General features: G+C 43.9%; 1 protein-coding gene across 1 annotated transcript; it reads left to right on the top strand.

Moving 5' to 3' along the window:
* Positions 1–36,877: 36,877 nt before the first annotated feature.
* LOC147596781 (uncharacterized) lies at positions 36,878–108,106 on the top strand. Its single transcript, XM_086769534.1, has 12 exons — positions 36,878–37,038; positions 55,348–55,481; positions 63,100–63,215; positions 75,241–75,405; positions 76,432–76,610; positions 78,361–78,491; positions 82,598–82,712; positions 85,646–85,765; positions 88,963–89,469; positions 103,627–103,722; positions 104,491–104,626; positions 107,500–108,106. Exons 1-12 carry the CDS (start codon positions 36,878–36,880, stop codon positions 107,650–107,652), a joined length of 2,013 nt encoding a protein of 670 aa, XP_086625660.1. The 3' UTR covers positions 107,653–108,106.
* The last annotated feature ends 36,073 nt before the right edge of the window (positions 108,107–144,179 follow it).

Below are 144,179 nucleotides of genomic sequence, written 5' to 3'. Positions count from 1 at the left end.
GGGATATGCCAGGCAAAGAAACGCCCCCACTAACCTTTCTAAACAGAGAGGGGCGGGCCCTGCTGTCGGGTCCCACTCAGGAGTACAACTAACTTGTGCGGAAGGTTTGTGGATTACAGCCCCTACTTATGTACGCATTGATGAAAAAATACCACCTGGAATAATAGTAGGGGCAGGGGCACAACAGTTGGGGGTGGAGGTGGTGCCAGAAATGAAGACACAAAACGGGGAAAACACAGTGTGTGTTACTCCGGTGTCCGAGATGCCCGTATATTTGCCCAAAGGGTCAACTTTTGTCCGTTTATTACTTGATCTTTCAACACGCCCGGTAGTCGTGTGCGAGCTACGTCCACACAGGTACCCTTCCACGGAAGCAGACCAACAGCCACCAAACTGCTTTGAAGCCATGTTAGACACTGGAGCAGACGTTACGGTAATTTCTCTGACAGATTGGCCAAAGGAGCTTCCTTTAGCCCCAGTGGCCACCCCATTGAAAGGCGTTGGCGGCAGTCAGAGAGCATTACGGAGCCAATACCCAGCACGTCTCTCAATAAGAGGAGAAAAAGGTGAGACAACTATACGACCGTACGTATTGAATAATCTACCTGTTTCCCTTTTAGGTCGGGACGTTTTGCAATCTCTTAAAGTTCAGCTCAGCATAGAAAAGCCTTTTTAGTGGAGGCCACTGATCCAGAAAAACCCTACATTAGAATGACATGGTTAACCGACAACCCGGTATGGGTGGATCAGTGGCCGCTAACTGAAGAAAAATTGAATCAATTAAATTTGCTAGTAGATAGGGAAGTAGCAGCAGGACATTTGATACACTCAATAAGCCCCTGGAACTGTCCAGTGTTTCTGATAAAAAAGAAGTCTGGAACTTGGCGATTTTTGCATGATTTGCGAGCAGTGAATGCAGTACTGGAAGACATGGGACCACTGCAGCCAGGTATGCCTTGGCCGTCCATGTTACCGGACAGCTGGCCGGTAGTGGTCATAGACATTAAAGACTGCTTTTTCTCCATACCATTGCACCCTGATGACAGTAAGCGATTTGCCATGATGATTCCAACAATCAACAATGCGGCAACATTAGAAAATTTAATGATGATGGATACCAACATTCAGGGGGCGCTAGCACACTTTTCTGGTGACATCCGTCCAGCCCGGCCATGCATGGCGCTAAAGGCATTGGAGTCAGTCACAGTACTGCCAGTTAGCCCAATTGTAATGACCCCAGTGCAGGGACTTACTGTATTCACAGATGCCTCCGGACGGACTCAGCAAGCGGCTGTTGCTTGGTATAACCAAGGAACTTGGCACACACAAGTTTGGAAGGCAGAGGGCTCTATTCAGGGCTCGGAATTACAAGCAATAACGCATGCCATACACAAATGGATCAATATCCCGATAAATATTGTGACTGACAGTGAGTATTGCTACCGATTAGCTCTCTGCTGTACACTTAGTTTGCCCGGAACTACAGCCCCAGCACGACTGCTTCAAAATGCACTAGAACAGCGTACTGCACCTATTTTTTTTTGCGCGTGTTAATAGCCATACCACGTTACCAGGGGCTATTACAGAGGGTAATCATCAGGCAGACGAGGCCGCAAGTACTCTGGTACAGATAGCAGCGGTGGGGGTTCCTGCTCTAAAACAAGCTCAGTTATCTCATCAGTTCTTTCATCAAGGGGCTCGAGCTCTGGCCAAAACTTTCAAAGTGTCCTTAGCGGACGCGCGAGCAATTATCGCTGCTTGCCCTAGCTGCAAATCTACCTCTTCCATAGCAATAGGTGTTAATCCGCGGGGCCTTCAAGCAAACCAGATCTGGCAGCAAGATATTACAGAATATCCCCCCTTCGGACGGTTTAAATATCTTCATGTAAGTGTGGATACTTGTAGCGGTTGCATCCATGCTACCGCAGAAATCAAAACTAATGCACGTGCTGCTATCCGACATTGTTGCGCTGCATTTGCTACATTGGGGGTACCTCAACAGATAAAAACAGACAATGGGCCTTGCTATAAAAGCAGCTTGTATAACAATTTCTTACAGAACTGGGGAGTGGAACACCGTACTGGCATCCCAGGCAATAGTGGTGGCCAAGCTATAGAGGAACGGGCACGTCAAACAATCAAGCGTCAGCTTGATCGGGTTAGTGGTGGGGAGAGAGTGTCCCCTGGGGGGCATTATGAGTTCCTAACAAGAGCTCTGGTAGTAATCAATCAAATGACTGGAACAGAGATATCCCCAATTTCCCAGCATTTTTCGACTACGTTGTCTTCCCGCTTAGCGGAAGCTCCAGTGTGCTTCCGTGACCCGGTCACTTTAGAATGGCACGGGCCAGTACCACTACTGCAAGTGGGCCGAGGTTATGCATGTGTGCAAACTGCGAGTGGCCCTCGATGGGTGCCTGCTAAATGGATTTGTCCAGCAGTAAAGGGTTCAGATGCATGTTTTGATGCCTGAGTGAATCTTCCCCACGTGATAATATCCTATTAAATATGTGTTAAGTTTCTCTTTCAAATCACTAACACAGGGACAGTAAACAAATGGATCCCTGCACGATGGCTACAACCAGTGCTCCAAGCTGCCTTGCGTCCGTCAGATTGTTAACAACCTGTGTGGCAGCTCCATGGACATCAGTTACAGAAAGAACAAATGTGTGGGTAATTATGGTTAATGCCACAGAACAGGACATGATTTGTTTGTCTATATCATCTTTAAATAAGCCTTTCAGAACATGCTTGGTCAATCTGCCAGATCAGATAGCGGTAGGACGACAATTCTGTGTAAAACAACAGCAGCTGTGAGTACTGAGTGCTAAATAACAGAAGATGGAACTTTTGGGATCACTAAAGATGGACTTCTGCCTATTTGCTTTAACTGTTTAGGAGCTAATGTTACTAGAGGGGTAATGATTGTAAATGCTTTAAGACCTATACATTGCAACGATACAGCATGGTGTAATCATGCGACCGCATATCAAAATCCTGACAGCATAAAAACCTAAACGAAGTACACATAGCTTTAAATCTGATTGCCAAGATAATATAGAGTTTTGGAAACCAGGTGAAATTATTGCTGCTTCAATCTCTGCACTTGATGTGGCAAGTGGCTAGGCATTAGCTACGCTAAATAAATTGGGTTTTTGGCTTGCTAAGTAAACACATGCAATTATATTAGTACTATTAACACTGTTAATTGATATAGGTTCTATATGCTATACTATTTTACAAAACAGAACCGCTGTTAGCCTGCAGAGCACATATTTGACAGGCCTTGTTGCATGCGCTGGCCGCACATGCAGCAACGTCTGGTTAGGCCTTGTTGTGTGCGTTGGCCACGCGTGCAGCAACGTCTACTGACTACTCTTTTACTGAATCCGCTGAGGATAAAACAGGGGTGACTCGGGGCAGGGAGGGGGAGAGGATCCGGAGCACACTTTATTAATAGCAGGGGACGCCCTGAAGGTGCTGTATCTGTCTCCTTTCTCTGCTCTGACCCAGCTGATAATTATCCTCTTGCTCGGTGGTGGTGTTATTGGCATAGTAGGGTTGGTAACAGTAGATAACAAAGTCATGATTGTCAAGATTTTGATGAGTTTTGCTGCATGAATATGAAAAAAAAAAATTACATTGATAGAAGCTTATTACAAATAGACGTGAGATGTTTTACTCATTCATGCTTTTATATATGTATTTTAATTTGTATTTTATGTGTAATGAAATGTGTGCAGATTGTAATAGATAAAGCATTGAAACAAGCCTCTTCTCGTAAACAAACAAGGGGAGATGTAGGTCAGTGAAAACACACTGACCTTGGGAGGGGGATACAATCATAGTCGTTGGAAGAAAGCCATGGAATGAGAAGGGAACTTTAAATACAAGACATTGTTAATGGAATTTATGGCTTGTTTCAACAGAGGCCTGCAAAAATTAGTCACTGGCTTTGTAGATAAGAAAGTTACTGAAGTTATTATGTTTGTAGTAATAGAGAATATCATAATAGAAAATTAGTAGAAAATAGTGAAATTTAGGGTGTTTTTTTTTTATATATATATATAAGGTGTCATTAGTAATCTTATTAGCTTGTGTAGGGCATAGCTAGGTGGTTGCTATCCTTAGCTACAAAATTGTGATACTAGGCATCATACTAGGTATAATCATTAACATTCCGTGCTTGGTCACCTGTCTATAAAAGTGATACAGAGAATAATACATCAGAACGCACACGCCATATGACGTCAGTTCCGACTGCCCATCTCACACGGTTGGGCTGTAGTGCCAACCTGTCCAGTATGTCAAGCACCTAACCCGAACCAGGCCTTATATTACCCAGGCGTTAACCCCGGAGGTATGCTCCGAACCAGGTATGACAACTAGATATCACAGACTATGTGCTGTTTGGCTGTTTCAAATACATTCATGTTGCGATCGACACTTGCTCCCGAGCTCTCTTCGTGTGTCCATTCACGACGTCCATAACACAAAATCCATCCTGCACCAGAGCTGGGCTTTTATTTGCCTAGGATACCTCGGAAAATAAAGACTGACCGTGGGCCGTCACAGATATCTCACCACTTCCTGCAGATGTGGGGAGTCCGCCATACATTTGGCATTCCTCTGAACAGCACCAAGCAAGTGATTGAGAACACGCACACAGGACCCTGAAAGCACAGCTAATCTGCTTCAGAGAGGGGGGAAAGAGGGGTTCGCCAGGAGTCTTGGTCAGTGAAGTACTTGTGGTACTGAATCATATGTCCTTTGCTGACCCTTAGCCCGTTTCCCCTATCCAAAATAATTTCTCCTCATGTTAGCTGCTGTTTGGGGGCAAGGCACTCCCGGGGGTCCGGGACCGCCTGCCAGAAGACCCACGTTGGGAAGGTCCTGCTGATTTGCTAACATGGGGACGAGGGTATGCTTGTATCTCCACAGGTACGGGGACCTGATGGATCCCAGCCTGGTTGGTACAGCTGTGGCTGGAGGATCGGCAGGGTAACCGAGCGGCATGGCACTCTCCAGCTCATCTTAGTGGGATTGATCCTGATTATGAGTCTTCCAATGCAAGTGATAACGACTAATTTCTGGGAGCGGTTCACGAACTACATCAACTTTACTCAGCACGCGACGAAGGACTGACACAAATGAAGTTGGCATTAGATTATGCCCTTGCGAGGCCTGGCATCGGTTGCAGTGACTTGGAGGGAGTCCTAGGTCTCCTAAGCTACTGCTGTTTGAACTTCAGCAAAAACGCTTCCTTGGCCTTGGAGAAGACACGTGCGCATGCTGCCCAGTTAGTATTCAACGTCAGGGCTCTAAAAGACTGGGGGTAGATTTCGGACTTCCTCAGTTTACCTAGATGGCTAAGAAATATTGTGTCCATAGGTTTGATGATCCTAGTAGTTGTTTCGATAAGGCTTTGTTTGTTTCTGTTATTGTTACCTTTCTTGCATGCTATGATTGAGGGGTTACTAGGCAACTATTCGTAATCAACTATGTTATAGCGGCATCCGCCTCAGGGTACCAGCCATTAGACTAGAGTGATTTAGCATAGAGGGGGGGAATTGTGGGGTAACGTTAGAAGGGATGCACATACACTGGAGGGGCGGTCCGTGGCAACTCACGCACTGGACGCGGATGAATCCATCAGTGCAGGGGTTAGGTGTGTCCATGTACGTGGTGGGCACGGATAAGTCCATGAGTGTAGGGGTAGGTGCGTGGCGGGCATGGATGGGTCCATGGGTGCAGGGGGGCGGGTGCGTTCGCATGCGTAGCGGGTGTACGGGTATTTAACCCTGTGTTGCGCAGCATTAAATTGAAGGCTTGGCTTGACGGTATCCGTGTGATGCCCTGCTTTCCCCGGAGCAGGGCTTCGGTGCGTGCGGGGTAGGTAAGCTGGCAAGAGAAGCCTGCAGTTTTGATGTTCTTCAGTGGCCCGACTCTTGGGTACATGGGCATCTATGTGACGTACTTTAAAACCAGATTCTCTAACCGGGAAGCAATATCTTGCCACAACGCAACAGCCCTGATGGACTTGCCTCTGTGCTGCCAGTTGCTCTGTTTCCATTGCTTTAACCATCCCCATAGGGCATTTGCCACCATCCATGAGTCAGTGTAGAGATAGAGTTTTGGCCATTTTTCCCGTTCAGCGATGTCCAAAGCCAACTGGATGGCCTTCACCTCTGCAAACTGACTCGATTCACCTAGGCCTTCAGTAGCTTCTGCAACTTGTCTTGTAGGACTCCACACAGCAGCTTTCCACTTCCGATGTTTTCCTACAATACGACAGGACCCATCAGTGAATGGGGTTTCCTATTCGAGCCCGCTGTGTGAGCAGTGCAACCCACTTGCTCCATGTAGTATCTGTTGCATCATGCGCAGAGGGGACCCTTCCTTTGAACATCCAGCCCAGCACTGGCAGTCAGGGTGCCAGGAGGAGCTGTGCTTCTGTACCAATCACTTCTGAAGCAGCTCAAACTCCTTCGTATGCTGCCAGTATCTATTTTTCAGTTGGAGTATAGCAGGCCTCAGATCCTTTATATCCCTGGCTCCAAAACCCAAGGGGTTGAGCACGAGTTTCCCCTGGTGCTTTCTGCCAGAGACTCCAGGTAGGGCCACTCTCCCCGGCTGCGGTGTAGAGCACATTTCTTACCTCTTGTCCTGTCCAGACCAGCCCAAGAGCTACCGCATGAACAATCTCCTGTTTAATTTGTTCAAAAGCTTGCTGTTGTTCAGGGCCTCATTTAAAATCATTCTTCTTTTGGGTGACTTTATAGAGAGGGCTTACAATCATACTATAATTTGGGACATGCATCCTCCAGGAACCCACAATGCCCAGGAAAGCTTGCATTTCCTTTTTGTCAGTTGGCGCAGCCATAGCTGTTATTTTGTTGACTACATCTATTGGAATCTGACGACGCCTATCTTGCTATTTTATTCCCAAAAACTCTCTGTCATGCAGGTCCTTTGACCTTACATCGTTTTGTGGCAAACCCAGCTTGCAGGAGGTTTTCAATTATTTTCTCCCCTTTTTCAAAAGCTTCTGCTGCTGTGTTGCCCCATACAATGATGTCATCAATGTACTGCAGGTGCTCTGGAGCTCCACCCTTTTCCAGTGCAGCCTGGATCAGCCCATGGCAAATGGTGGGGCTGTGTTTCCACCCCTGGGGCAGTTGATTCCAGGTGTACTGGACGCCCCTCCAAGTGAAAGCAAACTGGCCTGCATTCTGCTGCTGAAGGGATGGAGAAGAACACGCTGGCAACATCAATGGTAGCATACCACTTGGCTGCCTTGGACTCCAGTTCATACTGAAGTTCTAACATGTCCGGCATGGCAGCACTCAGTGGTGTAGCCTCACTCAGGCCACCATAGTCCACTATTAGTCTCCATTCTCCATTAGATTTTCTCACTGGCCATATAGGACTGTTAAAAGGTGAGCGGGACTTGCTGATCACTCCCTGGCTCTCCAGCCAACGAATCAGCTTATGGATGGGGATCAGGGAGTCTCGGTTGGTGCAATATTGCCGCCGGTGCACTGTGGTGGTAGCAATTGGCACCTGTTGTTCTTCAACCCTCAACAGCCCCACAGCAGAAAGATCCTCTGAGAGACCAGGCAAGGTGGACAACTGTATAATTTCCTCCATCTCCAAAGCACCTACACCAAAAGCCCACCGATACCCTTTTGGGTCCTTGAAATACCCCCTTCTGAGCTAATATATACCAAGAACGCATGGAGCATCTGGGCCAGTCACTATGGGGTGCTTTTGCCACTCATTCCCAGTCAGACTCACTTCAGCCTCCAATACAGACAGCTGCTGGGATCCCCCAGTCACTCCAGAAATACAAATGGGTTCTGCCCCTTTATAGCTTGATGGCATCAAGGTACATTGTGCACCAGTATCCACTAGAGCTTTATAATCTTGTGGGTCTGATGTGCCAGGCCATCACATCCACACAGTCCAATAAACTCTGTTATCCCTCTCCTCCACCTGGCTGGAGGCAGGGCCTCTCTAATCCTGGCCACAGTATTCATTGTTCATTTCTTCTAAATATGTATGAGAGGTCCCTTCAAGAGGGTCAGAACTAAAGCTATTCCTTCTACGCTCCCTATTGGAGACTGGTGCAACAATTTTCCGGGGAGAACTTCTATTTGCAATGTTTTTTCCATGCAACTCACGTACCCGTGCCTCTAGGGCAGAGGTAGGCTTTCCATCCCACTCCCTCATGTCCTCTCCTTGGTCACGCAAGGTAAACCACAGGGTACCCCGCCACATGTACCATCTCTCTTGAACAAGGAAACATTTACTCCTAATAGCTGAAATATTGGCCCGTACCAGTGGGGAACGGGACATATCTGTTTTGAATTGCTGGAACTCCTGGGACAGTTTCTCCACAGCCGAGACACAGGTCCATAGGGAGGAAGACAGACTTTCCTCCTGCTGCTTGAGTCAGACAGCCAGTTCATCCACTGTTTCTTCCTCTCCATCTTTCCAGGTCATAACTGCCAATGAGTTGGCATATGATGACAGTGCACTTCGAACAAACTTCTGCCACATTTGTTGTGTGCACCTGACTTCATCTGGATCCTTAGATAACTGCTCATTGTTCAGGTCATCATAAACGACCTCCAGTACAGCTAATTCCCTCAGGTACTGGATACCCCTCTCCATGGTGGCCCACTTGCCTGGGTGACGCATTACATCCTCCTTAAAAGGATGCCTCTCCTTCACACCTGACAGGAGTCGCCTCCAGAGGCTGAGGGCTTGTGTCTCTTTTCCAACTGCTTTGTCAATGCTCCCTTCTCTAGAAATGGATCCCAGTTGCCTAGCTTCTCTGCCCTCTAATTCCAGGCTACTGGCCCCATTATCCCAGCACCACAGCAGCCAGCTGACAATGTGCTCCCTAGGATGACAGCTAAAATCTTTTCACATGTCTCACAGCTCACTCAGGGATAGAGATCAGATGCTCACTGTCTCATTTAGGAGTTCTTCCTCTGAGGAAGAGCCTGCCTGCTGAGTTATTCCTTGGCATGAAACAAGTAGTTCTTCTTCTTCTTCTTCCTCTTGCTCCCTCCTAGAAGAGGCTTCTTCATCCCTCACTAAACGAGCTGACTTCCTCTTCCAAGTCTTCTTGTATACAGGGGCAACTGATACCAGCACAGGTTCACCCTCTGATTCAGCTGCAATGCCTGTTGCTGGAGTTTGAGTACCTACATTGCAGGTCAGTTTGCTCTCCCTCACACCATGCCACATATTACTATCTTGCCTTAGGGTAAATCTTGGGAGGAGATTCCCAAAAAGTGGTTTTGCAGCCCTAAACAAGACTTGGCACACATTCAAGACACATAACGACAACATCACAGTGGCTTGAATATCCCCCAGATCTTCAGAGTTCTCAAAAAGTGGTTTAATTACCCTGGAAGTGAAAGAATTAGGGAAGTCATCCGCATACAGATACCTATTTATGTTTAAGTCCATTGATGTTACCATGGCATAGATTGATATTGCACAACATAACAAAAGGATAATTCTCATCATTTTCCCTGAAATGATATACAGCACCACTGGGAACACATAGTACGTATAAGAGCGTAGACAACACAACAACACAACCAACCACTGCAACATCGTGACCAATAACTAACAACCAATACAATAAGTGTGCATAAACAGATTTGTTTCAAGCCACTGGAGTCAGATCTGTTGCTATCTCAACCCTTCAAGCCCCACCTTGGGCACTAAAATAGCTGTCATAGTTTAGCCCTGATTAGGATCGGACTACGCAGTCTCTCTCTCGCTCCCCCCACCCTGCAGTGGGACAGAAGGGAGAATTGGTGAACAAAAGGCAGCAAAAACACATGGGTTGAGATTAAAATAAAAAACAAATTTAAGAAAGATAACAGAAGAAAACAAAACAGTGATGGAAAACAATAGCTCACAAGAAATCTCAACACCTCATCTCTTCCCACATACCAAGAGACTCTTCTCCCTACCCTCCTCACTTGTATACTGAGCGTGATGTCACATGGGATGGAATAGCCCTTTGGCTAATTTGGGTGAACTTACCTCAGCTGTTGGCTAATTAGTAACCTATCCCAGCTGGGTGCCCCACCCATAGGAGTCACCAGCTCCAGTTCTCCTCCCAGTTCAGGTGAATGCTAACTCTATCCTAGCCAGAACCAGAGCATGGGGACATTATTCTTGGCACCCATACCTTGAGGATCTAGAGAGGAGGTGGTCATCTCAGGAAGATGGCACATACATCTCACTATCCCACTCCCTATACTTTCTTGAGAGGTCTCACGTAAACAAGATTCTCACAAATGGAGGGGTAGGGACAGATGTCTCGGGGGGTAACACATACAATTTTCACATAAACTCACAATATATATCAACTGCGCCCCTACCCTACGTCCCTGAGAGGTCTCACTTATCTCAATATCAAATATGGCACTTTCTTCTCAAGGAATCCTGTTGGTCCCTGAGAGGTCTCACTTAAACAAGTAACAACAGGTGTGGAGATCTAGGAGAGGGGGTGGTCATCTCAGGAAGGCAGCACGTATGTTTCAAACACACATTATCCCACCTCCTATACTTTCCTGAGAGGTCTCACGTAAACGAGAAGTAACAGGTGAACAATACAGCACTCTCACTTAGAGGGATCCTGTCCGTGACGCCAATTAAAATGTCATGATGTCATGATGTTGGAAGAATAGTCACCACTATGGATCTGTGGCATCCCGGGGGTCCACATCTCTCGGTGCTTCAGCAGTGGGTGATCGTGTCAATGTTTGTCTTTGGCGGTGGACGATCGCGTCGGGTCCAAATCTTTTGGTGGTTTGGTGGTCACACCAGCATCCCAGGAGGTCCAAACCTCTCAGTGGGCGATCCCAGTGAGGGTTTGTCCCAACAGTCCTTTTATTCCTGCTCAAGGGCTGCAGTTTCTGACCACCTGCAGGTCTCCACATTTCTGTACATTCACACATACTTCATGATTCATGGCCCCACTCTTCACACAATTGTTACATGCAATTGTCCTCATCTTATCCAACACCTTATCGAAAGTTTCTCACTTGGCCAAGCAATCCTTTGAGACAAATGCGCTGCAGTTCAGTCTTTCCTATGCAAGCAAGCTTTAAGACAAAAGTCCCACAATTCAGTCTCTCACAACTACCTCAGGAGGGGTATTTCAAGGACCCAAAAGGGCACCAGTGGGCTTTTGATATAGCCACCGTGGAGATGGAGAAAATTAAAAAGCTGTCTTACTTGCCTGGTCTCTTGGAGGACCCTTCCATTGTGGAGTTGCTGAGGGTCAAAGAAAAATAGATACCAATCACTACAACCACAGTGCACCGGCAGTAATTACACCAACTGAGACTCCCTGATACCCATCCACAAGCTGATTCATCAACTGGAGAGAAAGGGAGTGATCAGCAAGCCTTGCTCACCCTTTAACAGTCCCATATGGCCAGTGGGAAAACCTAGTGGAGAGTGGAGACTAGCAGTGGACTATCGTGGCCTGAATGAGGTAACACCACCACTGAGTGTTGCCTTGCCAGACATGCTAGAACTTCAGTATGAACTGGAGTCCAAGGCAGCCAAGTGGTATACCACCTTTGATATTGCCAATGCATTCTTCTCAATCCCTTTGGCAGCAGAATGCAGGCCACAGTTTGCTTTCACTTGGAGGGGCATCCAGTGCACCTTGAATCGATTGCCCCAGGGGTGGAAACACAGCCCCACCATTTGCCATGGACTGATGTAGACAGCACTGGAAAAGGGTGAAGCTCCACAACACCTACAATACATTGATGACATCATTGTATGGGGCAACACAGCAGCAGAAGCTTTTCAAAAAGGGGAGAAAATAATCCAAATCCTTCTGAAAGCCGGTTTTGCCATAAGATGAAGCAAAGTCAAAGGGCCTGCACTAGAGATCCAGTTTTAAGGAATAAAATGGCAAGATGGATGTCGTCACATTCCAATGGATGTGGTCAACAAAATAACAGCTATGGCTCCACCAACTAACAAAAAGGAAGCACAAGCTTTGATACAGGGAATTAACTGTCTGCTAAATATTGCTTGATGTTACTTGATTTAGGAGACTAACTGTCTGCTAGAGAATGCCTAACAATCCTGTTTGCCTTGAAACTCACTTAAGCTTATCAGGGACTGGTATGTGTCAAGAAACTGGTATTTGTCAAGGACTAATATGTCAAGCAAAGGACGTGATAACAGGAGCTGCAATGTTGGTCAGAAGTCATTAAGAAACTGCTGAAATCACCAAGCGAAAAGAGAGCATGGGTGAATGACTAAAGTTCATCTAGAGGAAGATAAGACCCCTGAAGAAATAAATGACCACCAGAGACAGATCTGAAATGCTAACGCAAGTGGTTTTTTTAATAACCCCGCTGAACTAGGCTGAACTATGACAGAGTGTCAATTTGGTGACCCAGATGGGACCCTCTCTGCTCGATCGCAGGACCGGCTGAGAGGGGGACTTCTTTGGTGCGCCCCGAGCCTTTCTTGGAAGAACTCCCTCCCTTGCCCGATCACTGCGGGAGTAGACAAGGACCATCAGCGGACCAGGTATGTCGGAGAGGGGATGCCTGTAAGCCGTGAGGAGACGTCCTATATGAGGTAGAAGAGTGCTGTTGCTCACCCCTGGGTAGTCCGGACCGGGGGGACTTTGCGGGAATCCCTGAGAGCAGTACGCGAGTCCCTGTGGTGACTTTGCGGGAATCCCTGAGGGCAGTACGCAAGTCACTGTGGTGAATTGAGTGCTTCTCGCTGGAATAGTGGGAGCACTGTGTGGGATAGCTATCGTCCATCTGTTGTAACCCATGGGAATTGGAATTTATATCATTGCAGCTATAATTGGGATATTTATGATAGTCGTTACAAGCTGTCTACTTAAGAAGTTTTTGTGTCCGGTACCGCATGTTGTGGGATAAGTGTTTTATTGTATTGTTAATGTTTTATGTTGCTGTCTGAAGTAAGCTGGGTGAGTGTTTGAGTGAGTGAGACGCAGTCTGACTGCGGAGCGAGTGTGGAGTCCTGATCCGCGGTTCCATGTTCTCCACAAGGAGAGCGGCTGGAGAGGATGAAGGGTATGACAGACTTGGAGACTGTGTTAGTCGAACCAATTGTTAACCCTTTATTGTCCTGTACATGTGCATAAGGATTTTTCATGCAACCCAATGTACATTTTTGAATGCTTTGGTTTTAAACAGAACGTTGAGGTACGGTTTGGGGACAATTTTTGGTGTGGTGAATGTCAAGGGAACTGGTCTGACAGGGATAGGATTGAGTGTTCAGGCCAGCTTAAGCAGGTATTTGGTGGGAACTTAAAAGGGTGTAAGGAATCAGTAAGAATGCCACTGGTATATGGGAGGAAAGCAGAGTAGTGCCGGGTTTATTTGGCGTGGAGCACGGATGAGTGCCTGCCCGCTGTGCCATCGGTGTTGCTTGTTTGTTCGCGCTAAGTGTTTGGAGTGTCATAAGTACGTTATTTCTTTTAACGGGAGACAGGAATTTCGTCTCGGTAATTGTCTTGAATTGAGGTGCATTTGCTGTGGGGCGAGTACGCCCTTGCATCTTTGGCCTTGGATAAGGTATTGTTGTTGTCAATTTAATGAGGTTGTATTCTTTGGCTGAAGAATAAGCTCCTGCAGAGTGTCTATTATGGGAGGCAAACAAAGTGGCAGAATAGTGAAAAGGAGCCCTCTGGGCTGCATTTTAGCTCACTGGAAGGAGATAGGAGAGCCGCTGGGGGGGGAAGTGTAAACAAAAAGACTTTAATAAAGTATTGCAATTAATGGTGGCCTTTGTATAAATTAGATGATGAGGAGAAATGGCCCTTTAATGGAACATTGAATTATAATACCTTGTTGCAATTGATGTAGTTTTTGAGGAAAGAAGGGAAATGGGATGAGGTCTCGTATGCGGACATGTTTTTTATCCTCCGGAATCATCCCGACTATCAAACGGACTGTGGATTAGCACCCCCACAGGACCCAATGGTGATGGCTTTGGAGAAGGAAAATAAGAAAGAGGGAAAAGGAAAGATGAAGAGGTGTTGCTCCATGTGCAGCATAGGGCAGAGATATACAAAGTTGGGGAAAATAAGGGGTCCCGGGATGGGAGACCTGCCAGAGCATTATAAACCACCGGTAGGAGCACAACAAGGAGAAAATGAAGGTTCCATTTTGGAAGCCCCTCCAGATAGTCCAGTATCCTCTCACACTCAAAGTAAGAAAGAACAGATAGTGGTGCAGGCACCCCTCAGGGAGGCGGTGGGGCCAGAGGGAGGCCCTGTTTTAATACACCATGAGGCGACACACTCCTCTGGACCCAGGGTCGGAAATAGGAGTACAGCAGTTAGTGTCTCTATTTATAGGACAATCAGCAAGTGATATTTGGAGGAAGTTGCAGAAATTACGACCGACAGAGAGCAGAAACTTGGAGACTGTTAGATGAAGCTTGGAGAGTGTTTAGCAATAGAGAAGAGGAGGATTGGAGGAAGGATAAACGGATGCTGGTAGCGGCGCTACAGGAGAGTAAGGGATCTAGAGGTGTGGGACCCGGGAGACCTTTGGAAAAGGACCAGTGTGTGTGGTGTAAACAAAAGGGACACTGAAAAAGTGAATGTCCAAAGATAAAAGGGAAAGGAAGGATACAGGCCCACGTCAAAGAAGATTGACGGGGACCTGGGGAATCTACCCTAGCAGATCCACTGGTTATATTGCAGCTAGGGAAACAACAACAGAATATAGAATTTCTAGTTGATACCGGGGCAACATTTTAGGTTTTAAACCAAGCTTTAACACCTATGGATGATGACTTTGTAATGGTAAGGGGAGCTACTGGCCAAAGTGAGAAGGCGTACTTTTTGAAACCTCTTAAATTTAAATTGGGAAAACAATTGGGAATACACAAATTCTTATATATGCCTAACTCACCAAAACTCCTATTAGGGCGAGACCTATTGGAACAACTAAAGGTGGAAATAAAATTTGAAAAAAGGAAAAGTGGAACTCCAAGTGGGACATGACCAGCTAATTGAACTTTTGAGTCTGGCCCTGTTCTGGTTTTGTTAGTGAGGGGGGGCCTAAGGTGGTATCTTCTGTAGGAAACTGCTAGAAGTTGCTCCCCTTTGTTCAGTGGACTTGGCCGGGCCTAGGGCGGACCCGCTGCTGGCCAAGGCCGAGCCAATTGGTAGCAGAATGTCCCGTGATAACGTCTCTGCGATAACGTATTTAAGTAGGGGAAAACAGGAAAAAGAGGAGGAGAAGATGTGAAGCAGCTGAGCGGGGGGCAGAGAGGGGGAGGCGCGAGCCTCATGGGCCTTGCAGGCCTCACCCTCTGGCCTCCCGCCGGGCAGCCGACTGGGCCCAACTCGGCCCGGCCCGGCTGCAAGAAGTGGAGAGGAGATGAGAAGTGAATAAGATGTAAAAAGGATCCTGAGAGGCGTCTGCCAGCCTGTTGTGAGGAACGGCTGCAGACGCCAAGGTCAGTTCAGAAGGAGGGGGAGGAGTAATGTGGCTCCTGGCCAAGATTCCTCTGCAACTCGTGGTGAAGACCATGGTGGAGCGGGTTGTCCCCCTGCAGCCCATGGAGGTCCACGGAGGGGCAGAGATCCACCTGCAGCCCGTGGAGGACCCCACGCCAGAGCAGGTGGAGGCCTGAAGGAGGCTGTGGCCCGTGGAGGGCCCGCTGGGGCAGCTGTTCTGAAGAGACTGCACCCCGTGGAAGAGATGACCCACGCCGGAGCAGTTTCACGGAGGACTGTGGCCCGTGGGAGGGACCCCACGCTGGAGCAGAGGAGGAATGCGAGGAGTTCTTCCCCTGACGATGATACAGCGGCGTAAAACAACGCGTGATGAACTGACCGCGACCCCCATTCCCTTTTCCCCTCCTGTGCCGCTCGGGAGGGGAAGGTAGTAGAGATAATGTTAAGCTTGGGAAGAGGGAGGGGTGGGGGGAGGTTATCTTGTTCCCTGTCTCATTCTCCTGCTAATTTTAGAAATAAATGAATAGTTTTCCCCAAGTCGAGTCTGTTTTGCCCGTGACGGTAACTTTAAGGATTTCTCCCTGTCCTTATCTCAAACCTTGAGCTGTTTTTTCTTATATCATCTCCCCCTATTCTCTTGGAGGGTGGGGGGAGCGAGAGACAGACTGCGTAGTCTGGTCCCGATCGGGGCTGAACTACGACAGGCCCTCATAGATATATATACTCCTATTAGCTCAGGAATACCTGAGGAAGTCCAGAACTAAGTATATCTGGGGGTGTGGGCCTCAGAAATACCAGGAAAAGTGAAAAATGCCTCCCCAGTAGTAGTCAGACTCAAACCAGGGGCGCTGCCTGTAAGAATCAGGCAATATCCCCTCAGGACAGAGGATAGGGAAGGAATCCGACCGATAATCAGCCGGTTTATCAAACGTGGGCTGGTAACAGAGTGTGAGTCAGAGTGTAACACTCCCATTCTACCGGTCAAAAAGTCGGATGGTAGTTACAGAATAGTACAAGATCTCAGAGCTATTAATAGAATCGTTGAAGATCTGCATCCTGTTGTAGCAAACCCATACACATTATTAACTAAATTGGCACTTGAATTGGCCTGGTTTACCGTATTGGACCTGAAAGACGCCTTCTTTTGCCTGCCCTTGAGCCCAGAAAGCCAGCTGCTGTTTGCATTTGAATGGGAAAACCCTGATTCTGGAAGAAAGACACAACTGACATGGACTGTGTTACCACAGGGGTTTAAGAATAGCCCCACTCTTTTCAGAAACCAATTAGCTAAAGACTTGGAACAATGGGAGCGACCACATGGAAATGGAATAATATTACAATATGTAGATGATCTATTGATAGCCACTGAAATGAAAGAACTATGTATAATATGGACAGTCTGTCTGCTAAATTTCCTTGGACTTAATGGCTATCGAGTCTCTCCACAGAAAGCACAAGTGGCTCAGCGGCAGGTGACTTACCTCGGATACGAGATAACTGCTGGCCAAAGGACCCTAGGAACAGCAAGAAAGGAGGCCATCTGTCAGACACCTCGACCACAGACAGCTAAAGAACTCCACACGTTTTTAGGAATGACGGGATGGTGTCACCTATGGATATATAACTATGGACTCTTGGTAAGGCCACTCTATGAACTGTTGAAATCTAATCCAAAAGACCTCACCTGGAATGGAGAGGCAGAAAAAGCATTCCAGCAACTGAAAAGGAAGCTAATGGATGCCCCTGCCTTGGGGTTACCAGATACTACTAAGCCATTCTGGCTGTTCTCTCATGAGAAGCAGGGAATAGCCCTGGGAATCCTAGCCCAAAACTTGGGACCATATAGAAGGGCAGTGGCATACTTCTCCAAACAACTTGGTGAAGTAAGTAAAGGTTGGCCTAGCTGCCTAAGGGCGATAGCAGCACTGGTGCTAAATATCCAAGAAGCACGTAGATTGGCATTAGGCCAAAAGATGATGGTGTTGATATCTCATACTGTATCCACAGTATTAGAGATAAAAGGAGGGCACTGGCTCTCACCACAAAGGTTCCTTAAATACCAGGCCGTTCTGGTGGAACAGGATGATGTGGAAATAGTGGTTGCTAACGTTGTCAACCCAGCATCTTTCCTCAGCAGAACCACAGGAGAACCGGTATCGCATGACTGCCTGGAAACGATTGAAGCAGTCTATTCCAGCCGACCGGCCCTGAAAGAGGAGCCACTGGAAGATGCTGAAGACTCCTGGTACACAGATGGAAGCAGCTTTGTTCGACAAGGTATCCCCAAAGCAGGGTATGTGGTAACCACTATGGATCAGGTAATAGAATCTGCAGCCCTTGCCCCAAATACCTCAGCACAAAAGGCAGAAAGAATAGCTTTAACCCGAGCATTGGAACTAGCTAAAGGCAAGAAGATTAGTGTCTGGACGGACTCCAAATACACTTTTGGGGTAGTCCATGCCCATGGGGCGATATGGAAAGAAAGGGAACTCCTATCCACCCAAGGGAAACATATAAAACATGCTGAAGAAATTCTTAGGCTCCTGGAAGCAGTGCAGCTACACAAAAAGGTGGCTATCATGCATTGCAAGGCTCATCAGAAAGGAAATACCGCTCAGGAATTGGGCAATGCTAATGGACACCTTTTCAGGCTGGCCAGAAGCATTCCCTTGCTGTGGGAACAGAGAGTGCAGCACAGCTGTCTGATATTGAAGAATTTGAGCTATGTCCTTGAACACCACTTGCTCAATAACAAAAAATAGCAATTAGAACAAGATAAGTAAATATACCTAAGGCAAAAATAGTAAAGACAACTAAAAATCTATAACCAATCCAAATGAAGTTTAAGGCGTGTGAACAGTATATTGCTACCAATTGAATGAGATGATTAAGCGTGTGCATTCCGCGTGTAACTGAGAAAAGATATAAAAGACTTAGGCTGATGGACAATAAAGGTCTCCGGTACACCATCCACGGAGTCTGTGTCCTTATTGCAACATATGGCGCCCGAACAGGGACCTTGACTCGCGGAAAGAGAGCAACTGGTGGCAGCCCGGGCTGAACAAAAAAGTAACGGAGAAAAGAGTTGCAAGCGGCGGAGGTAAGAGACACGGTCCCCGAGACCAAGGATAAAGCAGTGGAGGTAAGAGCCGCGGTCCCCGAGACCAAGGATAAAGTGGTGGTTAAAGAGCCGCAGTCCACATGACCAGGGAAAAAACGGTGGGTAAAGAGCCGCGGTCCCCGAGACCAAGGAGAGAGCGGCAGGTAAAGAGCCACGGTCCACGAGACCAGGAGAGAGCGGCGGGTAAAGAGCCGCGGTCCACGAGACCAGGGAAAAAACGGTGGGAAAAGAGCCGCGGTCCAGGAGACCAGGAGAGAGCGGCGGGTAAAGAGCCGCGGTCCAAGAGACCAGGGAAAAAACGGTGGGAAAAGAGCCGCGGTCCACGAGACCAGGGAGAGAGCGGCGGGTGATAGAGCCGCGGTCCCCGAGACCAGAACGACGAGAAGCACTGCTTCAAAGGAACATAAATCAGTTTTAACGATTTTAACAAAAATGTTAGAGGAACAGAACTGTGCTATTAATAACACTGACCTGAAGAGCTTGTTGACTTGGGTGTCCGCCCACGTAGCAGACTCTAACATCTCTAATATCTGCACGGTGGGCACCGGGGACAGTGTAAGTGTTGAACTGTGGGACTGTGCAACGCGGGGTTACCCTGCTGCTCAAAGGTTATTACCGGCATGGCATGTAATGTGTGAAGCCTTAAAGAATCACACGCAGAAAGGGGATCCGACAGCACCCGTTACCCCATCCGTTCCTTCGTCCATGGAAACAAAGACTAACAGCGAGCCAGGAAAATCCCTTTGATCCAGGTCCCATAGATCCGGAAAAGGAGCCTTCAGTCTTTGGAGCTTCCTCGTTATAGAGGTGGTGTGTTTGTGTGTGTGTTCTTTATGTCAAAGGTGTCGTGGGTTTTTTTTGTGTGTGTTTGTGTGTCTTTTGTGTCAACGGTGTCATATTTTTGTTACTGTTCAGTGTTGTTGGTGTGGACGTAAGCTTATTCCAGCTGATTTATATTTGTGCTACAGCTGAGTGTTCTGGTGTGTGCGGTGTCGCAGGTCGATCCCGTTAGAACAAGTGATACATCTAGATTGATACTATTGCATACAAGGCGCAGTGTTAAGTTATAAGCTCTTTAAGTGGAAACGGATAGGCAGTGCAAACAGAGAAATTAAGAGATTATAGGCCGGAGGAAAGTAAAAAATTTCCTAGGCAGGTATAAGCATGAAGTAAATGGTATGAAATAAAGGGTGAATACTGTCTGGTTTCAGCAGGGATGGAGTTAATTTTCCTCTTAGAAGCTTTGGATTTTGTATGTGAAGAATGTTGATAACACTCTGATGATAAGGATTGTTGTTAATGAGACCAAGGACACTGTCTGGCTTTTGAAGTCTCCTTAACAAGCAGGTGCAGGAAGCTGGGCCAAAAAACAGACAGAGTATTGGTCATTTGGACACCAAGTGGTGAGAAATAGTACATTGTTCATTTTGTATATATTAATGTTCTTATATTTTGTTATTATTGTAGATTTCCTCTTAGTAAACTGCAGCATAAGGTAACGTGTGATTGGATGACCGTGGCCCCCATTCCCTCCCTCCCCATCCTGCTCAGGGGGCGAGAGAAGGAGGCAGGAAGATAGTGTTGAGACCAGGCAGAGGGAGGGGTGGGGAGAGGTTGTCTTGTTCCCTTTCTCATTGTCCTGCTTTGGTTTCAGTAATAGATGAGTGTCGTGGTTTTGTTTAGTGAGGGGGGGCCTAAGGTGGTAGCTTCTGTAGGAAACTGCTAGAAGTCGCTCCCCTTTGTTCAGGGGACTTGGCCAGGCCTAGGGCGGACCCACTGCTGGCCAAGGCCGAGCCGATTGGTAGCAGAATGTCTTGTGATAACGCCTCTGCGATAACGTATTTAAGAATGGGAAAACAGAAAAAAAAAAAAAGAGAGAAGAGAAGATGTGAAGAAGCTGAGTGGGGGCAGAGGCGCAGAGGGGGAGGCGCAGGCCTCATGGGCCTTGCAGGCCTCACCCTCTGGCCTCTCGCCAGGCAGCCGACTGGGCCCGACTCGGTCCAGCCCGGCTGCAAGAAGTGGAAAGGAGATGAGAAGTGAATAAGATGTAAAAAAAAAAGACCCTGAGAGACATCTACCAGCCTGTTGTGAGGAACGGCTGCAGACGCCAAGGTCAGTTCAGAAGGAGGGGGAGGAGTAATGCGGCTCCTGGCCAAGATTCCCCTGCAGCCTGTGGTGACGACCATGGTGGAGCAGGTTGTCCCCCTGCAGCCCATGGAGGTCCACGGAGGAGCAGAGATCCACTTGGAGCCCGTGAAGGACCCCGTACCGGGGGAGGTGGATGCCTGAAGGTGGCTGTGGCCTGTGGAGGGCCCACTGGGACAGCTGTTCTGAAGGGACTGCACCCGTGGAAGAGATGACCCACGCTGGAGCAGTTCCACGAAGGACTGTGGCGTAGGGGTGGGACCCCACAACGGAGCAGGGGAGGAATGCGAGGAGTTCTTCCCCCCAACCATGAAGCAGCGGCGTGAAACAACATGTGATGAACTGACCGCAACCCCCATTCCCTCTTCCCCTCTGTGCCGCTTGGGGGGGGAAGGTAGTAGAGATAATGTTAAGCTTGGGAAGAGGGAGGGGTGGATGGAGGTTATCTTGTTCTCTGTCTCATTATCCTGCTGTTTGTAGTAATAAATGAATAGTTTTCCCCAAGTTGAGTCTGTTTTGCCCGTGACGGTAACTTTAAGGATTTCTCTCTGTCCTTATCTCAAACCTCGAGCCGTTTTTCCTTATATTTTCTCTCCCTGTTCTCTCGGAGTGTGGGGGGAGTGAGAGAGAGACTGCGTAGTCTGGTCCGATTGGGGCTGAACTACGACAATGAGTGGTTTTCCCCAGGTCGAGTCTGTTTTGCCTACGGCAGTAGCTTTAAGGATATTTCCCTGTTTTTGTGGCCACCGCCAGGCGCCACCCCCCCCTCCCCCCAGCCATCCGGCGGGGTGGGGGAAACTTACCCGAAAAAAAAAAAAACAAAAAAAAACCCCACAAAAAACCTGCCATGGTTACAGATACCAGTTTACCAGTGGCCTTTAGCAAGAAAAAAAGCTGCACCATTTGAATGAGTTAGTTGACAAGCGATTACAACTTGGACATAAAGCCAAGAGACAGTTCCTAGAATACACCTGTGTTTGTAATACAGACAAATCAGGTAAATGATGACTCTTACAGGATTTAAGGACAGTAAATTCAGTAATTGAGAATATGGGACCTTTGCAACAGGGGTTACCATCTCCTTCAATGATATCTCGAGATTGGAATATGTCATAGTTCAGCCCTGATCGGGACCAGACTACACAGTCTCTCTCTCAACCCCCCCCCCACCCTCCAAGAGAACAGGGGGAGATTTGGTAAACAAAAGAAAACCAGGAAAAAAAAACAAACACGTGGGTTGAGATTGAACAAAAAGTAAAGTTAACAGCAGTGACAGAAAAAAACAAAACAGCAATGGAATACAAATACAGTATAATGGCTTATAACAAATTCCCACACCTAATTTCTTCCAAATAGCAAAAAGATTCCCTTCCCCACCCTCCTCACTTATATACTGAGCATGATGTCAGATGGGATGGAATAGCCCTTTGGCTAATTTGGGTAAATTAACCCCAGCTGTTAGCTAATTAGTTAACTATCCCAGCCATAGGGGCTACCAGCTTCAGTTCTCCACCCAGCTCAGGTAAATATTAACTCTATCCTGGCCAGAACCAGGGCATTATATTATCATTATTGATTTAAAAGATTGGGTTTGTTTTTTTTCACTATGCCTTTACATCCTGAGGATGCTCCACGATTCGCATTTTCTGTGCCTTCAATCAATATGGGAGAACCTAATCAGCGATATCACTGGACGGTACTTCTGCAGGGTATGAAAAATAGTCCAACCATCTACCACTGGTATGTCGCACAGGCCATAGCACCAGTAAGGCGCTTGCATAGGAACAGCCTCATTTATCATTATATGAATGATATCTTGATTGCAGCACCCGATGAGTCTCTGGTGGACAGAGTTCTTAATAATATCACCAGTGCATTATCCCAATTTAAATTGGTTATTGCTCAAGAAAAAATTCAAAAGGTATGTTCCTAGCAGTATCTCGGCTGACAAATTATGGAAAAAATAATTAGGCCGCAAAGGTTAAAAATCCCTCAAACAGTGTTTACCTTAAACGATTTGCAGAAATTGCTGGGGGCTATCAACTGGGTATGCCTGGTATTAGACCTCTACAGAATTGCTTTCTCCACTATTCCAGATACGTAAGGGAGACTCAGATTTAACCTCTCCTAGGAGACTAACTCCAGAAGGCATTACAAACAGTTTTGTTACAGATTTCCATTCATTTGCCTAAGCAACCAATGCTGCAATTTTTAAGAAAATTAGTGTTGTATTCAGCAACTCATTTATGTTGCACTCCCATAAAAAATTGCTTTGACAATATTTACAGATGGATCAGGAAAAACGCACAAATCTGTAATTGTGTGGAAGAAAAATGATAAGTGGCATCATGACGTACAATTGGTAGAAGGTTCAACCCAAATTGTGGAACTTGCAGTGGTGGTACAAGCTTTGTATAAGTGGAAAGATTAATCCCTCAGTATTGTCTCTGAATCTGCCTATGTGGTCAATGTAATACAATGCGCTGAATGGACAAGGTTAAAGGAAATTAATAATCCTTTGTTGTTATGAACAGTTTCAAAAAAACCAAAAAACCAATGTATGTGCTCAATTTTCTAAATCGATGGAGTGACAATTCTTCCCCAATACAGAAACATTTTGGATCATCTACTGTACATGATGCCATCCGAGGGCAAGCTCCGGTGATGGTAAAGAATCTGGAAACAGGTAATTGGGAAGGACTATTTCCTCTTATAACATGGGGAAAAGGATATGCTTGTGTCTCTGCAGGAGAAGTAAAAAAAAAGTGGATCCCTGCACGATGGGTATGACCAGCACTCCAAGCTACCTTGCATTCATCGGACTGTTAACAAGCTGTATGGCAGCCCTATGGACATCAGTCACAGAAAGAACAAATCATAGAATCATAGAATGGTTAGGGTTGGAAGGGACCTTCAAAGGTCATGTAGTCCAACCCCCCTGCAAGCAGCAGGGACATCCCCAACTAGATCGGGTTGCCCAGAGCCTCATCCAAATGTCCTGCCAGACAACGGTAGGACGGCAACTTTGTGTAAAACAACAGCAGCTGCGAGTGCTGAGTGCTGAACTACAAGAGATGGAACTTTTGGGATCAGTAAAGATGGACTTCTGTCTATTTATTTTTTTAACTATTCAAGAGCTAATGTTACTAGAGGGGTAATGATTGTAAATGCTTTAAGATCTATACATTGCAACGATACAGCATGGTATAATCATGCAAGCACTAACACATCAAAATCCAGACAGCATAAAGGACCTAAAAGAAATTCACATAGCCTTGAATCTGATTACCAAAATAATATAGAGTTTTGGAAACCAAGTGAAATTATTGCTGCTTCAATCTTAGCACCTGGTGTGGCAAATTCCCAGGCATTAGCTATGCTAAATAAATTGGGCTGTTGGCTTGCTAAGAAAACACATACAACTGCATTGGTACTATCAACGCTGTTAACTGATGTAGATTCTATACACTAAGCTAGTTCACAAAACAGAACCGCTGTTAGCCTGCAGAGCACATATTTGACAGGCCTTGTTGTATGCGCTGGCCACGCGTGCAGCAACGTCTAGTCAGGCCTTGTTGTATGCGTTGGCCACGCATGCAGCAACGTCTAGTCAGTACTCTTTCACTGAATCTGCTGAGGGGATAAACTGAGGTAGCTCAGGGTGGAGGGGAGAGGGGGGAACCGAAGCGCACTCTGCGAACAACAGAGGATGCCCTGAGGGTGCTGTGCTTGCCTCCTTTCTCTGCTCTGACCCAGCTGTCGTAGTTCAGCCCCGATCGGGACCAGACTACGCAGTCTCTCTCTCGCTCCCCCCACCCTCCAAGAGAATAGGGGAAGATGATATAAGAAAAACGGCTCAAGGTTTGAGATAAGGACAGGGAGAAATCCTTAAAGTTACCGTCACGGGCAAAACAGACTCGACTTGGGGAAAACTATTCATTTATTGCTAAAATTAGCAGGATAATGAGACAGGGAACAAGATAACCTCCCCCCACCCCTCCCTCTTCCCGGGCTTAACATTATCTCTACTACCTTCCCCTCCCGAGCGGCACAGGAGGGGAAAAGGGAATGGGGGTCGCGGTCAGTTCATCACGCATTGTTTTACGCCGCTGTATCATCGTTGGGGGAAGAACTCCTCACATTCCTCCTCTGCTCCAGCGTGGGGTCCCTCCCACGGGCCACAGTCCTTCGTGAAACTGCTCCGGCGTGGGTCATCTCTTCCATGGGGTGCAGTCCCTCCAGAACAGCTGCCCCAGCGGGCCCTCCACGGGCCACAGCCTCCTTCAGGCCTCTACCTGCTCTGGCGTGGGGTTCTCCACAGGCTGCAGGTGGATCTCTGCCCCTCTGTGGACCTCCATGGGCTGCAGGGGGACAACCCGCTCCACCATGATCTTCACCACGAGTTGCAGAGGAATCTTGGCCAGGAGCCGCGTTACTCCTCCCCCTCCTTCTGAACTGACCTTGGCGTCTGCAACCGTTCCTCACAACAGGCTGGCAGACGCCTCTCAGGATCCTTTTTACATCTTATTCACTTCTCATCTCCTCTCCACTTCTTGCAGCCAGGCCGGGCCGAATTGGGCCCAGTCGGCTGCCCGGCGGGAGGCCAGAGGGTGAGGCCTGCAAGGCCCATGAGGCTCGCGCCTCCCCCTCTCTGCCCCCCGCTCAGTTGCTTCACATCTTCTCCTTTTTTTTTTTTGTTTTCCCCTACTTAAATACGTTATCGCAGAGGCGTTATCAGGGAACATTCTGCTACCAATTGGCTCGGCCTTGGCCAGCAGTGCGTCCACCCTAGGCCCGGCCGAGTCCACTGAACAAAGGGGAGCAACTTCTAGCAGTTTCCTACAGAAGCTACCACCTTAGGCCCCCCCTCACTAACAAAACCAGAACACCAGCTGATCATCATCCTCTTGCTCAGCGGTGTCTTTGGCGTAGTTGGGTTGGTAACAGAACAGATCAGCAATAGATTTTTTATTATTACCACAAAATCATGGTGGTCAGGATTTTGATGGGCTTTGCTGCATGAATCTGTAAACTGCAACAAAGGGATGATTTTCATATATTCAGAAATCTTTTTGGTGGATTGATAAAAAGCTTATTACAAATAGCTGTAGGATGCTTATTCATTCTTTTTATATATGTATTTTGATCTATATTCTGTGTCTTAAAATGTGTGCAGACTTAAATAGATAAAGCGTTGAAACAAGCCTCTTCTCATGAACAAAAGAGAGAGAGATGTGGGTATTTCTTGAGCCAGTATGGTATCAGTGAAAGCAAACTGACCTTGGGAGAGGGATACAATCATGCTTGTTGGAAGAAAACCATGGAATGAGAAGGGAAGCTTTTAGATACAAGACACTGTTAGCAGAATTTAAGGCTTGTTTCAACAGAGGCCTGCAAAAAGCTAGTCACTGGCCTTGTAGATAAGAAAGTTACTGGAGTTGTTATATCTATAATGGTAGAAGAATGCTGTAGTAGAAAACTATTAGAAGGTAGTGAAATTTAGTTTTTCTTACGTAATCATTAATATGTATAACGTGTGGTCAGTAATTATCTTGACTAAGTTTCTGTGTGGCATAACAGGGTGGTTGCTATCTTTGGCTGAAATCGGAATTGAGAAATTAGGTATAGAATCATAGAATCATAGAATAGTTAGAGTTGGAAGGGACCTTCAACGGTCATCTAGTCCAACCCCCCTGCAAGAAGCAGGGACATCCCTGACTAGATCAGGTTGCTCAGAGCCTCATCCAGCCTGGCCTTGAACGATTCCAGGGATGGGGCATTTTAGTAAGCATAATCATTAACATTTTGTGTTTGATTCACCTGCCTACAAAAATGATACAGAAAATACTACATCGGATATTGATAGTAGAAAAACAAAAAGGGGGAAATGTGGGAACAGAGAGTGCAGCACAGCTGTCTGATATTGAAGAATTTGAGCTATGTCCTTGAACACCACTTGCTCAATAACAAAAAACAGCAATTAGAACAAGATAAGTAAATACCAAAGGCAAAAATAGTAAAGACAACTAAAAATCTATAACCAATCCAAATGAAGTTTAAGGCACGTGAACAGTATATTGCTACCAATTGAATTAGATGATTAAGCGCGTACATTCCGCATGTAACTGAGAAAAGATATAAAAGACTTAGGCTGACGGACAATAAAGGTCTCTGGTACACCATCCACGGAGTCTGTGTCCTTATTGCAACACCTTGCCGAACCAATAAAGCTAGGGAGGTAACTAAAGCATTAATAGAATAAATTGTATCGAGATTTGGGATTCCTGCAACAATCTCCTCAGACAGAGGACCACATTTTATTGCAAATATTGTTATAATGAATTGTAGATGCATTAGACGTAGTTCAAACTAATGTTTCTAAAGCACTCAGTTGTATCCAAGCCCAATTATGGATACAATCAATAGCAGCTGCAATCATCAGGGAAGGAGAGGACGGAATCCTGCCAAGAGAAATCCAAAAGGTAATTTGGGATAATGCAACTGAATTTGAAAGGAAATTGCAGTCGTGGTGGCACTTAGTTAATTTTACCTTTGACCCTACTAGCAACACAGCCACAGCTTTTGTACTAACTATATCTAAAGCCTTGGTGTACAATATATATTCGATTGTTGCCTTAGGATTAAATCACCATGGAAGTGTACTTTATCCCTTAGAACATAGGGTATGGGCTACGAAAAATGGGAAGAAATGGCAAATTATTGATGTCGAGGCCTGTGCTGTGTGAGACCAGCAGGGATTTATTTGTGAAGGTAATACCATAAAAGGGCAGGATATTTGTCTGGATATGGAACAAAATGTTTGTCACTTTGAGATACACCCCAATGAGACCCTAGAAACCATTGTAATTTACAAGGGTATGGGATGTGTTTATTTGAGGACTCCATGTGATTCTGTACAAGTTGATGACCTAATAGTGGACACGAGTAACCATTCAAATATTTGCATCTGTAATTTTGTTAGTCTCACAGGATGTGATTTTACTTATACTGCTCCTGTCATTACCTATCAATTGATATGATCTAGTAATGAATTGATTCAAGATTTGCAGCCCACCCCTATTGGAATGAATCTTGCTCTGGTAAGGGAACTACTGCATCATGAAAACTTAGAGAGATTGATAAAGCAAGTCCAGGAAAGTGGCCGAAAGACTTTAATTGCTATCCAACATGATGCAAAAAGAATACACCAAATAATGGAATGAGTGAAGTCAGACGGAGAGCACTATTGGTGGGATGAGTTCATGGGTTATTCCTCTTCTGCTACCAAGATCTTAAACATACTGACCCACCCGATATTGATATTACTGATAGTCATGGCAATGTTAACGGTAGTAAATCTTATATTTTGGTATAAATTGAAGAAGCTTGCTGAACAAATATGGGCCTTAAAAATGGTAATGAAATATAATGAACCACTTTTAACAGCAAAAGAATTTGCTTAGGAGAAAGAAAAGGGGGGAATTGATAAAGGGAATTAACTGTCTGCTAAATATTGCTTGATTTAGGAGACTAACTGTCTGCTAGAGAATGCCTAACAATCCTGTTTGCCTTGAAACTCACTTAAGCTTATCAGGGACTGGTATTTGTCAAGAAACTGGTATTTGTCAAGGACTAATATGTCAAGCAAAGGACGTGATAACAGGAGCTGCAATGTTGGTCAGAAGTCATTAAGAAACTGCTGAAATCACCAAGCGAAAAGAGAGCATGGGTGAATGACTAAAGTTCATCTAGAGGAAGATAAGACCCCTGAAGAAGTAAATGACCACCAGAGACAGATCTGAAATGCTAACGCAAGTGGTTTTTTTAATAACCCCGCCTCACTTATGCATATGTATGTCTGTATTGTGCAATCCTATGAATATGTATACCTGCACCGTATAAACTTTTGGTAAAATGTGCTGTCAGTGTGTGTGCTTTTTGAGGAGCGATCCCCCACGCACCTGGCGCCAAATAAACATGCCTGCTTTATAACTCTTTACGAGTTGTAGAGTTTGATCCACGCGTCACCTTTCTGGGGCATTGTGGGTTTCTGGAGAATGCATACTCCAAATTACAGTATGATTGTAAGCCCTCTCTATGAAGTGACCTGAGAGAGGAACGATTTTAAGTGGGGCCCTGAGCAATGACAAGCCTTTGAACAAATTAAACAGGAGATTGTTCATGCAGTAGCCCTTGGGCCAGTCCAAACAGGACAAGATGTGAAAAACATCCTCTATACCGCAGCTGGGGAGAATGGCCCTACCTGGAGTTTCCGGCAGAGAACACCAGGGGAGACTCGAGGTCGACCTCTAGGGTTTTGGAGCCGAGAATATAGAGTATCCAAGGCCTGCTACACTCCAACCGGAAAAGAAATACTGGCAGCATATGAAGGTGTTTGAGCTGCTTCAGAAGTGGTTGGTACAGAAACACAGCTCCTCCTGACACCCAGACTGCCAGTGCTGGGCTGCATGTTCAAAGGGATGGTCCCCTCTACACATCATGCAAGTGATGCTACGTGGAATAAGTGGGTCGCAATGATCACACAGTGGGCTCGAATGGGAAACCCCAGTCGTCCAGAAATCTTAGAAGTGATCATGAATGGGGCAGAAGGGAAAGATTTTGGAATGCCACCAGAGGAACAGGTGACACATGCTGAGGAGGCCCCACCATATAATAATCTACCAGAAAATGAGAAGAGATATGCCTTGTTCACTGATAGGTCCTGTTGTATTGTAGGAAAACATTGAGGGTGGAAAGCTGCTGTATGGAGTCCTACATGACGAATTGCAGAAGCCTCTGGAGGCCAAGGTGAATCAAGTCAGTTTGCAGAGGTGAAAGCCATCCAGCTGGCTTTAGACATTGGTGAAAGGGAAAAATGGCCTGTGCTCTATCTCTGCACTGACTCATGGATGGTGGCAAATGCTCTGTGGGTGTGGTTAAAGCAATAGAAACAGAGCAACTGGCAGTGTAGAGGCAGGCCCATCTGGGCATTGTGGCAAGATATTGCTTCCCAGTTAGAGAATCTGGTTGTAAAAGTACGTCACATAGATGCCCACGTACCCAAGAGTTAAGCCACTGAAGAACATCAAAACAACTAGCAAGTGGATCAGGCTGCTGTCCTAGTTTCAGCAGGGATGGAGTTCATTTTTCTCTCAGTAGCTGGTGTGTTTTGGATTTGGTGTGTGAAGAATGTTGATAAAACACCCTGATGATATGAGTTGTTGTGAATGAGACCAAGGACACTGTCTGGCTTTCCAAGTCTCGCTAATGTGCAGATGCAGGAAGCTGGGAGAAAGACAGACAGAATTGACCCAAACTGGCCAAAGAGAGTATTCTATGCCATAAACGTCATGCTCAGTATATAAGTGGGGGTTGGCCAGGGCAGGTATCTGCCTTCCTGGCATCCATCTCTCTCTCTCTCATTCGCTGGCATTGTTCCCTCTACCTTGCTGGCTCCCTTTCACTCCTTTGCTTGCCGCTCAGTTTCATTTCCATGACTGCCGCTCGGGACAGGCTGTATCTTTCATTGGGACATCGAGTGGTGAGAAAACGTACATTGTTCCTTTTGTATATTTTAGTATACTTACATTCTGTTATTATTGTAGTTTTCCTTTGCTATTTTAGTAAACTGTCTTCATCTCAACCCATGAGTTTCCCTTTCTTCCCAATTTCTCTCCTCCATCCCGCAGGGGAGGGGGAGGATGAGCGAGCAAATGTGTGGTGACTCAGGCTAAACCACAACAGAAGGAAAGGGCAAGAAGAAAGGGAATGTACGTATTTTGACTATGCAATGGTTGCTGATAAATCAGTTCTCTTGGAAGCACAGTTTGCACCTATTTTAAAATGTTAAGAATAGAAATTATTAAGTAATAACTTTCCTCTTCATTAAGGTGTTAATTCATATTTTTGGTAATTGAATGCAATGACTGTAAAGCTGTTCTCTTGAGCACCCCATCAACTCTGGATAACTGCAATTGCAAAGGGATTTCTGAAATGAAAGAATTCCGGGATTGGAGCTCAATCAAAATCTGTTGTTTGGATTGTCAGGAGATTGATGTTCGAATCCCCAGCTGGGAGAAGGTTAAGGATTTCTGCACTGCAGGCATGGAATACCTTGGTCTTTGCTAGTTCATAGAATCATAGAATGGTTAGGGTTGGAAGGGACCTTCAATGGCCATCTAGTCCAACCCCCCTGCAAGGAGCAGGGACATCCCCCACTAGATCAGGTTGCTCAGAGCCTCATCCAGCCTGGCCTTGAATGTTTCTAGGGATGGGGCATCCACCACCTCTCTGGGCAACCTGTTCCAGTGTTCTACAACCCTCATTGTAAAAAATTTTTTCCGAATATCTAATCTAAATCTACTTCCCTCTATTTTAAAACCATTATTCCTCATCCTATAACAACAGGCCCTACTGAACAGCCTCTCCCCATCTTTCTTGTAGGCCCCCTTGAGGTACTGGAAGACCGCTATAAGGTCTCCCCGGAGCCTCCTCTTCTCCAGGCTGAACAGCCCCAACTCTCTCAGCCTGGCCTCATAAGAGAGGTGCTCCAGCCCTTTTATCATCTTTGTGGCCCTCCTCTGGACCTTCTCCAACTGGTTCATGTCCTTCTTATGTTAGGGGCTTCAGAACTGGACACAGTACTCCAGGTGGAGTCTCACCAGGGCAGAGTAGAGGGGCAGAATCACCTCCCTCGACCTGCTGGCCACACTCCTCTTGATGCAACCCAGGATGTGGTTGGCCTTCTGGGCCACAAGGGCACATTGCCAGCTCATGTTGAGCTTCTTGTCCACCAGCACTCCCAAGTCCCTCTCCTCAGGGCTGGTCTTGATCCATTCTCTGCCCAGCCTATATTTGTGCCTGGGATTGCCACAGCCCAGGTGCAGGACCTTGCACTTGGCCTGGTTGAACTTCATGAGGTTGGTGCAGGCCCACCTCTCCAGCCTGTCAAGGTCCCTCTGGATGGCATCCCTCCCCTCCAGCGTGTCAACGGCACCACACAGCTTGGTGTTGTTGGCGAACTTGCTGAGGGTGCATTCTATCCTACTGTCCATGTTGCCGACAAAGATGTTGAACAGGGCCGGGCCCAACACAGACCCCTGAGGGACACCACTCATGACCAGTCTCCACATGGACATTGAGCCGTTGACTACCACTCTCTGAGTGTGGCCATCCAGCCAACTCCTTTTCCACCGAGTGGTCCGTCCATCAAACCCATGTCTCTCTAGTTTAGAGATGTCGTGTGGGACAGTGTCAAATGCCTTGCACAAGTCCAGGTAGATGATATCCATTACTCATCCATCGACGCTGTCACCTCGTCATAGAAGGCCGCCAAATTGGTCAGGCACGATCTGCCCTTGGTGAAGCCATGTTGGCTGTCACCAACCACCTCCTTGCTAGTTATCCTGACGTTATTGCTCATACGAGTAAGGTGAAGGTAAAATGAAATAATTTATTTACTGAATCTAAGTTCAACAATCCAGTTACTAAAAGCATAAAAACAGGTGAGCAAAACTGAAAAGAAGCCCCTACATGTATTAATCCAGCACTTAAATCACAGCTAAAGCTTTCTCTTGACCTACAGCATCCTGTAAGAAGATGTTAAGGCAAGTTTGTTAACCATTGATTAGAGAGATGATGATGTTAGGGCACTGCTTGTACATTGATTCCCCTCATGCATGTCTACCCATTTTATTTAACTTTTTTTCTTCAATATCTGTTTTTTATTAAAGGAGAGGGAATGGCTTTTAAATATTTTTAAATCTTGAACAGTTTGGCTAAAACAGATTCATTGTTTACTTCTGGCATTTTAATGGCAGACTGTGTGAACCAAGGCTTTCGGCATTGTTTCTTTTTTTTCTTGCTAAAAAAAATTAATTCTTTTGATATTACTTTCCAAGCTAATTTTGTCGTGTGGTAGGGACTGACAAATATAAAATTTAAGCAGTGTTTTGCTTCTGTTTTGTTTTTGGGAAGGAGACCAGTATCTCAGAATTTCATATTTACTATTAAAAGCTTTACCTGAGGAGGGGTATCCCAGTCAGTTCTGACAGCACGGAATTTTTCTATTTGTTAATTTTAGAGCTCATTTTTCTGGTATCCACCACTGAGAGATGCAAGGAGAAAGGACACGAATGTTCAAAGCAATAATAGCTTCTACACCTCTGCTAACCATCTTTGGATGAAATGTACTAGTGAAAACACAGGAAATCGTTATGTAATGTTCCTATAGATAGAATAATCATACTACAGTTTAATTTTGCATACTATATAACAAAAGATCTTGAATTCTCCAGTTAAACTTCTCTAAGCTTGTCGTAGTTCAGCCCCGATCGGACCAGACTACGCAGTCTCTCTCTCAGTCCCCCCACCCTCCAAGAGAATAGGGGGATATAATAAAAGAAAAAACGGCTCGAGGTTTGAGATAAGGACAGGGAGAAATCCTTAAAGTTACCGTTACAGGCAAAACAGACTCGACTTGGGGAAAACTATTCATTTATTACTACAAACAGCAGGATAATGAGACAGAGAACAAGATAACCTCCCTCCACCCCTCCCTCTTCCCAAGCTTAACATTATCTCTACTACCTTCCCCCCCCGAGCGGCACAGTAGGGAAGAGGGAATGGGGGTCGCGGTCAGTTCATCATACATTGTTTCATGCCGCTGCTTCATGGTCGGGGGAAGAACTCCTCACATTCCTCCCCTGCTCCATCGTGGGGTCCCTCCCACGGGCCACAGTCCTTCGTGGAACTGCTCCAGTGTGGGTCATCTCTTCCACAGGGTGCAGTCTCTCCAGAACGGCTGTCCCAGCGGGCCCTCCACGGGCCACAGCTGCCTTCAGGCATCCACCTCCCCTGATGTGGGATCCTTCACGGGCTCCAAGTGGATCTCTGCTCCTCCGTGGACCTCCATGGGCTGCAGGGGGTCAACCTGCTCCACCATGGTCGTCACCACAGGCTGCAGGGGAATCTTGGCCAGGAGTCACATTACTCCTCCCCCTCCTTCTGAACTGACCTTGGCATCTGCAGCTTTTCCTTTCACAAGAAAAGTTCTTCACAACAGGCTGGCAGACACCTCTTAGGATCTCTTCACATCATCCAGCTCATCTCCTCTCCACTTCTTGCAGCCGGGCTGGGCCCAGTCGGCTGCCTGGCAAGAGGCCAGAGGGTGAGGCCTGCAAGGCCCATGAGGCCTGTGCCTGCGCCTCTGCCCCTGCTCAGCTTCTTCACATCTTCTCTCCTCTCTCTTTTTTTTTCTGCTTTCCCCTTCTTAAATACGTTATCGCAGAGGCGTTATCACAGAACATTCTGCTACCAATCGGCTCGGCCTTGGCCAGCAGCAGGTCCACCCTAGGCCCGGCCAAGTCCACTGAACAAAGGGGAGCAACTTCTAGCAGTTTCCTACAGAAGATACCACCTTAGCCCACCCCCCCCCCCTCACCAAACAAAACCACAACAAAGCTTAAGCTAATTAAGAAGCTATCAGGATGACTGAAATAAAGGATTTAACTTGGCTCTTAAATCTTATATTTTTGGAATCTAGATTCCATTTAGAAAAAGAATATGAGTGCACTGATTAGCATTTTAAAATAAGTACTACCTGAAACATATGCATAGGCATTTTTAAATTAAATAAATATCTGACAATTGATTGGAATTACTTAAAATCCTGTAACATATTAAGCATCAATAAAGGAAGCACTACCCAGGCTTATCTATGGAGATTCCATAAAAACTGATCTACTTGCTCAGGGAAGTATCACAAATTTGCAAGCTTTTTCAGCCCAGATAGCTTATAAAATACTTCAGTACCTGTTCTGGTTTTGTTAGTGAGGGGGGGCCTAAGGTGGTAGCTTCTGTAGGAAACTGCTAGAAGTTGCTCCCCTTTGTTCAGTGGACTTGGCCGGGCCTAGGGCGGACCTGCTGCTGGCCAAGACCGAGCTGATTGGTAGCAGAATGTTCCGTGATAATGCCTCTGCGATAACATATTTAAGTAGGGGAAAACAAGAAAAGGGAAGGAGAGATGTGAAGCAGCTGAGCAGGGAGCAGACAGGGTGAGGTGTGAGCCGTGAGCCTCATGGGCCTTGCAGGCCTCACCCTCTGGCCTCCCGCCGGGCAGCCGACTGGGCCCAACTCGGCCCGGCCTGGCTGCAAGAAGTGGAGAGGAGATGAGCAGTTGAAGTGAATAAGATGTAAAAAGGATCCTGAGAGGCGTCTGCCAGCCTGTTGTGAGGAACGGCTGTAGATGCCAAGGTCAGTGAAGAAGGAGGGGGAGGAGTAATGTGGCTCCTGGCCAAGATTCCCCTGCAGCCTGTGGTGACGACCATGGTGGAGCAGGTTGTCCCCCTGCAGCCCATGGAGGTCCATGGAGGGGCAGAGATCCACTTGGAGCCCATGGAGGACCCCACACCGGGGGAGGTGGAGGCCTGAAGGAGGATGTGGCCCATGGAGGGCCCACTGGGACAGCAGTTCTGGAGGGACTGCACCCCATGGAAGAGATGACCCACGCCGGAGCAGTTTCACGAAGGACTGTGGCCTGTGGGAGGGACCCCATGCTGGAGCAGAGGAGGAATGTGAGGAGTTCTTTCCCCAACGATGATACAGCGGCATAAACCAACGTGTGATGAATTGACCGTGACCCCCATTCCCTTTTTACCCCCGTGCCGCTCGGGAGGGGAGGTAGTAGAAATAATGTTAAGCCTGGGAAGAGGGAGGGGTGGGGGAAGGTCATCTTGTTCCCTGTCTCATTATCCTGCTAATTTTAGAAATAAATGAGTGTTTTTCCCCAAGTCGAGTCTGTTTTGCCTGTAACGGTAACTTTAAGGATTTTCTCCCTGTCCTTATCTCAAACCTCGAGCCATTTTTCTTATATCATCTCCTCATATTCTCTTGGAGGGTGGGGGGAGTGAGAGAGAGACTGCGTAGGCTGGTCCCGATCGGGGCTGAACTATGACAGTCCCTTCTCAGTTCAGGTTTGGAGTATGGAAGGTCTTATAAGCTAAAATATTAATGTCTGAAAAATTAAGTCTTTCAGTGCCGAAATACGCAGTTCTTTACCACCTAAGAAAGACTGCAGTTAGATCCTTAATACTGATCACCCCCACGCATAGTGCTCAGTTTCATTTTCTCCAGTCAATTTGAACTGTAATTCCAGGTAAAATAAATTTAATTGGTATAGATTCCCAGTCAAGTTATAACAAAACCATTAACAACTTTTTCCATTACAACTCTTCCTGTTTAAACATAGTTAAGGTAAGTTTTCAAGGGTTTATTCCCTAGGGTAATTAAACTACCTCTTATTGAACATCGACTACTAAAAGAGCATTTAAACAGGAAATCTAGTTTTCCTTTTATTTCTTGTGGGCATATTTTAATTTGCTGGCAGAACATTCAGTGGATTTCATGCCAAATCGATTAATAGAGCTAAACCTGACTTATTAAAGGTGAGGTTTTGTACCCAGACTCTTTGGTATTTCAGTTTTAAAATCGGGGATTAGACACGCTCACAGCTGCACCTTCCCCACGTGTGATGGAGCTATCTAACCGCCTCAGTCACCCCAGTAGGGCGCTGCGTGCGGCGTTCGGACCATCACGCTCACTTCCTCTGCTATGCCGGCGCTGGGACTGCTCGCGCCGCACGCCCCCCCACTCCCGCTCAGGGTTCGCAGTCTAGTTCCCTGGCAGCCCAGGGCGGGTAGCGTGTGCGTAAAGAGAGACCGGGGGGGGGGGGGGAACGGGGACGCGGTCCCACGCTGGTGGCAATGGCTGGCCTGGCTGGGTCCTTAGGAAATAGGAGGAAAGAAAGTGTTGGTTTTTTTTTTCCCTCTCCTCTCTTGCAGGGGAAGCTCTCGCGGCTGAGCTCGGAGTCTCGTCTGCGCAGAGTCGAGGGCGCCCGTTTCCCCGTGAGCTCCAGCCGGCACGGGAAGAACGGCTGCCTGCTCAGAAACACCTCCAGGGAGCAGTCGAGTTCACCGCTAGAGCGCCCACATGCTAGGACGCTCTGGCAGGTGCCGTGCGCTCCTCTCTGTCGTCAGGCCCGCCTCTTCGGCTGTGTGTGGCACTGCCGCGAGCGGAGTGGTTGTGCAGGCTCCGCCATGATGAACAGCGGTGGGATCGGGGTGCCTCTCGGCTTCCCCTTGGGCCCCACGTCTGTCATCCAGGTCACGAATCTGTCCTCGGCAGTGACCAGTGAGCAGATGCGGACTCTCTTCGGCTTCCTGGGAGATATCGAGGAGTTGCGCCTCTATCCCCCGGAGTAAGTAGGGCCTGCGCCAGCCTCCGGAGCGATAGAAACTTGGGATAAGGAAGAGGCCTAGAGAGGTCGGGAGGATGGAGGGAAGGGAAGACGCAGAAGGCCGTATGTGCCATCTTGAGTGTGGGCACCAGAGTCTCCCGTCCGTGGTCCCACCCCTTTGTATGGGGCAGGAGCCTTAGGGGAAAGGGGCTTTGCCCGGCCCTAAAATGGCGGCCCTGGTCCGGAGGAGGGGAGCAGCCGCGCCATCTCTGGAACGGTCCGCAGAAACATGGCGGGTTTTGTGTTCTTGTGGTGGCGGCTGCCGGCACTGAGTCACAGCCTGGCAAGAAGCGTGCTTGCAGGCTACCCCGAAGTGCTTCCCCGGCGCAGGTTTCGTTTCTCCCCTTTTCCTGGAAACCTCTTTTCTGTGGCCCACCTTTCTCTTCGCTCGGACTTATCCCAAGCGGAGAGGGATCGGGCGGGAGCGCCCCAGGGCCGACCTCCACCCGGCTGGCATCCGTTGTATTAAGAAGTGAATGACAAATGTGCCCTTTCAAACAATTTATCTTTTATTTTTCCTTATGAAAATTAAGTAGGAATAGCAGAAAGGGGCAGGGGGAGTCATTCCCATCCATACTTAAATTTTAATACAAAGAAGACAGAGGAATAAAATTTATTATTATTTTTTTTAAACTAAATTGCGAAAAAGATGGTATTTGTCTATTTTTATCTGTTACTAGATTATACTTGGCTAGGTTTGACTCAAGGCCATTCAGAAAAATTAAATGTGATTAAATATTTATATAAAGTATACGTAATAGGCATCCATTCATGTAAAGATAAAACAGCCTTACCAAATTTTAAACACTCTTTAATAGACTTATGATGATTTTTGTACAATTTTCTAGGTTTTTACTTTGGACTTGTTTCACAGTACACTTAATACACTTGTTTTCTCCTGATTTAATATATTTTTTTGTTTTAGCTGTTGCTCTCATTTTTCACTAGTTATATAGCAGATTTTAAGGCAAATAGATATTTTCTTGACATTTGTATGCAAATAATGTTTGTGCCTATGTATACAATTTTGCCAGTCTTGGTATACATGTAAAATATTAAAATCCAGTACCATAACAGGATTTGACTTGGAAATGTCAAGGTTATAATGCAGTAAACATCAGTTCTAAATGATTAATTTAGTTTTCAGAGATAGTATGTGGGATTGTGATTACTTATTTTACTCTTGGTTTTATTTACAATTTTTATGTGCAACTCTTAAAAATATACATTTCTTTGCCAAGTAGTTCTGGACATTTGACCTGACTTTCAAATTATTACCTCGGAAGAAAATTAAGTATTTAATCTAATGCCCTTCTTGTGAAACAGTAAAAGCATGCTTCCTATTGACTCTCTGAAAATATATTTTAATAAGTTCAGAAAATAATGTTTCATTGACAAGTGCATGGGTAGCAAAGGTATCCCAAGCAAAAAGATGCTACAGTAGATGTCTGCAATTTGTTAAAATTATTTTCTGCTTCTATTTTTTCCTTAGGTTTTTAATGATTTAAGGCTTAGATTTTTAAAAAATAAATTATTTTTATTAATTCAATTAAAAAGGAAGTTTGCTTTTTACGTTAGAGTTAACATCAGACAAAAACTAATGTCATCCCAATCTTAGCTTTAAAAACATTTCTGTAAGCAATCCAAACTTCTGATGTATTCTAGAGCATGAATTTTGTTACCTTCCTGGAACAGCGGGAAACTAATTTTTCAGTCTGGTTTCTAGCTGAAAAATATAATTCAGTTCTTGTTTCAAGAATAATATTAAAATAATATTATCCTAACTTTTTAATAGGTAAAGCAATGTGGTGAAATGAAGTTACATGTTGTATTGTGTAGAATTGTAACCTGTTTTCTCTCTAATTCTGTATTGCAAATATTCAGGCATACACAAGATATTTTTACTTAGTCAAGCATGAGTTTGCAGAGCATAGTGAAGTTGTGTTCTCTTCTGTATGAATCATCTCATTGTGGGAATACAAACACGGACTCCACTGCATGCTCAGCAAAATCGTTTATTGTTACAGCTTCTGTATTTATATCATCCAACCACCACCAGATGTCCTTTATCTTGTTTATCTTCTCTCGGAAAGTCCCTTGTCTTATTTTTCTTCTTTCGGAAAGTCCCTTGTTTCTCGTTCCCATGGCTTCTGATAGTCGTCCCCAACAATTCCCCCTTCTTGTTTTAACAGCACAGCATATGCGCTTCTATCAAAAAGCTCTTGTGAGGGCTTCCTGTAGACATCGTAAAATACAAGGGAGAACACATGCCATGGTCAACAATACTATAATTATAATAATGGCTCCTTTCAAGAGTAACATAATCCATCCTTATTTCATTCTTGTCCAATCAACAGTTATGCCACACAAAAGCTTAGCCAATAAAATTTCTGATCACACGTTATACATATTCATGACTGCTAAGCAAAACTAAGTTTCACTACCTTCTAGTAATTTTCTACTACAGCATTCTTCTACTATTACAGACATAACAACTCCAGCAACCTTCTTATCTACAAGGCCAGTGACTAGTTTTTTGCAAGCCTCTATTGAAACAAGCCATAAACAAGCCACAAATTTTGCTAACAATGCTTTGTATCTTAAAGCTTCCCTTCTCATTCCATGGCTTTCTTCCAGAGAGCATGATTGTATCCCTCTCCCAAGGTCGATGTGCTTTCACTGACTTCGAACTGGTTCAGCGAAATACCCACATCTCCCCCTTCTTTGTTTATGAGAAGAGGCTTGTTTCAAATCTTTATCTATTAAAGTTTGCACACATTTCAACACACATGGAATACAGATCAAAATACATATATATATATAAGAATGAATAAGCATCCTACACCTATTTGTAATAAGCTTTTTATCAGTCCACCAAAAAGATTTCTGAATATATCGAAACCACCACTTCATTGCAGTTTCTGTACTCTTTTTTGCAAGTTTTGAATACTTTTGTGAATAGATTCCAAATAATCAGACAGGTTCATGCAGCAAAGCCCATCAAAATCCTGAAAACCATGACCTTGTGCTCATAATAAAAAAAAAATCTATTGCTGCTCTATTCTGTTACCAACCCGATTACGCCGGAGACACCGCCGAGCAGGAGGGTGATTATCAGCGGGGTCAGAGCAGAGAAGGGAGGTAGGTGCAGCACCTTCAGGGCTTCCCCTGTTTGTAGAGTGTGCTCTGGGTCCTTTCTCTCTCCCTCCGCTCTGAGCCGCCTCTGTTTATACCCTCAGCAGATTCAGTGGAAGAGTACTGACTAGGTGTTGATGCACGCGTGGCCAGCGCATACAACAAGGCCTGTCAAATATGTGCTCTGCAGGCTAACAATGGTTCTGTTTGATATAATAGTGCTCACATAATTACACCATACTGTGTCATTGCGATATATAGATTCTGAAGCATTTACAGTCACTATCCCTCTAGTAACATTAGCTCCTGAGTAGTTAAAAAATAGACAGAAGTCCATCTTTACTGATCCCAAAAGTTCTTTCTCTTAGCTGCTGTTGTTTTACACAGTTGCCGCCCTACCGTTATCTGGCAGGTCGACCAAGCATGTTCTGAAAGGCTTATTTGAAGATGATACAGACAGACAAATGGTGTCTAGTTACCCACACATTTCTTCTTTCCGTGACTGATGTCCATGGAGCTGCCATACAGCTTGTTAACAGTCCAATGAATGCAAGGCAGCTTGAAGCGCTGGTCGTACCCATCGTGCAGGGATCCACTTGTTTACTGCTCCTGTAGAGAGACACAAGCATATCCTTTCCCCTACGTCATAAGAGGGAATGGTCCTTCCCAATTACCTGTTTCCAGATTCTTAACCATCACCGGAGCTTGCCCTCGGATGGCCTCATGTACAGTAGATGATCCAAAATGTTTCTGTATTGGGGAAGAATTGTCACTCCATCAGTTTAGAAAATTGAGTACATACATTGCTTTCGCTGACTTTTCGTTTGCAGACTTCCCTTCCATTCCCCCTTCTTGTTTTAACAGCATATTTTTAAGTGTGCCATGGGCACATTCAGTGACTGCCCGTCCAGTGGGGTTATGTGGGATACCAGTAACATGCTCAATGCCCCAAAGAGCAAGGAAGGTTTGGACTGCATGAGAAGCATATGCTGGCCCGTTATCTGTTTTAATATGCATGGGAACCTCCATTGGACGCTGACGTCCAATGTTGGCAAACATCTTTAGCATGTTCTCCTGTATGAGCAGAGGCAAACAATAAGCTGGAATGGGTGTCAATAGTTACATGTACATATTTGTGTCGGCCAAATGATGGGACGTGAGTTATATCAGGTTGCCATAATGCTTGAGAGCACACACCGCGTGGATTAACCCCATATAAAGGTGGCATAATTGTGTTTTGGCAACTGCTACAGGAACGCACAATTGCCCGAGCTTGTTCCCATGTCAGCTTAAATTGTCATTGAAGAGCTGTAGAGTTTTGGTGATAAAATTCATGGGATAGCTTAGCTTGCATGAGTGTATTTGGAACGAGGGCCACATTAGTGAGAGCGGCTGCTCTTGTGTTACCTTCTGTGACAGGTCCTGGAAGCGGGATGTGATCTCTCAGATGTACAATGAAGTAAGGATGGTCCCGTATACGGAATACCGATAATAGCTGTTGAAACTGATCATACAGCAAAGAGTTTTTAATTTCCCTTAGCATTGCCCATTCAGCGTGTTGTACTACATTGACCACATAGGCAGAATCGGAGACAATATTGAGGGATTCATCTTTCCACTTATACAAAGCTCGTACCACTGCCGCAAGTTCTACAATTTGGGTTGAACCTTCTACCAATTGTACGTCATGATGCCACTCACCATCTTGCTTCCAAACAATTACAGGTTTGTGTGTTTTTCCTGATCCATCTGTAAATATTGTCAAGGCATTTTTTATGGGCGTGTAACTTAGATGAGTTGCTGGATACAACATTAGTTCTCCTAAAAATTTCAGCATTGGTTGCTTGGGCCAATGAATGGAGATCTGTCCCGCGAATCCCACCATGGCGTAGTTGAAATATTCACTAAACTGCCATAGCCAATCTAATTGTTCCATAGTGATTGGCAAGTACAGCTCTTGTACATCTTGCCCTGTTAGTTGGCGAAGCCGAGTCCTACTTTTGGCCACTAACTGCTAATTGCTCCACCCAAGTAGTCAGTGTCTTTTTGCCTGTATGGGATAAAAAGATCCATTCTATCCGTAAAATCTGTTGTTCCAATTGTTGGCCTATCAGTGCTTTAGGCTGCTTCCTTCCTGCAAATACATATACATTAAAGGGTAAATTGGGGTCACATTGATCGGCTTGGTTAACCTGGATCTGTAGCAAAACTGTTTGTAATGCCATTTGTGCTTCTGGAGTTAGTCTCCTAGGAGAGGTTAAATCCGGATCTCCCTTAAGCACTTGAAATAGAGGCGAGAGCATTTCTGTAGAGAGGCCTAATACCGGGTGTACCCAGTTGATAGCTCCCAGCAATTTCTGCAAATCGTTTAAGGTAAACACTGTTTGAGGGATTTTTAACTTTTGCGGCCTAATTGTTCTTTCCATAATTTGTCAGCTGAGATACTGCTAGGGACATACCTTTTGAATTTTTTCTTGAGCAATAACCAATTAAAATTGGGATAATGCACTGGTGATATCATTAAGAACTCTGTCTACCAGAGAATCATTGGGTGCTGCAATCAAGATATCATCCATATAATGATAAATGAGGCTATTCTTATGCAAGCGCCTTACTGGTGCTATGGCTTGTGTGACGTACCATTGGCAGATGGTTGGACTATTTTTCATACCTTGTGGAAGTACAGTCCAATGATACCGCTGATTGGGTTCTCCCATATTGATTGAAGGCACAGAAAATGTGAATCCAAAAATGAGCATCCTCAGAATGTAAAGGTATAGTGAAAAAACAGACTTTTAAATCAATAATGATAATATTCCAACCTCGAGGTATCATTGAAGGAGATGGTAACCCTTGTTGCAAAGGTCCCATATCCTCAATTACCCTATTTACTGCCCTTAAATCCTGTAAGAGTCGCCATTTACCTGATTTTTTTCTGTATTACAAACACAGGTGTATTCCAGAGACTGTCTGTTGGCTGTATGTGTCCAAGTTGTAATTGCTGGTCAACTAACTCATTCAAATGTTGCAGCTTTTCTCTTGCTAAAGGCCACTGGTCGACCCAAACAGGGGTATCAGTTAACCATGTCAGTTTTTGAGTAAGCTGCCCTTTACCAGTGGCCATTACAATAAATTTCGTAACGACATTCACCACTGAGCAAGGAGGTCTCTACCCCATAAGGTGACAGGAATGGGTAATATTAAGGGTTGTACTGTACCCACACAATTGTCTGGACCATTGATTTGTACTACCGCTTCACTCTGCCGCAGAGCGGTGATTCCTCCCCCTACCCCTGTCACTGTAGTAACTGCTGTACCAGCCTCCCAAGTGGATGGCCAGTCATGTTTGGCCATTATTGTTATATCTGCTCCTGTATCGATTAATCTATTAATTACCACTTGGTCTTCCCCTTTTGTAACTGTACATCGTAGCATAGGGCGGCCACCTGTTATCTGTTTAGTCCAGTATATCTCTGGGTTACCTGTTGATCCAAACCCTTGCTCTCCACACTCTTCCTTAGAGACAGGAGTCTCTAAGGTTATGGGGCTGGCCTTGAAAGGCATCAATTGTGCTAATTTAACCCCAGATGGTATAAAACACGGCAGCTGTGGCATCCATAGCATAATTTTTATTTCTCCTGTATAATCAGAATCAATAACTCCTGGTAGAACAAAAAGTCCTTGCATTGTTGTTGATGATCTGCCCAATAAAAGGGTGTGACACCCATTCCCTATAGGGCCATATACACCTGTCGCCACAGCCGCAGGTTTAGTGTTTTCTAAGTATGTGGGTTGGGAGGAGGTCAGGTCCAACCCGGTGCTCCCTTGGGTGCCGGAATGGAGGGTGGCGACTCGCTTAGGCCCATCCACAGGTGTGGATTTTGGGGGGTGTTCCGGGGAGCATTTGTTGTCTGTGCGCGCCTCCCCCTGGTGCTCAGCTTGCTGTTTCCCTGATTGCGGGGTTCTGATAATTCATTGCCATCTTTATCAAATTTTGATCGACATTGGCTCGCATAACGCCTCCCCTTCCCACAATGAAGGCATATTTTGGGACCTCTAGGGCAATCCTTTTGCCAATGCCCTGGCTGCCTACAAATATAGCATGTCCGGTACCCAACTGGCAAGTGGCAAACGCTTGTGCCATTGCTTGCATTTGTCATCCATGCGTACCCACCACGTTACACGCTTCTACCATCTGAGTTATTGAAGCACCAGGATTTGTTGCCAATAAAGACTCTAGCAGCTTCCTGCAATCTTGGTTTGCATTAGCAACTGCTAACTGTTTCAACAATATAGACCGGGCTTCTGGATGATCTATCTGGCGTTCTAGGGCTTCCTTCAAACGATTTATAAATTTCATATAGGGCTCAGTAGCCTCCTGCTTTACAGTCGCAAAGGATTTTGTCCCACTACCACTCCCATCAGGGAGAGTCAGAAGGGCCCGTAAAGCAGCATTTTGACTCTGTAATAAAGCGTCACGGATAATTTGCAATTGCGCATCATGTGGTGCAAATGCACCCTCCCCCATTAATACATCAATCCCGACACCATACAGAGGGTCGCCTGGCTGCCAATTCAGGTTCTCAACTGACGCTTGCTCGCATTGATCTCTCCATGATTGCTGCCATAACATATTCTGGGTAGGGGTTAGAATTATCTGCGCCAATATATGCAGCAACCACTAGGTAACATCAATGTTGTAGTGAAAACTGATTGAATTAACCCCTTTGTATATGGCGAATTAACTCCCTCCTCCTTTACGCTACGCGGTATTTCTTTTACCAACCCAAACTGAAACACTTCCCACTGAGCGGGACCATTGGGCTGGAGTAGCACAGGCGTAGCCGCAGCCTTCAATAGGTCCATGTCCCCTTCCGCGGCTGCTTGCTGCAGAACATCCTTCCACCGATCGACCAGTTCCGTGGTCATCACCGGAGCCGCTAAATTAATTGGCGGGATGTGTTTCTGCGAATTATCGGGGCAAGATGGGAAAAGATCTGGCTCCTTTTCCGGATCTATGGGACCTGGATAAAAAGGATTTTCCGGCTCATTGTTAGTCTTTGCTTCCATGGACGGAGAAGCGGACGGGGTAACGGGTGCTGTTGGGTCCCCTTTCTGCGTGTGATTCTTTAAGGCTTCAAACATGACACGCCACACCGGTAATAACCTTTGAGCAGCAGGGTCACCATGCGTTGCACAGTCCCATAGTCTAATACCTATGGTGTCCCAGGTGCCCACCGTATATATATTAGAGGTGTTAGCATCTGATACGTGAGCAGACACCCAGACCAACGAGCTCTTCAGGTCAGTGCTGTTAATAGCACAGTTCTGTTTCTCTAGCACCTTTGTTAGAATCGTAAAAATTGATTTATGTTCCTTTGGAGCCGTGCTTCCCATCGTGAAAAAAAAGATAAGGTTTATGACTTATTGGGGAGTGAGAATTATGTATCTGGCACCTATAGGCTCTTCAGTGATTGTAGAACAAAGTATAGGGCTATGCTATAATTGTCTGAACTAGCATTATAAGAGAGAAGAATTCCTTTTTATCTATTTTCTACATTTCTGCAGTTTCCTGGCATTAACATGTCCTTTGGTTTTATAGGGTGTAAAAACTAACAGGAAGTCTCAATTGTTGAATATAATTACTTACAGATTACGTTAAATAGAAAGTATATTAATGTTAGATTAGTTCACTTAAAGTTCTTGTAAGCATGCAAAATGTGTAGGGGAAGAGAGAGAAGCCACCTCATTTTTAAATGCATTAAATAAAATGCAAATTCTTTAAAATGACTCTTCAGTATTCCTAGCGAGCTTCCTGAACACCATGAATTTTTTCCAGCAATTAATATAAGACGACTGTGGTTTTAAGTAGCAGTTTCTGATAGAATCCTTTATTTTGCATGCTGAATCGATTGGGAGGACGTTTATGAATGTTAAATCACACTATGCTCTTTGGTAGTTTGTCACTTCGTGTTTTATCTTAATTCATCAAAGCCCTTCAGTTTCTTCAGTCACTGATAATCATAGAATCATAGAATCATAGAATGGTTAGGGTTGGAAGGGACCTTCAAAGGTCATTGTTGTAGTTCAGCCCCAATTGGGACCAGACTACGCAGTCTCTCTCTCACTCCCCCCACCCTCCAAGAGAATAGGGAGGGATAATATAAGGAAAACGGCTTGAGGTTTGAGATAAGGACAGGGAGAAATCCTTAAAGTTACCGTTACGGGCAAAACAGACTTGACTTGGGGAAAACTATTCATTTATTACTACAAACAGCAGGATAATGAGACAGAGAACAAGATAACCTCCCCCCACCCCTCCCTCTTCCCAAGCTTAACATTATCTATACTACCTTCCCCTCCTGAGCGGCACAGGGGGGAAGAGGGAATGGGGGTTGCGGTCAGTTCATCACGCGTTGTTTTACACTGCTCCTTCATGGTCGGGGGAAGAACTCCTCGCATTCCTCCCCTGCTCCAGCGTGGGGTCCCTCCCACGGGCCACAGTCCTTCGTGGAACTGCTCCAGCGTGGGTCATCTCTTCCACGGGGTGCAGTCCCTCTAGAACGGCTGTCCCAGCGGGCCCTCCACGGGCCACAGCCGCCTTCAGGCATCCACCTCCCCTGATGTGAGGTCCTCCACGGGCTCCAAGTGCATCTCTGCCCCTCCGTGGACCTCCATGGGCTGCAGGGGGACAACCTGCTCCACCATGGTCTTCACCATAGGCTGCAGGGGAATCTTGGCCAGGAGCCCTGTCCAACCTGGTCTTGAATGTTTCCAGGGATGGGGCATCCACCACCTCTCTGGGCAACCTGTTCAAGTGCACTACAACTCTCATTGTAAAAATTTTTTTCCTAATACCTAATCTAAATCTACCTCGCTCTATTTTAAAACTGTTACCCCTCGTCCTATCACAACAGGCCCTACTGAACAGTCTCTCCTCATCTTTCTTGTAGGCCCCCTTGAGGTACTGGAAGACTGCTCTAAGGTCTCCCTGGAGCCTCCTCTTCAGGCTGAACAGCCCCAACTCTCTCAGCCTGGCCTCATAGGAGAGATGCTCCAGCCCTCTGATCATATTCGTGGCCCTCCTCTGGATCCTTTCCAACTGGTCCATGTCCCTCTTATGTTGGGGGCTCCAGAACTGGACACAGTACTCCAGGTGGGGTCTCACCAGGGCAGAGTAGAGGGGGAGAATCACCTCCCTCGACCTGCTGGCCACGCTTCTCTTGATGCAGCCCAGGATGCGGTTGGCCTTCTGGGTCACAAGGGCACATTGCTGGCTCATGTTGAGCTTCTTGTCCACCAGCACTCCCAAGTCCTTCTCCTCAGGGCTGCTCTCAATCCATTCCCCGCCCAGCCTGTATTTGTGCCTGGGATTGCCATGACCCAGGTGCAGGACCTTGCACTTGGCCTGGTTGAACTTCATGAGGTTGGCACGGGCCCACCTCTCCAGCCTGTCAAGGTCCCTCTGGATGGCATCCCTCCCCTCCAGCGTGTCGACGGCACCACACAGCTTGGTGTCATCGGGGAACTTGCTGAGAGTGCACTCTATCCCACTGTCTGTGTCGTCGACAAAGATGTTGAACAGGGCCAGGCCCAACACGGACCTCTGAGGGATGCCACTTGTGACCGGTCTCCACATGGACATTGAGCCATTGACCACCACTCTCTGAGTGCGGCCATCCAGCCAATTCCTTATCCACCGAGTGGTCCGTCCATCAAACCCGTGTCTCTCTAGTTTAGAGAGAAGGATGTCGTGTGGGACAGTGTCAAATGCCTTGCACAAGTCCAGGTAGATGACATCAGTTACTTGTCCCTTGTCCACTGATGCTGTCACCCCGTCATAGAAGGCCACCAAATTGGTCAGGCACGATCTGCCCTTGGTGAAGCCATGTTGGCTGTCACCAACCACCTCCTTGCTCTCCATGTGCCTTAGCATGGTTTCCAGGAGAATCTGCTCCATGACCTTGCCAGGAACAGAGGTGAGGCTGTAGTTGCCTGTAGTTGCTCGGGTCCTCCTTGTTCCCCTTTTTAAAAATGGGGGTTATGTTCCCCCTCTTCCAGTCATCGGGGACCTCACCAGACCGCCACGACTTCTCAAATACGATGGACAGTGGCTAGGCAACTTCCTCTGCCAGTTCCCTCAGGACCCACAGATGGATCCCATCAGGTCCCACGGACATGTGTATCTTCAGGTTCCTCAGATGTTCCCGAACCTGCTCTTCGAGTACAATGGGCAGTTCTTCATCCTCCCAGTCCTTGCTTCTGCCTTCCACAGCTTGGGTGGCGAGACAAGAGCCCTTATCGGTGAAGAGTGAGGCAAAATAGTCATTGAGCACCTCAGCCTTCTCCATGTCCTGGGTAACCAGGACATCGGTTTCCTTCCGGAGGGGGCCTACATTCTCCTTGGACTTTCTTTTGTCCCCTACATACCTATTGTTGTGGTTTTGTTTAGTGGGGGGGCCTAAGGTGGTAGCTTCTGTAGGAAACTGCTAGAAGTTGCTCCCCTTTGTTCAGTGGACTCGGCTGGGCCTAGGGTGGACCCTAATTGGTAGCAGAATGTTCCGTGATAACGCCTCTGCGATAACGTATTTAAGAAGGGGAAAACAGAAAAAAAAAAAGGAGAAGATGTGAAGCAACTGAGCAGGGGCAGAGGCGCAGAGGGGGAGGCGCAGGCCTCATGGGCCTTGCAGGCCTCACCCTCTGGCCTCTCGCCAGGCAGCCGACTGGGCCCAACTCGGTCCGGCCCGGCTGCAAGAAGTGGAAAGGAGATGAGAAGTGAATAAGCTGTAAAAAGATCCTGAGAGACATCTGCCAGCCTGTTGTGAGGAACAGCTGCAGATGCCAAGGTCAGTTCAGAAAGAGGGGGAGGAGTAATGCTGCTCCTGGCCAAGATTCCCCTGCAGCCTGTGGTGATGACCATGGTGGAGCAGGTTGTCCCCCTGCAGGCCATGGAGGTCCACGGAGGAGCAGAGATCCACCTGCAGCCTGTGGAGGACCCCATGCTGGGGTAGGTGGATGCCTGAAGGAGGCTGCGGCCTGTGGAGGGCCTGCGCTGGGGCAGCCATTCCTGAGGGACTGCACCCCGTGGGAAAACGACCCATGCTGGAACATGTTGACGCGGAAGTAACGGACACTGCTGACGACCAATATGATCAAGCAAATGCCGATTTATTGTTGATACATCCCGGTTAATATAGCCCTTCTAATTCCGTATCATGCGCAAGCTCTCTACTAATTGGTTAACTATATCATGCACGCGCTCCTAGCTAAAATATGATTCGTTAAGTCTCTATGTTCACGCGCACGGCTCTCTCCACCTGCACCCTGCTTCATGTTCAGCCCCCAGTCACGTATGCCAGCTGTTTTCCTTCTTCTCAAGGTTGCTTCATTTACTTTCTCACAGGAAGCTTCATTACTTTCTCACAGACGGCCTCATTATTTTCTCACAGGTGGCTTCAGTACTTTCTTACAGGCAGCTTCAGTACTTTCTCACAAGCAGCTTCAGTGATGTCCTTGAGGCCTGCTGCTCACAAACATAACAATTCCATTCGGTCTGGATTGTTCACTAAGTGCCCCTGGTACTCCAGGTATCCAACATTTTATTGAAAAGACATTAACATGAATCATCTTTCAGTGGGTCAGAGATGCTTGTTACTGGTGGCTGTTTGTGTTTAGCTATTTTCTTACAAGAAAGTTTTAATTTTTACTTGATTGTACAACTATATACTGTTCTGCTCTCTGGAAGGCTTTCCATTGAAACTTTAATATAAAAATTGAAAGCACCTATTTGATGAATAACATAAATTAACAAGTATAAGTTATGTGGAGGTGGGAAAAGAGGTGGTATTTTTTAATCCACTCATTTTACTCTTAAGTAACTTGTATTTTATTATCATATCTTAAAGAGAATATCTGAATTGATGTTTTATCATGTTACAACTGTCTGCTGTATTGGTTTAAAATTGATATCAAAAACTTACCCAAGAAACTTTGACTTAATGAGGTTTTTTAACCCTTTCCTTGTAAGACTTGTTTCTTAAAGACTGCTGTAGGTGACTTTCAGTGCTCAAAAACTCCTTTTATTCTATTTCATTACTATTGGCAAGCATTTTGGTCATTTCTTCTCTGTTCCATAAACAGAGCTTTAGCCTTGAGAAGAAGGATATTCAGAGAAGTTGCGCTTTTTTTTTTTTTCCAACTGCTTAGAAATGAAAGTAAGGGATGATTGTAAAATCCTTTGAGAAAATAGAATTTCGATGTTGTTGGGTTTTTAAATTTACTTGTACGTATAGTATTTTCCCACATGAGATCTGGTTTCTTCCTGAAGCCAAAGACTTAAATATCATAAAGAAAAGTTAAAGATGTATATGAAAATGACTTGGAAAACTATGATTAGATAGGGTGAAACAGTCAACAAGACCAGAAAATAGTATTACAGTCACAGCCTGTGTTAGGGAATTAGTTTATGTACTAAAAGTTGTTACTATGTCAGGGCCTCGGTGTGGATTTGCCACTTCTGTGTAGAAGAGGGTGGCTTTAGTGGGGCTTCGCTGCCAGCTTCCATGATATTTTGTCATCAAAGTCTGAGGAAAAACTCCTGAAGTTTTGAATATCTATGTATGGTCCTGATTTGGCTAGATCTGAATTCCTATGTTGAGAATGGAGAATTGCTGTCATTGTTTAACAAGTGCTCCTCAGTTTGCCATTTGCAAAACTTTCAGTGCTTATTGAGTTTTCTCAAGTGAGAATACATAGAGGCCTTTTAGGAGGTAGAACAGAGGCATCCTGCAAGCCTGTGTGTGTAAAAGATCTCTAAGATCACACTTGTGTGGTGATGCAAGGAGCATGAGAGGGTATGTTGTGTTCCCTGCTTTGCAGAATGTTCTTCGAAACTTTTGTGTCTTTGCTACATGTTTTGTTTGTTTGTTTTGTGTTTTTTTTTAATCAGCCTAAAGTTATTTACACTCAAACTTACAAAATGCGTTGTCCAAGAAAATATTAATTTGGTACCTTTCTGTTGGCTGTTTAAATAGACTTTTGTGCAAAGATGAAGTATGGCTTCTTTTTCTCACAGTTCTGAACAAGACAGATATCAGTCTTTATCACTTTCAGTTTGCAGTACAGTTGAAATCTGAAGCTGGTTTGCAGGGTGTGACAGATCTTTTGCCTTGGCTATTGTCCTGGTTTCGGTAGGGATGGAGTTAATTTTTCTCTCAGTAGCTGGTGTATTTTGGATTTGGTGTGTGAAGAATGTTGATAAAACACCCTGATGATATGAGTTGTTGTGAATGAGACCAAGGACACTGTCCTGCTTTCCAAGTCTTGCTAATGTGCAGATGCAGGAAGCTGGGAGAAAGACAGACAGAATTGACCCAAACTGGCCAAAGAGAGTATTCCATGCCATAAATGTCATGCTCAGTATATAAGTGGGGGTTGCCCATGGGAGGGAGCATCCATTCATGCATCCATTTTCCCCATCTTGTCTCTCTCGTCTACTGGCATCATTCTCTCTGCCTTGCTGGCTTGCTTTTTCCCCCTTTGCTTGCTGCTCGGTGTCATTTCCGTGATCGCTGCTCAGGATGGGCTGCATCAGTCATTGGGACATGGGGGGGTGAGAAAACGTACATTGTTCATTTTGTATATATTAATATCCTTATATTTTGTTATTATTGTAGTTTTCCTTTTTAGCTATTTTAGTAAACTGTCTTCATCTCAACCCATGAGTTTTCCTTTCTTCCCATTTTCTCTCCCTCATTCCCACTGGGGAGGGGGAGGGTGAGCGAGCAACTGTGTGGTGGACTCGGGCTAAACCACCATAGGTATGTACTCCAGTATGCCAACTACTCATACAGCCTAGAATTGATTTTTGGCACACTAGGAGACCAGTGATGTCTGTAGTCAGATTCTTCGTCCCAGTCATACATTTGTGTTACGCTTGTCACCCCGTTGAAGTCTGTGTTTCAGAGAAGCCTTCAAAATTATGTTTTTAGCAATAAGCCCTCAAATGTGGCTGTAAGAGGATTTTTGAACAGTTAAATATTGAAAAGCTTTATTGAGCAACAATTGAATTTTTTCAGAATTAATTGTTTGAAAAGCAGGGAGGCACAAACTGTCTGCATTAGGTGTTGAAAGCTCTGCTACAATACTGTTTGCTTCCAAATGTTCTAGAGTGATCTTGGAGGCTAGTACACACAAGTGTTTCTTAAACATCCTTATATCCTGCAGTGACCGCAGTATAGATAAAGCCTTTGAGATAAAACACAGAGCTTTATTTAAATGTACTGCACAATTATTCCAGAACATCTTATTTTGTTAGATTATTAATTTCTGTTGTTGTCTCCACCACCACCACCACCCCCCTGAGAAAATTTGGACCCTTAAAGGGATGTTTTGTAGCCTTTTATTTGATTTTTTTACTGTAGCTTTCTGAATAGGTCATTCTTATGTTTTTGGTCGATGGTTGTTCTGTTGGGAGATGGATGTTACTGTCTCCCTACAAAGGAAAACAAAAATGGCAGAAACATCTGAATACTATTCAGATCTTTGTTTCCTTTTTGAGTTTTCTTGCTTTCCTAAAGACACTGGATTATAGTAACCTTAAGTCAGAGATGTAGGACTTGCTTTTTTGCATCAGTGCTTTGTAAACCTAGGAAGAAGACTATGACTCTACCTCAATTCAACCTCAGAAAAGGTTGGCAGAAAAAAAGGAACAAAAGGAATTAAAACAGAATAGGACTTTTATGTTTTAAGGAAGTCTTTTTACGAAGCCTACTGGGGAAGTTTAGGAGGCCCACTTTGTAAAAGGAGAGGACTCAGTCACTGTGAAACCTTTTAGAATTTTAGATCTTTTGGATCTTAATCATCTCCCTCGATGTAGATGCAACATTGATGTATTTTCAGCAGAGGTGGTCTCCTTATGAGAGAATTTCTCCTCTTCATCACTTCTCCAGTGAATTGCATGATTAGCTTAACCTTCAGAAAACATTTTGTACCAAGACTTGTTTTTAGAGCCTTGTTGCAGCAGCGTTCTGATGTTAATATTTTTTAACATATTTTCCAGATAGCTTTTGTGATTGAAATCCAGGAAATACAGGAGGGGAAATATAAAAAAATACACTTGTTACAGCTGGCTCTAGATGTTGAAATTTGTAAGGATCATTTATGGAGCCTGGAGCTGCCTGGAACAGAATTGTGTTTTTGACTTAGCAGTGAAAACAGAAAAGGAAAAAGCCAAGAGATGTTGGAAGTGTGGACCTCAGATTCTTCAGTGGAGGCTTCAGCCATTTGGGTTGTAATACTGGCAGGTGTATTTAAAAACAAACAAACCCCAAACAACAACAAAAAACCCAAAACACCCTCCCCCCCAAACCCAGACACAGATGCCCCTTCCACTCCTCCACCCCCCAAACCAAAACAAACAAAAACCTCTGTGGCCATTAAAAAAAAAAATAAAATCTTTGCAATGAGCAAAGTCTGTCTCTTCAGAATATGTAAGATTACAATTTGTATGCAAACATTTCTACTGAGTACTGAGAAAGTCATAGCTGTTTGTCAGCTCTGATGGAAAGTGTTCTGAACCAAGACCTTACAGATAGCTCAAAAGCCATTTTATACATTTATTTCCTTCCTGAACGTGAAAACTTGAAACTGTGAAAGCATCGTCCACTGCAGACAAACTAAACGGACAGAAGAAATGTAGTCATCTTGCAATGTTTTTCTAAATTGTATAAGGTTGACTTTCATATTTATATTTCTTCCACTCCCTGTTTATTTTTGCTTCCTCAATATTTCTGTTTTCACAGAATTTTCCATCTTAAATGTTTCTGATTGCCATTCTAAAGTTGGACAGCTCTCTAGATATTTTAACTAGATGTTACCTTTGTGGTAACCATAAATCATAGAATCAATCTGCCTGCCTCAGACTAAGTTCTTGGTTAATTTATACAATTAATATGATGAAACTGTATCTAAAACTTCTGAGTTTGTATTTAAATACTAAAGCCTAATTAATTCCATACAGCAACTTTAGGAGTACCTGCTTGGAATTCGGGGGAATACAAGATGGATTGGACTGAATTTGAACTGCTTCTGATACTTCCAGAAAGCTGACAAGTGTTTCTATTTCAGTTGAGGGAGGGTTAGGATTAAACAATTCATGCAGTGCATTTTCCATGGTTTACTACTTTGCTAGAAGACAGATGTTTTTTTTTTCAAGTTGAACTTGCTGATATTCCAGCAATATCCTATTGTATTCTGTCTTTGAAGGCTTCACCTGTTTTTACTTCATATGAAGAAATAAACTGCTTGTATAAAGAGTATAAACCTTGACTAGGGAATATATTTTTTAAAGCAAACTTATTTGTTTTTGATCAAGATTACAAAGTTTACGTATTGTGCTCTGTTGGTGTACTTTCTAATGGAAAAGCAAATTACCCAACATATATCTTTTAAATTTTCTTCCTTATTCTAGCCTAATAGTGAATTCTTCTTACCTCCTCTAGTGTTATCCTGTACTATACCATGCCAAACTAAGGCAGATGATAGAAAGAATTTTTGTTACATTAGGGAACTAAGACTTGACATTTGAAATAACTCTCAAGAACTGCTTTTATCTTAATATGAATTAACAAAAGTTCTTTTGTGAAAGCCTAAGAAAGGGTATCAGTTAATATGGGGTAATATCTGAAGGACCCACTAAAAATGACTGGTCTTATTGTTATTGTCTGACTTTCTTAAACAAGGATTATTTGGAGGATAAAAGATAAACTATAAATTATTTACTCGACAAATGTGTTGAGTAAATGTGCTACTTATAGTAGTAATTTGGAATGTACTGGTGAATGTTGTTTAGCAAGATTTGTAAAGAAAATCAGCCTTGTTAATTTGGGATTTTGGCTTCTGTAAGTTTCTGTTAAAAAAAGAGGAGGGGCTATGCTATGGTTTTTTTAGTAAGTAGGCAAATTAGTACATTTCAATACTCTTGTATTTTGGGTAATTTTCCAGGAAGTCTAAAATGTTTTTTTGGGGGGAGTTTTCTTGTTTTGTTTTGTTTTTTTAATTAAGAAATAATAGTTGAAAATACATGCATACAGTTATTTAATATGGCTAATTGATTTTTTTCCTTTTATCTTGCAGCAACGCACCTCTTGCTTTTTCCTCCAAAGTATGTTATATTAAGTTTCGTGAAGCATCAAGTGTTGGTGTGGCCCAGCATCTAACTAACACAGTTTTTATTGACAGAGCTTTGATAGTTGTGCCTTGTGCAGAAGGTTGGTATTTTAGACATTCTTCTGTAATATTTGTCTTTGTCCTGTCTGCTAATTGTTTTAAGCTTTCTATGTAAAAAGGTGGTGCTCTGTTGTTATTTTCTTGCTTTTTTAAAAAAATCTTGAAACAAAATTGAAAATTGAACGAAGAAACACAATGATATAGATTTAATTGAAATTCAACATTAGAAAAAATTAGTTGATTTAAATTAGAATAATTCAGTTTTCCATAGTTATTACATATTTTGGGGGAAAAGAAGGTAAAATAATTCCCTTCAATATGGTTTGTATTGGCAAGCTTATTCCCACACAGAGTTCTCACTGAAGTCAATGGAGCACTGAAAAGTAGACATTTTCCTGGCACTGATAACATTGCAGTTTGGATCTTAATGTATCGCCCTTGGTGTGGTGGTTTTTTTTGTTTGGGATTTTTTGGTGGTTTTTTTTTAGATACTAACTATTTTTCCATTTTTTTTAGACTGAATCCAAATTTTGTCTGGTAGATGTGATATATGCATTTGACCATCTTAGATGCATCTAATCTAAAATATTTTGCATTTGTGGTGATAATTACTGTTTGAATGTAAATGTTTACCTGCTAGTTTAGTTAAATTAAAAAAAAATATTTTTCCTTTCTTGTTACTATGGAAAATATTACTTTGTGTGCAGTAAAAAGGTTTTCTTATGCATACTGTTACTCTTTTTTTATTTTAGATATCTCTTTAAAAATGCAGTCAGCTGTACAGAATGCTTCTAGTGTAAAATATTTTTATAACTCTTAATAAAATAAAATACTTCGTGAATACTAAATATACAGGTGTTCCTTTAACTAGCTTTGAGATCATGCTTTCACGGATGTGTTGAATACAAGTTAGTTCTTATTGTTAGTATGCTATCCCAGATCTAAATACAGTTCTATGAAGCATGTTTCTACTGTAGGCAGATCACTGGAGTTAGGCAGAGTCCTATTGACTTCAGTGGGATCATTGTAGGAATTGAGCATCCGCCCATTTGGATCTGGACATTTTGCCTCTTTGGAGTGGAAACATTCCAGCTGGTGGAGTGAAGCTAACTTCACTTTCAACATGGTAGCTGTTTTGCCATGAACAATGATATTTATTGATCCATAAACTGCAACAAGTCCAGAAATATCTCCTATTAATAGGACTTTTCTAACTGCAAGAGTCAGATTTTGGTTCAAAAAGTACTGTTGACTTCTTGGAGTTTGATAACAGTGGTCCCAGAGTACCATTTTTTGGCATATTTGCCACATCATGATCTGGATAGTATGAGATTAGTGCTGCTGTAATAGTGGTCTGGGGTGTTCCTAGCAAACTCTGACAAGTCTCCAAAATTTCATAGACTCTAAAATGACCTACAGTATACTGTCTGTTCTTGTAGCCTTGTTAATATGGGCATATTAACAAGTCTTTGTGAAGCCTAGATTTTTAGTTGCTTTTATGCTTTATTTTGGGGGCTTTTTGGTTTTATTTTTGGAACTTGTTTTTAAACCACAAAGAGATATTGCTGTGTCCACTTGAAGCTTTGTAGACGTTTTGGGTAGGCAAATTGTTATCAGACCAGAGTCGTCATTATTGAAAAATTGCCCTTAAATAGTTGACTACAAATTCTTCAGGATATTAGTTTTACGTTTTGTTGAAAAGACGTTAACACTGGTTCAGTACTGCCAGAAAGGAAAGATTGCCGCCTAATGAATGAACAACAATTTCTGGTGTTTTTCTTGTGATGAGATCACTGCCTGACGTGATATGGCAACAGGCAGGTAAAGCTACATTTTCCTGTGTCTCTTGATGGTAGACAATAAGTGGAAGGAGAATAAAATCACAGTTCTGAGAAATCTTGTTCCAACCGTTTGTAGCTGACTTATTAGGCATTTCTGAGAAAATGTATTACAGAAAAATTGTCACTGTTCCAGATTATTCTGGACCCCACAGATTTATGCATAATTAGGTGAACAAGTGATTGAGTCATGAGGCCAATTTTTTTAAAGTCAGAATACTGTTTCCATGTAACTTTCTAACAGAATCACTAATTTTAATTTATAAAGATGTGAATTCATATAGGTTTAACTTTCTGAGGAATTATTCTGTGGAATAAGCATGGCTTTGGAGACCACAGTGCAACATTTTTGATTCACTATGTATCATTGTTAACAGAGTCAGTGGAGTGTATCACAGGCTTTAAAAGTAGCAATGGCTATATTCTACTGGAAGGTTAAATTATATCCATGGCCAACAGTGCCAGTAATAAAATGTTTCATGCGCCGAATTGAACACAGAGGAGAGGTAAAGCAAAACTCTGAAAAATTGGTTTTGAATAACAGAATAAAATCCAAAATTTGGAGTGTATTTAAACAGTGATAAATGAAGGGAGTATGAGGAGGGAATCACTACACAATGAAAACAATGTTAGTTTTGTGATATTTAATAAACAATTTAACAAAAATGTAATTGCAAATGAAGTAATATTATTGAGTTATCAAAATATGACTTTCTTTTGTGTGTATTAGTAGATTTAAACGTTATACTTTGAGAATGCAAGGGTTGAAAGATAAACCAAGATGCCACCCTAATCATTCTAAATTTTATGTCCACATTGTCTGGTAGATGGATTTTGACTATTAATTTGGTTTTGTATGTTTTCTCTGTGTGATATTTGTGCATTATTAGATGACTAGACTGGCCAAGGCAGACCTGTTACACTTGCCTGAGTTAGGCATTGTTTGTCATGCCACTAAACCTGCCGCCAAGTGAAACCTTCATGGGGGAAATGAGATCGAAGTCTGGCCTGCTGAAGATGGACGCCCTGTCTCTGTTTTTACTTTATTTTGCTTTCTTTCTTTTGTTTCTTTGATTTTATTTCTTTCCCTTTTTGTTTTGTTCTATTAAATCTCTTTCCCTTGTACTTGTGAACAGGCAATTCAGTTCTGAAAAAATGTTATTTTTTAAAGGGTACATACACAATGTTTCATTTTGAAGTTGACCTGAGGCCGCTTGTGGATGGTATACACAGAATTTAGAATATAATTAACTAAGTTTTATGCTGTGAATTATGGATAAATTTGGTTTGGAATACATTTAAGCATCTAAATTCAACAGATGAGCACATTGTGTCAGACTGGAATAGTGAAAAATATAACAGTTTTAAGATGCATTCTTTCATATGTTATACTTTATGAGCTTATCTTGGAAGAGGACAGTTGAAACTTACTTTCTGGAGAAATTAACTTTACAAAGGAAAATCATGATCTTTCTCCGCTATTTTTTTTTTTTTATTTTAGGTTGCATGATCTGTTTAAAAGAAAGCTTTCTATTTATGTCTAATATGAAGAGTTTAAAATAACTATTTCTGATATTGAACTTTCATTAATATTGAATGTCATTAAATATTTGTTTGCTTCTGATGAAACCTTGCTCCAGTGAGGTCAGTGGCAGTAAGATTTCATCCTTTTGTTTTTGTAATTTTTAGAAAAAAAACTGTTTACCACTCATAAGTACAAATGCAGCCTGAGGTTTTGGTTGGAATGTGTTATGTGAGGCACGTTGTCTTTTAACACTATTATTTGTGGGAAGATTTAAATGTTCTGTGTGTATGTGTGTGTATGTATGTATGTGTATTGCATTTTTATATGCTCCAGTGGTGATTATTTCAAGAAGAGGTTAAAAAAAAAAAAAAGTGTCATTTCACAATCTCAGAAGCCCTGGCAGTTCATGCTGGAGTGATTGAGAAAGTTCTCATCCCTAAATTATGTTCTTTCTTGTGAAACGGAAGCCCTGAAACAGAAGTGCTGGTCCAGGTGTCTTGTCTAGTCCTCAGGCATTGCTCTTCCCAGCCAGCTGCATTGGAACCGATTGGTTTCACTAGTAATGCACCAGGCTGTGAACTGCAGCTGGGAAGAGCTTTGCTTCGTGATCTCTCTTGGATTTAGGTGTGCCAGTTGAGGTAATTACCAGTAGTTGTAATCTCTTTAATCTCTATTGCTAAATCCAATAAGAATCATTAATTGAATCACACAGAAATTATTTTATTTGTAAGTGCATTTTCCATTGATTTAAAATAGTAGGAAAATAGCAATTCCTTTAATTATGTTTCAAGTGAACAGAAAGTATTTTTCAAACAAACGTACTTACTTATTGCTGAAGTAGTTTTGGGGGGGAGAGGAGGATTAACCATGTAGTTTCCTACAAAGAGTAGGAAATTAATTTCTTCTGAGCACATGGAGGAAGATAAAAATACTGTTATTAGTACCTGCTTAACACAGATACTTCTGTTCAGCATTTAGCAAAATGGATTCTGGTATAAACTTTGTTGACTAGTGCTCTTAAGCACTTTGATACGAAAAAGTAACAATCATAACTGATATTTAGGACAACTACATTTCTGAAGAAGTATAAGGTATCTCTAGGCAATGCAGAGCTAATCTACACTTGCTTCCAGATTCCTTTGCAAAGTGAAGAATAAATAAATAAATGATCATAGAATCTGTAATTTACTCATCACTCATAAGCTTCTAAGAAATATTTCTAAGGATGTAGTATAGATGTGTCATATTTATTTTGTCTGTTTCACTTATTAGAAAATAAATCTTTACCTCATTTCCATTCAGCTTTTAAATACTATGAGTTTAACAACCAAAACAGTTATTCTTAAACTGTCTAATTTGTTATGTCATTACCCACATGTTTTGTTGTATTTTTGTGGCCTTGTATTCCTTTTATAATAAATTCATGGAGATAACATTCCAAAACTTAAAGGCTGTAACTTGTGAGGTTATTTGGCCTCACATATTAATTTGTTTTTCAAAACTGTCTAAAGAACAGGGAAGTAAATTTGCAAGATATTTCAGGGTTTTGTGTTTTGTTTTTTTTTTATTTTTTCCACCCACAAGAGTTTATTTTCTATAGAATTGTTAAAAAGTTTGACCTGATCTTAAAAACTAGAGGGGGATCTTTTGAAAATAGTATCTCTGAAAGTACAGGCAAATTTTCTGGATTCTGTCTGTAGAGATACAGATTCCTCATTCTTGAATAAAATAAGTGATCAGATCTTAGTTTGTGGCATGGAACTGACCAACTAGATTTTGTATTTAAAATAAAGCATTATGTTATTGAGAGACCAGAGTATTCTGGAAATAATGCGAACTTTATAATTTATATATGCATGTTATTACTTTTTTTAACTACTTATACTAGTTTACTTAACTGAAAGTGTTCAGTGGATTCCTTAAGCAACATTTGAGCAAATGAATACTTTCAATTATTTTGGTAAGATGACCCATATGCTTAAAGTTTAGAATTGTATTTAAGTACCTTTCTGAACAAACTCCCTGTCAGTTTAGATATGTGCATAACTCAGTTCCAATTTAAAAGGGCTAAATGCCTTAAGCTTCTCTTAGGTTTATCTGGTTAAGTGTATATTGACTCTGTGTAAGTGCATACTTAAATTAGGCATATGCTTGTGTACATTACTGAGCAAGATCTAAATTACAATGCAGATGTACCACTTTAGGAGCCATTTCTGCTGATGGATTTACTTGAGCGATGTCTGTTGATCCTGTAGAAACCTGTATGAGTATCCAGTTAATTGCAAGGTTCTGCCTGTTCAGGATAAGGTCTAGTTAATCAATCATTTAAAAACACTAAAGTATTTTGTTTTTTTCAGAAGAACTGGTATATAATTGTATTTGCACGCACAGTTGCTGGAACTGTATATTTGGAAGCCTGTTAGTTAGCTACATAGTAGGCAGATTGTACAGCAAAGTACCTGATTCTCATGAGCAGTCAGACAAATTAGGTACACCTTTCATTGCATGCCTAACTTCAAAATGAGACCTGTAAAGAGTGCTGAACATTGTGACAATGACTCAGATTCATGCATGTTTTTAAAAAAGCTCTAGAAGACATAATTGCACAGTTAATTCTTAAGTGCTAATTTCCTATTTTTCTACTTTAGATAGTAAAATCAAGTGGTTTGTTACATGTTAAGGAGGAAGGTGCCTTAAAACTTAAATAAAATAAATCTAAATAGGAGACATGAGAAAAAAAAAGAATACTGTTATTTTATCTTTTCTATTGCACCCATGCTACATATAAATTAATTTTCATTTAGATTTGTTTTGTCCTTTGGTCATATCCAACTGTAACCCAGTCCTTGCTGCAGATCTGTAGAACAGATTTTCAACCCTTGTCTTTTTATTTTTTTAAAGTAGTATGATTCCTGTGGGGTTTATTGGAACTCGTATAGCTAAAATGGCACAGTGTTTTGAAACTTATATCATATTTTGCTTTTTGATAACATTATTTATATATTACTTTTTAAATAAACATATACAGTTTGAACCAAAGCAGTAAAAGCCACTGGCACAGTATTTTTATATACCTTGACTTTTAAAACAATGTTTAAATAAAAGCATTTATATAAATAAAGTGCATGGGGTAATACCAGAGGGCTTAGTTGAATAGCATATATACAGTTGCACCAGTAATTTTGAATAGATCATAGATATCTAGTATAATTAGAACTTCCTTTCTGTAGTTTTTCAGTTCAGTGTTTAAGTTTGTACCAGTTTAAATCTCTTTATATTTCAGATTTAATACATACATTTAATTGTATATGTAATTAGCTATTGCATCTTTTGTTTTTTTTAAATATTATTTTGTGGTTCATTTAGCGGTCTAATTGTAACTAACTTAGAATGTAATCTGTGTTTAGTTCAGATTAGATATTACTTAAACTTTTAGCATGATGGGGAATATAATATGGTTGAAATAGTAGGAAATACATATTTTAGGAAAAAATAGCTTGCTTAGCTGATCAGTTATGATTTTCTTCAATCTCAGTAAATTTAAAGCTATTTTGTCAAAGTTTCAGATAAACTGAGGTGACCTAGAATGTAAGACAGTACAAATCTGAATTTTTCTGCCCTCCCCTCCTCCACTCCCAACTTCATTTGTAGTATGTCTTGTGTGGAGTCACAGTAGTTTTTATTTTATTTTTATTTATTTTTATATCAAAAATAGGTAACACCAGAGGGGGAAAAACACACTAATTTCAGTTAGCATATACTTCAGGGGTTGGTTTTTTTTTTTTTCCTTTTTTTTACTGATTTGGTTATTTACCATTTCTGGGGATTAAACTTTAAAAAATGTTCTTCTTTTCTGTATCTGATGTTCTGTGTGCTATTAGTGATGCAGCCAACACGAACGGTTGTCATGTGTTAAACAACTTTCGATCACCGTGAAAACACCGCCCTGGGAAAGCGTCCATGCTTGATATCGTTTGGTTCATGAACATTAAGTTTCCAGTACAGGTGACCCATAGCTCAAAGTGTTAAATAATTGTGTACATTATTCAGTTTTTAAAATAATAATCCATTAATGAGATTACTAGTCTTTGAAGTTTTGCTCACTTTTGTTTTTCCTAGTACAGCAGGGTAAAAGGAAATACTTAAGTTTGTATTTGTTTCTTTGTAAGGATTTGGTAGATAGATTCATTCTTATTTATTACTTTTTTAAAATGCAAGGGTAATTGTAAAATCATAGAAAGAGTAACATCTGTGTAGTGTTCCAACTCTGTGTAATGCTTTCATTTGCTTCTTCAGGTAAAATCCCAGATGAAGCCAAAGCCATTTCTCTATTGGCGCCTGCTCCTACTATGACAAGCCTGATGCCTGGTGCAGGGTTGCTTCCTATACCTACACCAACCCCTTTGACTACAGTAAGTAAAATTCAGTCCCTGTTTGATTTCTGGTTTTCCTCTATACTCAGTAGCCTTTCTATGTTCTGAGAACAAGAACTATCTGATCTGTGGATGTTGTCCTCTTATATGCTAAATTAGTGAGGATTTAGCTGTGGGTGCTTCTTTTGAGGGTAGATCACAAGATGTCCATACACTACCTTTCCTGGGTGTTTCTTTCAGATTCTTGTTTTGCAAAATAGTGGGTAAATACTGGGTTTGGTTGTGTCCATTTTAATTGTTGTCCTTTCCCTAGACAAATTAATTTGATCCAGCAATGCTATCCACCTCCTAAAAACTTAATAGTTAAATTGACACAATTCTTGGGAATGTGAAAATGCTGCATTAGGGCGCTTTTACTTGATATCTCTATTACAGGGGTTTTTTTACTGTTAGCTTAACAATGCTTTCACTGCAAAAAGTATCGGAGCTGGCTGCTGCTGCTTCTGCTCAGTTCCCTTTTGCCTCTGTAAGCCTTTCTTGATATCAGCAGGCTGCTGTGCCCTATTCAGGGAGAATTCTGGAAATAGTAAATCCTACTTCAAAAAAAATTTGGCTTAATGTCACTAACCCCATGTTATTTGAAGATGAAAGTCCTCAGTCTTCCAAACATATTGCAGCAGTGTGTGTATTGATGTTGTTACTGGTACCATCCTGGATTTTTGACTCATGTTAAGGGTGTCCTGCAGATTCCCAAACCTATCTGTCCTTAAATGATTCCTCATCTGTCTCTATTACCAGAAATATTATTCCTACTCTCATATTCTTAGCTGATGCTGATCAGCATCCTAAAATAAATGAATGTATTTAGCATCTTCCTTCTTTCCTTCCTTCCATAAAAACATTACTTTAACCAAGTTTGATTTTTTCTGCACTATTTAAAAATCCTGCACAGAGGTCAGCATCCTTTTTGCAGCTTGTGCTCCAACAGCTGTTTTAGAGTGTACAACGTATATAATGAAACAGTGGGACCAAAGTCACCAGTCACCAACTGTTAACCTAACACTGCCAAGACCACCACTAAACCATGTCCCTAAGCACCACAACTACACATCTTTTAAATACCTCCAGGGATCGTAACTCAACCACTTCCCTGGGCAGCCAGTTCCAATGCTTAATAACCTTTTCAGTGAAGAAATTTTTCCTAATATCCAATCTAAACCTACCCTGGCACAACTTGAGATAGTTTCCTCTTGTCCTATCACTTGGTACTTGGGTGTGTAGGTTTTGTTTAGTGAGAGGGGGCTACGGTGGCAGCTTCTATAATAAGCTACTAGAAGTTGTTTCCCCCTTGTCCAGTGGACTTGGCCGGGCCTAGGGCGGACCCGCTGCTGGCCAGGGCCGAGCCAATTGGTAGCAGAATGTTCCCTGATAATGCCTCTGCGATAACATATAAGAAGGGGAAAAAATTAAAAACAAACAAACAAAAAAAACAAAAAAAAAAACCAAACGTGATGTGAAGAAGCTGAAGTGGGGGCAGAGAGGGGGAGGCGCGAGCCTTGTGGGCCTTGCAAGCCTCACCCTCTGGCCTCCCGCCAGGAGGCCGCCTGGGCCCAACTCGGCCCGGCCCAGCTGCAAGAAGTAGAGAGGAGATGTGAAGAGAACCTGAGAGGTGTCTGCCTGCCTGTTGTGAAGAATTTTTCTTGTGAGAGTAACGGCTGCAGATGCCAAGGTCAGTGAAGAAGGAGGGGGAGGAGTAATGCTGCCCCTGGCCAAGATTCCCCTGCAGCCTGTGGTGATGACCATGGTGAAGCAGGTTGTCCCCCTGCAGCCCATGGAGGTCCACAGAGGAGCAGAGATCCACCTGCAGCCTGTGGAGGACCCCATGCTGGGGTAGGTGGATGCCTGAAGGAGGCTGCGGCCTGTGGAGGGCCTGCGCTGGGGCAGCCATTCCTGAGGGACTGCACCCCGTGGGAAAACGACCCATGCTGGAACATGTTGACGCGGAAGTAACGGACACTGCTGACGACCAATATGATCAAGCAAATGCCAATTTATTGTTGATACATCCCGGTTAATATAGCCCTTCTAATTCCGTATCATGCGCAAGCTCTCTACTAATTGGTTAACTATATCATGCACGCGCTCCTAGCTAAAATATGATTCGTTAAGTCTCTATGTTCACGCGCACGGCTCTCTCCACCTGCACCCTGCTTCACGTTCAGCCCCCAGTAATGTATGCCAGCTGTTTTCCTTCTTCTCAAGGTTGCTTCATTTACTTTCTCACAGGAAGCTTCATTACTTTCTCACAGGCAGCCTCATTATTTTCTCACAGGTGGCTTCAGTATTTTTCTTACAGGCAGCTTCAGTACTTTCTCAGAAGAGGCTTCAGTGATGTCCTTGAGGCCTGCTGCTCACAAACATAACAATTCCATTCGGTCTGGATTGTTCACTAAGTGCCCCTGGTACTCCAGGTATCCAACAAATCCCCCTTTTTGTTTTGAACAATCCAGACCCACTTTCATCATACATTCCATAGCTTTCACAAAGCATTTTAAAATACACCCCAAAATCATCAGTGTCAACAGCAAACCCCTCAATAATACCAACCCATAAAATATCAAATCTTTTAGCCAGCCTGTGACCCACAAGGATTTCAACCAGTCTGTTAACCTGCTTTCCACTTGGATTGCATGCATGTTGCATCATAACTCTGCCAACTGATAGCGTATCGACTTAGAGTGATCAGAAACATTCATGCAGCACATACCTTCAAAATCTTCACATCCATGTCCATGCGCTAATAACAAAAAATCAATGGCTGCTAGATTCTGCAAAAATATCATGACGCATGCTATCCATGTCTTCTAATAATCCTGATAACATGCTAGAGGTTAAATTCATTTGCTTTTGTGCCCAACAAGCTAATTTATTTAAGTTAGCTAAAGTTTTTGCAGTTGCTGCCCAAGGAACAAATAAAGATAATGCTATCCGCTCAGCTGTCCCCAACAGGGTTAAATTGCCGTCACAATGGGGAGTCAATACTTTTAGCGATCTTCTTGCTCGAGTATGATACCGTAATGTTCTCATAGGTGGAGCAAACACTATCAATTTTCCAAAATAACATGGTCCTCCTATGGCCCTTTTTGGTACTCCTGACCTTATTTTACTACAATATCAACTAGGTTCATGGTTGTTTGGGTTTTGGTTTTTTGTTTTTTTTTTTTTTTTTGTTTGTTTGTTTTTGTTTTGTTTTTTGGGTTTTTTTTTGTTTTTTTTTGGTTTTTTTGGGTTTTTTTTTTTGAGCCAGATGTATTAAGTTGTTAATCATTTTTTGCAAGCATGGTATGTTAATGATTATGCCTAGTATGATGCCTAGTATCACAATTCCGATTTTAACCAAGGACAGCAACCACCCAATTATGCCACACACAAGCTTAGTTAATAAAATTACTGATCACACGTTATACATATTCATTATTATGAAGCAAAGCTAAGTTTCACTACCTTCTAGTAATTTTCTACTATAACATTTTTCTACTATTATAGATATAACAACTCCAGTAACTTTCTTATCTATAAGAGCAATGACTAGTTTTCTGCAGGCCTCTGTTGAAACAAGCCATAAATTCTGCTAACAGTGTTTTGGATCTTAAAGCTTCCCTTCTCATTCCATGGCTTTCTTCCTGAGAGCATGATTGCATTCCTCCCCCAAGGTCGGTGTGCTTTCACTGATACCATACTGGCTCAGCGAAATACCACATCTCCCCCTTGTTTGTTTATGAGAAGAGGCTTGTTTCAACGCTTTATCTATTAAAGTCTGCACACATTTTAAGACACAGAATATAGATCAAAATACATATATAAAAGGAATGAATAAGCATCCTACAGCTATTAGTAACAAGCTTATATCAAGTCACCAAAAGATTTGTGAATATATCAAAACCATCACTTTGTTGCTGTTTTTGTACTCCTTTTTGCAAGTTTTGAATACTTTGTGAATAGATTCCGAATGATCAGACGGATTCATGCAGCAAAGCCCATCAAAATCCTGACAATCATGATTTTGTGCTAATAATAAAAAAAAAGCTATTGCTGATCTATTCTGTTACTAACCCAACTATGCGAAAGACACCGCTGAGCAAGAGGATGTTTATCAGCCGGGTCAGAGCAGAGAAGGGAGGCAGGCGCAGCACCTTCAGGGCGTCCCCTGTTGTAAATAAAGTGTGCTCTGGGTCCGTCCTCTCCCCTTCGCTCCGAGCCACCTCTGTTTATACCCTCAGCAGATTCAGTGAAAGAGTACTGACTAGGTGTTGCTGCATGCGTGGCCAGTGCATGCAACAAGGCCTGTCAAAATATGTGCTCTGCGGGCTAACAGCGGTTCTGTTTTGTAAAGTAGCATAGTATATAGAACCTACATCAGTTAACAGCGTTAATAGTGCTGATGCAGTTGTATTTATTTGCTTAGCAAGCCAACAGTCCAATTTATTTAGCGTAGTTAACACCTAGGCACTTGCCACCCCAGGTGTAAAGACTGAAGCAGCAGTAATTTTACTTAGTTTCCAAAACTCTGTATTATCTTGGCAACCAGATTCAATGCTATGTATGCTTCGTTTAGGTCTTTCATGCTGTCTGGATTTTGATATGTGCTCGCATGATTACGTCATGCTGTGTCATTGCAATGTATAGATCTTAAAGCATTTACAATCATTACCCCTCTAGAAACATTAGCTCTTGAATAGTTAAAAAAAAAAGAAAATAGACAGAACTCCATCTTTTCTGATCCCAAAAAGTTCCATCTTTTGTAGTTTTAGCACTCAGCACTCGTGGTTGCTGCTGTTTTACACAGAGTTGCCGTCCTACCGGTATCTGGCAGGTCAACCAAACATGTTCTGAAATACCCGCAGATGATACAGACAGGGATCCACTTGTTTACTGCTCCTGTAAAGACATGAGCGTATCCCTTCCCCCATGTTATAAGAGGGAACGGTCCTTCCGCTTATACAAAGCTCAACTCAAACAGGAGTGTCTGTTAACCATGTCAGGGGCGCGGGGGTGGGAGCGCCTGGCGGCGGCTGTGGCCCCGGGCATATAGGAGGAAAGAAAACTAAAACCCGAGGTTTAAGACAAGAATAGGGAGGGATCCTTAAAGCCACTGCTACAAGCAAAACAGACCATCACTAAAACCAAAGTAGGATAATGAAAAAAGGAACAAGACAACCTCCCCCCACCCCTCCCTCTTCCCGGGCTTAACACCATCTCCACCTCCCTCCCCTGCCCCCTGAGCGGGACAGGGATGGGGGGCGGGAAGAGGGAATGGGGGTTACAGACAGTTAATCACGCACTGCTTTATTGATATCAACGGTTTAACTGCTGCACCTACAGCAGCAGCCATGACTGTAGCCTTTTCTTGTTCTAACATTCACTCGGCAGCTTCCAGCAGTTGCCCTGTACTAGATCCTTTTGGCAGCACACTAAGGGCTCTTTTAGTTTTTTGGGTTTTTTTTTTTTTTTTTTTATCATTAGCATTATTAAAGGCAAGCATATCTAAGAACTTTGCTTTCATGTCATCATCCAAATCAGGGTGAGCCATAATTGCGGTGTGCAACCGATCAATAAATTTCCCATATGGTTCTGTGGGACCTTGCCTTACTGACGTAAAGGCAGGTCCGGACTTTTCATCGTGCACCCTAGCAAGCGCTCTATAAGCCAAATCTTGGCCCAGTTGTAACACTTCGGTAGCAAATTGCACTTGCCAATCAGATCGTGTGTAGGGTCCCGCTCCCATCAGCATTTGAGTTTGCACCCCAAATAATGGATCACCCTGTTGTCGAGGCGATGCAGCTGCCCTATCACAAGCAGCCTGCCAGTACTGAAAGAACTGCAGCTGCTGCGACGGTAGCAAAAGCATCGGGACAATCATTCTAATATCATAAGGAGTTAACAACTGTGACAAAAAAATATGCTGCAACACAGATTGAGTATATGATGATTTTAGCCCATACTGAGTAACTGCACTTTTAGCTTCCTTCAATATTTTCCAGTCTAATGCTTGCCACACACTTTTCCCGGTATTATTGGTCACAACTGGAAATGCCATGGGCAAAGGCTCTCCTTCTATCAAAGCACCTCGAATCACCTCTTTCCACTGCACTATCGGATTCAAAACCCCGGCCCCTCCCGCCGGCGTCCCTTGCAAAGGTGCAAAAAGACTGATCTCACCCGATGCTCCGTTCGGAACGAATAGGTTGGATGCTGACAGGTCTCGATGTGGCACAGGTGAAGGAGTTGACAAGTTTCCCAGCGATGCTTCTAGGCGAACCTCTAGGGCTTCCAGCCTTTTTAGCGTCTCTTGCAGCTGTGCATCCTTCAAGCCGGATGAATGTTCATCCCCCTCTTCCTCATGCCGTGGTGGCAGGGAAGAAGGTGGTAACGGGGGATAAACCGGAGCTGTTGGTGCCGGCGAAAAGGCTCGTGACTCTGAGCCTGCACTGGCGCAGCATGGCGGGGTGCCTGGCGGTGGTACAGCTGATGGTGGTGAAAAGCCTTTGGCAGTTTTTTCCTCTGGTGCCCACATATCTATAGTTATAGGGGCTGTGGCAGCATTTCCTGGAGTCCTTGCTGGGGCTCGAACCCCCCCACCCTCAGCAAGAGCCGGGGCGGCGGCAGGGCTCGTTAAACCCGAGAACAGCATGCTAGTAGCGGAGGTGGACCCTCCGGCTGCAGTTAAGGCCGCAAAAGCAGATGCGGCAACTGAACGTTCGGCTTTCATGCTTATCAATGTTTCATTAATTAGCCTCCACACGGTGGAGAGTTTGCTCGCCTCCTTTGATCCTTTACTTATTTCATCCCACAGCTCTTTTCCTATCTTTTCCCATGTCGGGAGTTCAAAAGCATCATCAACTGTGGGAATTAATTCCCTTTTCTTTGCCCACTGCAGCAAAGCTTCTAGGACGGCCGAGTCATAACTCAGTCCTCTCATAGAGAGCATATGTTGGAGGAGCTTAACCACTGCTGACTCCTCTTTGGTCAGTGTGGACCCCATCTCCTCCCCGGCCGCTCGCCTGGCCAAGACAAGATTCCCTCCGTACCTTTTGTACCTTTTTGCGCTATAGCGACTTCCCGAGTGCCGGGGCAGCACTCGCCTTCGACCGGCTTCTGCCCCCTCTTCTTTTCCTATTTCGGTTCCATCGGGATGTCCAACGCCGATCTGAGGGTCCCTGTTCGGGCGCCACCTGTTGACGCGGAAGTAACGGACACTGCTGACGACCAATATGATCAAGCAAATGCCAATTTATTGTTGATACATCCCGGTTAATATAGCCCTTCTAATTCCGTATCATGCGCAAGCTCTCTACTAATTGGTTAACTATATCATGCACGCGCTCCTAGCTAAAATATGATTCGTTAAGTCTCTATGTTCACGCGCACGGCTCTCTCCACCTGCACCCTGTATCACGTTCAGCCCCCAGTCACGTATGCCAGCTGTTTTCCTTCTTCTCAAGGTTGCTTCGTTTACTTTCTCACAGGGAGCTTCATTACTTTCTCACAGACGGCCTCATTATTTTCTCACAGGTGGCTTCAGTATTTTTCTTACAGGCAGCTTCATTACTTTCTCACAAGCAGCTTCAGTGATGTCCTTGAGGCCTGCTGCTCACAAACATAACAATTCCATTCGGTCTGGATTGTTCACTAAGTGCCCCTGGTACTCCAGGTATCCAACAGGAACAGTTTCACAAAGGACTGTAGCCCATGGGTGGGACCCCACGCTGGAGCAGGGGAGGAATGTGAGTTCTTCCCCTGAGGAGGAAGGAGCGGCGTAAAGCGACAAGTGATGAACTGACCATAACCCCCATTCCTTCTTCCCTCCTGTGCTGCTTGTCAGGGGGAAAGAGGTAGATATAATGTTAAGCCTGGGAAGAGGGAGGGGTGGGGGGAAGTTATCTTGTTCTCTGTCTCATTATCCTGCTTTGATTTTAGTAACAAACTAGTAGTTTTCCCCAAGTCGAGTCTGTTTTGCCTGTAACGGTAACTTTAAGGACCTCTCCCTGTCCTTGTCTCAAACCTCGAGCCTTTTTTTTTTTTTCTTATATTATCTCTCCCTATTCTCTCTGAGAGTGGGAGGAGTGAGCGAGAGACTGCATAGTTTAGTCCTGAGTGGAGCTAAACTCCGACATTCGGAAAAGAGACCGACACCCACCTTGCTACAACCTCCTTTCAAGTAGTTGTAGTGAGCCATAAGTCTTCCATCAGCCTCCAGAATAAACAACCCCAGTTCCTTCAGCCACTGCTCATAGAACTTGTGCTCTAGACCCCTCACCAGCTTCGTTGCTCTTCTTTGGACACAATCCAGCACCTCAGCATCCTTCTTGTACTGAGGGGCCCAAAGCTGAACACAGTATTCGAGGTGTGGTCACACCAGTGCTGAGTACGGGGGGACAATCACTTCCCTACTCCTGCTACCTCACACTGTTCCTGATACAAGCCGGGATGCTGTTGGCCTCCCTGGCCACGTGGGCACACTGCTGGCTCATGTTCAGCCGACTGTCCACCAATGCCCCCAGGTCCCTTTCTGTCGGGCAGCTTTCCAGCCACTCTTCCCCAAGTTTGTAGCATTGCATGGGGTTGTTGTGACCCAGGTGCAGGACCTGGGACTTGGCCTTGTTGAACCTCATACAGTTCACCTCGGCCCATCGATCCAGCCTGTCCAGATCCCTCTGCAGAGCCTTCCTACCCTCGAGCAGATCAACACTCCTGCCCAGTTTGGTGTCGTCTGCAAACTTACTGAGGGAGCACTCAATCCCCTCATCCAGATCATTGATAAAGATCTTAAACAGAACTGATATAATAGTGATGTTTAGAGACATTTGTTGCTAAACTGACCTTCTAAGGTAAATTAACTTTGGTTTTATATACATATTTAATAAATTATCTGTTAATTTTAGTATATCAAAGAAGTAGTCAAACTATATAACACTGTTCAATAATAACAGACTGATTTCAGGTAAAGACAGAGTAGTTTTCTCTTGTTACTTTATGTTCTGGTTTTGTTTAGTAAGGGAGGGGCCTAAGGTGGTAGCTTCTGTAGGAAACTGCTAGAAGTTGCTCCCCTTTGTTCAGTGGACTCTGCTGGGCCTAGGGCAGACCTGCTGCTGGCCAAGGCCGAGCCGATTGGTAGCAGAATGTCCCGTGATAACGCCTCTATGATAACGTATTTAAGAAGGGAAAAACAGAAAAAAAAAATGGAGGAGAAGATGTGAAGGAGCTGAGTGGGGGCAGAGAGGGGGAGGCGCGAGCCTTGTGGGCCTTGCAGGCCTCACCCTCTGGCCTCCCGCCGGGCAGTCGACTGGGTCCAACTCGGCCCAGTCCAGCCACAAGAAGTGGAGAGGAGATGAGAAGTGAATAAGATGTAAAAAGGATCCTGAGAGGCGTCTGCCTGCCTGTTGTGAGGAACGGCTGCAGACGCCAAGGTCAGTGAAGAAGGAGGGGGAGGAGTAACGCGGCTCCTGGCCAAGATTCCTCTGCAACTCGTGGTGAAGACCATGGTGGAGCGGGTTGTCCCCCTGCAGCCCATGGAGGTCCACGGAGGAGCAGAGATCCACCTGAAGCCTGTGGAGGACCCCACGCCGGAGCAGGTGGAGGCCTGAAGGAGGCTGTGGCCCATGGAGGGCACGCTGGGGCAGCTGTTCTGGAGGGACTGCACCCCGTGGAAGAGATGACCCACGCCGGAGCAGTTCCACGAAGGACTGTGGTGTATGGGTGGGACCCCACAATGGAGCAGGGGAGGAATGTGAGGAGTTCTTCCCCGACCATGAAGCAGCGGCGTAAAACAACGTGTGATGAGCTGACCGCAACCCCCATTCCCTCTTCCCCCCTGTCCCGCTCAGGGAGGCGGGGAAGGTGGTAGAGATAATGTTAAGGCTGGGAAGAGGGAGGGGTGGGGGAAGGTTATCTTGTTCTCTGTCTCATTATCCTGCTGTTTGTAGTAATAAATGAATAGTTTTCCCCAAGTCGAGTCTGTTTTGCCCGTAATGGTAACTTTAAGGATTTTCTCCCTGTCCTTATCTCAAACCTCGAGCCATTTTTCTTATATCATCTCCCCCTGTTCTCTTGGAGGGTGAGGGGAGTGAGAGAGAGACTGCGTAGTCTGGTCCCGATCGGGACTGAACTACAACACTTAAAAAAAATAAAAATATTAGTGGCTTGTTGAGAATTTCTAACACTTATTAGAAACTTTGTTTGCTGGAAAGGCAGTTGCTTTTTTTGGGTGGAGAAAATAAAATTAAAACCAGGAACTCAGCAGACCAATTTAGTAGTGATTTTTAAGTGACTTTTTTATAACATTCCCCAGGAGAGATTTCATTTCTCAGTTCTAAAAATGAGAGTTGTATTGCCCTCGTTCTCTAGTAAGTGACTGTTTGTAGAGAAAGATCTTAAACTTAATATCCTTTGCATTTCAACTGTAATTAATCTTGCCTTACATTATATATTTGTCCAAAAGGTACCTTATCCTTCCCTTTGATGGACTGATGTCTGTTATGGAACAAATTGGCCCTGGGTACTGCAAATTCCTTTCTTCCCTTACTGGCAAGGCCTCAGCAATTCCTCATCCATTTATAATACTTGTGGCAAAAAAATAGGAACATTAGTAGTGTTTGAAGGCATCTTACTCAATTTGATTGACTATAAGTATTAGAAGTTCAAGCCTGTATATTTTCTGATTGATATACTGCATCCCTGGCCACATCTCTTTGATAAGATCGTAACTGATATCACACAGAAAATCTTAACTATAGAAGGTTATTTATGGGTAGATCTTTATTTTTTAAGAAAAGTACTTGTGGTGGGTTGACCTTGGCTGGCCACCAGGTGCCCACCAACCTGCTTTATCATTCCCCCTTCTCAACTGGACAAGGGAGAGAAAAATATGATGAAAGCATCGTGGGTTGAGATAAGGTCAGGGAGACCACTCAGCGATTACAGTCATGGAAAAAACAGGCTTGACTTAGGGAAATTAGTTTAATTTATTGCCAATCAAATGAGAGTAGGGTAATGAGAAATAAAAACAAATCTAAAAACACTTTCCTCTCATCCCTCCCTTCTTCCCGAGCTCAACTTCACTCCTGACTTCTCTACCTCCTCCCCCTGAGCGGTACAGGGGCATGGGGAATGGGGATTGCAGTCAGTATATCACATGTTGTCTCTGCTGCTCCTTCTTCCTCACACTCTTGCCCTGCTCCAGCATGGGGTTCCTCCCACAGGAGACAGTCCTCCACAAACTTCTCCAACGTGGGTCCTTCCCACGGGCTGCAGTTCTTCACAAACTTCTCCAGTGTGAGCCCTTTCCATGGGGTGCGGTCCTTCAGGAACAGACTGCTCCAGCATGGGTTCCCCCATGGGGTCACAAGTCCTGCCAGGAACCTGCTTCAGCGTGGGCTCCTCTCTCCACAGGGCTACAGGTTCTGCCAGGAGCCTGCTTCAGTGCGAGCTGTCCACAGGGTCACAGCTTCCTTCAGGGCACATCCACCTGCTCTGGTGTAGGGTTCTCCATGGGCTGCAGGGGGACAATCTGCTTCACTGTGGGCTGTAGAGGAATCTCTGCTCTGGCACCTGGAGCACCTCCTCCCCCTCCTTCACTGACCTTGGTGTCTGCAGAGTTGTTCCTCTCACATATTCTCACTCCTCTCTCTTCTAGCTGTTGTTGTGCAGCAGTTTTTTCCCCCTTCTTAAATATGTTATTACAGAGGTGCTACCACTGTCGCTGATGGGCTCAGCTTTGGCCAGCGATGGGTCTGTCTTGGAGCCGAATGGAACTGGCCCCATCCCGCATGGGGACAGCTTCTGGTATCTTCTCACAGAAGTCACCCCTGTAGCTCCTTCCTCTGCTACTAAAACCTTGCCACATAATCCCAATACAGTACTTAGCTGGGACCTTACAGTTTAAAGTCTTGCCTATATTAATGATATTTATTTTTATGGAAATGCACAAGGCAGGCAAGTATTAACAAGTGAAGTATCTCCTACCAGTGCTTGATTGCAAAGCATATTTTATTTTTGTGTTTTCCAGCTCAGTGTTTCACTTGGCACTTTGGGGGCTATACCAGCAGCAGCATTGGACCCTAACATTACGGCACTGGGAGAAATACCACAGCCACCAATTATGGGGAACGTGGACCCATCCAAAATTGATGAAATCAGAAGAACAGTTTATGTTGGAAATTTGAATTCACAGGTAGCTTTTCTTTTTTTATTGGCAATACTACTGGAAGATGCAGAATTGTAACTTATTAATTATAAACTTACATGTTAAAAATTTTTGTTACTTGATGCCAATAGGAATTTAAACAAACAAAAAACCTCCTCTTTTTCGTTACCGGTGATATTTCAATTTCTGAATGCTCCTTTGCCAATCAGATCAGACCAGACTTGAATTCATTCTAGCAGCATACCAGAGAAATCACACTGCAGCTGAATTCAGTAAACATACTTATGATTGTGTGTGTTGATCAAATATTCAGCTGGGTTTTCTTAGCTGAACAATGTCTCAGAAGTCATAAGATCATGGTAGCTGTCTCCCGCAACATTGTGCATTTGTTTAAGTACAGTAAGAAGGAATGATTTGTCCCAGTGGAAGTTGCAAAATTAGCATGAATACCTTTGAGTTTCTCTGACAGGAAAGGTCTGTCAGAAATTTGTTTTTTCAACAATTGATTGAATTAACTGAAAAACAATTTACTTTTAACTGATGGCCATATAAGTATTTGATTTGAGGGTTTTTTTGACTGCCAAAGTAGCTACTAGAGTGTAAAAGTACTATTGGTCACAATAAAATAAAACAAACTGGAAGCTAGTAGAAAAACAGATAAGAGCAAAATCTTGTAATAGTGTTTGGATTAATTTTTTTAATTGATCAAAATTCACAATCAATAGCTTGGACATAGGTGTATAAGGAAACTCCTCATCAATTATTTCAAATGAGTTGCCTGAAAAGTACAAAATCCTATGCAAGTAATTTTTTAACCTAGATGTAGGACTTCAGGGCTTGTGGTTGCACTATTTTAAATTGTATTATATGTTTAGATTAATGGAATAAAAAATACCTTTCTCTCTTAAAGTGTAACATTACCAAATTCATGTCACCTATGTAATAATGGTGAGATACCTTTCCAAAATCTGTAGTTCTTAGATTACCTGATATGTTGGATAAGTGGTTTTCATGATGTGTTTTACTTCAGCTGAGCTCTTCAACTCTTTCTAGACTACAACAGCAGATCAGCTGCTTGAATTCTTTAAGCAAGTTGGAGAAGTCAAATTTGTGCGAATGGCGGGTGATGAGACGCAACCAACACGATTTGCTTTTGTGGAATTTGCAGACCAAAATTCTGTACCTCGAGCTCTTGCCTTTAATGGAGTTATGTTTGGAGACAGGCCACTGAAGTAAGAAATTAATTATCCGTATGAATATTGAATGAGATTTCTTACTGTTTTTATACATTTATGACTCTGATGTGCAGGAAGCTGCTGTGATGAATATTTTTTCAATATAAGGACCTATTGTTAGTAAACTGGAACACTTTTACAAACTCCAATTTCAAGGTTGGGCATAAATTTCTCCAAGAAGAATATGGATGACATTGAGTAAAATATTTCTACATCTAATCTTGCGTAAGTGAAAGCTATAACAGTGAGAGAATCTGCAAAGTCCTTGGTACTAATTAAGACTTATATATGATGTGTATGTGTTCTGGTTTTGTTTGGTGAGGAGGGGCCTAAGGTGGTAGCTTCTGTAGGAAACTGCTAGAAGTTGCTCCCCTTTGTTCAGTGGACTCGGCTGGGCCTAGGGTGGACCCGCTGCTGGCCAAGGCCGAGCCGATTGGTAGCAGAATGTTCCATGATAACGCCTCCACGATAACGTATTTAAGAAGGGGAAAACAGAAAAAAAAAAAAAAAGAAGAGAAGATGTGAAGCAGCTGAGCAGGGGGCAGAGAGGGGGAGGCATGAGCCTTGTGGGCCTTGCAGGCCTCACCCTCTGGCCTCCCGCCGGGCAGCCGACTGGGCCCAACTCGGCCTGGCCTGGCTGCAAGAAGTGGAGAGGAGATGAGAAGTGAATAAGATGTAAAAAGGATCCTGAGAGGCGTCTGCCAGCCTGTTGTGAGGAATGGCTGCAGACGCCAAGGTCAGTTCAGAAGGAGGGGGAGGAGTAATGCTGCTCCTGGCCAAGATTCCCCTGCAGCCTGTGGTGATGACCATGGTGGAGCAGGTTGTCCCCCTGCAGCCCATGGAGGTCCATGGAGGAGCAGAGATTCACCTGCGGCCCATGAAGGACCCCACGCCGGAGCAGGTAGAGGCCTGAAGGAGGCTGTGGCCCATGGAGGGCCCGCTGGGACAGTTGTTCTAGAGAGACTGCACCCCGTGGAAGAGATGACCCATGCCGGAGCAGTTTTCATGAAGGACTGTGGCCCGTGGGAGGGACCCCACGCTGGAGCAGGGGAGGAATGTGAGGAGTTCTTCCCCAAGGATGAAGCAGTGGCGTGAAACAACGTGTGATGAACTGACCGTGACCCCCATTCCCTCTTCCCCCCTGTGCCGCTCAGGAGGGGAAGGTAGTAGAGATAATGTTAAGGCTGGGAAGAGGGAGGGGTGGGGGAAGGTTATCTTGTTCCCTGTCTCATTCTCCTGCTAGTTTTAGAAATAAATGAATAGTTTTCCCCAAGTCGAGTCTGTTTTGCCCATAACGGTAACTTTAAGCATTTCTCCCTGTCCTTATCTCAAACCTCGAGCTGTTTTTCTTATATTTTCTCTCCCTATTCTCTCAGAGGGTGGGGGGAGTGAGAGAGAGACTGCGTAGTCTGGTCCCGATCGGGGCTGAACTACGACAGTATGTAATTAGGCGGCCTTAATGTAGAGATTTGACCTGAAATAGAGAAGCAAATTTCTAGATTTCTAGTAGAAAATATTGTAACACATAAATATTGTGCTGCATTTATTTAAAAGTGGTAAGATTTAAAAGCAAAAAAAGATGGACATTTCAGATACTTAGAACAGATGAGTGTTAGAAAAAATCTGTAGTTTTGCTGAAGTTTGAAGTTTTTAGTCATACATGGAAGTTGAGGTGTTTTCTTATTTGTTTTTCATTTTCCCTTTTCAAGTGTTTGGAAGTTAAAGATTTTATTTGTCCTTAATTTAGAATAAATCACTCCAATAATGCAATAGTGAAGCCTCCTGAAATGACACCACAAGCTGCTGCTAAGGAACTGGAAGAAGTGATGAAGAGAGTAAGGGAAGCTCAGTCTTTTATATCTGCTGCTATTGAGCCAGGTAGGTATATTATCTTCATTACATAACAGACATGTTCTGTGTGTACCTTGGCACATGCTTTTAAGAGCACTTTCAAACACAGGAAAAGGATACTCAAAGGTGAATAACATGTGTGGGGGGAAACAAAAGAAAATAATCAAAATTATCTTCATGCAACAAAGCAGTGGAATGAAACTGACTTGTTATTTCACCATATCTTATTTTGAGATATGTGCTGTTCTGGTTTTATTTAATGAGAGGGGGCTATGGTGGCAGCTTCTGTAAGAAACTGCTAGAACTTGTTTCCCCTTTGTTCAGTCGTCTCGGCCAGGCCTAGGGCAGACCCGCTGCTGGCCAAGGCTGAGCCAATTGGTAGCAGAATGTTCCGTGATAACGCCTCTGCGATAACATATTTAAGAAGGGGAAAGCAGAAAAAAAAAAGAGAGAAGATGTGAAGAAACTGAGCAGGGCCAGAGGCACAGAGGCGGAGGCACAGGACTCATGGGCCTGTGAAGGAGCTGAGCGGGGGCATAGAGGGGGAGCCGCGAGCCTTGTGGGCCTTGCAGGCCTCACCCTCTGGCCTCTCGCCAGGCGGCCGACTGGGCCCAACTCGGCCCGGCCTGGCTGCAAGAAGTAGAGAGGAGATGAGATGCATGTGAGGAGAACCTGAGAGGTGTCTGCCTGCCTGTTGTGAAGAATTTTTCTTGTGAGAGGAATGGCTGCAGACGCCAAGGTCAGTGAAGAGGGAGGGGGAGGAGTAATGCGGCTCCTGGCCAGAATTCCCCTGCAACCTGTGGTGAAGACCATGGTGGAGCAGATTGTCCCCCTGCAGCCCATGGAGGTCCACAGAGGAGCAGAGATCCACCTGCAGCCCATGGAGGACCCCACGCAGGGGCAGGTGGATGCCTGAAGGAGGCTGTGGCCCATGGAGGGCCCGCTGGGGCAGCCATTCTGGAGGGACTGCACCCCGTGGAAGAAATGACCCACACCGGAGCAGTTTCACGAAGGATTGTAGCCCGTGGGAGGGACCCCATGCTAGAGCAGGGGAGGAATGTGAGGAGTTCTTCCCCCGACGATGACACAGCGGCGTAAAACAACGTGTGATGAACTGACCGCAACCCCCATTCCCTCTTCCCCCCTGTCCCGCTCAGGAGGGGAAGGTAGTAGACATAATGTTAAGGCTGGGAAGAGGGAGGGGTGGAGGGAGGTTATCTTGTTCTCTGTCTCATTATCCTGCTGGTTTTATTAATAAATAGTTTTCCCCAAGTTGAGTCTGTTTTGCCTGTAAGAGTGACTTTAAGGATCTCTCCCTGTCCTTATCTCAAACCTTGAGCCTTTTTCCTTATACTGTCTCTCCCTATTCTCTCGGAGGGTGGGGGGAGTGAGAGAGAGACTGCGTAGTCTGGTCCCGATTGGGGCTGAACTACGACAGTTATTTTTGTGCCCAACGTGGGGCTCGAGGAATTTGAGATAAGGATGGATATTAATTGGGAGCAGTAACAGGCAAAATAGGGACTGAACTCGATAAAAGACCGAAATGATTGTGGGGAATTTATGTTCTGCTTGTGGTGAAGGGACAAGTGGTGAATTGTGTGTAAATTGTCTACCCACTGTTGGCGTTGTGAGGATATTATTTTGATTTTTGTGTGGGGAATTTTTCTTTTTTTTTTTTCTGTTTATGTGTGTGCATTTTAATTATAATTCATAAGTACGTAATTCGCAGGGGTGAGGGGTGGAATGTTCTGGTTTTATTTAGTGAGGGGGGCCTAAGGTGGTAGCTTCTGTAGGAAACTGCTAGAAGTTGTTCCCCTTTGTTCAGTGGACTCGGCCGGGCCTAGGGCGGACCCGCTGCTGGCCAAGGCCAAGCCAATTGGTAGCAGAATGTCCTGTGATAACATCTCTGTGATAACATATTTAAGAAGGGGAAAACAGGAAAAAAAAAGAGAAGAGATGATGTGAAGGAGCTGAGTGGGGGCAGAGAGGGGGAGGCGCGAGCCTTGTGGGCCTTGCAAGCCTCACCCTCTGGCCTCCCGCCAGGTGGCCGACTGGGCCCAACTCGGCCCAGCCTGGCTGCAAGCAGTGGAGAGGAGATGAGATGCATGTGAAGAGAACCTGAGAGGTGTCTGCCTGCCTGTTGTGAAGAATTTTTCTTGTGAGAGGAATGGCTGCGGATGCGATTGTCAGTGAGGAGGGAGGGGGAGGAGTAATGCAGCTCCTGGCCAAGATTCCCCTGCAGCCTGTGGTGACGACCATGGTGGAGCAGATTGTCCCCCTGCAGCCCATGGAGGTCCACGGAGGAGCAGAGATCCACCTGCAGCCCATGGAGGACCCCACGCAGGGGCAGGTGGATGCCTGAAGGAGGCTGTGACCCATGGAGGGCCCGCTGGGACAGCCGTTCTGGAGGGACTGCACCCCGTGGAAGAGATGACCCACGCCAGAGCAGTTTCACGAAGGACTGTGGCCCGTGGGAGGTACCCCACGCTGGAGCAGGGGAGGAATGTGAGGAGTTCTTCCCCCGACGATGAAGCAGCGGTGTAAAACAACGTGTGATGAACTGACTGTAACCCCCATTCCCTCTTCCCCCCTGTGCCGCTCAGGAGGGGAAGGTAGTAGAGATAATGTTAAGGCTGGGAAGAGGGAGGGGTGGGGGAAGGTTATCTTGTTCCCTGTCTCATTCTCCTGCTAATTTTAGAAATAAATGAGTGTTTTTCCCCAAGTCGAGTCTGTTTTGCCCGTGACGGTAACTTTAAGGATTTCTCCCTGTCCTTATCTCAAACCTTGAGCCTTTTTTCTTTTATTATCTCCCCCTATTCTCTTGGAGGGTGGGGGGAGTGAGAGAGAGACTGCGTAGTCTGGTCCCGATCGGGGCTGAACTATGACATGTGCTCAGTGAATATTTAAAAAAATATGAAATCAATACTCAATTAATACTTAATTTTGGTACTTTTAAAGTTCATAGTTCTTACAAACTTAAAAAAAAGCTTTATATTTTGTTTTCTTCTCTAGCACCCATTAATGCCATAGTTTCATGATCAGAGGAAGCTAGCATGCTTTCCTTCAGCAGGTTAATTTTGTCACTCTTTTTCATGCTGACTCAAGACTATGTGCATCCTCATAGCAAATGGGATCAGAGAATGAATCTGTGATGAAACTTAATGTATTGTAATGGACCTATTTTCATCCAGATTGGTTCCCCGATCCCTTTTAACATTGAAGTGCAAGGTCAAGGAGGAAGGTGTTGGTGGGTTGAGTGGTTAGACAGACATTTCAGTGCTGATTTATGCTGACTTAAACCAATTGCAAAACCATAGCATAAAAAATTCCCAACTTGTTAAACTTGCAATTGAAATCCTCCTTTTTCTTTCCATCAGCAAGATTTTGTCATTCTTCTTACTAAGAAACCCAGACATTGACTTACATAGGTTAGATAGTGGAGGGTCTTGAGGTGATGGGTTTTGGTTTCTTTTGGGAGGGAGTATTTTTTGTTGTTTTTTAGGGTTGGGAGAAAAATAGTTCTAACATTTCCTCAGTGTTAAGCAGCAGAATAATAATCTTTTAGAGCCTGAAACAAAGTCTACTGAGGTCACTGGTAAGCTTTCTGTTGACTTCCTGGGCTTTGGATCAAACTTTTCACTCCCTTCTCTCCATCCCTTTGTCCCCCAAAATAATGTTTGAGGAATAGAACTTCAATATTTGTACAGTGGTTGGAATATCTAAAAGTATAGAAAGTACTTTATTTACATTTTATGCTTGTTTTTGAATTTATGCCCTCTAAATTTACTACATTCTTCTGAGATTATTAAAAAATATTTGGTTATATTACATAATATACCAGAGGAGAACGTGTTGTAATCTTGTGCATTGTGGCAGCAACATCAATCCCATTCCTAACAGAGCTAGCTGTTTATAATTACCTGGTTTATGTGTACTGCTGCAGGATGACTGCACTCAACGAGTGTATGCAATGACTTTCTTGGATTTTTCTGAAGAATATTTGCAAAGAAGAAAGATGTGCAAAGCGTAGGCCCCTTGCACTATATGTGTGGTACATTCCACTTGTGCCAGATTGTTAACTGGGATCTTTAAATGTTCTGAGCTTACACTGCAAAGTGATTTTTTCCTCTCAGAGTCTGGAAAGAGCGGTGAAAGAAAAGGCGGTCGATCTCGTTCCCATTCTCATTCAGAATCCAGGTCTAGCTCAAAATCCCGATCTAGAAGGAAAAGATCACACTCAAAACACAGGTAGGTATGTTTTTTATTTTGGACGAAGAGATCATGCTGGGGATTTTTTTGTTGTTGTGGTTACTGAGATTTCTCACTGAGTTATGAGACAAGTATCCCTGTAGAGAAGATTAGTAACTTACACTGATCAGATCAGAGTAACTGGGAACTTTGTCTCTGAACAGATACTCTTTCCCTCTAAATACTAAATGTTTTCAGGATTACTTTGAGGTAAAACACATTAGAAGGTACTTTTTGTGCCATGTAGCATAACCATTTCTATGGTTTCATGGTACATTTTGTGCCCCGTAGCATAATTTCATTTTGTGACCTCTGTATTTTAAAAAGAAATAGTTATCTGTGTTTTGTGGATGGAACCTTTAGTTTACTGTTAACACTGAACAGATAGACTGGCTGGTTTTGCTAGTAAAAAGTTCCTGCTGTCCTGAACTTCTAAACATCTAGTTAACAAATGCAGTATTTTTATTTACTGTGCTGTAAATGTAAAGCTATATTTTTTAAAAGCCAGAAGAAAAAGGCTTTAGGGGCAGTTTTTCATTCTTCAGTGTTTGCTTTGCTAATTTGTTCAGTTCTGAAATAGGCTTTGAAATATAGGAGGAAATAAAATTACTAGATCACCCTTAAAGTTTACCCATTAAGATTTTTTTCCAAGACTTAGATGATCTTGCTATGTGAGACTTATAAATGCTTCCTGAAATGGTTCAATGTCAGGAATGTCTTCTGATTATTTACATAATCAATCTAAAGATATTTGGCTACATTAAGTATAATAAAAAAAAGAATTCAAAATGTATTTGATAGCTTACACTGAGTGTTGTCAGTGTTGCAGTGACAGCACTGTTGCATTCTTTCATCCATTGTCTTTTAACAGGACAACTAGAATTCTTTTACATACAGAAAAGCTGGCCAGAGGGATACACCACATCAGTTATACTACCAAACAAATATGATCTAAGTGCAGGCTTCAGTTTTCTAATCGTGTTACACAGTACATGTTTTCTAATGACATCAAAGCATTGGGTACCTTTTTAATGCAAGAAGAATAATTTGTTCATTTCTTTATTGCTTGATTTTCTTCTGTTTCTCTAACTCAGGACATAACTGAAAAACAGTCTTTGTTTTGTGTAACACTGCAGTAATCTCAGTGCTATTTTGTACTGACACAAACCAAATTGATTTTTAGAAGATAAATTTGCATTTTTTTTTACTTGCAAAAAACCTGTGCTTTAAACAATTGTTGATAGTTATATATATATATATATCTTTTTAATGATTTTACCACTGTTACTGTCAGTTTTGAGAACATACTGAAAAAAGGCCAGTCTGATCTATTGAGGCAACTTCATCCCTAAGAATAAACTGTCCTTACCACTTTCCAGTTTTACTGTTTTATAAAACCCCTAAATCACATTCATCTCTATGATATAAAATTTATTCAAGGTCTTATTTGGACTAAATTGTAATTGATTTTCCCTGTAATTAATTTGTATTTTTACACTGTTACATGGAGCTAAGCTGTAGGTAAAAAATTATTGCCTCTCTTCTTTTGATATATCTTACTGTCCTGGTTCTGGCTAGGATAGAGTTAACATTCACCTGAGCTGGGAGGAGAACTGGAGCTGGTGGCCCCTATGGCTGGGGCACCCAGCTGGGATAGTTAACTAATTAGCTAACAGCTGGGCTAAGTTTACCCAAATTAGCCAAAGGGCTATTCCATCCCATGTGACATCATGCTCAGTATATAAGTGAGGAGGGCAGTAAGGAGAGTTTCTTGTTATGTGGGAAGGAATGGGATGTGGAGATTTGTTGTGAGCCATTGTGCTGTGTTTGTTTTCCATCACTCTTTTTTTTTTTTTCTTCTGTTATCACTGTTAATTTTTTTTTTTTTTTATTTCTTTTCCATCTCAACCCAGGTGTTTTTGCTGTCTTTTGTTTACCAGTTCTCCCTTCTGTCCTACTGGAGGGTGGGGGGGAGTGAGAGAGAGAGAGAGACTGCATAGTCTGGTCCTGATTGGGGTTGTGTCTTGAGCTGCAGAAGACAGGTGGAGCTGGTATTTTTTTTTTTTTCTGTCCCTGTTCTTCAGGATTTATTGAGTAATATACATTAATTTCTGTCTTTGGTAAGTTGTCCTGGTTTTGGCAGGGATAGAGTTAATTTTCCTCTAAGTAGCTGGTGTGTTTTGGATTTCCTATGTGAAGAATGTTGATAAACACTCTGATGATATGAGTTGTTGTGAATGAGATCAAGGACACTGTACTGCTTTCCAAGTCTCGCTAATGTGCAGATTCAGGAAGCTGGGAGAGAGACAGACAGAATAATTGACCCAAACTGGCCAAAGGGAGTATTCCATGCCATAAATGTCATGCTCAGTATATAAGTGGGGATTGCTGGTGGGGGGGGTATCCATCTTGTCTCTTTGCTTGCTCGCTGGCATTGTTCCCTCTACCTTGCTGGCTCCCTTTTGCTCCTTTGCTTGCTGCTCTGTTTTGTTTCCCTGATTGTTGCTCAGGATGGGCTGTATCAGTCATTGGGACATTGGGTGGTGAGAAATTGTACATTGTTCATTTTGTATATTTTAATATCCTTATATTCTGTTATTATTGTAGTTTTTCTTTGTTATTCTAGTAAACTGTTTTTCTCTCAACCCACGAGTTCTCCTTCCTTCCCAGTTCTTTACCCCATCCCACTGGGGAGGGTGAGCGAGAAACTGTGTGGTGGCTAGGGCTAAACCGCAACACATATGCATCTAGTGAAGATTAAAAGTATCCATATTTACAAAAATATTGGTAGTCAATATATTACTATGGTGTAACTCTATATAATTTTATGTAGTGAGGCAAGATTTATGTGGTGTTTTTTACCCTTGTTGGTTGACCTAAGTTTTATGAAGTTTCAATATTTAAGCATTTTTCTTCTGATGCTGTTCTTATAGAAGTAGATCTGGCAACAGATCGCTCTCAAGACACAAGGACGGATGCAGATCCAGAAGTCCTCTGAAAAAACGGTCTAGATCTAGGGAAAGGCGGAAATCAACAAGTCGCTCTCATTCTTGGTGAGTTCCATTCCTAAGAAATTATACTACTGTTCTTGGTACACAGTATAAAGGTTTTGAAAAAAAAAAATCTGACAAACCTTTTTAGGTGATGGTAAAGGATGGAATCTCAAGTACTTTAGCCTGTCCCTAGGCTTTGTTTGTGGGACAAAACAATAGAAAGTAAATTTTTGTGCTGATTTTGGCAGGGATACAGTTTATTTTCTTCATAGTAACTCATATGGTGCCTACAGAGCTTAAACCACAGTACTGAGGTACCTAAACATTGATACCAAAGTCTAGTCTACATTTATACCAATGTGCAGGCTGATTGAAAATACATAACTTTAAGTGTCAGACTTTAATCAACGGCTTAGGTATGTTCCGTGTAGCCTGTGCCACACACAAAAAAGTGGATGATGCTGCTTCAGTCTATATCTGAGAAAGTTTTTGTGCACAAGCTTTTATTTTTGCCTTTGGCTATTTCATATTGGCCATACACTGCTGTAGGCACAAATGCATATGTCTGTTATGTGACATGTTTACATTTCAGGATCTGATACATCTATATTTTACCTATCTATTAATTTTTAAGTCTGTCCAATTATTAAACCATGAAATTTCAAGAAGATAATTCCTTTATCTTCTTGGATGATAATGTAATTTTCTGAGGGGTGAAATAGTGAATATTCACAAAACAAAACTTCTTATGAAAGTAGCTTCATGAATAGAAGCCTTGGTCCTTTTCTTTCTGTTTCATCTCTGTAATTCCCCTGACTAATTTAAAGGAAGCTTCATACTTATGTTGTGCAGTTGCCTCTTGTTTTCTGAGGGGAGAAACTTTGTGGGAGTGAGAACTGCAGATCTGTGGACCTTGGTGGGAACAGTTAGGAGTAGGCTACGTAGCTGGGCTTTGTTAATGGATCTTTTGACTCTCTGTTGCCATTGTCTGGAATTTGTTGAGATAGCTGCTCACTGGAAGGGGCAAATCCAATGAAATCTTCCAATGAAGAAAGGTGGAGGCTGTGTGTAGGGCCTTTCATGTCTGAAGTAGTCTCTTTGAGAATCTTTAAAAAATCCTAGATAACGTACCAATAGCAATAGACACAGCAACTTGTCCAAAAGAACCAGATTTACACATGAAAAGGCCTGCTGATCAAATTCTTCTCTTGTGCTTTCTCCTGTTTCTCTCTCTGAAGAATTGTTCATTTTCATATGTGCTAGAGTCAGGTCAGTCATGTGTCTCTCTTCTCTTTGCTAGAAAGGAAAGATGGTTCAGAGTCTCACGCTTCCAAATAATCCTTTTCTAAAATGTAATCTTCCAGCCAAAGCTGTGATCTAATAAATTTTTATTTGACTTGACTACTAGAACATCCATTGGAATTTTCCTCACTGTTTCTATGAACGTAGAATCATAGAATGGTTAGGGTTGGAAGGGACCTTCAAAGGTCATCTAGTCCAACCCCCCTGCAAGGAGCAGCAGGGACATCTTCAAATAGATCAGGTTGCTCAGAGCCCGGTCCAACCTGGTCTTGAATGTTTCCAGGGATGGGGCATCCACCACCTCTCTGGGCAATCTGTGCCAGTGTTCTACAACCCTCACTGTAAAAATTTTTTTCCTACTATCTAATCTACATCTATCTCCCTCTATTTTGAAACCATTACCCCATGGCCTGTCACAACAGGCCCTACTGAACAGTCTCTCCCCGTCTTTCCTGTAGGCCCCCTTGAGGTACTGGAAGACCGCTATAAGGTCTCCCCAGAGCCTTCTCTTCTCCAGGCTGAGCAGCCCCAACTCTCTCAGCCTGTCTTCATAGGAGAGGTGCTCCAGCACTCTGATCATCTTCGTGGCCTTCCTCTGGATCCTTTCCAAGTGGTCCATGTCCCTCTTATGTTGAGGGCTCCAGAACTGGATGCAGGTGGGGTCTCAACAGAGCAGAGTAGAGGGGCAGAATCACCTCCCTCGACCTGCTGGCCACACTCTTCTTGATGCAGCCCAGGATGCGGTTGGCCTTCTGAGCCGCAAGGGTTCATTGCCTGCTCATGTTGAACTTCTCATCCACCAGCACTCCCAAGTCCTTCTCCTCAGGGCTGCTCTCAATCCATTCTCCACCCAGCCTGTATTTGTGCCTGGGATTGCCATGACCCAGATGCAGGACCTTGCACCTGGCGTGGTTGAACTTCATGAGGTTGGCACAGGCCCACCTCTCCAGCCTGTCAAGGTCCCTCTGGATGGCATCCCTTCCCCTCCAGCGTGTTGACAGCACCACACAGCTTGGTGTCATCGGGGAACTTGCTGAGGGTGCACTCTATCCCACTGTCCATGTCACCAACAAAGATGTTGAACAGGGCCGGGCCCAACACGGACCCCTGAGGGACGCCACTCGTCACTGGTCTCCACATGGACATTGAGCCGTTGACCACCACTCTCTGAGTGCAGCCATCCAGCCAACTCCTTATCCACTGAGTGGTCCTTCCATCAAACCCATTTCTCTCTAGTTTAGAGAGAAGGATGTCATGCGGGACAGTGTCAGCTCTTCCACTACAGTGGGCGGTTCTTCATTCTACCGGACCCTGCTTGTGCCTTCCACAGCTTAGGTGGTGAGACAAGAGCCCTTATTGGTGAAGAGTGAGGCAAAGAAGTCATTGAGTACCTCAGCCTTCTCCATGTCCTGGGTAACCAGGTCACCTGTTTCCTTCCGGAGGGGGCCTACATTCTCCTTGGACCTCCTTTTGTCCCCTACATACCTATAGAAGCTTTTCTTGTTGCTTTTGACTTCCCTGGCTGGATTCAACATGTATCGTTCTACCTATCCAAAAGAAGCTGACTTGTTCTGTTTTATTGCTTCTGTTTTTACTGTCTTAATAATTTTTTCAATAACTCTCAAATTCCTAATGACATTACAGATTATTGAATTGTCTTGATTGAGTTTTGACCTTACACTTGCTTTTTGAGGCAATTTGCTGAAATTTTATTCCTCTTTCTTTGTTTCTGTGCATTAATTGATGTTGGACTTCCAAGCAGTTCCAGGATATTTATGTGAGAACACTGTAGAATGAAGACTTCTGTCCAGTCAGCTGTCGTTATTTATTCACTATTTGTCAACAGAAACACTTTTTTTTTTTTTCTTGAACAATTAATGTATGCTAAAGAGTTAGTTGTAATTTTTATTGGAGAGTTCAAAGATAAATTAATGGATTTTTTTGGCTTTTCACAGGGACAAGAAAAGAGACAAAGAAAAGGTCAAGGAAAAAGACAAGGCCAAGGAGAAGGAGAGAGATCGAGACAAAGAGAAGGAGAGAGACCGGGACAGAGGCAAAGGAAGGGAAAGAGAGCGAGATAAACAAAGAAACAGGGATAAGGACAAGGAAAAGGACCAAGGAGGGGAGAGAGAGCAAACCAATGATCGAGAGAGAGTCAGAGACAAGGATAGGGATAGAGATAGGGATAAGGACAAAGATAAGGAAAAAGACAGGCAAGAGGTAGACCAGAACAAGGAAAGAGATGATATTGAGAAAGAGGGGGAGGACAGAGAGAAGATTAAGGACAAGGAGGGAGATGGGGAGAAAGAGAAGGACAGAAACAAAGAAAAGGAAAAAGATGAGGATAAGGAGAAGAAGGAGCGAGAAAGAGAAAAAGAGAGAGATGATGAGAAGAAAGGTAAGAGATCCCGAACACCCCCAAGAAGCTATAGCTCTTCAAGAAGATCTCGTAGCTCCAGCAGGTTGGTTTAGAATTTTTTCATGGTTTTTTTGACCTGTCAGTATAGTGATGCACAATGAAAACTGCACATCCTAATTTTTATGTATCAATATCACCATGTCACTTATTTAATTTTATTCTTTCTATTTTTTATATTTTTCTATAAAGTAAAATCTATTACAGAGAGCTGTGTATGATGCTTGATAGAAAATAGTTTCTTGTTGAGCAGCTGATGCTTGCCTTTCACATAACTGTATATTATAATCCTTGAGGACAGTAGTAAGTATATGGTTCTTATGCCATTTCTCTATGTTGGAGCCATCCAAAAGTTATGATAGAGAGACATCAAATATCATCTTTGTCCTGATGAAAGTTTGAGTCACTGTTACATAGTTCCTTGGTTACTTATATACTGCACAGTGTCAGTCTATAGAATAACTTGTTGGGCTTACGAACACTTGGGTGGTAGTATTTGACACTTGGCCACCTTAAGGATGGCGAGCAATTAATTTTCTTGGCTGGATGGCTGAACAGCCGGAAGCAAGCATATCACTTGGCTGGCTAGCTATTCAGAAAGTGAATGTATCTCAGTTGGAAGATAGGGATACCTTGTTTAGCTGGTTAGATGGCCAGATACAAGTAAAAGTTAACATTCCTTAACCATGCTGATAGTAAACAGGAAAGCAGTCAGGATTAATCTAGCTGTTGTTTTTGCCTCTGAGGGAGGGTAAACTGGGTGGAAGTCTGGATAAATTCAGTACAGTAAAAGGAGGCTGTGAGTTTGATTATAAGCTCTATAAGCGGACTAACTTAGGGATATTCTAAAAGCATTGCAGCTAACTTCAGTTCAGAAGCTTTGGTGGAAGATGTCCTGTCTGAATACTGCAGCAATTATGGAATTCAGTAATATCACATGTTGAATTTAGATACCAATTTTTTTCTGTTACCTTGAGAGAATGAAATGCTGGATGAATTGGGATAAGTTCTATGTATTATAATCACTTTCCTGGACAAAAGCAAAACTTCCATAGCTCTCAGAATTCAAGAGTTCATGGTTCATATAATGCAGAAAATGCTGTAATGGCTTCTGAATATTCTGTTTGGGTTATATGAAATGTCCATGTTGTTTTGGAGGTTTATGGGCAAAATACTGTGGCTTCTTTAAGCATATGCAACTTCCTATTTTAATGCATTGTTAACATTATTTCATGGGTTGAATACCTGCACAGAGTAGAGATGGTTCTGTCAGCCTTGAAAACATATTTTCTGCCTGTGTGCCTCAGGAGTGTTGAATTAGATAAATAATTGTGGTGGATTGACCTTGGCTGGATGCCAGGTGCTCACCAGGCTGTTCTATCACTCCCCCTCCTCAGCTGGATGGGGGAGAGAAAATATGACAAAAGGCTCATGGATTGAGATAAGAACAGAGAGAGATCACTCACCAATTACTGTCAGACAAAACAGATTTGACTTGAGGAAACTAATTTATTGCCAGGTAACACCAGAGTAGGAGAATGAGCAATAAGAACAAATCTAAAAATACCTTTCCCCCCCACCCCTCCCTTCTTCCCAGGCTCAACTTCACTCCTGATTTCTCTACCTCCTCCCCCTGAGTGGCGCAGGGGCATGGGGAATGGGGATTGCAGTCAGTATATCACATGTTGTCTCTGCTGCTCCTTCCTCCTCACATTCTTCCCCTGCTCCAGTGTGGAGTCCCTCCCACAGGAGACAGTCCTCCACGAACTTCTCCAACGTGGGTCCTTCCCACGGGCTGCAATTTTTCATGAACTGCTCCAGTATGGTTCCTTTCCACATACTGCAGTCCTTTAAGAACAGACTTCCCATGTGAGACTCCCACAAAGTCACAAGTCCTGCCAGGAACCTGCTCCAATGTGGGCTCCTCTCTCCATGGGGTCGCAGCCTCCTTCGGGTGCATCCACCTGCTCCAGCACGGGGTCCTCCATGAGCTGCAGGGGGACAACCTGCTTCACCATGGTCTTTACCACGGGCTGTAGGGGAATCTCTGCTCTGATGCCTGGAGCACCTCCTCCCCCTCCTTCTTCACCAACCTTGGTGTCTGCAGGGTTGTTTCTCTCACATATTTTCACTCCTATCTTATGGCTACTGTTGTGCAGCAGTTTTTTTTTTTTTCCCCCTTCTTAAATGTTATCATGGAGGCACTACTACCATTGCTGATTGGCTCAGCCTTGGTCAGCGGCAGATCCGTCTTGGAGCTGACTGGCACTGGCTCTATTGGACACAGGGGAAGCTTCTAGCAGCTTCTTGCAGAATCCACCCCTGTTGCTTCCCTCCTGCTATGAAAACCTTGCCACACAAACACAATACAATAATGTGTAGCTTATATAAGAGCCTTGGTGGAAGACAGTTCCTAATGTCAAATAGCAAGTATAGTTAGCTAGATATTACACAAAATCCATGATCTAGTTTGCAACAGTTAACTCCCCTTTAAGTATCCTACTATTTAAGAAAGCATCATGTCAAGCTCAAATGTCATGTACTCAGGCAGAGAATTCTGGTGAAATTTAGTGCATCTCTTCTAATGGACTCACAGTACAAAGCCCTACTTTGATATGAAATTAGTTTTTTATACAGATGCTATTAAACAGGAACAATGTTCTTTTTGAAGATGGAGGATGAGAGAAATACACTGGCTTTTATATGAATCGTGTCATACAAGGAGAGGCTGAAAGGGCTGGGATTGTTTAGCCTGGAGAAGGCTGAGGGGGTATCTTATCAGTGCATATTGAATACCTAATTGGAGAGTGTGAAGAAGATGGAGCCCGACTCATCTCAGTGATGGCTAGTGATAGGGCAAGGGGCAGTGGGCATATATTGAAATATGGAAAATAATATTTTTTTTCTAATGCTTAAATTGTATGTTTTCTGGGCAAACTGGAACCACTTGCCCAGAGAGTTTGTGGAGTCTCCATTCTTGGAAATATTAAAAACCTTGACTGGACATGGACCTGAGTAACCTGCTCTAGTTGATGCTGTTTTGGGTGGGTGGGGATCTGAACTAGGTGTTCTTCAGAGGGCTCATCTGACCTCAGCATTTCTGTTATTCTGAAAAGTATTTGTCAGTAGGTTGAGCTATGTCCTGCTTTCAGCTGGGATAGAATTAATTTTCCTCTCCGTAGCCAACATATTTTGGATGTGAAGAATGGTGATAAACATGCTGATAATGAGTTGTTGCTAATGAGACCAAGGACACTGCCTGGCTTTCCAAGTCTTGCTAATGTGCCGATGCAGGAAGCTGGGAGGGATATAGCCAGAACAGTTGACCCAAACTGGCCGAAGAGTATTTCATGCCATCAACGTTATGCTCAGTATATAAGTGGGGGTTGGCTAGGGCAAGTATCTGTCTTCCTAGCATCCATCTTTCTCTCTCATTTGCTGGCATCGTTCCCTCTACCTTGCTGGCTCCCTTCTCACTCCTTTGCTTGCTGCTTGGTTTCGTTTCTGTGATTGCTACTCAGGATGGGTGGTATTGGTCACTGTGATGTTGGGTGGTGAGAAATCGTGCATTGTTCACTTTGTATATTTTAGTATCCCTATATTTTGTAATTTCCCTTTGCTGTTCTAGTAAACTGTCTTCCCCTCAACCCACGAGTTTTCCATTCTTCCCAGTTTTTTCCCCCATCTTGCTGGGGAGAAGGAGAGAGAATCTGTGTGGTGATGAGGGCTAAACCACCACAGTCTTTTTGGTGCCCAATGTGGGGCACAAAGGGGCCTCACTAGATAAGTTGTGAGATCATTAGACTTCAGTCTGAGGATCCAAGGTTTGAACCTCCGGGTCAGGCTTGAAGGGTTGAGATAAGAACAGGTTTGAACACAGTGTGCTGAAACCATTTGTTACAAGCATTCAGTATGCTGGTTTGGTCATCGCTGGCCACAATGTTTTATTTGCTCTCAGTGCTGTATTGGGCAGCACCCTACTTAGCATATATGCTGTTTGTTGATGTTTATGCACGGCTTATCAATTCTGGGATTAAAGGTATTGCTCTGCTGTGCTACATATTAAGAATACTGTGGCTGCCGTAACCCTGGCAGCAGGCACTGTGGATACTCCAGCCCTGGCGACAGACACTGCGGTTACTTCAGCCCCCGTGACAAGCACCATGGCTACCCCAGTCCCCGCTATGGGCACTGCAATTACTTCAACCTTCATGATGGGCACTGCAGCTACTCCAACCTCAGCAAGCAGCACCGCAGATGAACCAAGAAACCAACTCATGCTGATATCAGTTGCACCTGTACATAAGAAAAACACAAAAAAATAAATTTGCATAGTGAAAGATGATGATGAACCAGGGACATAACAAGAGGGAGAAGCAGAAGGAGAGGTAGTCACCTGATCCCTATCCCTGAGTGGGCTGTGGGGTGTATGAAAACATTTCAACCATAATCAAGGTGAGCAAGCTGTCACCTGATTTTAGAGGGTTGAATTAGAGGATAGGGAAGCCAGGCAGCTGAGATCCCTGTCTAGGGAAGCAGCCACAGTTAGGGCAATGGGGAGAGAGACAGAAGCCCAGACCTTGGGAGGTGACCCTTGTCAGGCAGGAAGATATAATATGTCACCCAAGCAAATGGACCACAATGGAGGTATCCAGTTTCTGAGGGAATTAGCTACTCAGGAGTTGATTTATCATAACCTGGATGATCCACGGACATCTGTAGATCCAGATGGAATCGAATGTTCCTGGCCCATGTGGTGGAAGTCTGTACAGAGTGCACTATCATCGTATGTCAACTCATTGGCAGCAATGAGTTGGAAAGACAATAAAGCACCACTGGTATGTGCAGTGGCTAACCAACTTTCACAATATAGAGACAATCTCTTTTCCCCTCTGTGGGCCTGCATCTTGATAGTGGAAAGACTGACTGAAAAGCCTGAAAGCCTATTTGAAAAATCTGAGTGGTTTGTGATGATTTAGTGTGAGTTACCACACAGTTTCTCACTCACCCTCCCCCTACCCAGCGGCCTTGGTGAGAGAAATGGAAAGCAAGGGAAACGCGGGGGTTGACATGAAGACAGTTTACTAAAACAGCAAAGGAAAACTACACTAATAACAGAACATAAGGATATTAAAATATACAAAATAAACAATGCACAATTTTTCACCACCTGATGTCCCAATGACTGATGCAGCCCATCCCCAGCAGTGATCACAGAAATGAAACTGAGCAGCAAGTAAAGGCGTGAAAAGGGGGCCAGCAAGGGGGAGGGGGAGAGAGAGGAATGGATGCCAGGAAGGCAGATACCCTCCTAGGTCAACCTCCGCTTATATACTGAGCATGACATTTAGGACATGGAATACTCTCTTTGGCCAATTTGGGTCAATTATTCTGTCTGTCTCTCTCCCAGCTTCATGCATCTGCAAATTAGTGAGACTTGGAAAGCCAGACAGTGTCCTTGGTCTCATTCATAACAACTGGTATCATCAGGGTGTTTTATCAACATTCTTCACTCACGAAATCCAAAACACACTGACTGCTGAGAGGAAAATTAACTCCATCCTTGCTAAAACCAGGACAGGGTTTCAGAACCTTGAAGAGGATAGGTCTTACTGGTATGTGCAAGTGAGGAGTATCTCAGCTATTAGAAGAAAATCTTCACTTGCTCAAAAGAGAGAGTACACATGGAAAGGTACCCTGTGGTTTACTTTGCATGATGAAGGAGAGGACATGAGGAAGTGGGATGGAAAACCTACCTTAGACCTAGAGGCACGTTTGTGGTAGTTGTGAGGAAAAACAATTGCAAACTGAGGTTCTCCCAGGAAAATAGCTGCTCCAATCTCCAGTGGGCAGTTCCCCAGATAGCATAAAAGGGCTGATCTCACCTCTGAGCCTATGGAAGGGACTTCCGATCCGTATTCACAAAAAGTGAGTAGTGATTACAATGAACAGGATTAGAGAGGCCATGCCTCCAGCCAGGTGGAGGAGAGAGACAACTGAGCTTACTGGACTGTATGGATTTGATGGCCTGGCACATCAGACCCACAAAAGTATAAGGCTCTAGTAGACACTGGTGCACAGTGTACCCTAATGCCATCAAGCTATAAAGGGGCAGAACCCATTTGTATTTCTGGAGTGACAGGAGGATCCCAGCAGCTGACTGTATTGGAGGCCAAAGTGAGTCTGACTGGGAATGAGTGGCAAAAGCACCCCATAGTGACTGGCCCAGATGCTCCATGCATTCTTGGTATAGATTACCTCAGGAGTGGTTATTTTAAAGACCCAAAAGGGCATGGGTAGGCTTTTAGTATAGCTGCTGTGGAGATGGAGGAAAATAAATAGCTGTCTACATTGCCTGGTCTCTCAAAGGACCCTTCTGTTGTGGGGATACTGAAGGTCGAAGAAAAACAGATAGCAGTTGCTACCACCACAGTGCACCGGCAGCAATATCGCACCAACCGAGACTCCCTAATCCCCATCCATAAGCTGATTTGTCAACTGGAGGGCCAGTGCAAATTCTAGTGGAGAGAGGAGGTTAACAGTGGACTATCGTGGCCTGAATGAGGTTATGCCACCAATTGAGTTTTGCTGTGCCGGACATGCTAGAACTTCAATATGAACTGGAGTCAAAAGCAGTCAAGTGGTATGCCACCACTGATATCGTCAATGCATTTTTCTCCATCCCTTTGGCAGCAGAATGCAGGCCACAGTTTGCTTTCACTTGGAGGGGCGTCCAGTACACCTGGAATTGACTGCCCCAGGGGTGGAAACACAGCCCCACCATTTGCCATGGACTGATCCAGACTGTATTAGAAAAGGGTGGAGCTCCAGAACACCTGCAATACATTGATGACATCATCGTATAGGGCGACACAGCAGCAGAGGTTTTTGAGAAAGGGGAGAAAATAATCCAAATCCTTCTGAAAGCCAGTTTTGCCATAAAACAAAGCAGTCAAGGGGCCTGCACAAGAGAACCATTTTTTAGGAGTAAAATGGCAAGATGGACGTCGTCACATTCCAATGGATGTGGTCAGCAAAATAACAGCTATGGCTCCACCAACTAACAAAAAGGAAACACAAGCATTCCTGGGCATTGTGCGTTTCTGGAGAATGCATGTTCCAAATTGCAGTATGGTTGTAAGCCCTCTCTATGAAGTGACCCCTGGTTGTAAAAGATAGATAGATGCTCATGTACCCAAGAGTTGAGCTGCGGAAGAACGTCAAAACAACCAGCAGGTGGATCAGGCTGCTAAGATTAAAGTTTCCCCAGTGGACCTAGACTGGCAACATAAGGGTGAATTATTTTTAGCTCGGTGGGCCCATGAAACCTCAGGCCATCAGGGAAGAGATGCAACGTACAAATGGGCTCGTGATCAAGGAGTGGATTTGATAATGGACACTATTGCACAGGTTATCTGTGAATGTGAAACATGCGCTGCAATTAAGCAAGCAAAGCTGTTAATGCCTCTGTGGTATGGAGAACAATGGTTGAAATATAAATATGGAGAGGCCTGGCAGATTAATTACTTCACAAACTCACCAAGGCAAGTGCTTGGTACAAGCTTCTACAATTTTAGAAGCAACTACCACATGTCTGGAAACATACCCTGTACCCCATGCCACTGCCCAAAACACTATCCTGGGCCTTGAGAAGCACGTTCTCTGATGACATGGCAACCCAGAAAAAATTGAGTCAGTGAACGGGACTCATTTCCAAAACAATTTCATAGGCACCTGGGCCAAAGAGCATGACATTGAGTGGGTACATCACATTCCCTATCATGCACCAGCCTCTGGGAAAACTGAACAGTTACAATGGGCTGCTGAAAACTACACTGAAAGCAGTGGGTGGTGGAACCTTCAAAAATTGGGACAAACATTTAGCAAAAGCCATTTGGCTAGTCAACACTCAGGGATCCACCAATCGAGCTGGCCCTGCCCAATCTGAACTTTTACATACTGTAGAAGGGGATAAGGTCCCTGTGGTGCATCTAAGGAAAATGTTGGGAAAGACAGTCTGGGTTATTCCTCCCCTGGGCAAAGGCAGACCCACCCGTGGGATTGCTTTTGCTCAAGGACCTGGATGTACTTGGTGGGTGATGCAGGAGGATGGGCAAGTCCAATGTGTACCTCAAGGGGACTTGATTTTAGGTGAAAATAGCTAATAATTTGGACTGTATGTCATATCAATGGTATTGCAGCAAGAATCACTCTGATCAGTGAAGAACGAACTTCAATGAAACCGTGTGACGTGCAGCAGTGATGGAACCAAAACTGGCACCCAGCAACTTCCTCAAGATCAACATGTTCAACCTGCAGACCGTGAACATGACACCAACTGCACTGGATGTACCAACTGCGAGCTCCAGCTGCAGCATGCAACAACCCCACACTACATACCATCTCTCCTGCCCTGAAAGACTGTTATGACAGAAGGAACCCAAAGTCTTGGACTAAATTTAGTCAACAGACTTTGGAGGGATGGCCCATAGATTGAGGGAATGATATCTCTGTGTATGTATCACAGTATGACATAGATGGTATGAAATAAGGGGTGGATACTGTCCAGGTTTCGGCAGGGATGGAGTTAATTTTCCTCTCAGGAGCCAGCGTGTTTTGAATTTCAGATGTGAACAATGTCGATAAACACCCTGATGATATGAGTAGTTGTTAATGAGACCAAGGATACTGTGTGACTTTCCAGTTCTTGCTAATTTACAGGTGCAGGAAGCTGGGATGGTTATAGCCAGAACAGTTGACCTAAGATGGCCAAAGAGAGTATTCCATGCCATAATCGTCATGCTCAGTATATAAGTGGAGGTTGACCACGGGGACATCTCTCTCCTTCTCACTCCTTTGCTGACTGCTCGTTTTCAGTTCCGTGTTTGCTGCTCGGGATTGGTAGTATCAGTCATTGGGACATCAGGTGGTGAGAGATCGTGCATTTTGTATATTTTAGTATCCCTATATTTTGTTATTATTGTCATTTTCCTTTGCTATTCTAGTAAACTGTCTTCTTCTCAACCCATGAGTTTTCCTTTCTTCCCAGTTCTCTCCCCCATCCCACTGGGGAGGTAGAGCGAGCAACTGTGTGGTGACTAGGGCTAAACCACAACAGGCTACCATGTCCCGGTTAGCTTGTGTTTAGGAATGTCCATTTACTTTAGTGATTGACTTTGCCTGGTTGAAATGGTTACAGACTGTTCAGGAGAATATTATCCAACAACCTCAACATTTCAGCTGTCTGGATTTACACCGGATCATTGAGTAGGGACTCTTTTTGAAGATACAGATCTTTTTTTCATGTTGAACATTTAGTCTTCTAGTCTTTTTGGAGAAGAGTTGGAATAGAACATACAAGACCTTCTAAGAACTAGGTGGCAGCTCACCTTGCTTTACTGGCAAACAGCTTGCAAGTACTAGAAATCAGATGGCTATTTTTGATTCCTAGCTGAAGGAAGAGACACAGACCAGAGGAGGAGGAGAATCAGACTCCTTTTCCGAAACATCTACAGACTAGCAAAGGAGATAGGTAGGGACTTTGTCCAAAGAGACGACTTCTTGATGGCTGAAGTGGTATCTTCCTTCATAACCCAGTAATGGCCCAAACTGAAGGTGGTTATATCAAGTCCAGTCAGTCTTACCCATTAAATATTTTCTGAGATTTTTTTCTTTTTTCTTTTTTTTTTTTTTTTATTACCTAAAGAAGGCAGAGGGATCACATATATTCCACTAGCAACTTCTGCTGCAATTAGCAAGACTCAGATTCCATCAGGGTCAAAACCAAAATTTGTGCCTTAATTGGGGACAAACAGAATATGAAGAGGCTGTAAGCTACCTCTTTCCAGGAAGTTAGTTCACACTGCCACCATTCTTCCAAGTACTGCTAGTTGCAGACAGGTGTTGAGAAATCACTCTGCCCCAAAGCTGCTATCTGTCTCAGAATTAAAAGATCCTAGCAGTGCTAGACCCGGCACTGATCTAAGGCAAATCTTGGAGCCATTCCTAGTTAACTTTATTTAAATCAACAGGAAGTTGTCTCCAGTTATGAGCCTGTGGGATTTTTCCTTTGAGACAATAATGTTAGTTCTGTGTATCATTTAGAGACATGAGATCACTATCAAAGTTTTCAAACTTCTTTTTCTTAAATTCTGCTGTATTATTGTTGATTAAGAGTGTTAATAAAAAGAGGCACACAAAAATCTTTGTATAGATGAATGTAACATAGGAACGCTGTCAGACACAGCTATAGTTCTTCAAATTAAATATGAAAAATAGAAACTAAAAATTAGATTTCATGAATAAACAGTTTATAGTTTGAACACAATTGCTAAGGCACTTACTTGGTTGCTCACAGATATGTATGCAGAAAATCAAAATAAAGTGGAGATGTACTAATGTAGACCAAATGAGGTGCATGTTAACCAGTGAACAGCTAGCTGATCAATGATTGTGGGATTTTTTCCCATGATTTTGAGGCCACTATATTTTTGTTTACCAAAGATTGAATAAAACTTAAGAGCTTGCTGAACAAAATAGTTATGAACTTTTGTCCTGTGCAGCTTCAGGAAGTCAGACTAGATGATACTGTCAGAGTATGAATCCAGACAGTGATACTAGGTATATCTTAATATATTGTTTTGTAATTTATCTAATAACTGTTGTTCTCTTGGCTTTTCTAAATATTAAAGAAATTAGGTGTGAATTGCAAAAGCTGGTATGCAAAAGTGTAGCTTTTGTGCTGTATCTTAAAGTGCCCTGTCAATTAGCTTTTAACTTCCCTATTTTTCTTTCATGGTTCTTCCTGTCTGCTTTTCCTGCTCTATGAAGCGGTAATAGGAAAGAGTCATCTTTAACAGAGATAGATTCTACATTTACATTGAATTAAGCTTGTTCAGTTTTTACTTTATATTAACATGTGCCTCATTATGTTTGCAACCAGTTATATAATGTTCTGTTCTATTTGAGATCAGACTCTATAATATCAACTTCAGCAAATTCCATGCATCTGTGTAAAACAGCTGTTTTGTAAAATACTGAGAGCTCCTCAGTGCATTATAGAATGATACATACGTTTGCTGACCATGCACTGCTAGGTAAAAAATAGATATTAACTTACTAATTTTTATTTTGACAACAGCTTGAGCTTCATTTTGCACTGTTTGCTTCTAAACCAGTAGGAATGCTAGCTCATGTATTCAGGAATTAAACTTCATCACACTGAACTGAAATTCCAGTGATCTTAACCTTGTAATGTTAGATTTTGAAGTTTGTATTGCTCAAGTTATGTCTTTTGTCTTAATGTGGCTTTTCATAGCATCATAAAATGGTTTGGGTTGGAAGGGACCTTAAAGATCATCCAGTTCCAAACCCCCTGCCAGGGACAGGCACACCTTCCACTAGACCAGGTCTCTCAAAGCCCCATCCAACCTGACCTTGAACACTTCCAGGGATGGAACCTGTTTCAGTGCCTCACCACTCTCACAATAAATAATTTCTTCCTTATGTCTAACTTAAATCTACCCTCTTCCAGTTTAAAGCCATTACCCCTTATCCTATCACTACATGCCCTTGTCAGAAGTCCCTCCCCATCTTTACTATAGGCCCACTTTATGTACTGGAAGACTGCTATAAGGTCTCCCTGGAGCCTCCTCTTCTCCAGGCTGAACAGCCCCAACTCTCTCAGCCTGTCTTCATAGGAGAGATGCTCCAGCCCTCTGATCATCTTCGTGGCCCTCCTCTGGACCCTCTCCAACTGGTCCATGTCCTTCTTATGTTGGGGGCTCCAGAACTGGACACAGTACTCCAGGTGGGGTCTCACCAGGGCAGAGTAGAGGGGGAGAATCACCTCCCTCGACCTGCTGGCCATGCTCCTCTTGATGCAGCCAAGGATGTGGTTGGCTTTCTGGGCTGCAAGGGCGCATTGCTGTCTCATGTTGAGCTTTTCATCCAGTAGTACCCCGAAGTCATTCTCAGGGCTGGTCTCGATCCATTCTCCGCCCAGCCTGTATTTATGCTTGTGATTGCCCTAACCCACGTGCAGGACCTTGCACTTGGCCTGGTTGAACTTCATGAGGTTGGCACAGGCCCACCTCTCCAGCCTGTCAAGGTCCCTCTGGATGGCATCCCTTCCCTCCAGTATCTTGACCGTACCACACAGCTTGGTGTTGTTGGCGAAGTTGCTGAGGATGCACTCAATCGTCAAGCCATTGAACAGAATTCTTTCAGTGTGACCATTCAGCCAATTCCTTATCCACTGAGTGGCCTGTCCATCAAACCCATGTCTCTCCAGTTCAGACAGAAGGATGTCATGCAGGACAGTATCACATGCCTTGCACAAGTCCAGGTAGATAACATCAGTTGCTCGTCCCTTGTCCACCAATGTTGTAACCCCATCACAGAAGGCCACCAAATTGGTTAGGCACGATCTGCCCTTGGTGAAGCCATGTTGGCTGTCACCAGTGTCGTAGTTCAGCCCTGATCAGGACCAGACTACGCAGTCTCTCTCTCACTCCCCCCACCTTCCGAGGGAACAGGGAGAGAAAATATGAGGAAAAACGGCTCGAGGTTTGAGATAAGGACAGGGAGAAATCTTTAAAGTTACCGTCACGGGCAAAACAGACTCGACTTGGGGAAAACTATTCATTTATTACTACAAACAGCAGGATAATGAGACAGAGAACAAGATAACCTCCATCCACCCCTCCCTCTTCCCAAGCTTAACATTATCTCTACTACCTTCCCCCCCCACAGGGGGGAAGAGGGAATGGGGGTTGCAGTCAGCTCATCACACGTTGTTTCACGCCGCTGCTTCATGGTCGGGGGAAGAACTCCTCACATTCCTCCCCTGCTCCAGCGTGGGGTCCCTCCCACGGGCCACAGTCCTTCGTGGAACTGCTCCGGCGTGGGTCATCTCTTCCACAGGGTGCAGTCCCTCTAGAACAGCTGTCCCAGCGGGCCCTCCACGGGCCACAGCCACCTTCAGGCCTCCACCTCCCCCGGTGCGGGGTCCTTCACGGGCTCCAAGTGGATCTCTGCTCCTCCATGGGCTGCAGGGGGACAACCTGCTCCACCATGGTCGTCACCACAGGCTGCAGGGGAATTCTGGCCAGGAGCCGCATTACTCCTCCCCCTCCTTCTGAACTGACCTTGGCATCTGCAGCCGTTCCTCACAACAGGCTGGCAGATGTCTCTCAGGATCTTTTTTTACATCTTATTCACTTCTCATCTCCTTTCCACTTCTTGCAGCCGGGCTGGACCGAGTCGGGCCCAGTCGGCTGCCTGGCGAGAGGCCAGAGGGTGAGACCTGCAAGGCCCATGAGGTCTGCGCCTCCCCCTCTGCACCTCTGCCCCCGCTCAGCTTCTTCACATCTTCTCTTCTCTCTCTTTTTTTCTGTTTTCCCCTTCTTAAATATGTTATCGCAGAGGCGTTATCACAGGACATTCTGCTACCAATCGGCTCAGCCTTGGCCAGCAGTGGGTCCGCCCTAGGCCTGGCCAAGTCCACTGAACAAAGGGGAGCGACTTCTAGCAGTTTCCTACAGAAGCTACCACCTTAGGCCCCCCCTCACTAACAAAACCACGACACCAATCACCTCCTTATTTTCCATGTGCCTTAGCATGGTTTCCAGGAGGATCCCCTCCATGACCTTGCCAGGCACAGAGGTGAGACTTACTGACCTGTAGTTCCCTGTCTTCCTTTTTTCCCTTTTAAAAAATGGGGGTTATGTTTCCCCTTTTCCAGTCCGTGAGAACCTCACCAGACCGCCACGACTTCTCAATTATAATGGATAATGGCTTAGCAACTTCATCCACTAATTTTCATTCAGTTTTTTCATTCAATTATTTTCCCTGATTGAAGAAACTTTTACTTAGTACAGGATTATTGAATTTGGCTTGTTTCCGTTTTTATGAGGTATAAGTTACAAGCATGTGAGGATAAACATAAAACTAAAATCTGAAAGGGCACAACTTTTTTTTTCCTAGTTCCCACTTCCATTCTCCCCTTTCCCATCAAACTGAAAGATATGAAATTTTTCTTTTTTTACTTTGTACAGTTCATATATTACTGGTAATCTATAATGTTAAATTCAGGGATATTTACTTAGCTATGTCAGATAATTTTAAGAGCTTTCTGATTTTATGCTGTTCCTGAGTTTATTATTTTTCTTCTTTGGTGATCTTGAATTTCTTGGTCCTCCAGAGAAAGGCGTAAAAGGAAGAGTAGAAGTCCCTCCAAGTCTCCTAAAACATCTAAAACAGCAAACAGAAAGTCTTCACAAACTCCTTCTCCAAGAAGGTCAGTTTGATGTAAATATAAAAGTTAATGAGGAAATAGTTATAGTATTTTGTTAAATTGAAATGTGTCATAGAGATCAGTATTATGAAAGGAGCTAACTCAATTTGTGTTTCTTCTGTATTTTTTTTGTTATACAAGAAGTTCTTTACTAACCATTTTGTTTTATAAGGAAAAGGTTTGGTTTTCAATAAACAGAACACTAGAAGGTAGCTGCAGATACATATATTGAAAACATTTTGGGAAGTATTTTCATTGATTTACTTCCTTCCAATTTCAGTTGGTCAGTACGATTCAGTTCTAATTTAAAACAAAACAAAAAAACCCTTCATGGATTTGATCTTAGGTATGCTTTCAACTGGAGAGTTTTAAATCTTACTGATGCAAATTTGCTTCAAATCAATAAAAGCCCTTCATCGGATACAGATTAATTTGATTTTCTCTTTGCAAATACCATGCATACTGAACACATGCGTTCTTTAGCTCTCTTCAGTCAAAAAATCCCCTTGTCTTTATGAAGAGGTTTTTGTTATGTTTTGGGGTTTTGTTTTGTTTTGGATTTTTTTTTTAAACCCCCCAGATGAGAGTTTAGTTTGCAGTTAAATGGTTTGAAGATGACTGAACCTTTCTGAAGGAAAGCAAACCAGGATACCAACATTCTTAGTTACTGTCCTGTGCAATTTACTGTACAGTACACTCAGTGTATGCATTGATAGTACATTTGTTGCTGTTGGATCAAATTCTAATTTGAGTAAAAAATTTCTTAAACAGAAACAAGAAAGAAAAAAGAAGAGAAAAGGATACAAATAATGAAAGAAGAGAAAGGGAATGTTCCACCTTCAAGAAAAAAAACAGTAAAGAAAAAGAGGGAAAGGAGAAATCTGACAAAAGCACCACTACTTTGAAGGTAAGCTATGTGACCAAGCGAAAAGCAGAGTGGAGTGCTGCAAGTGGAACAATTATTGGAATTCCCTCCTTTCTTTTTCTCACCCTTCTTTTTCCCCTGTTTTTCTTACCAAATTATTGCCACTTGGGTTTAGATTTTGCCAGTCGGAGACATGAAAATCATTCTTCAGTTGATGTTAGTAGACTAGTTTGAGAACTCTGTGTGTTTGAATTTTACTGGATCTATAGGAGCTTGTGTGAACAGGTTACGGAAACACTTTGTTTTGGTTTTACTCTCTTTTCTGTTCTGTGCTATGTGTTAAGAGTTGGCTGGCTGCCTATCTGTATGAGCAGGCAGGAAGCAGATTGTGTAACTAAGCAGCAGGTTTCAGAGTTAGTTTGGCTGTGTCATGGTTAAACTCCAGCCAGCAACTAAGCACCACCCAGCTGCTTGCTCATTCCCCCAATGTGGGATGGGGGAGAGAATCAGAAGGATAAAAGTGTAAAAACTTGTTGGCTGAGATAAAGACAGTTTAATAGATAAAGCAAAAGCCGTGCATGCAAGCAAAGCAAAACAAGGAATTCATTCACTGCTTCCCATCGGCAGGCAGATGTTCAGTCATCTCCAGGAAAGCAGGGCTTCATCACGCATAACAGCTACTTGGGAAGACAAATGCTATAACTCTGAACGTCCGCCCTTCCTTCTTCTCCCAACTTTTTATTGCTGAGCATGATGTCATATGGTATGGAATATCCCTTTGGTCAGTTGGGATCAGCTGTCCCAGCTGTTTCCCCTCCCAACTTCTTGTGCACCCTCAGCCTACTTGGTGGGGTGGTGTGAGAAGCAGAAAAGGCCTTGACTCGGTGTAAACACTGCTCAGTAATAACTAAAACATCCCTGTATTGTGAACACTGTTTCCAGCACAAATCCAAAACATAGCCCCATACTAGCTACTATGAAGAAAATTAACTCTATCCTAGCCAAAACCAGCACAAACTGTCAAGCTGAAAAGATTTTTTATAAACTTTCACTCTGCACTTCAGCCTCTCCCTGGTTGCTTTGGTCCTGGGCTGCATATTGGACTCTGCAGGAGTAAAGTTGAAGATTTGGGGAAGAGTAGTATGGGATTTTTCCCTTGCAAAATAGAAGATGGTGTGATTAAGAAAGGAAACATCTTCAAATTGTTTAGTCTTAGAATTTGAAAAGCAACATGCCTTTAAAGAGTAGTTTGTGGTACTCAGAATTATTCAACTGTTATGAAACAGCTAATTTAAGTGACTCTGTCCACATGCTTAAGTAATTGTCTTACCCAATGTCGTAGTTCAGCCCCGATCGGACCAGACTACGCAGTCTCTCTCTCACTCCCCCCACCTTCCGAGAGAACAGGGAGAGAAAATATAAGGAAAAACGACTCGAGGTTTGAGATAAGGACAGGGAGAAATCCTTAAAGTTACCGTCACGGGCAAAACAGACTCGACTTGGGGAAAACTATTCATTTATTACTACAAACAGCAGGAGAATGAGACAGAGAACAAGATAACCTCCCCCCACCCCTCCGTCTTCCCAAGCTTAACATTATCTCTACCAACTTCCCCTCCCGAGTGGCACAGGGGGGGGAAGAGGGAATGGGGGTTGCAGTCAGTTCATCATACGTTGTTTCATGCCGCTGCTTCATGGTCGGGGGAAGAACTCCTCACATTCCTCCCCTGCTCCATTGTGGGGTCCCTCCCACGGGCCACAGTCCTTTGTGGAACTGCTCCGGCGTGGGTCATCTCTTCCACGGGTGCAGTCCCTCCAGAACAGCTGTCCCAGTGGGCCCTCCACGGGCCACAGCTGCCTTCAGTCATCCACCTACCCCGGTATGGGGTCCTTCACGGGCTCCAAGTGGATCTCTGCTCCTCCGTGGACCTCCATGGGCTGCAGGGGGACAACCTGCTCCACCATGGTCGTCACCACAGGCTGCAGGGGGACAACCTGCTCCACCATGGTCGTCACCACAGGCTGCAGGGGAATCTTGGCCAGGAGCCGCATTACTCCTCCCCCTCCTTCTGAACTGACCTTGGTGTCTGCAGCCGTTCCTCACAACAGGCTGGTAGGTGTCTCTCAGGATCTTTTTTACATCTCATTCACTTCTCATCTCCTCTCCACTTCTTGCAGCCGGGCTGGACCGAGTCGGGCCCAGTCGGCTGACTGGCGAGAGGCCAGAGGGTGAGGCCTGCAAGGCCCATGAGGCCTGCGCCTCCCCCTCTGCGCCTCTGCCCCCACTCAGCTTCTTCACATCTTCTCTTCTCTCTCTTTTTTTTTCTGTTTTCCCATTCTTAAATACGTTATCGCAGAGGCGTCATCACGAGACATTCTGCTACCAATCGGCTCGGCCTTGGCCAGCAGTGGGTCCGCCCTAGGCCTGGCCAAGTCCCCTGAACAAAGGGGAGCGACTTCTAGCAGTTTCCTACAGAAGCTACCACCTTAGGCCCCCCCTACTAAACAAAACCACAACACCCAAGAACTGTCTTAAAATTTATCAGTTAACTGACAAAAAATATGATAGAAAAAATGTAATCCTATTTTATTTAGAAAATATGGTGAAGTCTTAATTTCTGGAGCTGTTTCTCATAGGTCCCATGATGCCGCTTGTTCTGTTTTACCTGAATATTGATGATAAAGACTTTATGGCAATGTTTTCTTGGGTGATGGGTTGTTATGAGTGCCTAACTTCAGCCAATTGAAAATATCGGTTTTAAACAGCTGACACCTCTGTTCTGAAAATTGCTGAGACAAGATAGGTGTGTAAAAATTAAGGCAATCAAAATACCAAGAGTTATTTGGAAATCATATCCTGTAATGCTAAGAATATGATTTTTTTTTATTTTGTAAAATAATTTTATCTTTGGTAGGACAAAGATCACACTAAAGAGGATCCGAATTCAGAAACTGACAAGGAAGTAAACAATAGAGATACGCAAAGGACAGATGAAGTCAAGCTACAACAGAACGGGAACTGTCAACCAAATGATGAAAACCTTTCAATTAAAATGGAAGAGGTTTGAAGCAAAGAATGGACCTCTGACTCAACTAAGGAATGAAATCCAAATCTTTCTGTTTCCCTGAATGAGGAAGAAAATGTCAAAGCAATCAACTTGAACATGGTGATAGTACTAGTAGCTTTTCCAATTCTTGTGATAGCTTTTTTGATTTCTTGCTGTAAAGCAAGAGAGCATGGACCAGTAGTTATACCATGAAAAGGCAGATGCCATCAGAACTATTAATTTCTGAAAATCTTATTTGTAAAAATGATTTATGTTACATTTTTCCATAAGCTGTTGCAAATAACTGAAAGATGTAAACTCATACTATCCAAAAAAAGCTGAAGATATGCATTGAAGTTTATTTAAAATACTGCTCGTTGATGAATTTTGTATTGTTTTACTTTGTGAGTTAAAAAAATCCACAAAAATGTCTATGTGTACTGTTTGATGTGCTTGGAAATGGTGCATAAATATACACACATTCTTTTGTTGTAACTCAAAACTATAGAAAAACTTTTTAAACATAAACACAGTTTTACATTTCTTATATTAAATGCCCTCTGACTAGTTTGTTTTTTATTTACTCACTGCTTGAGATTCTTGAGTTTTATTTAAAACAATTTCTTACTAATATCTCTAAAATGAATATTTCTTTTAAAGTATTTGAACAATGCATGCTACTTTTCTGTTCCTAAAAGGAACATTGCCATGTTATAGATAATAGGTTAGCTTACTGAGTTATTTTGGGGTGGTTTTGTTTTGTTGTTTTCTTTTGTCCTTCCAGAAGTGAGCACATCTCTATGATATTATTAGAACTTACAGCTTTGTTTTGAGCCATACTGCAGTGTGTCTCTTCAGCTGCAAATAGTACAGGTGCCATTATGAAATTATTTTTTTTTATTTGTTTAAAAAAATATGGGAGCACAAGCAGAAGCTTTAGTGCCTTCTTAAAACAATGTGGTATTTTCTGGAAATGTATATGTGCTATTACTCATTTTCAGCTAAATCTTACATGATCTCTATTGCTATTTTGCCACCATCATACTGTAGACAAGAATGCAAGTGATTTGTCAGAATGATTGATTCCATTTTTACTTTTATTTTTTATTTTTAGAAGAGATTTATAGGTGAAAGCAAAGATGCATTTTGGGGACCACCACTGTACAAAAGTGGTAGCTGAATACAAAGCATTTTCTGATCACCTGCGTCAGACAGCCCTTTAGACATTTAATCTACATTTGGATGGCCTTAATTGTTACCTCTTCATCATCATCTCTCATACCTGTTGGGTGATATAAAAGGAATTGTATGCAAAGCTGAGGAGATAAATAATTTGGGGGAAAAAAAAAGTTCTAATTTACACAGGGTTTATATGGTAGAGATTCTTTTTTCATTCTTTAAAGAGAAATCATGTAAGAAGAGAATGACAAAGCAAATATTTTTGTCAAGGTGGTTTGTGCTCTCTGAACTAATTTAATGAGTTTCGTAATTTTGAGATTTCTTAAGAGTCATACCTTTAAAATTTATACCTAAAATCAAGTAGATTATTTTTAATACAGCTTAATACAATCAAATGACTTAATGGAAGAGTTATTTCTCTTCATGGGTTATTTCTTTCAGTTAAAAAAAGCTTAGTAGCATATTAGCTATTTGCTTTCAATTTGTTTTTCTTTTCCTTTACCTAGTTAATTCTTGCCAAAAAAAAAGAAAGAAAGAAAGAAAAATATATTACAGGACATGAAAAATTTACCCAGTTCCTAAGGTAATGAAACTCAATTTGATTGTGAAGCTGCTTAATCACTCTTAATTTTTATAGGATTTTGTGTTCTTGCCACTGTGTACATTTAAGACTATAGAAAATGCTTTACCGTGTAAAGTATAGACAGTCATTTTTGTGATGTTTAAGCCACATGCTGTTGGCTGGTAAACAGCTTATTTTGATGAAGGAATGACAAATCTGTATGCTTGTAGAAAGATTGTGAAGGATTGTGTCTTGCAACAACAGCTGTCTTATTTATGATGTGTAAGTAGCACAGAGCAAAGAGATTCTTTATATACTTGTTATCTTTGGTACCATTTTAATAATAAAATTAAGTATTTCAGAGGGAAGTTTGTGCTGATACATACTTTTAGTCGGTCTGATCTTATTCAGACAGCTTCTTTGATTTGAAATGTGGATACAAGTGAAAATATACATGTATTAATTATAATATCTTTGAAAAGCTAAGTTTTCCCATTGGGAGAAATTAGAATTCTTGCAGTGTATCACATTTCAGTTGAGATTAGTTTGATTTCCTGAGTTTTGTTATCCTGAAATTGCATAGCTCTATTATATAGCAGTTGCAGAATATGTAAAGGATTGTGTACAATTAGCTAAGAAACATGCCTTTGAAATTTAATAGTTAAGGATGGCAGCCTTACTAGCTAACTTATCACATGTGTAAGTCCACATGCAGCACATTGTTATACTGTATGTAAATTAATGGTTCCATTACAAAAAGTTTGTTTTTTTAAAAAGGCAAACAAACAAAAAAAGTAAGTCCACCGAACACATAAATTTCCTCCCCACTCCAAGTCATATTTTCTTACAAATTATGTATTTTCTGGTTTTACTTTGTAAATACTGTGCAGATCTCTGAAGTAGTTAAGTTATATCTATTCGTATTAGGTGTTTTATGGTTCCTCTCTTCCTAAAAAGCCACCACTAGAGATCTATTATTCTGTAAAATGCCTATCTCTGCAGAGGGTAGCTAATTTTTAAACCAGTAGCATAGCACAGTAATGAAGTTCCTGCTTGCTCCACCAGGTTTGTGTGCATCATTTATTAAATGTGTACATCTTCCACTGGAAGTTCATTGCCTTCATCGTTAATAAGTTTGCATGCTGTGCTGCCATGTCAGGTTGTTTGGTTTTGCACTTTATAAATGAGATGAAATTGAGTGGAGATTTTGAGAACAGTGTAGTTCATGATAGCTGTATTGTTTAAAATGTGATTTCATTTTATTTGAAAATGTTGTGACTCATAATTGCTCAGAAAAGTGATTATATGGTGCCATTTTGCTAAGACCATGTAAAGCACTTCAGTAGAAGCTTCAGCTTCCATTAGTGACCAGTTATTTCACAACAGTGTTTCTGGAAAAGAGATATTATTTTTCTTTGGATTTTAAAAGAGGAAGGTAGAGGAAGACAACTGCTGGTGGATGAAGCAGGATTCTAAGCTCAAAATAGAGAGGTGGCTGTGACTTAGATAAATTTATTGAAGTACATGGTAAACCCAGATGTGAGGGATGAAATTTTGTTTGCAAACACTTAGTAATACAGTGTGTAAAAAATCTTGGTTTTCAGAATTAGAACTAAGAGGGGGAAAAAGTTTCTAGTTGGAAACTAGAAACATATGAACAATACCAGAGAAATCAGTGAGACGTGGGTTCTGCCTACTCATTAGTCACCTGCTAATTTCTTTGACTGCAATTTCAGATAGATACGTCTGAACTAGCTTTAAATTAGCTGGCTAACAGTGGCAACCTATATACAGCTTGGATTCTGAAATGAGCTGACCATTGGAGTGCATTTACTCTGTCTGCTAAGAAGGTTAATTCTGCAGTCTAAAGCATGCTTGTCATTGCTTACTAGTGTTCTCCAGCTCAGTTACATCTAAGGCAATACTTGAAATTAATTTAAAACTCTGTAAATCTATTTGTTACATGGTAGCTTATCTGTGTTGCCCTTAGCTTGAACTGGTATTTCGTAATAGTTTTTAGATTTAGGGATTTCTGTGATTTTTCTTTTAGTCTAAGGAAGAGATAATTAGTAAAGACTGATTTGTATGATACAAAGTCTTGTATACTGCATACTTATCCTTATTACTGTGACCAGTTATTTTTTTTCATTCATGTGTATGACTGTTGCAAGCAGTAATGCCATAGTGATGTATCTTCTACTTTTAAGTCTGAAGCATATCTGCATCACTATCTTTTTGTTAGTTTGTAGTTAATTTTTTTTGTTAGTTTGAAAATTGCGTTATAATGGTAAACCAAATAATTGTGAAGATGTGAATTCTGAACAGCAAAATATTGCAAATTGGGACATATTACGGGTCCCATCTGTCACTTGGTGATACTTTCAGTTTTATAGCAATGGATTATTGCCTTTGGTGTTGTCATAATTTTAAAAGTGAGAATTTGACTTAGTGACACAAATGCTGAGATCTGTAAATGGCTAAAATAATGTAAATCAGTAGGCACTCAGTTCAGAGAGATGCAATTTTCTCACCAGAGAATGGAGTGTGTACAGCTGAAATTTGTAGATATTGTTAGTGTTATTACCTAAAGAGAATATAAAACTTAATTTTGTTTGCTAATATGTAAACAGAAAAATGTTTTCAGCCTGTACCTTAGGTTTATTTTTATATGTTGAAAAGTGTAATTAAAATAATATTGAAAACTAAAAGCACTGTATAAAATGATTTTTTTTATGTAAGAGAAATACACTTTCAATTGTGTTTAATTTTAAACTTCTCAAAAATGTCTCTGCATGTGGTATTGATTTTTATTTCAAATTCAAGAATGCTTCATTTGTAGGCAAGTCCTATTGTAGAATCTGAGCATGTTAGTATGGGGTTTTCTTCTGTACTCTCTTCAATATAAAACAACTTAATAAACTTGTCTGAAAATACGTGGAGGCAGCTACTTTCCACCTATATTGAGGAGGCAGAGATCTAACTTTGATTCTGTACTTTTTAAGTAAATACTACAGTTGAGAAGCTATGAACTTCAGTTTTCACAATATTTTTTGAAACCATGAACTCTTACTATCCAAGAGGGGAAAAAAAAAAATAAAAAAATTCTCATACCAGTTTTATGATTGCTGAGCTTAATACAGGAGGACACTGACAGCAAAAACAAGTTTTTAGCTGTTTATATATTTTCTTCTGGAATGTTTCAGCTTACGGGGGTTTTTTTTATTAGTTACATTTTTTTTTTCTGTTAATCTAGTGCCAAATAATTACTCAATAAAGCAGGAAATAGAAATAAAGAGAAATTATTTTTAGAGGAGCTGATTGAAAATTGACTAAAAAAGTTACAATCTTTTAAAAATCAAACTTTTTTTTTTGTGTACATTGCTTGTTTGTCTCCTTGTTTTAAGAAAACAGATAGACATATGAGTGTGGTGAGTTGACCTTGACTGGAAGCCAGGTGCCCACCAAGCTGCTCTATCACTTCTGCTCAACTGGACAGGGGAGAAAAAATATAATGAAAGGCTTATGGGTTGAGATAAGGACAGGGAGACCACTCAGCGATTACAGTCATGGAAAAAACAGGCTTGACTTAGGGAAATTAGTTTAATTTATTGCCAATCAAATGAGAGTAGGGTAATGAGAAATAAAAACAAATCTAAAAACACTTTCCTCTCATCCCTCCCTTCTTCCCGAGCTCAACTTCACTCCTGACTTCTCTACCTCCTCCCCCTGAGCGGTACAGGGGCATGGGGAATGGGGATTGCAGTCAGTATATCACATGTTGTCTCTGCTGCTCCTTCCTCCTCACACTCTTGCCCTGCTCCAGCATGGGGTTCCTCCCACAGGAGACAGTCCTCCACAAACTTCTCCAACGTGGGTCCTTCCCACGGGCTGCAGTTCTTCACAAACTTCTCCAGTGTGAGCCCTTTCCATGGGGTGCGGTCCTTCAGGAACAGACTGCTCCAGCATGGGTTCCCCCATGGGGTCACAAGTCCTGCCAGGAACCTGCTTCAGCGTGGGCTCCTCTCTCCACAGGGCTACAGGTTCTGCCAGGAGCCTGCTTCAGTGCGAGCTGTCCACAGGGTCACAGCTTCCTTCAGGGCACATCCACCTGCTCTGGTGTAGGGTTCTCCATGGGCTGCAGGGGGACAATCTGCTTCACTGTGGGCTGTAGAGGAATCTCTGCTCTGGCACCTGGAGCACCTCCTCCCCCTCCTTCACTGACCTTGGTGTCTGCAGAGTTGTTCCTCTCACATATTCTCACTCCTCTCTCTTCTAGCTGTTGTTGTGCAGCAGTTTTTTCCCCCTTCTTAAATATGTTATTACAGAGGTGCTACCACTGTCGCTGATGGGCTCAGCTTTGGTCAGCAGTGGGTCCATCTTGGAGCTGACTGGCATTGGCAGTTTTTTGTTATTGAGCAAGTGGTGTTCAAGGACATAGCTCAAATTCTTCAATATCAGAAAGCTGTGCTGCACTCTCTGTTCCCACAATTTATTGTTATTATTTTATTTTATTTTAATCATTAAACTGTTCTTATCTCAACCTATGAGCTTTCTTACTTTTACCCTTTCGATTCTCCCCTCATCCCACTGGGAGGGGGGAAGGGTGAGCGAGCAGCTGTGGGTTTTGGAAACCAAGTGAAATTATTGCTACTTTACAAAACAGAACCGCTGTTAGCCTGCAGAGCACATATTTGACAGGCCTTGTTGCATGCACTGGCCACGCGTGCAGCAATGTCTGGTCAGGCCTTGTTGTATGCGCTGGCCACGCATACAGCAACGTCTAGTCAGTACTCTCACTGAATCTGCTGAGGTTATAAACAGAGGTGGCTCGGAGCGGAGGAGGGAGAAGGGACTCAGAGCACACTCTATGAACAACAGGGGATGCCCTGAAGGTGCTGCGCCTACCTCCCTTCTCTGCTCTGACCCAGCTGATAATCATCCTCCTGCTCAGCGGTGTCTTTGGCGTAATCGGGTTGGTAACAGAATAGAGTAGCGATAGATTTTTATTATTAACACAAAATCATAGTTGTCAGGATTTTGATGGGCTTTGCTGCATGAATCTGTCTGATCATTCGGAATCTATTCACAAAAGTATTCAAAACAGCAAAAAGGAGTACAAAAACTGCAACGAAGTGATGATTTTGATATATTCAGAAATCTTTTTGGTGGATTGATTTAAGCCTATTACAAATAGCTGTAGGATGTTGTCGTAGCTCAGCCCCGATCGGGACCAGACTACGCAGTCTCTCTCTCACTCCCCCCACCCTCCGAGAGAATAGGAGGAGATGATATAAGAAAAACGGCTCGAGGTTTGAGATAAGGACAGGGAGAAATCCTTAAAGTTATCGTCACGGGCAAAACAGACTCGACTTGGGGAAAAACACTCATTTATTTCTAAAACTAGCAGAAGAATGAGACAGGGAACAAGATAACCTCCCCCCACCCCTCCCTCTTCCCAAGCTTAACATTATCTCTACTACCTCCCCTCCTGAGCGGCACAGGGGGGAAAAAGGGAATGGGGGTCGCAGTCAGTTCATCACGCGTTGTTTTACGCCGCTGTATCATCATCGGGGGAAGAACTCCTCACATTCCTCCCCTGCTCCGTTGTGGGGTCCCTCCCATACGCCACAGTCCTTCGTGAAACTGCTCCGGCGTGGGTCATCTCTTCCACGGGGTGCAGTCCCTCCAGAATGGCTGCCCCAGTGTGGGCCCTCCATGGGCCACAGCCTCCTTCAGGCCTCCACCTGCTCTGGCATGGGGTCCTCCACAGGCTGCAGGTGGATCTCTGCTCCTCCATGGACCTCCATGGACTGCAGGGGGACAACCTGCTCCACCATGGTCTTCACCACGAGCTGCAGAGGAATCTTGGCCAGGAGCCGCGTTACTCCTCCCCCTCCTTCTGAACTGACCTTGGCGTCTGCAGCCGTTCCTCACAACAGGCTGGCAGATGCCTCTCAGGAACCTTTTTACATCTTATTCACTTCAACTGCTCATCTCCTCTCCACTTCTTGCAGCCAGGCCAGGCTGAGTTGGGCCCAGCCTGCTGCCCGACGGGAGGCCAGAGGGTGAGACCTGCAAGGTCCATGAGGCTCGCGCCTCCCCCTCTCTGCCCCCCGCTCAGCTGCTTCACATCTTCTCCTCCTCTTTTTCCTGTTTTCCCCTACTTAAATACATTATCGCAGAGGCGTTATCACGGAACATTCTGCTACCAATAGGCTCGGCCTTGGCCAGCAGCAGGTCCGCCCTAGGCCCGGCCGAGTCCACTGAACAAAGGGGAGCAACTTCTAGCAGTTTCCTACAAAAGCTACCACCTTAGGCCCCCCTCTTTATATATGTATTTTGATCTGTGTTCCGTGTGTGTTGAAATGTGTGCAGACTTTAATAGATAAAGCGTTGAAACAAGCCTCTTCTCATAAACAAAGAAGGGGGAGATGTGGGTATTTCTTGAGCCAGTACGGTATCAGTGAAAGCACACTGACCTTGGGGGAGGAATGCAATCATGCTCTCAGGAAGAAAGCCATGGAATGAGAAGGGAAGCTTTAAGTTACAAGACACTGTTAGTAGAATTTATGGCTTGTTTCAACAGAGGCCTGCAAAAAACTAGTCACTGGCCTTGTAGATAAGAAAGTCATTGGAGTTGTTATATCTATAATGGTAGAAGAATGCTATAGTAGAAAATTATTAGAAGGTAGTGAAATTTAGTTTTGCTTAAGTAATCATTAATATGTATAACGTGTGGTCAGTAATTATCTTGACTAAGCTTCTGTGTGGCATAACAGGGTGGTTGCTATGCTTGGCTAAAATCGGAATTGAGATATTTGGTATCTTAGTAAGCATAATCATTAACATTTTGTGTTTGATTCACCTGCCTACAAAAATGTTACAGAAAATACTACATCGGATATTGATAGTAAAAAAAACAAAAAGGGGGAAATGTGGGAACAGAGAGGGCAGCACCGCTGTCTGATATTGAAGAATTTGATCTATGTCCTTGTCGTAGTTCAGCCCCGATCAGGACCAGACTACGCAGTCTCTCTCTCAGTCCCCCCACCCTCCGAGAGAACACGGAGAGATAATATAAGGAAAAACGGCTCGAGGTTTGAGATAAGGACAGGGAGAAATCCTTAAAGTTACCGTCACGGGCAAAACAGACTTGACTTGGGGAAAACTATTCATTTATTACTACAAACAGCAGGAGAATGAGACAGAGAACAAGATAACCTCCCCCCACCCCTCCCTCTTCCCAAGCTTAACATTATCTCTACTACCTTCCCCTCCTGAGCAGCACAGGGGGGAAGAGGGAATGGGGGTTGTGGTCAGTTCATCACACGTTGTTTTATGCCGCTGTATCATCATCGGGGGAAGAACTCCTCACATTCCTCCCCTGCTCCAGCATGGGGTCCCAACCATACACCACAGTCCTCTGTGAAACTGCTCCGGCGTGGGTCATGTCTTCCATGGGGTGCAGTCCCTCCAGAATGGCTGTCCCAGCGGGCCCTTCACGGACCACAGCCGCCCTCAGGCATCCACCTCCCCCCGTACGGGGTCCTTCACGGGCTCCAAGTGGATCTCTGCTCCTCCGTGGACCTCCATGGGCTGCAGGGGGACAACCTGCTCCACCATGGTCATCACCACAGGCTGCAGGGGAATCTTGGCCAGGAGCCGCATTACTCCTCCCCCTCCTTCTGAACTGACCTTGGCATCTGCAGCTGTTCCTCACAACAGGCTGGCAGATGTCTCTCAGGATCTTTTTACAGCTTATTCACTTCTCATCTCCTCTCCACTTCTTGCAGCTGGGCCGGACCGAGTTGGGCCCAGTCGGCCGCCTAGCGAGAGGCCAGAGGGTGAGGCCTGCAAGGCCCATGAGGCCTGCGCCTCCCCCTCTGCACCTCTGCCCCTGCTCAGCTTCTTCACATCTTCTCTTCTCTCTTTTTTTTTCCTGTTTTCCCCTTCTGAAATACGTTATCGCAGAGGCATTATCACGGAACATTCTGCTACCAATTGGCTTGGCCTTGGCCAGCAGCAGGTCTGCCCTAGGCCCGGCCGAGTCCACTGAACAAAGGGGAGCGACTTCTAGCAGTTTCCTACAGAAGCTACCACCTCAGGGCCCCCCCTCACTAAACAAAACCACGACAGTCCTTGAACACCACTTGCTCAATAACAAAAACCAGCAATTAGAACAAGATAAGTAAATACCAAAGGCAAAAATAGTAAAGACAACTAAAAATCTATAACCAATCCAAATGAAGTTTAAGGCGCGTGAACAGTATATTGCTACCAATTGAATGAGATGATTAATCGCGTGCATTTCGCGTGTAACTGAGAAAAGATATAAAAGACTTAGGCTGACTGACAATAAAGGTCTCCGGTACACCATCCACGGAGTCCGTGCTTTTACTGCAACAATAAATTGCAATGAAAACAAAAACAACAAAAAGAGAGAGAAACAAAACCCCAGAAAAAAAAAATGTGATGCAACTGCTCATCACCCACTGACCGATGCTCAGCCCATCCCTGTGCAGTAATTGCCCTCGCCTGGCCAACTCCCCTCAGTTTACATGCTGAGCATGATGTGATATGGTATGGAACATCCCTTTGGCCAGTTTGGGTCACCTGTTCTGGCTATGCTCCTGTGAGAGATTGAACTGTAGAGTCTTTGTCTCAAAGGATTGCTTGGCCGAGCAAGAAATTCCTCCAACTACCAGATAAGATAAGGACCACAGAGACCCCGGTTTGGAATTGTTTTTCTAAGCAGGAGACTCCTCTGACCACTAAACAAGATAAGGACGACTGCAAGGCCGCAGAGATGCCTGGTTTGTGATTTACGTAACAACTGTGTGAAGAGCGCGGCCAGGGTCGTGAAGTGTGTGCACAGGTACAGAAATGTGAAGACATGCAGCTGGTCAGAAGCCGCAGCCCTTCAGTGGGGATAAAAGGACTGTTGAGACAAGCCCTCACTGCGATTGCCAAACACCGATGCAATCGCCTGCCACCGAAGCCCTGCTGCGATTATCCACCATCAAAAACAAACACCGATGCAATTGCCCACCGCCAAAGCACTGAGAGATTTGGACCCTTGGGATGCCACGGATCCATGGTGGTGACTATTCTTGCAACTCTGTCCTGAATGCTTGCTTAATTTCCACCCTTTCTTTCCACTCTGTCCTATCACTACTATCATTCACCTTTTTATAATAAAATTAAGCCTGGTTGCATGGCATTTGACCTTGTTTGTGTCTTAATCTTGCCTGAGGTGATTGAACCTGCAGTGAGAGGTTGGTCTAGCCGCCTCTAGTCTCCCAGACTCATCTGAGGTCGTCTAGAATGCAAGGGGACCTTCCTCTGATCTGAAATTGGATCGTAACAGCTCCCTCCCAGCTTATTGCGCACCTCCAGCCTTCTCCCTGGAAGGACATGAGAAGCTGAGAAGTCCTTCAGTTAGTTTAAGCACTGCTTAGCAACAACTAACACATCAGTGTGTTATCAACATTATTCTCATCCTAAATCTAAAACACAGCACTATACCAGCTACTAAGAAGAGAATTAACTCTGTCTGAGGCAAAACCAGGACACACCCCTGTAGCCCCACTACTACCAAAACCTTGCCAGGCAAACTCAATAGAATGAGTGTTAGTATTATTCTTTCCTTAAGTGTGCTGCTTCAGTTTCAGACCCATGGAAGACTCCATGCTTCTCCTCTTCTGTTTTTCTCTCTATAGATCTTAGATTTCTTTTTAAAGATAGAGCCTAAAGAAAACCTTTAATTTTAAAGTAATATTTTAAAGGGTTGATTCAGATTACTGGATTTAGAAGTTCAAAGCAAATGCATTGGTCCAGATGAAATGTGAACATTGAACAAATGTATAATCATCTGCTTTCATCAGATGTGGTTGGTGATAGCCAACATGGCTTCATGAAGGGCAGATCATGCCTGACCAATTTGGTGGCCTTCTATGATGGGGTGACAGCATTGGTGGACAAGGGACAAGCAACTGATGTCAACTACCTGGACTTGTGCAAGGCATTTGACACTGTCCCGCATGACAGGAGATTTTGGGAAGATATGTTGCTAAAGCATTAATTGGGATGCAGAGAAGAGGGATCAGCCTCTACAAGATATATCAACTGGATATTTAGGATGTTAATTATACGATGTTATTTTATCTGTCCAAATTTCATTTGTATCAGCAAGGAGATCCTTTGATCCATTCACGATCCTTAGAGCTATATGTTTGTTCTGTTGCTTAATCTCCAACGAAGATGGAAAGATAACAGCTGTACATTTATGTTATGGGCCTGGGAGAGCTGGAGACTGCTTTATAGTGCTATTTCTCGGATCATGTGGAACACACAGTAAGTCACTGAAATATTCTGTTCTTCACTCTTCTAATTTTATAACAGGACTTAAAATACTTGATTTGTTCAACTGAAGTGCGGCAACTACGTAGTCTTTACTCCGTCTTTGACTGTAATGAGGTGGGAACTCTCAAAGATAGGGGAGCTACAAAAAGAGATGGAAACTGTAAGGTTGGATTCTGCTGATACAGCACTAAGCAGAGTATCATGGTGCCAGCACACAACACTGGGCCTCCTAAGCAGCACAGCTAGTTCCAGGTCCAAGACATATTAGGACTGCTAGAAGGATAGCCTATGCAAATTTTGTGGTTTAGACCTAGTCACCACACAGATGCTTCCTCTCCCTCTCACTTCCCAGCAGGGAGTTTAAAGATAAAGTGCAGGCCATTTTTCCCTTCCAGCAATATCTAAAGCCAGTTGGATAGCTTTCACCTTCGCAAACTGACTCAATTCACCTTGGCCTTCAGTGGCTTCTGCGACTCATTGTGTAGAACTCCACACAGCAGCTTTCCACCCTCAGTGTTTTCCTACAATAAGACAGGACCCATCAGTGAACAGGGCATACTGCTTCTCATTTTCTGGTAGCTTATTATATGGTGGGGCTTCTTCAGCACGCATCACCTCTTCCTCTGGTGGCTTTCCAAAATCTTTGCTTTCTGGCCAGTCTGTGATCACTTCCAAGATCCCTGGGTGATTTCGGCTTCCTATTCAAGCTCAGTGCAACCCACTTGCTCCATGTAGCATCAGTTACACGATGTGTAGAGGGGACCCCTCCTTTGAACATCCAGCCCAGCACTGGCAGTTGGGGTGCCAGGATGAGCTGTGCTTCTGTACCAATCACTTCTGAAGCAGCTCAAACTCCTTCATATGCTGCCAGTATTTCTTTTTCAGTTGGAGTATAGCAGGCCTTAGATCCTCTATATCCTCAGCTCCAAAACCCTAGAGGTCGACCTTGAGTGTCCGCAGATGTTCTCTGACAAAGACTCCAGGTAGGGCCATTCTCCCAAGCTACGGTGTAGAGCACGTTTTCCACATCTTGTCCTGTTCGGACTGGTCCAAGGGCTACTGCATGACCAATCTCCTTTTTAATTTGTTAAAGGCTTGTCATTGCTCAGGGCCCCATTTAAAACCATTCTTCTTTCGGGTCACTTCATAGAGAGGGCTTACAATCATACTGTAATTTGGAATATGCATTCTCCAGAAACCCACAACGCCCAAGAAAGTCCAATAAAGCTTGTGGGGTGTTTTTTTTTTTTGTTAGTTGGTGGAGCTGTTATTTTGTTGACCACATCCATTGGAATGTGACCATGTCCATCTTGCCATTTTACTCCTAAAAACTGGATCTCTTGTGCAGGTCCCTTGACTCTGCTTTGTTTTATGACCAAACCAGCTTTCAGAAGGAGTTAGATTATTTTCTCCCCTTTCTCAAAAGCTTCTGATGCTGTATTGCCCCATACAATTATACCATCAATGTACTGCAACTGTTCCGGAGCTTCTCCCTTTTCCAGTGCAGTCTAGATCAGTCATGGCAAATGGTGGGGCTGTGTTTCCACCCCTGGGGCAGTCGATTCCAGGTGTACTGGACCCCCCTCCAGGTGAAAGAAAACTGTGGCCTGCATTCTGGTGCCATAGGGATGGAGAAGAACGCATTAGCAATATAAGTGGTGGCATACCACTTGGCTGCCTTTGACTCCAGTTCATACTGAAGTTCTAGCATATCTGGCACAGCAAAACTCAATTGGTGGTGTTACCTCACTCAGGCCACGATAGTCCACTGTTAACATCCACTCTCCACTTGATTTTCTCACTGGCCATATGGGACTGGTTAAAGGGCAACCTGGACTTACTGATCACTCCCTGTCTCTCCATTTGACAAAGCAGCTTATGGATGGTGATCAGGGAGCATCTGTTGGTTTGATATTGTCATCAGTGCACTGCAGTGGTAGCAATTGACACCTGTTGTTCTTCAATCCTCAACAACACCACAACAGAAGGGTCCTCCGAGAGACTGGGTAACATCATCAGCTCTTTAATTTCCTCCATCTCCAAAGCACCTACACCAAAAGCCCACTGATACCCTTTTGGATCTTAGAAATACCCACTCCTGAGGTAATCTATACCAAGAATGCATGGAGCATCTGGGCCAGTCACTATGGGGTGCTTTTGCCACTCATTCCCAGTCAGACTCACTTTGGCCTCCAATACAGTCAGCTGTTGGGATCCTCCTGTCACTCCAGAAATACAAATGGGTTCTGCCCCATTATAGCTTGATGGCATCAAGGTACATTGTGCACCAGTGCCCACTAGAGCCTTATACTCTTGTGGGTCTGACGTGCCAGGCCATCGCATCCACACAGTCCAATAAACTCTGTTATCCCTCTCCTCCACCTGGCTGGAGGCAGGGCCTCTCTAATCCTGGCCACAGTATTCATTGTTCATTTCTTTTAAATATGCATGAGAGGTCCCTTCAAGAGGATCAGAACTAAAGCTATTCCTTCTACTCTGCCTATTGGAGACTGGTGCAACAATTTTCCGGGGAGAACTTCTATTTGCAATGTTTTTTTCCATGCAACTCACGTACCCGTGCCTCTAGGGCAGAGGTAGGCTTTCCATCCCACTCCCTCATGTCCTCTCCTTAGCCATGCAAGGTAAACCACAGGGAACCTGTCCTGGTTTTGGCAGGGATGGAGTTAATTTTTCCTCTCAGTAGCTGGTATGTTTTGGATTTTGTGTGTGAAGAATGTTCATAAACACCCTGATGATACCAGTTGTTGTGAATGAGACCAAGGACACCGTCCTGCTTTCCAAGTCTCACTAATTTGCAGATGCAGGAAGCTGGGAGAAAGACAGACAGCATAATTGATCCAAACTGGCCAAAGAGAGTATTCCATGCCATAAATGTCTTGCTCATGGGGGCAGGCGAGGGTGGGTATCTGCCTTCCTGGCAGATGGGATCCATTTCTAGAGAAGCAAGCATTGACAAAGCAGTTGGAAAAGGGACACAAGCCCTCAGCCTCTGGAGGTGACTCCTGTCAGGTGTGAAGGAGAGGTATCCTTTCAAGGAGGCTGTAATATGTCACCCAGGCAAGTGGGCCACCATGGAGCGGGGCATCCAGTACCTGAGGGAATTAGCTGTGCTGGAGGTCATTTATGATGACCTGGACAATGAGCAGTTATCTCAGGATCCAGATGAAGTCAGGTGCACGTGACCAATGTGGCAGAAGTTTGTTCGAAGTGCATCGTCATCATATGCCAACTGACTGCAGTTAGGACCTGACAGATGGAGAAGAACAAACAGTGGATGAACTGGCTGGGCAACTCTGGCAGTAAGAAGAAAGTCTGTCTTCCTCCCTACAGGCCTGTGTGTTTTGGCTGTGGAGAAACTGCCCGAGGAGATCCAGCAATTCAAAGAGCATATATCCTATTCCCCACCAGTATGGGCCAATATTTCAGCTATTAGGAGTAAACGTTTCCCTGCTCAAGAGAGATGGTACACGCGGTGGGGTACTGTCCTGGTTTTGGCAGGGATGGAGTTAATTTTTCCTCTCAGTAGCTGGTATGTTTTGGATTTTGTGTGTGAAGAATGTTCGTAAACACCCTGATGATACCAGTTGTTGTGAATGAGACCAAGGACACCGTCCTGCTTTCCAAGTCTCGCTAATTTGCAGATGCAGGAAGCTGGGAGAAAGACAGACAGCATAATTGATCCAAACTGGCCAAAGAGAGTATTCCATGCCATAAACGTCATGCTCAGTATATAAGTGGGGGCAGGCGAGGGTGGGTATCTGCCTTCCTGGCATCCATCCTTCCTGCTTGTTTTTGCTGGCATCGTTCCCCCTACCTTGCTGGCTCCCTTTTGCTCCTTTGCTTGCTGCTCGGTTTTGTTTCCGTGATCGCTGCTCGGGACGGGCTGTATCGGTCATTGGGACATCGGGTGGTGAGAAAACACATATTGTTCACTTTGTATATTTTTAATATCCTTATATTCTGTTATTATTGTAGTTTTCCCTTTTATTTTAGTAAATTGTCTTCATCTCAACCCACGAGTTCTCCTTCCTTCCCAATTCTCTCCCCCATCCCCCTGGGGAGGGGGAGAGTGAGCGAGAAACTGTGTGGTGATTTGGGCTAAACCATCACACTACTGTACACGAGGCCATCCGAGGGCAAGCTCCGGTGATGGTTAAGAATCTGGAAACAGGTAATTGGGAAGGACCGTTCCCTCTTATGATGTGGGGGAAAGGATATGCTTGTGTCTCTACAGGCGCAGTGAACAAGTGGATCCCTGCACGATGGGTACGACCAGCGCTCCAAGCTGCCTTGCGTTCGTCGGATTGTTAACAAGCTGTGTGGCAGCTCCATGGACATCAGTCACGGAAAGAACAAACGTGTGGGTAACTATGGCTGGTGCCACAGGGTGGGGCGCCATTTGTCTGTCTGTATCATCTTCAAATAAGCCTTTCAGAACATGCTTGGTCAATCTGCCAGATCAGATAGCGGTAGGATGGCAACTCTGTGTAAAACAACAGCAGCCGCGAGTGCTGAGTGCTAAATTACAGAAGATGGGATCAGTAAAGATGGACTTCTGCCTATTTTCTTTAACTGTTCAGGAGCTAATGTTACTAGAGGGGTAATGACTGTAAATGCTTTAAGACCTATGCATTGCAATGACACAGCATGGTGTAATCACACGAGTACATATCAAAATCCAGACAGCATAAAAGACCTAAACGAAGTACACACAGCTTTGAATCTGATTGCCAAGATAATATAGAGTTTTGGAAACTAAGTAAAATTATTGCTGCTGCAATCTTTTCACCTGGTGTGGCAAGTGCCCAGGCATTAACTACGCTAAATGAATTGGGCTGTTGGCTTGCTAAGCAAACGCATACAACTGCATTGGCACTATCAACGCTGCTAACTGATATAGTTTCTATGCGCTACACTACTTTACAAAACAGAACCGCTGTTAGCCTGCAGAGCACATATTTGACAGGCCTTGTTGCATGTGCTGGCCACACATGCAGCAACACCTGGTCAGTACTCTTTCACTGAATCTGCTGAGGGTGTAAACAGAGGTGGCTCAGAGCAGAGGAGAGAGGACGGACCCGGAGCACACTTTATTTACAACAGGGGACGCCCTGAAGGTGCTGCGCCTGCCTCCTTTCTCTGCTCTGACCCAGCTGATAATCATCCTCTTGCTCGGCAGTGTCTTTGGCATAATTGGGTTAGTAACAGAATAGATTAGCAATAGATTTTTTTATTATTAGCACAAAATCATGATTGTCAGGATTTTGATGGGCTTTGCTGTATGAATCTGTCTGATCATTCGGAATCTATTCACAAAAGTATTCAAAACTTGTAAAAAGGAGTACAAAAACAGCAACAAAGTGATGATTTTGATATATTCAGAAATCTTTTTGGTGGATTGATAAAAAGCTTATTACAAATAGCTGTAGGATGCTTATTCATGCTTTTTATATATGTGTTTTGATCGGTATTCCGTGTGTGTGTTGCAATGTGTGCAGACTTTAATAGATAAAGCGTTGAAACAAGCCTCTTCTCATAAACAAAGAAGAGAGAGATGTGGGTATTTCTTGAGCCAGTACGGTGTCAGTGAAAGCAAACTGACCTTGGGAGAGGGATACAATCATGCTCGCAGGAAGAAAGCCATGGAATGAGAAGGGAAGCTTTAAGATACAAAACATTGTTAGCAGAATTTATGGCTTGTTTCAACAGAGGCTTGCAAAAAACTAGTCACTGGCCTTGTAGATGAGAAAGTTACTGGAGTTGTTATGTCTGTAATAGGAGAAGAATGCCATAGTAGAAAATTACTAGAAGGTAGTGAAACTTAGTTTTGCTTAGCAGTCATGAATATGTATAACGTGTGATCAGTAATTTTATTGGCTAAGCTTCTGTGTGGCATAACTGGGTGGTTGCTATCCTTGGCTAAAATCGGAATTGTGATACTAGGCATCATACTAGGTATAATCATGAACATTCCATGCTTGGTCGCCTGCCTAGAAAAGTGATACAGAGAATACTACATCAGGGCGCGCGTGCCATATGACATCAGTTCTGAGTGCCCATCTCACAGGCTCGGCCTGTAGTGGCAGCCTGTCCAGCATGTCAAGCAGCAAAGCCAAACCAGGCCTTATACTACCCAGGCATTAACCCCGGGGGTATGCTCCGAACCAGGCATGACAAATGGATATCACAGAGTATGTGCCATTTGGCTGTCTCAAATACATTCATGTTGCGGTCGACACTTGCTCCTGAGCTCTCTTTGTGTGTCCATTCACGACGTCCATGACGCAGAAATCCATCCTACACCAGAACTGGGCTTTTGCCTGCCTAGGGGTACCTCGGGAGATAAAGACTGACAATGGGCCGAATTATCGATCATGGGTATTTCGCCACTTCCTGCAGACGTGGGGAGTCCGCCATATGTTTGGCATTCCTCTGAACAGCACCGGGCAAGCGATTGTAGAACGCACACACAAAACCCTGAAAGCACAGCTAACGCGCTTAAGAGAAGGGGGAGAGAGGGGTTCGCTGGGGGTCTTGGTCGATAAAGCGCTTGTGGTACTGAATCATATGTCCTTCGCTAACCCCCAATCCGTTTCCCCTATCCAAAACCATTTTTCCTTGTGTCAGCCGCTGTTTGGGGGCAAGGCACTCCCAAAGGTCTGGTACCACCTGCCAGAAGACCCACGTTGGGAAGGTCCCGCTGATCTGCTAACATGGGGATGAGGGTATGCTTATATCTCCACAGGTGTGGGGACCTGATGGATCCCGGCCCGGTTGGTACAGCCGTGGCTGGAGGATCGGCAGGGTAACCGAGCAGCGCGGCGCTCTCCAGCTCACCCTAGTGGGATTGATCCTGATTGTGAGTCTTCCAATGCCAGTGATAACGACTAATTTCTGGGAGCAGTTCACGAACTGCACTGACTCTACTCAGGTTTGCATAGCGCGTGGCCTGTTGGGCTCTTGTGAATGCCAACCGCACAGCCCTCACCATATCTGAACTGGCGACTGCCTTAGCAGCACACGACGAAGGACTGACACAAATGAAGTTGGCATTAGATTATGCCCTTGCGAGGCCTGGCATCGGTTGCAGCGACCTAGAGGGAGTCCTAGGTCTCCAGGGTTACTGCTGTTTGGACTTCAGCAAGAACGCCACGTCGGCCATCGAGAAGGCGCATGCGCATGCTGCCCAGTCAGTATTCAACGTCAAAGCCCTAAAAGGACTGGGGGTAGTTTTCAGACCTGTTTGATTTACCTAGATGGCTAAGAAATATTGTGTCTATAGGTTTGACAATCCTAGCAATTGATTTGATAATGCTTTGTTTGTTTCTGTTATTGTTACATTTCTTGCATGCTATGATTAAGGGGTCACTAGGTGACTATCCATGATCAACTATGTTATGGCAGCATCCACCCCAGAGTGCCAGCCTTTAGACCAGGATGATTTAGCATAGAGGGGAGGAATTGTGGGGTAACGTTAGCAGGGCTGCATGTATGCAGGAGGGGCAGTCCGCGGTGATTCGCGTGCTAGGTGTGGATAGGTCCATGGGCGCAGGGGGCAGGTGTGTCCACGTACGTGGTGGGCACGGATAAGTACATGGGCGCAGGGGCAGGTGCGTGGCGGGCACGGATAGATCCACAGGTGCAGGGGGCGGGTGCGTTCGCGTGTGTAGCGGGTGTACGGGTATTTAGCCTTGTGTTGCACAGCATTAAACTGAAGGCTTGGCTTGACGGTACCCGTATGATGCCCTGCTTTCCCCGGGGCGGGGCTCCGGTGCATGCGGGGTAGGTTAGCTGGCAAGAGAGCCGGCACATGGAAGCGGGGTGTGAGCTCTCAGATGTACAATAAAGTAAGGATGATCCCACATATGTAATACCGATAATAGCTGTTGAAACTGATCATACAACAAAGGATTATTAATTTCCTTTAATATTGTCCATTCAGCGCGTTGTATTACATTGACCACATAGGCAGAATCGGAGACAATACTGAGGGATTCATCTTTCCACTTATACAAAGCTCGTACCACCGCCGCAAGTTCTACAATTTGGGTTGAACCTTCTACCAATTGTACGTCATGATGCCACTTATCATTTTGCTTCCACACAGTTACAGATTTGTGTGTTTTTCCTGATCCATCTGTAAGTATTGTCAAGGCATTTTTTATGGGCGTGTAACTTAGATGAGTTGCTGGATACAACATTAATTCTCCTAAAAATTGCAGCATAGTTTGCTTAGGCCAATGAATACATATCTGTCCTGTGAATCCTGCCATGGTGTAGTTAAATTGGTCGCTAAACTACCATAGCCAATTTAACTTTTCCATAGTGATTGGCAAGTACAGCTCTTGCACATCTTGCCCTGTTAGTTGGCGAAGCCGAGTCCTACTTTTGGCCACTAACTGTGCTAATTGCTCAGCCCAAGTAGTTAGCGTCTTTTTACCTTCATGGGATAAAAAAATCCATTCTATTCGCAGAAGCTGCTGCTCCACCTATTAGCCTATCAATGCTTTAGGTTGTGCTCTTCCAGCAAAAACATATATATTAAAGGGTAAACTGGGGTCACATCTGTCAGCCTGTGTAACTTGGATTTGTAATAGAACTGTTTGTCATACCTGTTGGGCTTCTGGAGTTAATTGCCTAGAGGAGAGGTTAAAACCGGATCTCCCTTAAGCACTTGAAATAGAGGGAAGAGCATTTCTGTAGAGAGGCCTAATACCAGGCGTACCCAGTTGATAGCTCCCAGCAATTTCTGCAAATCGTTTAAGGTAAACACTGTTTGAGGGATTTTTAACTTTTGCAGCGCAATTGTTCTTTCCATAATTTGTCAGCCGAGATACTGCTAGGAACATACTTTTTGAATTTTTTCTTGAGCAATAACCACTTTAAATCCGGATAATGCACTGGTGATATCATTAAGAACTCTGTCTACCAGAGAATCATCGGGTGCTGCAATTAGGATTTCATCCATATAATGATAAATGAGGCTATTCTTATGCAAGCGCCTTACTGGTTCTATGGCTTGTGTGACGTACCATTGGCAGATGGTTGGACTATTTTTCATACCCTGCGGAAGTACCATCCAATGATACCGCTGATTTGGTTCTCCCATATTGATTGAAGGCACAGAAAATGCGAATTGTGGAGCATCCTCAGGATGTAAAGTTATAGTGAAAAAACAATCTTTTGAAATCAATTACAGCAATACTCCAGCAACAAGGTATCATTGAAGGAGATGGTAACCCTTGTTGCAAAGGTCCCATATCCTCAATTACCAAATTTACTGCCCTTAAATCCTGTAAGAGTCACCATTTGCCCAATTTTTTCTGTATTACAAATACAGATGTGTTCTGGTTTTGCCTAGTGAGGGGGGCGCCTAAGGTGGTAGCTTCTGTAGGAAACTGCTAGAAGTCGCTCCCCTTTGTTCAGTGGACTCAGCCGGGCCTAGGGCGGACCCACTGCTGGCCAAGGCTGAGAAAATTGGTAGCACAATGTTCCCTGAACGCCTCTGCGATAACGTATTTGAGAAGGGGAAAACAGAAAAAAAAGGGTAGAAGATGTGAAACAGCTGAGCGGGGGCAGAGAGGGGGAGGCGCAAGCCTTGTGGGCCTTGCAGGCCTCACCCTCTGGCCTCCCGCCAGGCAGCCGAATGGGCCCAACTCGGCCCAGCCTGGCTGCAAGAAGTGGAGAGGAGATGAGATGTGAATGAGATGGAAAAAGATCCTGAGAGGTGTCTGCCTGCCTGTTGTGAGGAACGGCTGCAGACGCCAAGGTCAGTGAAGAAGGAGGGGGAGGAGTAACACGGCTCCTGGTCAAGATTCTTCTGCAGCTCGTGGTGAAGACCATGGTGGAGAAGGTTGTCCCCCTGCAGTCCATGGAGGTCCACGGAGGGGCAGAGATCCACCTGCAGCCCATGGAGGACCCCACGCCAGAGCAGGTGGAGGCCTAAAGGAGGCTGTGTCCTATGGAGGGCCCGCTGGGGCAGCTGTTCTAGAGGGACTGCACCCCGTGGAAGAGATGACCCACGCCGGAGCAGTTTCATGAAGGGCTGTGGCCCGTGGGAGGGACCCCATGCTGGAGCAGGGGAGGAATGTGAGGAGTTCTTCCCCCGACGATGATACAGCGGCATAAAACAACACGTGATGAACTGACCACGACCCCCATTCCCTTTTTCCACCCCCCGTGCCGCTCGGGAGGGGAAGGTAGTAGAGATAATGTTTAGCTCGGGAAGAGGGAGGGGTGGGGGGAGGTTATCTTGTTCCCTGTCTCATTCTCCTGCTAGTTTTAGAAATAAATGAGTGTTTTTCCCCAAGTCGAGTCTGTTTTGCCCGTAACGGTAACTTTAAGGATTTCTCCCTGTCCTTATCTCAAACCTCGAGCTGTTTTTCTTATATCATCTCCTCCTATTCTGTCGGAGGGTGGGGGGAGTGAGAGAGAGACTGCGTAGTCTGGTCCCGATTGGGGCTGAACTACGACACAGGGAGAGAGAGATCCAGCAATGCCTCTCCCTGACCAACCCCCACTTATATACTGAGCATGACGTTTATGGCATGGAATACTCTCTTTGGCCAGTTTGGGTCAATTATTCTGGCTATGTCCCTCCCAGCTTCCTGAACTTGCACATTAGCGAGACCTGGAAAGCTGGACAGTGTCCATGGTCTCATTAGCAACAACTCATAACATCAGTGTGTTTATCAACATTCTTCACATGCAAAATCCAAAACACCTTGGCTACTGAGAGGCCTACCATCCTTGCTGAAATCAGAACACCAGTAAGATGGTAACTTGTAGTAGAAGAATTGAAAGTAATAGCTGAAACACAAGAGAGTTTGGGGAACAAGATTATTAGATGAACTCTGATGGTTGAGTCTGTATCAGTGTAGCTGACTGGGCAAAAGGCAAAATTTCTGTGCCCTAATTCTCACCTGGAGGAAGCTGCACTGTGCAGATTTTTTTGGTGGGTACAAGATTTCTCCAAAATCATAGAATCATAGAATCATATAATAGTTAGGGTTGGAAGGAACCTTTAAAGGTCATCTAGTCCAACTCCCGTGCAAGGAGCAGGGACATCCCCAACTAGATCAGGTTGCTCAGAGCCTCATCCAGCCTGGCCTTGAACGTTTCCAGGGATGGGGCATCCACCACCTCTCTGGGCAACCTGTTCCAGTGTTGCAACACCCTCAGGGTAAAAAAATTTTCCTGATGTCCAGTCTGAATCTATCTCCCTCTATTTTAAAACCATTACCCCTCATCCTGTCACAACAGGCTCTGCTAAAAAGTTTCTCCCCATCTTTCCTGTAGGCCAGCTTGAGGTACTGGAAGACTGCTATCAGGTCTCCCCGGAGCCTCCTCTTCTCCAGGCTGAACAGCCCCAACTCTCTCAGCTTGTCCTCATAGGAGAGGTGCTCCAGCCCTCTGATCATCTTCGTGGCCCTCCTCTGGACCCTCTCCAACTGGTCCATATCCTTCTTATGTCGGGGGCTTGTCGTAGTTCAGGCCCAGTCGGGACCAGACTACGCAGTCTCTCTCTCACTCCCCTCACCCTCCAAGAGAACAGGGGGAGATGATATAAGGAAAATGGCTCGAGGTTTGAGATAAGGACAGGGAGAAAATCCTTAAAGTTACTGTTACAGGCAAAACAGACTCGACTTGGGGAAAATTATTCATTTATTACTACAAACAGCAGGATAATGAGACAGAGAACAAGATAACCTTCCTCCACCCCTCCCTCTTCCCAAGCTTAACATTATCTCTACTACCTTCCCCCCGCTGAACAGCACAGGGGGGGAAGAGGGAATGGGGGTTGCAGTCAGTTCATCATACGTTGTTTTACGCCGCTGCTTCATGGTTGGGGGAAGAACTCCTCACATTCCTCCCCTGCTCCGTTGTGGGGTCCCAACCATACACCACAGTCCTTCCTGAAACTGCTCCGGCGTGGGTCATCTCTTCCATGGAGTGCAGTCTCTCCAGAATGGCTGTCCCAGCAGGCCCTCCACGGGCCACAGCCACCTTCAGGCATCCACCTCCCCTGATGTGGGGTCCTTCACGGGCGCCAAGAGGATCTCTGCTCCTCCGTGGACCTCCATGGGCTGCAGGGGGACAACCTGCTCCACCATGGTCGTCACCACAGGCTGCAGGGGAATCTTGGCCAGGAGCCGCATTACTCCTCCCCCTCCTTCTGAACTGACCTTGGCATCTGCAGCCGTTCCTCACAACAGGCTAGTAGATGTCTCTCAGGATCTTTTTTACATCTTATTCACTTCTCATCTCCTCTCCACTTCTTGCAGCCGGGCTGGACCGAGTCGGGCCCAGTCAGCTGCCTGGCAAGAGGCCAGAGGGTGAGGCCTGCAAGGCCCATGAGGCCTGCGCCTCCCCCTCTGCACCTCTGCCCCCACTCAGCTTCTTCACATCTTCTCTTCTCTCTTTTTTTTTTCTGTTTTCCCATTCTTAAATACTTTATCGCAGAGGCGTTATCACGGAACATTCTGCTACCAATCGGCTCAGCCTTGGCCAGCAGCAGGTCTGCCCTAGGCCCGGCCGAGTCCAGTGAACAAAGGGGAGTGACTTCTAGCAGTTTCCTACAGAAGCTACCACCTTAGCCCCCCCCCCTAAACAAAACCACAACAGGGCTCCAGAATTGGATGCAGTACTCCAGGTGGGGTCTCACCAGGGCAGAGTAGAGGGGGAGAATCACCTCCCTCGACCTGCTGGCCACACTCCTCTTGATGCAGCCCAGGATGCGGTTAGCAGCATTGCCTGCTCATGTTGTGCTTCTCGTCCACCAGCACTCCCAAGTCCCTCTCCTCAGGGCTGGTCTCAATCCATTCTCTGCCCAGCCTGTATTTGTGCTTGGGATTGCCCTGGCCCAGGTGCAGGACCTTGCACTTGGCCTGGTTGAACTTCATGAGGTACACACGGGTCCACCTCTCCAGCTTGTCAAGGTCCCTCTGAATGGCATCCCTTCCCTCCAGCGTGTCGACCGCACCACACAGCTTGATGTCATCAGAAATCTTGCTGAGGGTGCACTCTATCCCATTGTCCATGTTGCTAACAAAGATGTTAAACAGGGCCAGTCCCAATACTGACCCCTGAGGAATGCCACTCGTCACTGGTCTCCACCTGGACATTGAACTGTTGACCATCAAATATGTATGTACATTTTGAATCTGGAGGTAAAAAGCATGAGCTTCTAAAACATCAAGGATGTTTAGGTGTTAAGTGCAGTAGGCTGTATATAATGTGTGATCGGGAAATATACCTAATGTCCTGAATGGTGAATACCCTCTGCTGTTACAGTTGAAATAAGAACTGGTTTTCACAGCAATGAATGTCCATGTTAAGTCCTGTGTTTGTTTAATGACAGTAGTTGATAGTTATTTGCCTTGATTGATATCGGTGCTATTACTTAGTGTTCAGTATAGAAAAAGAGATGTGTCTTCTGTTTCATATACTTTTAGGGCTTTCAGTTCAACCTTTCTTTTTTGATGGTGCAGTGAATTTTCCCCTGGTTAGAATAACATAATCATCAATGCTGTAGTATGCCTTCGATGTGGCAGAAATTATTTTTCAAGTTTTGCACTGAGAATTTAAGATTTTCCTGGAAGTGTAGCCTATAGGCTTCTCTTCGCCAAATTCTCCAATAAAATTCCTGCCTGGAAAATATGGCACTTGGGTGTTGTGTCACTGTTGTATTGACTGATTGGGGGAGAGGAGGAGTTCAGTCCTGGACACTCCCCTTCTGGTGTCCTCTTGTGCTCTCTGATAGGTATGTGGGGTGGATTAGAGCCCCTCTGAAGACAGTGCCAAAACTCCTGCTAATGTTGCATACTTGAAGCTTTTGTTACTTTTTACGGTCCTGTAAAGGTGTATGACAACATGAATTATAGAACTCATTATTTTCCTTTGTCAGGTTTTAGGTGCTATTTGTATTCCACAACATGTCTTTAATTTTATTTGAAATTCAGTATGTGTGCATTGTTACTTATAGCACAAAGACTTTCTGCTGCAGACCAGAAGGAAAATGTTTATCAAAAGAGATATGGGGATTTTTTTTTTGTAAGCTTAAGTGGTTTGAGCTCATAGCTATTCATTTATTTCAATGTGTAGAAGTTTAATCTCTTGTAGTTATACACAAAAGCTATCAATTTAAGAAAAAGTTTCTAAAAATGAAATTTAAAAGTATCTTTGAAAATGGATGTGAAATAAAACCTATATTCCCTGCTAATTTAGTTAAAAAAAACCCAACTATTATTTCTTAAGTCCTGCAGTAATGCTCAGTCAAGCTTGGCTGAGTTGCAATGAAATATAAAAGTATTGTGACTGAAATCTTAATACCTCAGAAATACTGAGAGCATACATCTTCCTTTCAGTGTTACTAGAGAAATCCACGGTAGTCTTAGAACTGTAAGCTTTAAGGAAAATTTTTCTTATCAATATTTAGTTTGAGATGATGTCTAGAAAATCCTAGGTATTCATAGGACCATCTAGAGCATTAAAACTCTAACCAGGAGCTGACCTTTGAGAGCACTCAATTCCAATGGAAATCTAAGTAATTCATTAGTGTACTGCAAAAGGGCTTAATGATCTGAAGGTTTTCTGTCATGACTCTGAGATGCTGTGTTGCTTTGATGACTTACCCAGAGACCTTTTCCTCGATTAATCTATGTAGCTGATCCTGTATCCCTGGAGAAGCCTAGTCTTTGGCAGCTATTTCAGTCCACTTCACAAGTGCAGAATACTTTGTGATATTCAGAATTGTCATGTTAGTGAGACCTGTCTTAAGAACTTAATATTCAGATAATAAGTTCTGCATCAGTACTTATGCAATAGACATACAAGACTGAGACCTAGCTGCTTCCTAGAGAGCTCCATATCATAAATATAGCATAAAGGGTGGAAGACAAAGGAGAAATTCCAAAGAGTAAAACAACCTCCTCTTAAGCAATACTAAAGTAGGTATAAACTGTGACTAACTAATTGCGAGCACTTCTACTCCAATACTCGCAGCTGTACTCATTTCAACTTGGAATACAAGACACTACTGAATTGGAAATGGAAAATCTGAATTTGGCCACAGTTAAATTTGAGCTACAGGGACTAGTAACTCTGGGATCCTTTTCCTGTTATTTTGGTAATGTTAGATGTAGAAACATTTCTGTGGACCTGTCAATAAGGAACAACATTCAGGTCATTCACTGCCAGTGCATAACTGCTAGGACCAAAGGTAATGCTAACTGGATAATGCTGTTAAGTAACCTGGAAAAGAAACTTTGTGTAGGAATTATTTTATTGTTGCAGGTAGTAAATGAGAAGAAATATAAGGGATGAGGTAGGAATATCTACTTCAACTGAGTAAAAGTGGGTCACTCCAAAAGTCTTTTCATGTCGTGTAAAACTTTCATGCTGACACACATCAGATGTATGTACTATTATTTTGTACAACTTATATGGCTGAAAATTGTCTGGAAAACAAATAAAGGTACATCAGGGTTTACTGAAAAGTTATAAATGAGAAAGAAGGGGAGGAGGGACAACAACTTTATAGTTTTTCTGTGTAGTTCTTACTTTCTGACCCTCAAAGCATGGTATAAGTATACAGTGCTTTACACTCAGTGCAAAATATGTGCATCCTTCTGTCACATGACATAAATGTTGAAAATTAAATATCAATATGAGGTGATTCTTGCTAACTGTAGAACTGTAGTCACATAGGTTAAATCTTCATAAAATTCGTTTGTTCCTAAAGGGAGTGGGACCCTAGAGATATTATAATATGCATTTGTTAGAAGCTAGCCTAGCATATCTTTAATACAATGGCAAGTCCCAAACACCCCCAAACACCACCTGCAGAAATAGGCCCTGAGCCATCACTTTGGAGCCAGGAAAATCAAGGAGCATCGCGACCTGTTCTCAAGACCGTATATGGAGATTTCAAGGAGGAGTTTGACCAGTGAATTTGAGGAGGGGGCGTTTTGATGACCACCAAGACCACCAAAAGACCCTCGACTCAAAAGACTGGGCATGCGCGAGTGGGTGGGGAAATGATGTAATGGTTTCTCAGAAAATTTATGTTTATGCATATTATTTCTTGGAATTTAATGAATATGTATAATTAATGTGTATTTAACCCGTGCTGTTGATCAAATGGGTGCGCACGCTAGGTGGAGCGATCCCCCGTGTGCCCAGCGCTGCAATAAAGAAGTGCCTGCTTCTTAACTTCTCATTGCTGTTAAGGAGTTTTATTCTGGATTTCGGTAACAGTTTTGGCGACCCAGGTGGGACCTTGCGAGTGAGACTGAACGAGATCGAGTGTTGATCGAACTCCAGCCGGCACCGAGGTATTCTCGGGGAGACCCATCGCTCTCGACTCACAAAGCTCCTCGCAACGTTCCCTGGAGAAAAGGGTAAGGCACTTCTTCTTTGAAATCTGTCTGGTCTGGATAGCCTGCCCTTAAGGAGCGGCGAAAGCTTCGCAGGGTTGGGGCTTAGAGGGTACCCGTTTGGTTTGGAAGCCTAGGCGCCTGCCCGTAAGTCATAAGCAAAAGCTATTGCTGGGTTGGACATTTGTGTATTTGGGACAATTGTTATTTGCATTTGTTTGGTTTTTGTATTTGGGACAATTGTAATTTGCATTTATCTGGTATTTGGCATTTAGTCTAAATTGTTTAAGAGTAAGAGTATGGGGAGTATTGGTAAGATTTGTACATAGCTTGGAAAGGGGCCCCAGGGTGTTTTAGAAGTGATTTACAAGCTGGTAATTGTTGCTTCAGTGCGTTTTGTTTTTTTTTTTTTTTTTTAAGTCTGTATGCATGTGTTGCAGTGTACGGGACTTGAATGATATACAGTATTGCATTTGGGGTTTTAAACTTTTCTTGGTGACGGGATTGACTTTGTCTGTAGAACAGTGTTATTGTGTTTTTGGTACCAAAAACTCCTTTGTAAAATATGGGAAAACACATATCTTCTATGTCTACCTCAATAGTAGGGGAAATATTAATGAAGTCTCCACTGGGATGTGTTCTTAAACATTGGGAGGATATAAGGGGAGACCCAATGACTAGAAAAAAAAATTGATACAATATTTTACAGTTGATGTTATCTTGTAGAAGGGAAGGAAAGTGAGATGTGGTCCCCGATGTTGATTTGTTCTTTACTTTGGGAAATCATCCCGAGTGGCAGAAAGATTGCAGATACATCCCCGAGGATCCGATGGTTTTGGCATTAAAAAAAAAAAAAAAAAAAAAAAAAAAAGGAAAAAGGTTGAAAAGATCCTGGCTTGTAGTATAGAAAGTGATGTTTAAAATGTGGAACTGAAGAGGAAAACATAGCATTCATGTGTTAAATTTCTGTGTTAAATTTCTGTATTATCTTTATGTGTTGTCTGGAAGTGTTGATGCAGGTTTAACAAATGAAACAGTAGAAAAAGGGGCCAGAACACCGAACCCCTGGTGGGAGCTGTAGAGTGGGGCAGTTGAATTATGAGGGATTCAGTCCTACCACAGGGAGAACTGGAAGCCGACAAGACCAGACAGAACAAGGAGCAGCTTGAGCCTTGCCCCCCCCCGCCACTTTGACAAGCAGTAGGGGAACAAACCGGGGATGAAATCGGGGTGTGGTAGAGGAATGGATAAAATAACTGCAATAGGAGAGAGATTGGGAAAATCAGTGTGCAAAGTGTGAAGAATGGTGGCATTGGAAAAATGAATGTCCTTATTCTGAAAAAGAAACAAAAAACTGGCAGCAGAGCAGATGCCTTTGTCAGAGGTGCAAAGAGGACTGGGGAAGAATTCTGCAGCAGAACCCCTGGTTACAATCCAGCTGGGGACCCAAACCATGGATTTTCTATTTTGATACTGGAGCTATTCAGTTTTAAGTACTTGTAGAAGAAAATTGAGTAAAAAGCATGTAGACAAAATTGGTGCCACAGGGAAAGCTGAAAAGAATTTTTTCTTTCAATCCTTAACTTTAAGGTGGGTAAACAATGGGGAATTGGCCAATTTTTATATATACCAGAGTGTCCTGTTGCCTTATTGGGGAGAGATTTATTGAGCAAATTGAAAGCACAAATTAATTTTTAAAACTGTGAAATTCAATTAAATATACCCTAATCAAAAGCCAGAGAGGCAAGAATTTTTATGTTACAGACAACTTCAGAGCCATATGAAATCCCTCAAGAAGTGGACAATGCAGTAACCCTTTGGTGTGGGCTGGCGAAGTTCCCGGACATTCAAAAGCAGCAGAACCGGTAAAGATTTTTCTAAAGGAAAGCACCAAACCGGTAAGACAAAAACAGTACCTTTAAAATTAGAAGCTAGAAGAGGCCTTGAGAAAATAATTATAGAATCATAGAATCAGAATGGTTAGGGTTGGAAGGGACCTTCAAAGGTCATCTAGTCCAACCCCCCTGCAAGGAGCAGGGACATCCCCCACTAGATCAGGTTGCTCAGAGCCTCATCCAACCTGGCCTTGAATGTTTCCAGGGATGGGGCATCCACCACCTTTCTGGGCAACCTGTTCCAGTGTTCTATAACTCGCACCGTAAAAATGTTTTTCCTATTTTCTAATCTAAATCTACCCCCCTCTATTTTAAAACCATTACCTCTCGTCCTATTGCAACAGGCCCTACTAAACAGCCTTTCCCCATCTTTCTTGTAGGCCCCCTTGAGGTACTGGAAGACCACTATCAGGTCTCCCCGGAGCCTCCTCTTCTGCAGGCTGAACAGCCCCAACTCTCTCAGCCTGTCCTCATAAGAGAGGTGCTCCAGCCCTTTTATCATCTTCGTGGCCCTCCTCTGGACCTTCTCCAACTGGTCCATGTCCTTCTTCTGTTGGGGGCTCCAGAACTGGACACAGTACTCCAGGTGGGGTCTCACCAGGGCAGAGTAGAGGGGGAGAATCACCTCCCTCGACCTGCTGGCCACGCTCCTCTTGATGCAGCCCAGGATGCGGTTGGCCTTCTGGGCCGCAAGGGCGCATTGCCTGCTCATGTTGTGCTTCTCGTCCACCAGCACTCCCAAGTCCCTCTCCTCAGGGCTGGTCTCAATCCATTCTCTGCCCAGCCTGTATTTGTGCTTGGGATTGCCCTGGCCCAGGTGCAGGACCTTGCACTTGGCCTGGTTGAACTTCATGAGGTTGGCACGGGCCCACCTCTCCAGCCTGTCAAGGTCCCTCTGGATGGCATCCCTCCCTTCCAGCGTGTCGACGGCACCAGACAACTTGGTGTCGTCGGCGAACTTGCTGAGGGTGCACTCTATCCCACTGTCCATGTCACTGACAAAGATGTTGAACAGGGCCGGGCCCAGCACGGACCCCTGAGGGACGCCACTTCAGACCGGTCTCCACATGAACATTGAGCCGTTGACCACCACTCTCTGAGTGCAGCCATCCAGCCAACTCCTTATCCACCGAGTGGTCCGTCCATCAAACCCATGCCTCTCTAGTTTAGAGAGAAGGATGTCGTGCGGGACAGTGTCAAAAGCTTTGCACAAGTCCAGGTAGATGATGTCAGTTGCTCGTCCCTTGTCCACCGATGCCGTCACCCCGTCATAGAAGGCCACCAAATTGGTCAGGCACGATCTGCCCTTGGTGAAGCCATGTTGGCTGTCACCAACCACCTCCTTGCTCTCCATGTGCCTTAGCATGGTTTCCAGGAGAATCTGCTCCATGACCTTGCCAGGCACAGAGGTGAGGCTGACCAGCCTGTAGTTACCTGGGTCTTCCTTATTCCCCTTTTTAAAAATTGGGGTTATGTTCCCTCTCTTCCAGTCATCGGGGACCTCACCAGACCACCATGACTTCTCAAATACGATAGCCAGTGGCTTGGCAACTTCCTCTGCCAGTTCCCTCAGGACCCGCGGATGGATCTCATCAGGTCCCATGGACTTGTGCACCTTCAGGTTCCTCAGATGATCCCGAACCTGCTCTTCGAGTACAGTGGGCAGTTCTTCATTCTCGCAGTCCCTGCTTGCACCTTCTACAGCTTGGGTGGTGGGACAGGAACTCTTGTCGGTGAAGACTGAGGCAAAAAAGTCATTGAGAACCTCAGCCTTCTCCATGTCCTGGCTAACCAGGACACCAGTTCCCTTCTGGAGGGGGCCTACATTTTCCCTGGACTTTCTTTTGTCCCCTACGTACCTATAAAAGCTCTTCTTGTTGCATTTTATATCCCTGGCCAGATTCAGTTCTGCCAGGGCTTTGGCCTTCCTCACCTGATCCCTGGCCACTTGCGCAGCCTCTTTGTAGTCCTCCCAGGGTACCTGTCCCCACTTCCACCCTCTATAGGCTTCCTTTTTCACTTTCAGTTGGTCCAGGAGCTCCTTGCTCATCCACGCCGGCCTCCTGGCCTTTTTGCCCGACTTGTTTTTCATCGGGATGCACCTCTGCTGAGCTTGGAGGAGGTGCTCCTTGAATATAGACCAACTTTCCTGGGCCCCTCTTCCCTCCAGGGCCGCCTCCCATGGCACTTGGCCCATCAGGTCCCTGAAGAGGCTGAAGTCCACCTTCCTGAAGTCTAGGGCAGAGAGCTTGCCATGTAGTTTCCTTGCTGCCCCGTGGATCTTGAACTCCACCATGTCATGGTCGCTGCAGCCAAGGCTGTCCTTTAGTTTCACATCCCCCACCAGCCCCTCCCTGTTGGTGAGCACAAGGTCGAGCATGGCACCCCTCCTTGTCGGCTCCTCTATCGCCTGCAGGAGGAAGTTGTCATCCACGCATTCCAGGAACCTCCTGGACTGCCTGTGCCCTGCCGTGTTGTCTCTCCAACAGATGTCAGGGTGGTTGAAGTCCCCCATGAGAACCAGGGCCTGTGATTTTTTTTTTTTTAATCGACTAATCAGTATTCAATACTCCCATTTTACCTGTGAAAAAGCCAGAAAGTGAGGAATATAGGTTAGTACAAGATTTTAATAGCAATAAATTTAATAGTTCAAGATATTCACCCCTTAGTGCCAAACCCGTATATCTTGTTGACAGCTTTAAACGAAAATCACAAGTCGTTCATTGTATTGAACTTATAGGATGCCTTTTTCTGTATTCTCCTTGACAAAAATAGTCAGGCATATTTTGCCTTTGAACTGGAAAATCCCACAACTGGGCAGAAGACTCAGCTCACCTGGGCAGTGCTACCTCAAGGATTTAAAAATAGCCCATCGATCTTTGGAAATAATTGGCTAAGGAATTAGAAACATGCAAAATAATTTATCCTGAAAGACTGGTGTTGCAATATGTAGATGACATTTTAATAGCCACAGAAACCAGAGAAGAATATTTCAACTTGACTACTAACCTGCTAAATTTCTTGGGCCAAAGTGATAACAGATTTTCCAAGAAGAAAACACAGATTGGAAAAGAGACTGTCATGTATTTGGGATTTGAAATCACACAGGGACAAAGACAACTTGGAAATGAGAGAAAAGAGGCAATTTGCCAAATGCCGGAGCCAAAAGGAGCTAAGGAGCTGCGAACATTTCTGGGAATGGCTGGCTGGTGTCACCTGTGGATTAAAGGAATTGAAGGAGGGACCCCTTGTGTGAGAACCTGAAGCTCGAAAGGCATTCCAGAATGTAAAGGTAGCTCTGATGTTCACTCCTGCTCTAGGGTTGCCTGATTTAACCAAACCCTTTGAACTGTTTGTTCATGAAAGACAACATTTGGCCCTCAGAAGAATCCTTTCTCAGAAAAATGGAGAATGAAGAAGACCGGTTGGTTATTTCTCCAAACAATTGGACAATGTTAGCTAAGGATGACCAGGTTGTCTATGGGCTGTAGCAGCAACTGTCCTCCTGACTTAAGAAGCTTGTAAGCTGACAACGGGACACCCAAGAACAGCTTATGTACCGCATATGGTACTTTCTGTTCTGGAACAGAAAGGAGGACACTGGTTATCCCCAAGCAGGATGCTCAAACATCAAATTGTCCTGTTGGAACAGGATGATGTCAAATCGAAAACAACTACAACAATAAATCCTGCCATCTTTTTAAGTTCAATAGAAGAAGAAGTTCTAAGTCATGACTGTCTACAGACCATCAAACAAGTTTATTCCAGCAGAAGTAACAGAAGAGTGAACATACCTGACCCGGAATTCGAGATATGTACTGATAGAAGCAGCTTCGTGAGAAGTGGAAGAAGATTGGCTGGATATGCAATAACAATAACAAACTCTGTTATTGATGCAAAGCCGCTCCCAGTGAACACCTCAGCACAAAAGGCTGAATTGATAACTAGCCCTCATAAAAGCCCTAAAATGGACAGAACATAAAAAGTGAATATATGGACTGATTTAAAGTATGCTTTTGGAGTAGTACATGCCCATGGAGCCACATGGAAAGAAAGAGGAATGCTGACAGCACAAGGAACATCCATTAAACACCAAGAAGAAATTCTGCAATTGCTCCAAGTGGTGCAGAAACACAAAGAAGTTGCAATAATGCACTGCAAAGCCCACCAATTTGGGAATTCCCCAGTGAATATTGGAAATAAATTAGTCAATCAAAAGGCAAAGGAGAGAGCAGAAAAAGGCATCATGACAATAATACCAGTTAAAGAAGTGAAATTTGAACAACAAACCCCAAATTACAGTAAGGTTGATTTGGAATTAGCTAAATCAATTCAAATAAATATGAAAAATGATCATTAGTCCTAAAAATCAAGTTGTGGTCTCACCACAATCAAAGCTAAAAGCATAGAAAAATTCATTGGGAAACAGAGGCAATGATCAGTGATGTAAGAAGACAGGTGATTAGTGTTAGGATGATAAAGCTAATAAAATCAGTAACAAAAAGCGTGAAACTTGTTTAAAGAATAACCCGAGAAATATTAAATAACCACCCCCAGGAACCACATATAAGGGAAACTTGCCTGAAAATTATTGGCAGATTGATTTTTCAGAATTGCCACAACAAAATGGATATAGATATCTATTGGTATTAGTAGATATGGCCAAAAGATTTTTTTCCTGTCGCACCAATAGGCAAGAGAAGTGGCTAAAAATCTGTTAAAAGAAATAATATCATGGTTTGGAATCCCCAAAAGAATATCATCAAATAGAGGTCCTCATTTTGTGTCTGAAATTATTCAAATATTGAGCAAAATTCTGGGAATCAAATTGAATTTACACACTCCTTGAAGGCCACAATCTAATAGACAAGTAAAATTTGTCAGAAAATATCTTTAAAATGGCCTCAAGCTCTTCCTTAAGCACTTCCGAGAATCAAGATTCAATCCAGATCTAGGACTAAAATTAGTCCATATGTTAATGTATGGAAAATCTTATCAGACTCTAACCCTTGTTCAAAATGTGACTGCTACTGGGGATAATGAAATGGAATTGTATTCGATATCCCTTGGAAGAACTCTGAATGCTTTAAAAGGATATGGAACTGCCACAGAGCCTCTTTCTTTAGATTCCCCAGTTCATCATTTTTAACCAGGAGATCATGTGTACCTGAAAATTTGGGAATCAGAATCTCTTAAATAAATATGGAAAGAACCATATCAGGTGCTTCTAACAATATATACAGCCCCTAAATTTGAAGATATTGATTCTTGGATTCATTATGTGAGAGTCAAGAAGCACAGCCTCCAAAACAGAAACAATGGATTTCTAAAGAAACATGTCATTTAAAGTTAACAGTCTCTCATTTTTAATGAATTAGACAAAATCATATCAAAAATAATGAAATCTATCAAAGGAATTTTATTAGTAATGTTAATAATACTTTTTGTTTTACTGATTATGAAGATTAGTTATAAGTAAATGAGACTTATTGAAAAAAAAATTAAATAAGTCTCAAAGGGGGGAAATGTTACATGACATAAATGTTGAAAATTAAATATCAATATGAGGTGATTCTTGCTAACTGTAGAACTGTAGTCACATAGGTTAAATCTTCATAAAATTCGTTTGTTCCTAAAGGGAGTGGGACCCTAGAGATATTATAATACGCATTTGTTAGAAGCTAGCCTAGCATATCTTTAATACAATGGCAAGTCCCAAACACCCCCAAACACCACCTGCAGAAATAGGCCCTGAGCCATCACTTTGGAGCCAGGAAAATCAAGGAGCATCGCGACCTGTTCTCAAGACCATATATGGAGATTTCAAGGAGGAGTTTGACCGGCGAATTCGAGGAGGGGGCGTTTTGACGACCACCAAAAGACCCTCGACTCAAAAGACTGGGCATGCGCGAGTGGGTGGGGAAATGATGTAATGGTTTCTCAGAAAATTTATGTTTATGCATATTATTCCTTGGAATTTAATGAATATGTATAATTAATGTGTATTTAACCCGTGCTGTTGATCAAATGGGTGCGCACGCTAGGTGGAGCGATCCCCCGTGCGTCCAGTGCTGCAATAAAGAAGTGCCTGCTTCTTAACTTCTCATTGCTGTTAAGGAGTTTTATTCCGGATTTCGGTAACACTTCCTCATT

Source organism: Chlamydotis macqueenii, chromosome W (assembly GCF_036417535.1).
Source record: "Chlamydotis macqueenii isolate bChlMac1 chromosome W, bChlMac1.mat, whole genome shotgun sequence".
Lineage (NCBI taxonomy): Eukaryota > Metazoa > Chordata > Aves > Otidiformes > Otididae > Chlamydotis > Chlamydotis macqueenii.
Note: the sequence above shows the minus strand (reverse complement) of the source record. Positions and strands in the feature narration are given on the sequence as shown.

Coding starts and splice junctions, on each gene's coding strand:
- LOC147596781 (XM_086769534.1), top strand. CDS start 36,878: ATGATGAACAGCGGTGGGATCGGGGTGCCTCTCGGCTTCCCCTTGGGC. Junction 76,611..78,360: donor TTTGGAGACAGGCCACTGAA/GTAAGAAATTAA, acceptor TCCTTAATTTAG/AATAAATCACTCCAATAATG. Junction 103,723..104,490: donor CAAACTCCTTCTCCAAGAAG/GTCAGTTTGATG, acceptor TTTCTTAAACAG/AAACAAGAAAGAAAAAAGAA.